Here is a 123349-nt window from a genome sequence, read left to right as displayed (position 1 = left end):
TTGGGGGCCGCCCCCTTGGGGCCCCTCCCCTTCCCTGCCCCCTTGGGGGCTGCCCCCTGTGCCCCCTTGGGGCTCCACCCCTGCCCCCTTGACCCCTCCTCTGCCCCTTTGGGGGCAACCTTTGCCCCCTTGGGGCCCCTCCCCTGCCCCCTTGGCAACCCCTGAGTGGGGTTGTTGGGCCCTGCCCCCTTGGGGGCCACCCCTGCCCCTTGGGTCCCCCCCATGTCCCCTTGGGTGTCACCCCTGAGTGGGTGTCTGAGGGCAGCCCCTCTTTCCCCTTGGGGGCTGCTCCCTGAGTGGGGTGTGGGGGTGCCTCTCTTCCTTGAGGCCCAGAGTGGCTCCTTTGTGGTGGTGGTGCTCTTAGTCTTGAGGGAAGGAGCTCGAGTGAGGAGGAGCTGCGTTCTGCGTCCTGCTGAAGGAAAAGACTTGGTTTAATTCAAGCCTCAGGTAAGATCTTTTTGAAACAACTTTAGCTCTGTGCCTAAGGGGTTCTATGGGGGCTTAGAGTTTACAAGATTTTGGGTAAGTGGCTGAAGTAATGATATGCAATGCCACAGGCATAAGTCCTGACTGTGCTATGGATGCTTTACAGTATCAACAGTGTATGTAGGCTGAGTGGTTACTGAGGAGGGAAGCTGCTACATGTTCTCTGTAACATTATTGACATTTCCTCTCAGTGAGAAAAAATAGAACCTAACAGGGAAATAAATGGAAATGCTTGTGAAAGCTGTTGAGAGCTCTCTGAGACTGACTCTAATATTAATATATTAAAAAAATGTAGAAAACTATCTCTTTGTGGGCAGAGTTTTACTCTGTAAGAATATTAGTAATTGCCCGATGGGGGACTTAAAAATACCTGAATTAGTGAAAAGCTCGCTCTCCCTTATAATAGTGTGTCTTTTGCTTCATCTTCTTACTTGAGCAAAACTGGGAAGAAGAACTTCAGGATAGAACTCTGTTCTTCTCGTTTCAATGCGTACCTCTGAAATAGCGATAACTAAGCTTACTTCTGTGGCTCGGGAAGAGGGCGATAATTCCTTTCTGCAGAATTATTGGCTCGCGGAGGCTTTTTGGCCAGATTGTTTCTCCTGAGAGCGCTGCCGTTCTGCATTGCGCGTGGGATCTGGGACGCCTAAGAATATCTGCCCCTAGCGGAAAGACTAGGCTTAGCAACTCGAGGTTTAGCGGTGAAGCGGATACCTGTCTGTGTGTGACTTAACAACAGAAAATCAGTGCTTACCTCAATAAAAAATGGATGCGCGGTCTATTTCTGTGCTTTGGTCTGGCTTCTTTGCCGCTGAAGGTTTTTATCTTGCGGAATGTGAAGAGGAAGAACAATGGTCCCTGAAGCAATTGGCATTTGGCATTGTGTGTTCTGTAAAAGAAAAAGTGAGACTTAAATCAGTAACAAATAATAAATCAGTAACAAATAAAACAAATATATAAATATATATAAAAATATCTATGGCAGAGGGACTGAGCATCAGACTTGGTTTGCTCAGTGTTTGTATTGTTGCAGCTCTGTTTCTGGAGCAAAGTGTTTCATGAACTTGGTATGGCTTTCTGAGCTGATGGGTGGGTGTGCTGTCCCAGCAATAGAGTGGTGGTGATTGCCTTGTTTTAAAATAAACAAAGAAAAAAAAACCTTTTGCTTTCCATTTTTAAGATGAGCTCACTGTGAGCAAACTCTGGTTTCTCACTAGGTAAACTGAGCTAGTGCTTTGCTGTGTGACCCTCTGAATCTAACATGTAATCTAAGTTCTTGTGAACCTTTGTCCAAAGTGAGGCTCAGCTTTAATGCTAACTATACAAATACATTATGCTCTGCATTTTGTATTTTAACAGAAGTAATGAAACTGCACTGGGGTTCTGCCATACATGATTATATTACACACAAGCATTTACATCTTTATGTGAGAGTCTGCAATTATTAATAGGATTCACTTACAATCAGTTAATGACCTATTTATGCTGCCACCAAAGTGAAATGTGTTGGTAATTTGGGAGAGAAAATGGAGTCTTAGTTAACTATGATGCTGCTTCCCTAGTGACTTGACTGCAACAGAGTTTCAATGAGTTAACAGGTAATCTTACCGGTATGTGATGATGTTAGTGGGCAATTGAGGCGTTGCTTTCTGTGAAAAACAGAATGGGGGGGTTATTTTACATAGGGATATCTTAAATGAATATTACCGAGATAAATGTTATGGATAAACATATCCACTAATTCAATGAAATTTCTTTTTGATTACAGAATCACAAAGCCAACCCAGTCAGAAGGGACACCTGACTCCTAGCTCTGCGTGAGATGGCCCTGACTTCAACTGTTCTGGCTGAGAGCGGCATCCGCCTGCTCTGTGAACCGTGTCAGCCCTGGGCTGTGATTGATGCCTCAGGGAAGCCTGTTCTGATACCTCAACTCTCTTTAGAGCACAGTTTTTCTTCATCTCCAAGCTGTACTGTCTACTGTCCAGATCCCTCTACAGAGCCTTTCTACCCCTGAGGAATCTGCGTCTCCTCCTAATTCAGCGTAATTTGCAAATGTCCTGAATATGTTTACCTTTGACTCCTGTATCCTGATTAATTACAGGAACGCCTAAGGGAACTACTCCTGCAAAGAAGACCCTGGAGTCTGACTGGTGCCTGTCCCCCAGCCTCTTGCATTCTGATTTCATTCTAGCAAATGCTTGAAGCCTCTTTTGTATGGCTCTAAATCATTGCTTAGCCATTTGTTTGTCTGTTCCTACACATTAGTTTGACTCAGTGTATTAGATAGTTGAAATTAATGGATTTATATAATGGATGTATTGTGGAATGGAATAAAATTTGATTAATTATCCTGAATTTGTATATTTTCCTATCTTTCTGTCATTTCACAGATCACATTTTCTACATACTCACATTATTAGTGTAGCCTGCCATTCATACCAAGAATGGCTGAGCAAAAAGGATGGATTTAAGCTATAAAGCTTAAAACTGTCTAAAATAAACAAACAAAAAAAAACAACAAACACCACCCACCACCTTCCACACCATGGAAGTCCATGGGGTCATCACGTATCCATAAGAGAGATTTCAGAATTCATGCAGACAGAATGCACTGTCTTTCATTACAAATGTGGGTACAGACTCTCCCTCACCTCACGTTAACCTAAGGGCCAGACTCTGTGATTGTATCCCTCTGTCAGCAAAGACAAAAAAGGATTTACATTCTTTTTTTTTTTTTTCTTTTATGATAAGTCAGAAAGGAAAGCCCTAATCCTTAGATCGTGTGAGCTTGGCAAGAACAAATGGCATTAGACTGCGAGCACCTTTAAAAATCAAACCTTTGTCCTATAATAGTATACAATGAATACCACTCTTTCAACAGGCAGCAAGTGTGGAAAATTAACCTTTTCCTTTTCCACTTTCTATGCTCAACTGTGGTAATTACATCCACAGTATTCTCCCTTCCATGTCAAACTTGGGTTACGGAGCTGAGAAGTCTTTCCACCCATACCCACACAATTAATGTCAAACTAATTTAAAGTTGTTTTGTTTTTTTTTTCTTAATTGGAAAAAAACCCAAAACATTACAAGGACAATAGGAGGTCTTAAACTTCTTTACCTGATTTAGGCTTTCTCAGCAGTTTGTAGGTTTTTAAGGACTCAACACGCACAAAAAACAGCAGCAGAAGGAGATAAAGTAAGGCAAGGGCAACCTTTGAGAAATTCTCTTTGTAACTGGTCTGCTGCAGAAAAGATGTCCTGAGAAGAAGAATGCTCATCTGTCTCCAAAGATGTTATAAAGCCACAGAAGAACTCTGCAAAGTAGGGATCTCCTGAAAGAGATCCTCCTTCACTGGCAGCCTTAAAATGAGGTTTAAGAGATGTGGAGCCTCCCTGCAGTTGAATCCTCTTCACCTGTGCTCCCAAGCCTGACCTGGTCTCTTCCTTCAGGTGCTTGCTATGTGGTTTGGGCCCTGACTCTGCAGTTCCCTTACAGTCATGCAAATCTTACTGGTTATGGCATAAGCTATTTAGACTGAGACACCCTGTCCTTGAGACGTCGGACAGAACTGCTTCCCAAAGGGAAGCTGAATCGCTTATCCTTCTTGTACAGTGTAATAATACAAGAATAGTAATGTATAACTCAAAATAAATAGTACAAGACTGGTGGTAAAAAGATAGCCAGACATTATCTATAGGAAAAAACTCACCAATTCTGAGGCCTTCAGTCTAGATGGAAAATGATGAAGCTTGTCACACAAACACCACAAAGGAACAATCTCCAAAAGAGATGCTGCCTCAGTGCTGGTCAGCCCTCAAATGAAATCTAGGAGAGCCGGAGAGGTGGAGTTGAGCTGGATTACCTCCACCTGTGTTCCCACGACTGACCCGACACTTGCCTCAGGTGGTTAATCAGAGGTCCAGGCTGTGATTAACAGTTTCCTATATGCTTCTCAATAAGTTTCCCCAGAGATGAGATCCCACAAACTTCTCTAGCATAGCAAAAGCACACAAAAATGGGTCAAAAAAATCCATAGGAAGAAAACCTATTTCACCAGTGGGTACCTCTGGGGAAGAAAGCCATAGAGACTGTTGTGCTGTCAAGCTATTTTTCTAGCTCTGTTCATAACAGTGGCCTGATAAAGTAAGATTGTCAAACTTAAGAGCACACGCCTGCAGTTGTGGTCTGGCTCAATAAACCCTCTTCTCAATGACTTACAGTAAGAAAGATAAGAGACCACCTCTGAGGTTTTGCTGAGAAAAGCCATGGGAAGAATTTACTTTGTTCTCAGTCAAGACAAGCATCTACCTCTTAAAAGAAAACTAATTCCTGTAGCCCCATGAACTAACTGGTCTCCAACCCATCTGATTTTCAGTTGTAAATTTGCAATGGCAGTAATAAAACTCAGAGCACTTTACTAAATCTTTTAAAAAGTACAAATAAAATCCAGGAAAATACCCATTCATGCAGCCAAAAGCATTAATGCTACAACACATTCTGGGCTAGGAGGAGCCTTATCTTAATTAATCCTACACAAGATTGACACTGTTAATGACACCCACCTGCAGAAACAGACAAGAAGATCACAAGAAAAAAATATATATATACCTATTCTCAAATGCTGAGTTAGAAAAGAACATAAAAAGAACTCCTTAAGGATGCCTTTCTAAGAGCATAAGAGTTCTCCTGGCCCCAGCAGGATCCCCCCAGAAACCAAGCTCTGAAAGTGGGTTTTGAAGGGGGAACTACTCAGCAGACACTGTATTCAGCTGTATGTCCAGGTGGGAGGGGGGGAGAGGTGGGGGGGAAAGAGTGATGAACAGTTTTCCCCAGTGGCCTGTCTTGGAATCTTCAATGCCATATCGAATGATATGAATAGCAGGACTGAATGCACCCTCTACATGTTTCCTGATGACACCGAGCAGAGCGCTGCGGTTCATACAATAGAAAGGAGGGATACCCTCCAAAGGGTTTTAGTCACACCTCAAAAGTGAGCCCATGTGAACCTAGTGAGGTTCAACACAGCCAACCATCACTCTTGCTCAGGGCCTTCCTAGGTACAACCACAGACCAGGAAAACAAAACAAAACAAAACAAAACAAAACACACCCTTATATCAGCCCTGTGGGGAAGCATTCAAGGGTTCTGGAGGAACACAAGTTCCATGTGAGCCAGCAGTGTGTGCTTACTTAGAACCCAGAAGGCCTATGGTAATCTGGGCTGTGTCAAAAGAGAGGCAGCCACCAAGAAAAAAATCATCCCCCTCTGCTCTGCCCTCATGGAGCTGGAGCTGCAGTTATAGGACTGGGCCCCTGGGAGTGAGAAATAATGTGGAGCTCCCAGAGTAGGTCCAGAGAAAGGCCATGAAAAAGAGCAAAGGGCTGCAGCACCTCTTGTATCAAGAAAAGCTGAGGGAAATGGGTTTCTTTATTTCAGAGGGGAAAAGGCCTTATTGCAGACTTCTAGCACTTGCAGGGAGATTATAAACAGGAGAGGGACTAGCCTTTTTTGTGGTCTGTGTGTGTAATGCTACAACATGATACAAAGCACAGAAATAAGAGCAGCGCAGCAAAGTCCTGGGCTGCAGCAAACCAGAGCGAGCCCAAACGAAGGAGCAGCCACAGATGCAGAAATGAAGAAAAAAAGCTGCTTACCTTCAAAAAAAACATCTACTGGGCCACGATCTACAGTAAGGTGCTCTCTCTTCCGCTGCCAACCCTTAAATGAGATCTGGGAGGAGGGGGATCCTGGCTCCACCCCTTTCAGTCACTCATCTGTATTGCGTGCACCTGAGCTCCCCTGGGTTAGCCTTGCCTTCCCACCAGGTGTTCAATCACAGCTTCCAGCTGTAATTTGACAGTTCCTCTACAGCCTGATAGTGACAATATGAAGTGGAATAGCTTTAAACAAGAAAAGAGATTTAGGTTAGATAATAGGAGACACAAATATTTCAGTCAGGCGATGAGGAACCGGCACGGGATGCCCAGAGAAGTCTTGATGACCCCATCTCTGGAGGCATTTGAGGCTGGGTTGGGTGGCAGCCTGATTGAATGCGTGCCAGCCCTACCTGTGGCAGAGGTGTTTGAACTAAATGATCCTTAAGGTCCTTTGCCACCCAAGCCACTTTAGGATAGAAATGGATCAACCGAGGCTGAGCCAATTTTCCTTTTTTTTAAAAGAACTCCCAATGTCTGATTGCATACACACTGTAAGCCGTTCCTAACTTAAGAGCAGAGCACTGATGTGGTTTTTGACCTGGGCTGCTTTTTAAAAAACTTTTCTTTCAGCTGTAGAGAAGTATCCGTCGTACAAGTGATGCGTTGGTACCTCTGATGATCACGTCACTGAATTCACGTACAGTTTAATACTCTTCTTCTAACTAATGCTCTAACAAACAAGTACCAAAATACAGACCACTTACTTGCCTTGAAGTACAACACTGCAATTGGTAGCACTGTGCAAGTACACAAACAAACAAAAAAAAGCAGAAAAACCAAACTTAAACCTTCTCTATTGTGAAGTTTAGCCTACATGAGGTATTTAATATCACGTAGGTGACATTACCAATGAGCAGCACAAAACAATCAGTTATTGTGGAAGTCATATTCTCTGGCTTCGTTGTGAAACAGGTTCCAGGTTAATTGGAAGTGTATAAGTGTACACAGCTGCTGAACACTCACCGTCTTCTTGATGTATTCTCTTATAAAAATTGATTCTATCAGCAATGGGAAATAATTCTTATTTCTAGGCTCTCATTTTTGTACAACTTCAGTCAAACTCAAAATATTATTCTAAATGAAGTTAGAAGAATTAAAGACTATCTCTTTAACTGCTACCTATTACTTACTGTAGCAGAGACAGATGACAAGAAGCACGAATCTGTTATATCTGGCAGTACCTAACAGTGAACTGGCTTTAATCATGACTAGAGCAAATCTCAAACTTACATTTGATTGCTCTGTTGTGCTCAAATCCTTCTGTGACAGAGCAGACAGTGAAGGATTATGTTGTGTTTTCTCTCCACTGTTCCTTCCCTCTCCCTCCTTTTTCCTGCTCCAGTGAGTGTCCCCTGTACGCTGCTGTCCCTTTGGGGTGTACCTGATTCAGCGGGCACTCCTCCATGAGTGGAGGTCCCTTTGGTGAAGTAACTCCTCTTGGGTGAATTAACCATGTGTGGGTCACCCGCTCCACAGTGGCACGTCTCTGTCTCCAACCTTCATGTTCCCCCTGCTCCTTTTCACTCAAGTCGTATCCCTGCCCAGTTCTACGGGAGGAGAAACGCCACCAAACTAAGCACAGGAAAGCAGGTAGCAGATTCAGTATGAGTGATAAACAAGTTCCCACTATATTGCCTGAAAAACCATACTTTTATAGCAGACAGGCGAAGGTGTTTGAAAATCACACACACTAATTGGAGGAAAGCTACTGCAATAACAGCCCTAAACCCCCCCTTCAAATCTGTGAGCCATTCATTCTTTTCCTAGAGGTGTCCTTGATTCTCATGCTGTTTATCCTGCTCTGCAGCTGCTGCTCTGTGAAGTCCTAATCTTGATCCATAGCTGCTGCTCTGTAAAATCCTGCTTGTACTGCAACACAGATTTTTCTGTCCTTTCCTTTTCACCAGCAGCTCCGCTAACAAAATACTGTAGGTCCTGGGATAGGTGTGCTGCAGAGCGGCCTAAAAACAACTGTAATCATTGTAGCCATTCCCTAATATTTCACAGAGATCTCTCCTGCTGCTCCCCTTCCTCCCAAAATCTTGCTGTGGAAACCCAATACAGATACCAATATCTAGTATTAGGAGGGGTGAAAAAAAATATTAGCAGGATTTCCTTCAAAACATAACAAAATAGTGCAACTTTGATGCGATACTAGAAAGACTGAAGTAAGTTTAGTGTGAGTTGAGAACAGGAATAACAAGGCAGATCATAAGTTTAGAGCTCAAAAGCCTTGATTGCTAGCCATGAGAATACTTTCCCTGGGTCACAGACTGTTAAGCAGTGCTATTGCTAATTCATGAATGATAACATGGTTTGATTTCTTTCCACGGAGAATGTTTGACTAAATCTGTCAACAAACCCAGCTCTGTAATAACATGTAACTCTGGAAATGTTAAAATAACAGCTCTCAGGCCTTCACAGGAAAATCATTGGGCTGCCTGATGAAAAGTCAAACGCTTGTGGTGAAGGAAACCAAAATTCTGACTGTAAATGAGAACAAACCAGGTTTTCTCATTGCCATAATTGTCACCTGAAATTCCTTCTGTCAACTTTGTTCATGCTAACTGGGAGGCAAATTTGGGTGAGACAACATATTGCTCTCAGCTTTACTGCAAGACAAATATATATGTTTTCTAACTGATGGGTAATATGAAGTTCAGCTCTGTTCCAATATATTCATATGTGACAAAGCAAGTGAAATCACTGCCTATTAGAAAGTGAGCCAAGTGCTGAGCTTCTCTCTGTAGATTTCAAAACCAATAGGCTTTACAAAAATAACTCAGGGATTTCTCATCTGCTGGCTGTTACTGAGTGTGGAGCCCTCTGTCCCTCTGAGCTTTATCAGCTTTGTCAGCTCTGTGTAAATATTATTTAATGGCAACCTCTGTTATCTTAATGCTGATTGGGGTACAAATGTACAAATGGGGTAACTGAGTGATACAGGGTAGTCTTTGTTTTGTCGGTTCGTCCTGCTATACTTTTATTATGCATCGTGATTTAAATACAGCGTGGACAAAAGTGAATCAAAGTGCCTTAAAAACACAAATATTTTAAAACAGAAAAACTTTTATGTCACATACGAACATCTGAGAAAATATTTCAACGCTGATTAAAAAAACAACCCACTTATACAGTAACCTTGTAGCGAAAGTAAAAATCAGTTCCTTTTTATTTTAAGTGATGCTAAAGGCAAGTTTCCTACACTCTCACCCAGAGCAGAATGCATTTGAATCAATGTAAAACATGTTTACATTTAATGACATAATTCCTTATCTCCTCAAGATTCTCTGCTAGGATCGAGAATCTAAATGAAGCTTTGGGTCCCTCACATTGCCCTGGCGTGGGCCATAATGTCAGCTTTTACCATCACAATTTTCTATTCCATTGACACTTCTAATACGGTGAGTTGGAAGTTCATATTGTCCTTGAAAAACTATTAAAAGAGAGTTCCCAGGAAAAGTGGAAGCCAGCGAAATTCTCTGGTGCTGTAGGCTATACGTCCTCGTGTCGCTCTGCAGTCCGAGCTTCCGGGCTTGTGCGGCAATCGGTACCTAAGTGGCTGCTTAACGGGCAGAAGCCCTAATACTAAAATAAGGGAACGGGCAGCGGCAGCAGCCGACCTGCCTGGAAGTGTGCGAGACGAATATATTGATGTTAGGGTTTTGTAACTTGGTTGGTGTTGCTATTCCACATCAGAGCAGCGTGCGGGATAACGGGAGTTAAGGGGACACGTTTTTTTTTCTTTTCTGTGGACTGCCTTAAATGGGCATTGGGGGGGGGGGGGGAGCACCTGAGGGGAGGTCGGGAAGGGGACGGGTTTTTTTCGCCGGGTTCGCTGCGAAGAGGCAGCGTGGTCGGAACTTCCCGCCTCCCACAGCCCGTCGGCGAGACCGGGACTTGGTTTTCTCCTTGTTGAAACTCTCTCGTTGTTGTTTAGTGTTACTGGGTTTATTAAACTGCCGTTCGTTCTCAGATCATTCTTTTTATCTTCATTTTTTCCTCCTAGACCCATTCGCAATCTCCCTTCCCCTCTCCCGGAGCGCACGTGGCCGCACCGCGCCGCGCCGTTAGAGAAGGGAGGTACTTTTTTTCCTTCTCGCCCTGGGTTTGTTCCCGCTGTCACGAAGCGAGCAATAGAGAGAACTCCGTGACAACTGAATACTGTCCAGGTCTGTGCAGGGCTGGTTATCTGGTACACTGTTCAAACTGAGACCCGTTTCTTTGTTGGAAATACCTCAGAAAAGGCTGGCAATACATGAAGGTACTATCCCTAAGGAAATGGCAAGGAATAAGGTACCTTTATTTCAAAAAAATGAAAATTAAGTGAAGAATCAGAACTCCAATTTTAAAATCTCCTTACAATGCAACTTATAGTCACTTTGTAATATATATAGGCAGGAAGAAACAAGAAAACAGACTTGCTATATATTAATATATTATTAATAATATTAATATATTATTAATATATTACCATTAATGTTACTATTAATATATTATTAAAATATTATCTGGTATGCTAGGGAAGGCCAGCAACACATCTTACAATTTTGCTCAAAACCACATAAAAGGGACCGCTGAGAAGCACCATCAAGATCCCATTTTTGGCTGATATCACGGGCACAATATTAGTTCACACACTACGTACGAAACATCACTTCCAGTTACTAAAGCCCTCCTGTTGTGTTGTGAGGATACTTCGCTTATTACCTGCGCACGAGAACACCGGGACAGTTTAGCCCTTATTATTACTTTTATTAATAGTACTTTGATTCCATACATAGCAAAAGATACCAGGCATCATTTGTTACCATCCGACAGAGAAAATTAACTTTGTAATACATTGAAAACAATATATGTGATATATAATAAAAACACTTTCAGTGTAAAAATAATATGTTTTCAAGCTGTGCCTCGTGAAACTGTTATGAGAAATGAGCGTGGTTCACGTCTCTCTCCATTATATTAATTTTCACAGTACAGTGCAAACAGAAATCCTCACTGTGGAACACCCATCGTAACATGATGCTATGATGCTGGAAATCACTGGGGTTTCCCCAGTCCTACATAGATATGTTTCAAAGTGCTTCACTGGAGACATTTTAATTCTGTCATCTGTATTTATTTATTCTTAAAGGGAAATTTAGTTGTAGTGTATACATACATATAACAATAAGGCCAAGTAGTAAACAGGTGAACCGGACTACATATCATTTTTCAAAATGAAGGCTAATCACTGACACCAAGTTTGGTATTTTATGAAATAGGCTGAATCATGTTCTACCATTTTGCCAGCCTCCAGCAGAGTTACTTCTCCAGTGAAAATACGATTGTCAGGGTTTTACTCTAACAAAAACAGCATCAAAAAAATGAAGGAATACAATTTTATTGTGGATCAACAAATATATGGTCTTTACTTGCTAAATATTTCCTTTGATTTTCCTCATTCTATGACTTGTGGAATCAAACTCCATAGCCTGTTAGGATATAAAGAAGGTATGTTTAATAAAGAGAATAACACTTAAGCTGTAGCTCCCCTTTGCCTTAGTTTCTGTGAGGCCCCCTTTCCCTTTCTGTAGCAAAGTGTTCCCTTTTCATCTATTACAGGATCCTTTTACACTCTTCAGTTCCCCCCTTTTCTTTAATCTTGTGGGCCTTCCACCTGCTAGATCATTTTATTCTTTCTTGACACGTCCTGAAATAAGCCCCGCTCCCTACCTTTTGTCTAAGCTCATGCCTCTCCCATACCTCGTATTCCCTTCTGGTATCCTGGCACAGACACAAAGAGCATCTTATTACAACACAAGTAACACACACCAAGAGTAGCAAGGTGATGCAGGCTAAGAAAAACTGTTTTAGTCATCAGCATTCTCAGTTTTTTCTAAGGTTACAGAAATTTTCATACAGCGACACCCCCCTTTTCTCAGGAGTTCTGTGGAATCAATTTGCCATCGTTGCCCTGCAAGGCCCTTTCTCATGAGGCCCACTTGTGCCCTGTTCCTGGTACTGGGAGCTTTGTAGTGTTGGTTTGCCCAATATATTCTCTTATCTTCCCTTATAACCAATTTCCATAAAATACTAAAGGGCATAACAATGTGTCCATCTGGGCATGTGCCCCTCTGTCAGCTTGCTCTCTTCCCTTCTAAATCATTAATTGGACTCCTGCCCTCTTTAGAATATTTTAATGCTTTTTACTTGGGTTCAGAGATTTTAAGTTTACCATCTGGAATTGAAGCCTTCTGCAACTGCCTGTTCTGCCATCTGATCTATCATCTTATTTTCTGTTTCCTGTACATTTCTGATGTCCTTTACAGCATATAGTAGCCATTGGTAGATTTACATCACGCTGTTTTCCTTGTGTGTGAGCAATCCTTGCTCTTTCTAGATGGTACTATGAGCGTGTGGCACCCCAAACACATATTTAGCATCTGTCCATATAATTAAGGCTCTCATCAAGGCAGTTACTTTAGCCTTTTGAGGGGAAGCGCCCACAGCTGATGGCTGTGCTCCGATTACCTGGTCAGTAGCAGTTACTGCATACCCTGCCTTGCAGCCTCCTTGTCTCACAAAACTGCAGCTGTTGGTAAACTGGGCATCATCTGCATTTTCTAAGGGTTTTTCCTTCAGGTTCGGCTGACCGGCTGCAATGTGCAGCTTCAGTTGTTTCAAAGCAGTTGTGTAATACTGGTTAACCGGGAGTTCCGCTAAGGAAAGATACAGGGTAGACAGTATTAGTTACAATTATTAGTTAGTATTAGTAATAGTATTAGTATTAGTAATAGTATTAGTTACAATTATTTCTACATCACCCTGCTCTACCAGGACGGCCTGGTACTTTGGGGATCATTGGAGTGAGAGCCAATGTCCCCTTTTTGTCATCAATACATTAAACACTGTATGAGATATTAAAACTGGTAACCTTTGGCCCAGTGTAGGTTTTTGGGCTTCTCAAATATTGAGCACCAGTGCAGCCATCGCCCTCAGGCACCCTGGCCATCTCTCACTCACTTCAAGCTATTCAAAGTTTACCATCAGTCCATAGCTGTGTATTCATGGTGAGCACCCTCCTGACATTCCTGGGAATGTATGGAGTTCCTCGGCAGCTCAGGGGTTTGGCAGATGGCTTCTTTCCTGGCGGTCCTTAAGGTTCAAAGTCCAGCTGTAATCCCATATCCCATATACGTCACTTGCTGCTGAGTTATTTGTGCTTTCTGTAAAACAAGACACTCAGCAAACTCTCAGTCTGTTGTACACTGTCCTTTTGTTGCTGTGGCATCCATGTGCTGCAGTAAAGTTCCACCCTGGGATGGAGGAACTTGGGTCTCGGGCTCACAAACTGACCACTTCTCAAAAACCATTAAGCTGTTCACACAGCCCTGGGTAATGCTGTCCAGGTTAACTGAGTCTCTTTTTCCCCATTTTCTTTTTCTTTCCTATTTAAAGGCAAGTAACCTCAGGCTTCTGTTGGCCAAACCAGGCAGATGAGACATCCTTCAAATCCAGAAGGTAAACTCCACCTATTCGTTCCTTAACTTAGTGAATAAAGTGCATGGATTTTCCAGCACTGAGTGTATCCCTTCAATGGTTCTATTACTTGCTCTCAAATCTTGTACCAAACTAAAGCACTTGCTATCCAAAAATTTGTCAGACTTGGCAAAATTGGACTTCTGTACTTGGATTCCCATTCAATTACTAATTTAAACTCCAAAAAACAACAACAAAAAAACAAAAAACAAAAAACAAAAAACAAACAAACAAACAAAAAAACCCAAAACAAACAAACAAAAAAACCCCCCAAAAAAACCAAAAAAAACCCCAACCAAGCCACAATTATTTCTTTTATCCTTCTACAGACACATATCCTCAGAGGGCAATGCTTTACCCTGACTGGGTGAGCTCTTGCTTTTATCTTCTATTTAGGGCTTCATTTTTGGCCCCAATGCTCACACCCCTAAGTGTGTCTTATTTGAGACTGATGTGACTCCTGGGGGTACAACATCGTTTTTACCAGTTTGTGTTAAAGCCAGACTTACAATTTTTAATCAATCAAGATTGTTTGACCCTTAGCTCCAGTTTTATTAAATTTCTCGACAGAGTAACCTGGCACGTACAAGAATTTCTATATTCATGACTTACGGGTTCCCCCTTCCCATACACATACCCGGTCCGCTGACAGATGGTTCTTCTCTGTTCCTGCAGCGATCAGGTGGGGAAAGGGAGTCCCTTCAAGAAATCTCGGGGTGCGCCAAAGGCGTCCCCTCTCTCAGCTGGTCCTGCAGCTGAGAAGAGGGGGTCCCATCGGGGGTGCCAAATTAACTTGCGGAACCAAAGTCTATAGCCCGATAGAATATAAAGCAGGTATGTTTAATAAAGAGAAGTGTACATAGCCCTGGCGCAAGTGGTGTGCCACTTCTGCTGGCAGAGCATCAGTCAGTGGGAGCTGAGCAATTGCGTGGGTATCAGTTGCTATTCATAAATATACGAGTACACGTATCATAGCCATTATCCACTTCGCCCTTTCTCCTCTCTACGTTAGCAAATGCATATAAAACTCAATTCACAAGTTCTACTTCGTCTCCCTCTCAATCTCCACTCCTACCCCGTGGGAAACAGGGGCATGAGACAAAATCTGCATAGGGCTAACCTACCTGCCAAATTAAACCACAACACTTCAAAGAAATATCACCAGCCACATTGATTAGGGCCACATAGCTGCAAAATCTGCAATAACGTTCAAAGGAAAAGAAAGGATAAAGCACCAGCAGGGAGATCCACGCTAAGAACTGGTGGGGAATCAGGCACATAACCACCCCTGAGCACAACACATTCATCCCTTAAACTCAAAAAAAAAGTCAAGCGTTTGGCAGAACACTGAAAAAGTGCAATGAAAGAAGTCAGCAAAAGCGATCCAGAAAGTGAGGCAAATTAACTGGCAGAAAAACTAAACCACAGCCAGCTCGGCAAAGGATGTGAACAGATTATGGGAAGAGTTGGGCGGTATCAGTAACCACTACACCCCAAATAAAGGCCAACAAAACCTGCAGCTGACAAAAAAGGATCATCCCTATGCATGGAAGAAAGAAACAAATGGCTAGCTGACAATACAACAACTAAGAACACTAAGAAGCAGATTCATGCAAATAGCTACGGAATGTAATAACAAAATTCAAAGAAGGCAAGAGACTAAAAACAGATCTCATTATAAAAAGCAAGCAAATAAATTTTATTCTCAAAGGACCATACCAACAAGAAGTAGCTAACAAGCAATACATACATGACAACTCCGGCTCCAAAAGAAAAATGTTTAATAAAACAAACTGACAGTTAACAGCAATATCTTCATGCTTGCTCTTGCCACCAAGGTCCCTCGAGCCTCCTTCTTGTTTCTTCCGCAGCAGCTCCTGAAACAGAAGCAAGGAGAACATTGCACCAGCGGAGCAGCAAGCCCCCACAACTGAAGGAAAAGGGAAACTCCACCTCATAAAGGAACTTGACACCCGACCACATGCCCAAGAAAGGACTTGCACACCCTCCACCCCCCTCCCCCCCCAAATTCATGACGGCAAGAACAGCTTTGAGCAACTTTTCTCACCTCTCGGACTCACGGCGGACTTCCAGATGGTGCTGCAGGGGATCACAGAGGCGGGCAGACTGGGCAAATGAGGCTGGGCACACAAAAAGCAGTGGCCAAAGAGTCAGCTTCCCCGCTTACGGGGGACCCCCAGCCACCGCCTCCATCGCAAAGGGCCCGGGACTGCGGGGCACACTTGCTCCCTGAATTACAGGGCAGCCCCCATCCCAACGGCCGAGGGAGGCTCCTCTCTCCCAAGTCCGGGGCACCTCGACCCACACCCCGCTAACGGGGCGGTCACCCCACACAGCCTGCCAGCAGAGCACTAGCGCTCACACACCCAGAGCCTGATTACAGGCGGGTGGACGACACCCCTGGAGCCACAGAGCCCGGTTTCCCCCCCAGCGGCGGGAACAACTCTCGGAAGCCAGGCAGCGGGGCAAAACGGCCAAAGACCGCAGATGGGAACACAGACCCGATTCCATCTCACGGCCCCGCGCCTCTGAAAGGCCGGGGCCACCTTCCCGCCCGAGTACGGGGGGGGGGGGTCTCTCAGAACGCAGCTCACCAAGCACACACGGCAGGTACGCGCAGCCCTGCCTACAGGACGGTACCCCCACATCCCACCCTCCTCAAGAAGCCCCGGGGAGCGCGAGGCTCCCGCCAGCGCCTGAGCTACAGGCCGGCCCGCCCGGCAGCAGCACAACACCACCAACGTCTTGTTTTTGGGAACCCAGGGACCGACCTCGACCCACCGAGCGGGGAGGTCACACCACACAAACAGCACCTCAACCTGCACCCTCTGAAGGGACAGGGAGGGGTCATCCCCACCAACTGGATGGCTAAAGCAGCCGGCTGCAACGTGGCAGCCTCCCCACACCTGATTACAGGCGGGGCGGGCCGCTTAGGGGACAGGGGGCTTCGTGGCTTGGGACTCTCACAAGGACAGGCCCGAGCCCTGGTTACAGGACGGCCTTGGCCACTGAACTACCAAGTGGCTCTGATCAGTACTAAGTAAAAGGGAGGGAGACAGGACACTCGCTGTGCTCGTGGGACTAAGAGGGAACACCCCTTTTGCGGCATGCACCAAAGTCCTCCGTTCCCCCCTAGGAAGTCAAAGCTAAGCTGCAGCCATCTTTGTGGAGGCCTAAAGGGAAAGGTCAATTGCTCAGTCACTCCGCAAACACAATCAAGGAAAGGGAGGGGAACACACACACACAGATGCGACTTTCCAGAAGGGAAGGACAACACGGCACAGCCGATACCTGGGAATAAACCCGCAACCACGAGCAACGCACAAGAGCCTGTGGCCTGTCCCTAGGCTGCACGGAGGCCACAGACCTCAACGTGCCAAGGGGCTTCCCAGCTATAGCCAAGGGCCAAATGCCCTGACGCATACCCCGAGTACGGGGCCGTCACGTTGACGGGCCACCTCCAGGCAACGATGCCGAGGGGCCATGGGAGGAAGAGGGGCAGGGAAGCGGCACTACCCTGCTTACAGGGTGGCCGCGGGGTCCAGCGGGCTCCATTTCCCACTCAGGTGCGGAGAGGTGGCACTTGCCCTCCGTTACAGGGGGCCACACTCCCCAGGCAGACAAAGGAGCAGCAAGGCAAAAAGGCCAACTAAAAGCAAAAGACCCGAGCCCTGAATACAGGGGGGGGTCGCCCAGCACAAAGCCGGCCTGGACACCTAGGGCGCCGGCAACGCTCAACTCAAATACGACTATGCCCCCGCTAATGGGACAGGTGCTTTGCCCAGAGAGCCTTTCTCCTTCCCCCCCGCGTCGGCACGCTTCGGCTTCCTCTTCTTGCTTGCTCCTGCCTCCCGGGTCCACACGCCGCACTTTCTTCCTTCCGCAGCAGTCTCTTCTTGCTTCTTCCGCAGCAGTCTCTTCTAGTTTCTTCCGCAGCAGCTCCTGAAACAGAAGCAAGGAGAACATTGCACCAGCGGAGCAGCAAGCCCCCACAACTGAAGGAAAAGGGAAACTCCACCTCATAAAGGAACTTGACACCCGACCACATGCCCAAGAAAGGACTTGCACACCCTCCACCCCCCTCCCCCCCCAAATTCATGACGGCAAGAACAGCTTTGAGCAACTTTTCTCACCTCTCGGACTCACGGCGGACTTCCAGATGGTGCTGCAGGGGATCACAGAGGCGGGCAGACTGGGCAAATGAGGCTGGGCACACAAAAAGCAGTGGCCAAAGAGTCAGCTTCCCCGCTTACGGGGGACCCCCAGCCACCGCCTCCATCGCAAAGGGCCCGGGACTGCGGGGCACACTTGCTCCCTGAATTACAGGGCAGCCCCCATCCCAACGGCCGAGGGAGGCTCCTCTCTCCCAAGTCCGGGGCACCTCGACCCACACCCCGCTAACGGGGCGGTCACCCCACACAGCCTGCCAGCAGAGCACTAGCGCTCACACACCCAGAGCCTGATTACAGGCGGGTGGACGACACCCCTGGAGCCACAGAGCCCGGTTTCCCCCCCAGCGGCGGGAACAACTCTCGGAAGCCAGGCAGCGGGGCAAAACGGCCAAAGACCGCAGATGGGAACACAGACCCGATTCCATCTCACGGCCCCGCGCCTCTGAAAGGCCGGGGCCACCTTCCCGCCCGAGTACGGGGGGGGGGGGGTCTCTCAGAACGCAGCTCACCAAGCACACACGGCGGGTACGCGCAGCCCTGCCTACAGGACGGTACCCCCACATCCCACCCTCCTCAAGAAGCCCCGGGGAGCGCGAGGCTCCCGCCAGCGCCTGAGCTACAGGCCGGCCCGCCCGGCAGCAGCACAACACCACCAACGTCTTGTTTTTGGGAACCCAGGGACCGACCTCGACCCACCGAGCGGGGAGGTCACACCACACAAACAGCACCTCAACCTGCACCCTCTGAAGGGACAGGGAGGGGTCATCCCCACCAACTGGATGGCTAAAGCAGCCGGCTGCAACGTGGCAGCCTCCCCACACCTGATTACAGGTGGGGCGGGCCGCTTAGGGGACAGGGGGCTTCGTGGCTTGGGACTCTCACAAGGACAGGCCCGAGCCCTGGTTACAGGACGGCCTTGGCCACTGAACTACCAAGTGGCTCTGATCAGTACTAAGTAAAAGGGAGGGAGACAGGACACTCGCTGTGCTCGTGGGACTAAGAGGGAACACCCCTTTTGCGGCATGCACCAAAGTCCTCCGTTCCCCCCTAGGAAGTCAAAGCTAAGCTGCAGCCATCTTTGTGGAGGCCTAAAGGGAAAGGTCAATCGCTCAGTCACTCCGCAAACACAATCAAGGAAAGGGAGGGGAACACACACACACAGATGCGACTTTCCAGAAGGGAAGGACAACACGGCACAGCCGATACCTGGGAATAAACCCGCAACCACGAGCAACGCACAAGAGCCTGTGGCCTGTCCCTAGGCTGCACGGAGGCCACAGACCTCAACGTGCCAAGGGGCTTCCCAGCTATAGCCAAGGGCCAAATGCCCTGACGCATACCCCGAGTACGGGGCCGTCACGTTGACGGGCCACCTCCAGGCAACGATGCCGAGGGGCCATGGGAGGAAGAGGGGCAGGGAAGCGGCACTACCCTGCTTACAGGGTGGCCGCGGGGTCCAGCGGGCTCCATTTCCCACTCAGGTGCGGAGAGGTGGCACTTGCCCTCCGTTACAGGGGGCCACACTCCCCAGGCAGACAAAGGAGCAGCAAGGCAAAAAGGCCAACTAAAAGCAAAAGACCCGAGCCCTGAATACAGGGGGGGGTCGCCCAGCACAAAGCCGGCCTGGACACCTAGGGCGCCGGCAACGCTCAACTCAAATACGACTATGCCCCCGCTAATGGGACAGGTGCTTTGCCCAGAGAGCCTTTCTCCTTCCCCCCCGCGTCGGCACGCTTCGGCTTCCTCTTCTTGCTTGCTCCTGCCTCCCGGGTCCACACGCCGCACTTTCTTCCTTCCGCAGCAGTCTCTTCTTGCTTCTTCCGCAGCAGTCTCTTCTAGTTTCTTCCGCAGCAGCTCCTGAAACAGAAGCAAGGAGAACATTGCACCAGCGGAGCAGCAAGCCCCCACAACTGAAGGAAAAGGGAAACTCCACCTCATAAAGGAACTTGACACCCGACCACATGCCCAAGAAAGGACTTGCACACCCTCCACCCCCCTCCCCCCCCAAATTCATGACGGCAAGAACAGCTTTGAGCAACTTTTCTCACCTCTCGGACTCACGGCGGACTTCCAGATGGTGCTGCAGGGGATCACAGAGGCGGGCAGACTGGGCAAATGAGGCTGGGCACACAAAAAGCAGTGGCCAAAGAGTCAGCTTCCCCGCTTACGGGGGACCCCCAGCCACCGCCTCCATCGCAAAGGGCCCGGGACTGCGGGGCACACTTGCTCCCTGAATTACAGGGCAGCCCCCATCCCAACGGCCGAGGGAGGCTCCTCTCTCCCAAGTCCGGGGCACCTCGACCCACACCCCGCTAACGGGGCGGTCACCCCACACAGCCTGCCAGCAGAGCACTAGCGCTCACACACCCAGAGCCTGATTACAGGCGGGTGGACGACACCCCTGGAGCCACAGAGCCCGGTTTCCCCCCCAGCGGCGGGAACAACTCTCGGAAGCCAGGCAGCGGGGCAAAACGGCCAAAGACCGCAGACGGGAACACAGACCCGATTCCATCTCACGGCCCCACGCCTCTGAAAGGCCGGGGCCACCTTCCCGCCCGAGTACGGGGGGGGGGTCTCTCAGAACGCAGCTCACCAAGCACACACGGCAGGTACGCGCAGCCCTGCCTACAGGACGGTACCCCCACATCCCACCCTCCTCAAGAAGCCCCGGGGAGCGCGAGGCTCCCGCCAGCGCCTGAGCTACAGGCCGGCCCGCCCGGCAGCAGCACAACACCACCAACGTCTTGTTTTTGGGAACCCAGGGACCGACCTCGACCCACCGAGCGGGGAGGTCACACCACACAAACAGCACCTCAACCTGCACCCTCTGAAGGGACAGGGAGGGGTCATCCCCACCAACTGGATGGCTAAAGCAGCCGGCTGCAACGTGGCAGCCTCCCCACACCTGATTACAGGCGGGGCGGGCCGCTTAGGGGACAGGGGGCTTCGTGGCTTGGGACTCTCACAAGGACAGGCCTGAGCCCTGGTTACAGGACGGCCTTGGCCACTGAACTACCAAGTGGCTCTGATCAGTACTAAGTAAAAGGGAGGGAGACAGGACACTCGCTGTGCTCGTGGGACTAAGAGGGAACACCCCTTTTGCGGCATGCACCAAAGTCCTCCGTTCCCCCCTAGGAAGTCAAAGCTAAGCTGCAGCCATCTTTGTGGAGGCCTAAAGGGAAAGGTCAATTGCTCAGTCACTCCGCAAACACAATCAAGGAAAGGGAGGGGAACACACACACACAGATGCGACTTTCCAGAAGGGAAGGACAACACGGCACAGCCGATACCTGGGAATAAACCCGCAACCATGAGCAACGCACAAGAGCCTGTGGCCTGTCCCTAGGCTGCACGGAGGCCACAGACCTCAACGTGCCAAGGGGCTTCCCAGCTATAGCCAAGGGCCAAATGCCCTGACGCATACCCCGAGTACGGGGCCGTCACGTTGACGGGCCACCTCCAGGCAACGATGCCGAGGGGCCATGGGAGGAAGAGGGGCAGGGAAGCGGCACTACCCTGCTTACAGGGTGGCCGCGGGGTCCAGCGGGCTCCATTTCCCACTCAGGTGCGGAGAGGTGGCACTTGCCCTCCGTTACAGGGGGCCACACTCCCCAGGCAGACAAAGGAGCAGCAAGGCAAAAAGGCCAACTAAAAGCAAAAGACCCGAGCCCTGAATACAGGGGGGGGTCGCCCAGCACAAAGCCGGCCTGGACACCTAGGGCGCCGGCAACGCTCAACTCAAATACGACTATGCCCCCGCTAATGGGACAGGTGCTTTGCCCAGAGAGCCTTTCTCCTTCCCCCCCGCGTCGGCACGCTTCGGCTTCCTCTTCTTGCTTGCTCCTGCCTCCCGGGTCCACACGCCGCACTTTCTTCCTTCCGCAGCAGTCTCTTCTTGCTTCTTCCGCAGCAGTCTCTTCTAGTTTCTTCCGCAGCAGCTCCTGAAACAGAAGCAAGGAGAACATTGCACCAGCGGAGCAGCAAGCCCCCACAACTGAAGGAAAAGGGAAACTCCACCTCATAAAGGAACTTGACACCCGACCACATGCCCAAGAAAGGACTTGCACACCCTCCACCCCCCTCCCCCCCCAAATTCATGACGGCAAGAACAGCTTTGAGCAACTTTTCTCACCTCTCGGACTCACGGCGGACTTCCAGATGGTGCTGCAGGGGATCACAGAGGCGGGCAGACTGGGCAAATGAGGCTGGGCACACAAAAAGCAGTGGCCAAAGAGTCAGCTTCCCCGCTTACGGGGGACCCCCAGCCACCGCCTCCATCGCAAAGGGCCCGGGACTGCGGGGCACACTTGCTCCCTGAATTACAGGGCAGCCCCCATCCCAACGGCCGAGGGAGGCTCCTCTCTCCCAAGTCCGGGGCACCTCGACCCACACCCCGCTAACGGGGCGGTCACCCCACACAGCCTGCCAGCAGAGCACTAGCGCTCACACACCCAGAGCCTGATTACAGGCGGGTGGACGACACCCCTGGAGCCACAGAGCCCGGTTTCCCCCCCAGCGGCGGGAACAACTCTCGGAAGCCAGGCAGCGGGGCAAAACGGCCAAAGACCGCAGATGGGAACACAGACCCGATTCCATCTCACGGCCCCGCGCCTCTGAAAGGCCGGGGCCACCTTCCCGCCCGAGTACGGGGGGGGGGGGTCTCTCAGAACGCAGCTCACCAAGCACACACGGCGGGTACGCGCAGCCCTGCCTACAGGACGGTACCCCCACATCCCACCCTCCTCAAGAAGCCCCGGGGAGCGCGAGGCTCCCGCCAGCGCCTGAGCTACAGGCCGGCCCGCCCGGCAGCAGCACAACACCACCAACGTCTTGTTTTTGGGAACCCAGGGACCGACCTCGACCCACCGAGCGGGGAGGTCACACCACACAAACAGCACCTCAACCTGCACCCTCTGAAGGGACAGGGAGGGGTCATCCCCACCAACTGGATGGCTAAAGCAGCCGGCTGCAACGTGGCAGCCTCCCCACACCTGATTACAGGTGGGGCGGGCCGCTTAGGGGACAGGGGGCTTCGTGGCTTGGGACTCTCACAAGGACAGGCCCGAGCCCTGGTTACAGGACGGCCTTGGCCACTGAACTACCAAGTGGCTCTGATCAGTACTAAGTAAAAGGGAGGGAGACAGGACACTCGCTGTGCTCGTGGGACTAAGAGGGAACACCCCTTTTGCGGCATGCACCAAAGTCCTCCGTTCCCCCCTAGGAAGTCAAAGCTAAGCTGCAGCCATCTTTGTGGAGGCCTAAAGGGAAAGGTCAATCGCTCAGTCACTCCGCAAACACAATCAAGGAAAGGGAGGGGAACACACACACACAGATGCGACTTTCCAGAAGGGAAGGACAACACGGCACAGCCGATACCTGGGAATAAACCCGCAACCACGAGCAACGCACAAGAGCCTGTGGCCTGTCCCTAGGCTGCACGGAGGCCACAGACCTCAACGTGCCAAGGGGCTTCCCAGCTATAGCCAAGGGCCAAATGCCCTGACGCATACCCCGAGTACGGGGCCGTCACGTTGACGGGCCACCTCCAGGCAACGATGCCGAGGGGCCATGGGAGGAAGAGGGGCAGGGAAGCGGCACTACCCTGCTTACAGGGTGGCCGCGGGGTCCAGCGGGCTCCATTTCCCACTCAGGTGCGGAGAGGTGGCACTTGCCCTCCGTTACAGGGGGCCACACTCCCCAGGCAGACAAAGGAGCAGCAAGGCAAAAAGGCCAACTAAAAGCAAAAGACCCGAGCCCTGAATACAGGGGGGGGTCGCCCAGCACAAAGCCGGCCTGGACACCTAGGGCGCCGGCAACGCTCAACTCAAATACGACTATGCCCCCGCTAATGGGACAGGTGCTTTGCCCAGAGAGCCTTTCTCCTTCCCCCCCGCGTCGGCACGCTTCGGCTTCCTCTTCTTGCTTGCTCCTGCCTCCCGGGTCCACACGCCGCACTTTCTTCCTTCCGCAGCAGTCTCTTCTTGCTTCTTCCGCAGCAGTCTCTTCTAGTTTCTTCCGCAGCAGCTCCTGAAACAGAAGCAAGGAGAACATTGCACCAGCGGAGCAGCAAGCCCCCACAACTGAAGGAAAAGGGAAACTCCACCTCATAAAGGAACTTGACACCCGACCACATGCCCAAGAAAGGACTTGCACACCCTCCACCCCCCTCCCCCCCCAAATTCATGACGGCAAGAACAGCTTTGAGCAACTTTTCTCACCTCTCGGACTCACGGCGGACTTCCAGATGGTGCTGCAGGGGATCACAGAGGCGGGCAGACTGGGCAAATGAGGCTGGGCACACAAAAAGCAGTGGCCAAAGAGTCAGCTTCCCCGCTTACGGGGGACCCCCAGCCACCGCCTCCATCGCAAAGGGCCCGGGACTGCGGGGCACACTTGCTCCCTGAATTACAGGGCAGCCCCCATCCCAACGGCCGAGGGAGGCTCCTCTCTCCCAAGTCCGGGGCACCTCGACCCACACCCCGCTAACGGGGCGGTCACCCCACACAGCCTGCCAGCAGAGCACTAGCGCTCACACACCCAGAGCCTGATTACAGGCGGGTGGACGACACCCCTGGAGCCACAGAGCCCGGTTTCCCCCCCAGCGGCGGGAACAACTCTCGGAAGCCAGGCAGCGGGGCAAAACGGCCAAAGACCGCAGACGGGAACACAGACCCGATTCCATCTCACGGCCCCACGCCTCTGAAAGGCCGGGGCCACCTTCCCGCCCGAGTACGGGGGGGGGGTCTCTCAGAACGCAGCTCACCAAGCACACACGGCAGGTACGCGCAGCCCTGCCTACAGGACGGTACCCCCACATCCCACCCTCCTCAAGAAGCCCCGGGGAGCGCGAGGCTCCCGCCAGCGCCTGAGCTACAGGCCGGCCCGCCCGGCAGCAGCACAACACCACCAACGTCTTGTTTTTGGGAACCCAGGGACCGACCTCGACCCACCGAGCGGGGAGGTCACACCACACAAACAGCACCTCAACCTGCACCCTCTGAAGGGACAGGGAGGGGTCATCCCCACCAACTGGATGGCTAAAGCAGCCGGCTGCAACGTGGCAGCCTCCCCACACCTGATTACAGGCGGGGCGGGCCGCTTAGGGGACAGGGGGCTTCGTGGCTTGGGACTCTCACAAGGACAGGCCTGAGCCCTGGTTACAGGACGGCCTTGGCCACTGAACTACCAAGTGGCTCTGATCAGTACTAAGTAAAAGGGAGGGAGACAGGACACTCGCTGTGCTCGTGGGACTAAGAGGGAACACCCCTTTTGCGGCATGCACCAAAGTCCTCCGTTCCCCCCTAGGAAGTCAAAGCTAAGCTGCAGCCATCTTTGTGGAGGCCTAAAGGGAAAGGTCAATCGCTCAGTCACTCCGCAAACACAATCAAGGAAAGGGAGGGGAACACACACACACAGATGCGACTTTCCAGAAGGGAAGGACAACACGGCACAGCCGATACCTGGGAATAAACCCGCAACCACGAGCAACGCACAAGAGCCTGTGGCCTGTCCCTAGGCTGCACGGAGGCCACAGACCTCAACGTGCCAAGGGGCTTCCCAGCTATAGCCAAGGGCCAAATGCCCTGACGCATACCCCGAGTACGGGGCCGTCACGTTGACGGGCCACCTCCAGGCAACGATGCCGAGGGGCCATGGGAGGAAGAGGGGCAGGGAAGCGGCACTACCCTGCTTACAGGGTGGCCGCGGGGTCCAGCGGGCTCCATTTCCCACTCAGGTGCGGAGAGGTGGCACTTGCCCTCCGTTACAGGGGGCCACACTCCCCAGGCAGACAAAGGAGCAGCAAGGCAAAAAGGCCAACTAAAAGCAAAAGACCCGAGCCCTGAATACAGGGGGGGGTCGCCCAGCACAAAGCCGGCCTGGACACCTAGGGCGCCGGCAACGCTCAACTCAAATACGACTATGCCCCCGCTAATGGGACAGGTGCTTTGCCCAGAGAGCCTTTCTCCTTCCCCCCCACGTCGGCACGCTTCGGCTTCCTCTTCTTGCTTGCTCCTGCCTCCCGGGTCCACACGCCGCACTTTCTTCCTTCCGCAGCAGTCTCTTCTAGTTTCTTCCGCAGCAGCTCCTGAAACAGAAGCAAGGAGAACACTGCACCAGCGGATCGGCAAGCCCCCCCCAGCTGAAGGAATAGGCAAACGCAGCATCGCAAAAGAACTCAGCATGTGACCACCCTGCCAAGGAATGCTTTATATTCCCCTCTTGCACTGTTTTTATTGGAAGGACACCAAACCTCCATAAAGTAATTATTCTGTTCTATGTCAATCACTGTGCCATCTTGGGTCTTCTAAATTGTGATAGTGGCCCTTTTACAGGGAGAGGTCTCATATTCCTCGTCTGGTTGAATTGAGAGTCACGTTCACATAAATTCACCTTATTTCTTATTTAGCTGCTCATGACAACATAGCAGCATGAAATTACAAGTAAGATTTCCCACATGTTACATCTATTACCATGGATCATCTTACATATTATTCAAAATTTTACATTCAAGCATCAAGTTTTCTCTGAATATCCACCCTTTCCCTACTATAGAGCTTTTTTACACATTTATCTTCTTATACCCAGGAGCACCACTTTAGTGCTTCTTTCTTTTTGTCATCAGTATACATCTCGTGTATCCCCCCACCTGTTACTGAGAAAAAAAATAATGAAAAAAAAAAAGTTTATTTCAACACGACGGTTGCAGTTTATATTGCTTTATTATAGCTGCTCACTGTTGCTTCGAAGTATCTTCTTTCACATGGCAACGCGTCACTCTTACCGTGCCTCCGAGCGCTTTCAGAGGTCTCTCCCCTCAGAGCCCGCCCAGACGCCCCGGTCCCGGCTCGGTCCGCCCGCCATCGGAGCCCGCGTGGCTGCCCTGGCTCCGGCTGTCTTCCATTGGAGCCCACGCGGCAACGGCGGCGGTAGCGGCGGCTGCCGCGGTCCCGGCCCCGACCCATATCGGCCCGGCGGCGGCCGCCGCAGTCCCGGCCCCAGCCCACCATGGCCCAGCGGCGGCCGCCGCGGTCCCGGCCCCGATCCCCTCGGCCCGGCGGCGGCCGCCGTGGTCCCGGCCCCGATCCCCTCGGCCCGGCGGCGGCCGCCGCGGTCCCGGCCCGGACCCACCTCAGCCCGGCAGCGGCCGCCGCGGTCCCGGCCCGGACTCACCGCGGTCCCGGTCCCGGCCCCGACCCGAATCCGCTGCCCCCAGCCCCGCCGCACCTCGGTTCTGAAGAGCGCTTGCCGTCCGTGCCTCCTTTGCCGCCTTTCCCTCACAGCACCCCGCTCCTCTTCACGCGCTGAGGTAAACTCCTCACTCACCTGCCCGCGAGCGCACCTTTTATAGCTGTCCCGCCAACCAATCAGAATCCAGAATGCCGCTGTCGCTTCCCGCCTCTTTCTCTCTCTCTCCCCCTCAGCGTTCCCGCCCTTTCCAGCTGTGGGCAGCCATGCCGGGGTCACCCGCAGGTCACCTGTGGGTCCCGGCCCCACTCGCGGCCGTTGCCGCCCGCCCCCTCATGGCAGATTAACCCCACAGGTGCTCTCACTCACCGCCCCAGCACCTGGCAGAGCTGCGGGGAAATCAGTCCTTTACTTCCAGTGTTCCTTTTAGCAGTCAGTTATGCTTTAGGTGTTCCTTCCTGAGTTGAATGCAGCCACAAACATGACTGAAATAAATATATATTTTAAAGGAATTCTTCTCCATCACAGCTCCTCCCTCTGCCCCCACAGCAAAAAACCCTGAGCTCAGAGATACTGATACTAAGGGAAAAGGTTACCTGACAGATGAAGGATATTGATAATTTGTTTTGTAGAGAGGCTTGTATTTTTTAACTTCTTTACACATCCTGCTTGGAAATGCTCACCTAATCTCTGTGCTTTGCACCGCTCCTCTGCTAAATTCCTTTCATTCTCTCCTTGGCTGCTTTCTTTCTCATTGTAGCAATGGTCCAAAATAAGGCTATGGAGCAGACCCAATTATGGGTACAGAGTATATGCTGCTCCCACCAATGGGCTATGCCAAAACAGGACATATCAGTAGCACAAATGACTGAGTTATGAGGCAAAGTTTCCCTTCAGGTGTTCTTTCACCTGGCACGTTACCCAGTCTGACAGACTGCCCTCAAGAAAGGCACCCAGGACCTGAGGGAACACGTTATGGTACAGATGGTGTATCACACCAGCGTCCAACCCATTTACACTGCATTCGATTAAGACAAATTGTCACGAGCCACATGTATTTTCTCCAAAAGTAGTGCTTCCTTTTTATTTTCATGGAAACTACAACAGGTAAAATGAGCACAGTAACTCTGATAGAGCAAATTCTGAGCTACAAAATGCTGTTTGTCAACATGGTCACCACCATTAGCTGAGCATTTTTGCCAGCTATGAACATGAGGTTGCATGCTGTGCACATCAAAATCTGCACCAGCACACACAACCCACAGTCACTATCACCGCTGCTGGAGTTCACTACACACCGCCTTCTCTGTGCTCACACCCACAAATGTTCAGCAAGCACCAATGAAGGTCAGTGGGTGCCATTTCCTCCCCTGTCCCCCCACCACAGAGGAATGACACACCTTTGCTTCATACGAACTTCCTGGATGTCAGATGCCATTTTGTCAGTGTTCCTCTGCTTCCATCTGTCAAACAGCAACAATATGTAATGTTAGACTGGTCGAAGGTTTAACCTCTACTGCCATACCACCAAAATTCACTTCTGATGTCTTGACCCAACATTCATTTTAACTCCCAGTGTACTACATGATGTGAAATGGGAATAACAATCATAAAATGACAACGAGGAATTAATCAGAGAGAGTACATGAGAAGAGCAATACTATAAACACATTGAGGTATTGTTCAGAATCCTCACTCAGTTTTAGATGTGGTTTTGCCATGGGCTAGCCAGAGTGTTTGTCAGGAACTGTGTTTTTGGAGTTCAGAATACTGTAGCCTTGTCACAGCTTTGAAATTTTCAAAATCCTATGCTCCTTACATTCAACCAGTTATCTTTTATGATCCATGGCATTAGTCTAAAGAAGTACAGAGTCAACTAAAAACAAAAATAATAATAATAAAATAACCAAAACACCAATAATCCACAGTGAGAATTAAAGCTATCAAAATTCACCAACATTTGAATCAACAACTGGGAACATAACAGTACTCAGATCGACTCTTACTGGTGGTATTAAATCAGTTTGCTCAATGTGAAAATTTGGATGTTTACAAAGAGTTCAAATAACAGACCAACTGCAGGCTGTGGAGGTGACTTTTTCCCTACATTCTTCACAATATCCACTCACAGATGAGTTGGTACGTTTTTCCTTAGCTACGTAAAGCCTTGATGACTTTCACAGAAATTCTGCATAGCTTGAGGCAAGAGTGTATATACATAACAGCTAAACATCATTTTGTGTTTGTGGAATAAGTTCTAAAGGAAGGCTTGCAACAGACAGCATTTTACTAGAACAAGATCACTGTGTATAAAGAAATAAGCAAGAGGTTCAAAACCAAAATTTGTTTTTTCTCTTCCCTGTTTACTGCTGTTGAGATCATTCCTAGAGGTCAGTCTTGCAAAGTAAAAAGCTGAATGGAGAAAGGATTCGGTACCTCAGCCTTTCCTCTGTTCCATGTCACAAGGGCCCCACCTCAATTAGTAATGGAGCCACATTTTACCTGGTCTTCCTCTTGGGTCACAGCTTCTTCCCTGACAGCGACACCTGCTCTGGCACCTGCTAAACAACTAGCAAGAGTTGTGACTCAAACTGCTGCATCTATCTGGGAGCCGTGCTGCACACAATGTTTATGTACAGGCCCCTCTCTAGCACCAAATGAAAGGCTGCTCAACCCTCCTGAACACAGGCCAAGCTGCACTGAACGCTGCAAGCACCTTGATGTCAATGGCAGCTAACCAAACTGCTAGAAGCTCCTAGAGACTTTGACCCAAACCATTTTGGCTCCCCCTTACCTTGATCTTACCTAGCATTAAGGCCAAAAAGTTATAGAAACTTCCTTGACAATTTATTCTATAGCTTACCTGCTTACAGAAGAAAATATAGTAGAATGCACTTGAGTAGCATGAAATTCAAAAGCATTTCGTCAGACTAGAACATTGTGCACTGGCTGGCACATGTTTGGAAAGATATTAAAACATAACTCTGTGTTAAACACTGTCAATATATGATGTGACAGCCAGCTGGATGAGTAGGAGAATATAAACACTCAGAAGTAACAGACACAGGACAGCACACCTGAGTTTGGGGGTTAGGCATTAAGAGAAAGTTCAGACAGTATTTATACCTACTTGTAATATTCAAATTAATTTCCATGGGGACATCACTTAATTAACATCAGTTGTTCGGAAGTCATCTCATTTCCATTTATATTCCATCCCATATTTAATATATGTTCCAAGAGATACTGCACTATGCTGCGCTACTTTAATCACTGTCCTTTCCTATTGTATTCAGAACTGTTCAAGTCTTTGACTGTCATGTAGATCAGCTTAACTTCAGCCCACATAACTTTTAGGATATGTTTCTACCTTAACCTGTAACCTACTTCTTAAAGGTTTGTTTGGATGTTTTCTAGCACTATTCATTGCCTATTTACCACAGAGATACTCTTTATGAAGGGCATGTCCCAGACTTATTTCCACTAAAAACCAGAAAAACCAGCCTCAGAGCTGTAGTATCAATAGTTGATTCAAATGACCCTTACCTGAGCTCAGGTAAAATAAATTTATGGAGAAAAAATAAAAAAATAAAAATCAGGAAAAGACTGTACTAACCCCTTTTCACCTATAGTTTGATACTGAAGAACAGCAATGATTTCTCCTTCTAGTGTCACCCTATAATTCTTCCTATTTGTTTCTTGCTCTTCTGTAGATATCTGAACTCTGGAAAAGTACATAAATAGAACCAACAGAACATGGCTTATATTCTGGAGGATAATTTTCTATGCTAATTACACCATAAGAATATTATTGGGAAGACAAATTCATACACTGACAGGGTTATAGAATCATTTGAGTTGGAAGGGACATTTAAACATTGTCTAGTTGAGCTCCCCTGCAATGAACAGGTATGCCTACAGCTAGATTAGGTCACTCAGTCCAACCTGACCTTGAGAATTCTCCAGGAATGGGGCACATCCACCACCTCTGTGGACAACCCGTTCCAGTGCCTCACCACCCTTATTTTAAAAACACCCTTTTCTTATATCCAGTCTGTATCTCCCTTCTGTTAGTCTGAAACTATTTCCCCTTCTCCTATCACACCAGACCCTGCTAAAGAATCCATCTCCTTATTTCTCAGCACCCCACTTTAGCAGCCTTTCAGTATCAATCAAATCACCTTGGAGCTGTCTCTTCTCCAGGCTTAACAGCCCCAGCTCCCTTAGCCTGTCCTTGTTGTAGAGGTCTTCCATCCCTTGAATTGTTTCTGTGGCCCTTCTCTGGATGTGCTTCAACAGTTTCTTGTCTCTCCTGTACTGAGGATTCCGCATCTGGATGCAGAACTCCAAGTGACGTCTCACCAGTGCAGAACAGAGGGGCAGGACCACCTCCCTCACCCTACTGGTCAGGCTTCTTTTGATGCAGCCCAGGACACAGTTGCTTTCTGGGCTGTAAGGGCACACTGCCAGCTCACATTCAGCTTGCTGTGCAGCAGTACCCCCCAAATCCTTTTCCACAGGGCTGTGCGTGATACTTTTGTCCCCTGGCATGTATTGATAGCAAGAGCTGGCATGACCGTGGTTAAAACCTTGCACCTGACTTGGCTGAACCTCAAAATTCACCCGGTCCTGTTGCTCAGGCCAATTTATGCCCTGAAATGGAATTGCTGGGTTACTCACCTTTAAAGAGGTTTTCAGTAAATACAAAGTGTCACAATTTGTGCTCCTCCTAAGGCCTCTTAAATCATTGGCAAGAAGATCAGGCATCTCAAAACCACAGTGCTGTTATCTTCTGTGCAACACAAGTACATCCTCAGGTGAATCTTCAGGGAACGATAAAGAAAGTTGGCTAAAGATAGGATATAGTCTCTTAAGCATAACAAATAGCGATTTAGAGAAATGGTATAATCCTTTTAGATCCTTCTTTGTCCCTTTTCTGTGAACTGTCTGGCCTGCAAGACACAGCTAGTAATGAAAGCAGTATAATCAGGTTTCTTATATTTAGCAGTGAGCTTTTACATTGGAATCAATACAGTCTAAAGAGGCTGTCTGGACACAGTTCATAGCTTCTGGCAGCAGAGACTGCATACTTGGTGAGAACTATTTGCTGATGTTTTTCTAACATCTGGAGTCTAAGGTCACATCAGTGTTACATTTTCTTTGTTCTTACAGCTAAATGAAGAACAGAAAATAAATGACAAACTGAAGTGCTTAGCCATCACTCCTGATAAGATGATCACAGATCGAGGCAGAAGGTCACTTTTACCTGATTGTTCCCAAGACCTGGCAGACAGTTATATCTTAGATATTTGTAAGAGAACATCCTAATGATTATTGCACTAATGGTTAGTTTCAGAGCTCCAGCAATGTCATTTGGACTATATCTATTTTCAATTGTACAGCTGTCTTTTTGTTGTTGCTGTTTAGTTTTGTTTTCCAGTTCTTCTATGCATAACAGTTAGAAACTAAAAATGCAACATCTATTATTATTTTACTATAAAGTTAACTGATACACCCCAAGAGTTGATCTTCTAGTTTAATTTCATCCTAAGGGAATCTAATTCCAGTCACACTGACCAAAGCACAGTAACTAGGATAAATTAAGTAATATTCTGCCTGTTTTTGGTGTTTTTTCCCCCTCTCCAGCAAGAACACTATTTTAAAGTTTAACTATACAAGAAAACTTCATACAATTTCTACACATGTTAATTCTGTTACATATAACCTCTTACCTTTCATGCAACTTATAATGTAGTTTTCAGCAGCTGCAGACATCATAATAAGAAATTTCATTGATTTTTATTGTTTATCAGATAAGTCTAAAGGACTTCATAAAGTAATCACAGTGATTGAATGAGGCATCTATATGCATCACCACAGCAGTAACTCATTGGTTACATTTCAAGAGCACAGCAGGGCACCAAGCTACATTTCAAAAAGTAACACTTCCCAAGAATTATTTGGCGGGCCACTACATCATAAGCCTGTACAAAACCAACATACTCTCAACATTGCTGCTTTAAGGGCACTCCTCTCTGAGAATATCTGAGTGATTCTTAAGATGAAAGGTGCTGTAAGGATATATTCAGCACACTGCATGTACTCAAAATATTGATCAGTGTCTAGTGTTACTTGTGCACTGACCTGAGAGCTAGCCACAGGTCTCCAATTGGACTCTGCACCACTGATCACCACCCTCTGAGCTCAGCCAGTCAGCCAGTTCTCAAGCCACCTCACTGTCCACTCATCTATCCCACACTTTCTCAGCTTTGTTATCAGAACAATGCAAGAAACAGTATCAAAAGCCTTGCTGAAGTCAACATAGACAATATCCACTGCTTTCCCCTCATCTACCCAGCCAGAGATGCCATCATCATAGAAGGCTATGAGGTTGGTTGAGCCTGATTCCCCCTTGATGAATCCATGTTGACTATTCCTGATAATCTTCTCTTCCAATTGCTTCAAGATAGCATCCAGAACAAGCTGTTTTGTCACTTTCCCAGAAACAGAGGTGAGACTGACTGTCCTGTAGTTTCTCAGATTCTCCTTCTCGCCCTTTCTGTAGTGACACTGGCTATCCACCAGTCTTCAGGCACCCTCTTCTGTTCTCCAAGACCTATCAGAAACAACAGAGAGCAGTTCAGCAAATACCTGTCAGCTCCCTCAGAACACATGGACATACCTGCACCCATGACAGCCCTCTCCCCCCTCAGCACTCAAGGGAAACTCCAGATACCAGAGCTCCCCCACAGTCAACAGTGTGGATTGCCCTTTCCCCCCTCAGGATGTCCGCCCAGGTGCCCACATGAGCCCAGAGAGACTACGTCCCCTTGGTCTGGTTTGCTGCCTCAGTTAAATTTACAGATGCTGAAGAAGAGTTACAACACGTGCAAAGGCTGTTAAAAACAAGGAGACGTTTATGGTTGAGACAGGCACTGAACTGCAGCTTTCTGAAGGATGGAAGGATACCTTGTGAAATGTACACTGCAAGCTTGTCTTATTTGCTGTTTCCTAAGCACTTGCTGCAGGCTGCTGTTAGACATAGGATAATGGGCTAGCTGAACTTCGGAACTTCATACAGAGAAACTTGTACTCTCACATATCAACTGTACATACCTGTAGTACTTGATTTCAGAATTTCAAGTATTCCACAGAGGAGAAAAGACATCCAAACCTGCAAGATATGAAAAGTCCAAATTTTTTCCATATAGACAGGAAACATCACTGTAATGCTTAATTAAAATTATGAGTTCAGATTGATCAGCACTCAAATCTGTCTCCAGTCACTGCTGCACAGCGTGCACTAAGCTGAAGTAATAATACTGAGATCAATTATAACCGCAGGTGAAAGAGTTTGGAGGTAGAAATCTATTACCTTCAGTCTATAACATAAGGAATAAGAATGTTCCCTCACATTCTAATAATATTTTGACCAATTTATTTCATCTTTCTGTAACAGTTTTCTAGAATAATAATCTTCTCTGAGAATTCTGATTGCAACATAAACGAGGCAAAACAATTCATGCTCATCTAGGATAACTTAACTAGATATTGAAGCACCTAGACAGCAGTTCAGTGACTAGCAGTTCTATGAAGAAATGTTATTTGTAGATCATAGCTCCTTGGAAGTACAGTTCTGTAACACAATGTAACAATATATTAAGAAGCCACCACCAAACCAACATCATATGTCTACCAGGAAATATCAGAAATATCAGTGAAGAACCTGGAAAGGCACCAGTATTTTTCTTCCATTAATTTCCTGAACAGTTATGGGCATGTAAAGAGGCCTAAAGTCCAATCAGTAGTTATAACTACCAAATCACGAATTACCTTTCATTAAAGTAAGTTTCTCTATAGTCAAAAATCTTTAATCATTTTATCCTTCATTGATTTGTCATTCTTTCCCAGAATGAGTGCAATACATTAAAAACAGTTCCATCCTGGGGCAGTAAGTTTCATAGATCACAAGGCTGAGATAGATTTACTTCCAACTTGACTCGGTCACAGCTTCCAAATACTGAGTGTAGACATCACAGGATCTGCCATGGTCCCCACTGTCTTAATACAGTACTGCTGAATGAAGAGTATCACTGAGGGCCACAGAGTATCTTTAGCAAGTTTCTAAGTCATATGAACAAAATGCACAACAGTAGAAACTGACTGGTCGTCACCCCAAAGATAGAACACTTTCATAATAAATGTATACTAACAAGCAGTTCTCCTTGCTTCCTCCTTCATTTTCAAACACAGTTCACCCTTAAGAAAAAAAAACAACAAACAAACAAACCTTGAGCGGTATTTCCTTAAGACTGACATTTGTTCAGCTTTTCTGCAGGACTATGCAGCGCAATAGAGCTTGAGGAAATTAAGCCTTCATTGCTACCCTGCCCACACCTTACCCAGCAGAAGCCCATCCAGAAAGCGCACACCTCATTGCATGTCTTCTGCAAGTACACATACCAACATAAAACAATGATGGCTGCTCACAGGGTGAAGGCAAACATTTCACAGCTTAGATATGCATCCTGGAAGCTCAGTATGTGAAGCAACCTTCCTGCTATTCTTACCAGGAATCAAGGCTGTGCAACATGGATCTTCTCATATAGCAAGCACAGGAAACTATTTGTTAAAAACATTCACTTTTTTTCTTCAAGTACATTATGAAGACCACACACTAACCCATATGAATGTCTTGTCTCAGTAACGTTCAGGGAAAAAAAGCAACCCTCAAAACACAAAATTAGGTTGTGGCCCTATCTGATTTATAGCATCCCAGGTTTTCCAGCTCCAATATAGTGCAATTACTTAAGATCTTTATAACAAGAATTATCTACAGAAGCTTACTGTGAGAATTAGTTCCTGAATGTTTACATTCCACCAAAACAGGTATTACAGGACAGAAAGTTGTAACAGTATTTCACAAACACCATTTCCCCATTGTAACAAGGGGAAAAAAAAGAATAATTAGCAACCTTCTTAATTTAGCTGCAACTTTTTTTAACCTTACTGTAGCGAACTAGTAGCGAGGTGGATAGAGTCAGCCAACATCTACCTGCTACACCAGCTGTACGAACAACTGTACTGTACAACTCTGCCTACCCGTTATCATATAATCATTTGACTGAAAAATTGATGCTTATCAACTGCTGCCTTGCTGCACGTTCTGGTGTTTTATCTGAATATGCACCATAGATCTTGACATTTATGAAAACATCTTCTCAAAGGGGAATTTTTATAAGCCTTATGCCCATGCTTTACAAGAATATTAATTACTCAGATATGGTCTGCACAGTTTTATTCTTCAGTATCATGTGCTCCGCCTTAAAGTAAATGAACAAATGAAGCAACAGTTGCCTCTTACAAGCTTTTGTACCTGTTTAGTCTCCTAACAGTTGTATAGAACATCCTGTACGACCTAAGTCTAGGCTTCGAGGTAGAAAGGTGTAATAAATCTTGCGGAGTGGTTCAAGGCCGTCCTTCCCAAGCTGTTTGCTCTGTCTTTTGGCATCAACCTGACAATGATGGTGCATTTGTATTGGGAGTAACTGGAATTACGGAGATCCTCCTGTCCTGGAGAGTCAGAGCTGCATAGCAACCAGATAGGACCAACAAAGATTTGAGCTAATGTGGTTTGAATCCCTATGGGCTGCATGCAAATTTATAAACAGTGTTAGCTTTCCTGCTTATGGGGAGGGTCTCTTCATCTTGCTACGGCATTCTGGTGTCACAGACTTTACACTGTTGGTAATTCCTAGGAGAAGCTTACCCAGTGTGTTTCCAAAAGCACGTTCCTTTGCCAGTTACACCTTCTGATTAAATAAGCAATTTCATAGGTTTGTAACTATTATTTTCTGGTTGTAGTACAAAAGATGGTAACAACATGGTAATGTAGTGCCAGCTATGGGCAGGGAGACAGACCTGGAAGGAGGGGGAGTGAAGGACAACAGCGTAGCCACTAGAAGGAGCTGATTTATGCCTATTTAAAGTGTTTGAAAGCTATGGCTTTAGTGTTAACTAATACAGGCACTTGTCTCAAGCAGCATGTCTAGAAGGTGAGAACCTCTTACTGCAATGAGGTATTGATTCTGGAATCAAGATAGAGCCATGCTGCCAGATTGCAGTCAATTACTTGAGTAGGCTATCCTAAGATGTGCTTACCCTGTAATTTCCACCCGCGCTCCTCCCAACATCCATTGCTTGTGTAGTGCTTGTACTGAATGCATAAATAACTAATATGCTTTATTGCAACTTCTGTCATCTATTTTTATCCTCTTCTTTTCCATATCAGCAATCATACCGTTTTGATAAGCACTGTTTTTCTCCAGTGTTGTTACATGTTAACTCAGAACCATACCCTTGGGTTTGGACTGAGCTCAGTGTGAGTCAGTGTTGTAAATGTTGGTCCCTAGCATTGATTTCCTTATATATTGATATTATAAATATATATATAGTATGTATGTGTATGTATGTGTACATTATCTATATTATAAACGTATATGCATACATTCATTATTATATTCTCAAAGTCAATATTTGGCTGTTGATCCTGCTCCCAATGCTGAATTTGCCGTGTTCCAGGTATTATCCACATTACTGTGGCATGCCTGTGAAGTGAGGCACCCCTGGATGGCTGTGGTGATGCAGTGTGAGTGCTCCGTGCTATCAGGGCTTTGTGCAGAAATACAGGGGACCACATATGCAGAGGAAAGGGGTGAATATGATTTTTTCACAACCCTTGCAAGCTTCATGTGTAGCAAAGGAAAGCAGTCCTCAAAAACTACTTTTTCACTAACCCTTCTTCCTTCAGTGAAATCCATTTGCAAGATACTAAAGCTGATCAATAGCCATGGACTGGAACATTAAGGCAAGGGAAACACTGGATGTGTTTCCAAAGCTGTGTAAGCCGCTGTGGATCATTGATCTTGCTTGGTGGTGCAAGTGCATCACACGCAGTCAGCGTTTCTCTCGGCTCTTTCCCTATCATTTAGCATAGAAGGTCACCTTTTAAACTTTCTAGCCGAAGGCTTTGGGTCACGACAGGCATTCCATAGACACAGCTGACAATTTTGCCAACTGTAAAACAAAATGTCATAACTTTGAAGGATGACCGCATCTCCTACGCGTTGGTGCTCCAGTTCTTACTAATCAGTGTGATTCAGAGCCTTCCTCCTATGCATTGTGGAGTAGTTCCTCGATAGGTTTATGAAAACAGCCTTAGTTGCAGCGTGCAGAGATTCTCTGAGGGAAGAGGTTTGCTCCAGTGGAGGTGCGGGACGCTGTGCTGGGAGCGCAGCACGTGCAGCAGCATTCGTTCTGCTGTCTCATAACAGCACTCACGCTCTCGCTTTCCTACCTTCTCCCGGACGCAACAGACCGGCTGCGGGCTTCCGCCTCAGCACGGCCGCCTCGCGCTCATGCGCAGAAGCGTGGGCCGCCCTCGGGCCGTGACGCGGCGCGGTGACGCCTCACGTTCCTCCTCCTCCTCCTCCTCCTCCTCCCGCCGGCGGCGGCGCGGCGACGTCACGAGTTTCGGCGGAACGGGAGGCGGAGCTTTCGCTTGGCAGCGGCTGCGGTCGGCGGCGCTTCACGTTTGACGGGACCCCCGACTCAGCCTGACCGCGGCCCCGTCGGCGCCCGACGGCCCCGTTCCCTCCTCGCGGGCCCGCCGCTCCGCTCCTCGCGTAACCTTCCCCACCGTGCGGGCCCGGGGCCCCTTCCCCCCCGCCTCCCGGGGGGGAGTGGGCTCCTCTCCGGAAACCTGGCCGCTCCCTCCGCGCCGCCTGCTCCGCCGGGCCTGCGCCCGCCGCCGTGGGGCAGCGCGGGGGGGCCCTCGCTGCCGGCCGGCCTCCGCCGTCACACAGGTCGGACCCGCGGGCGGGCGGGGGGCTGCGGCGCGCCGGGGTGGGCCGCGGGGAGGCGCGAGGGGTCCTGGGGGGTCTGAGCCGCCCCGCGGTGTGCGGGTGAGAGCCGCGGGGCTGCCGTAGCCGAGCTGTAGATGTGGGTCGGAATCCGCACGGTATTTCCGTCGAGGAGTGGGGGGGTGGAGGGGGGAAAGTGAATGCATGGTAATTATGTTTGTCCCCCATCTTGCCTTTGCGGCGTACTGTGGCACCCACGAGGGTTTTTTTTTTCCTCTGGTTTCATCGGTTCGTAAATACGGTTTTAGTTCGAGGTTGTGGAATTATTGAAGATGGAAGCGTTAAACAAGCAGGGTGCTTCTGAGCTGCATTGTGTCCTCTCTGAGAGGATGGTGGAAGGCGACGGAGGCTGCCCTGAGAGAAGGGGCCTTCGGTCCATGCGGGAAGCGCTTCTCGGTTCTCAGATATTTTTCTCCCTTAAACAATGCAGCACGTTGCGGGGTGCAGGAGGCCTTCAGAAACGTGTTCCCGCACCTACGGCAGAGACTGCGTGTGCAGAATGAACGTCCGCACGCCGATCTCTCACAATGTCTCTGCCTCCTCCATTGCGTAGCGCTTATTAGCAGAAAACCTGAGGAACTGTTCTGTCCTATGGAATTCTTCTAGGGATCGTTCTATGGGGATGGGCGCTGATGAGTTGGGGTTCGTGTGACATTGCAACACCTTGGAGGAATTTTCTTGTACTTTTGTTCCTTGCCTTTTATTGCCATTTGGAAATAACAAAAATATTGTATGAAAGATTTTCCCTGCGTGCTTACGGTGTTTATTTTATACCCGCTATCCTCCCGTTCTATTCAAAGATAAGAGCCTAACTATATTTCTGGTTTTCTGAGCACATTTTGTTCTGTCACAATTGCCACCAAAACGTATTGAACGTGGTTATTGATTCAGATAATGAGGCTGTGTGTCATTGATTTGGGTTTGGGGTTTTTTTTCAGGGTATCATTGCATTTTGATAAAGGAGAATAGCTAAGTAATATCGGTCAAATTGACTCATTTCTGGAGGAGAATGCGTGCAAAGTCTGTCTTGTTGAGCAGCCAGTCTGTGAGCCGTCCGTCTCCATGAGCTGTCAGTGGTTTACCTGATGCTAATGGAAGACTATGGGGAAGAAAACAGATGTTTCCAAATTGCTTGCCTTGGCATGCTGAGGCTTGTAAACTGTCAGAGGAAACTTTCTCTAAGAGAGCTGTGGTATTCGGGAACCCCAGGAGCTCTCCTGACATGTGTAAATAGGCAGGTGCCTGGGACGAGTGGAGTTTCTTTTAACACAGTGTAAAGGTTAAAAGTTATGGTAAGGAAGGTCTTACCTAATTTTTACTTATTGTATTGATGAGCCTCTTAAATGCTTTACAGCAGAAGTAGCCTTTCAGATGTGGGCACAGATCCTTCAGTGCTCTGTGCTGTGGTTCCAGGAGAGCTGCTCAGGGTGCAGACCCACAGAAGTTAGATGGTTTGGAGAACATATTTTTAGATCGTTGCTGTCATGATTGACCTCTGTATCAAGCAGTCCGTGTAGTGGGCAATTGCTGTCATTGATTATACTTTGTTACTGTTGGAGATCTTAGTTTCATGTGTATGACAAACCTAGCTGGGGTTCCTGGCTAACGTACATATTTACATTAGTTACCTTAATTACCAAACGTTAAATTTGCTGTCCCCAAAGTTTAGGAATTCAGTTTAAGCTTTGGGAATTCAGCCATACAGCTGACATAATATCACATCTAAAAAAATCTCAGTCAAGTTTTATTAACCACACCAGTTTCTCTGTAGGAGTGAAGGTAATTTTATTTTTCAAAGCCATAAATCTTGCTTTGCTGTTGTAGCATTCTAATATTTGGTAGTGTTAAGAAATAGGTCACACACGCTCATTGCACGTACATTCCCAGTGCTATTTTACAAGATACAGCTGAGCACTGGGAGCAACAGTCTGAATGCAGTGTGCAGGTTGTGCTTCTCAGCAATATATGTCAGCGTGAGATCTTGATTTTGTACTGTATTAATGCAGACACAAGTAACTTGTGGGTGCTCATTAGGCTTAGAACACTTTTGCTTTGTTTTATTTTCTGAGATGTTTTAAATACATTCACCTTAACTGTATTTTCTGAGGTGCTGCAGAAGTTTTGGTACCAATGAATGGAGGAGAGGTGGGATTCTGTTGGGATGTTGCACTTCACCTTGTGCTGGAGACGCTTTCCCCACAAATGCACGTACAGCACAGCTTGGAGCCCAGCTTTGTGAGGCTGCTTGAAGTTGGCCTTACTTGAGCCAGGCCAAAGCAGTGGTGTCTTCAGCGTGCTCTAAAACAGTGCTGGTAGATGTCACCTAGTTTTTCATACATGAGCAAAGCCATTTTCTTCAGACTGATGTTTTTCCTTTGCTGTTGCTTTGTTTTCAGTCTCTGTTTCCTCATTTTCCTCACTTCCTGGTCTTTCCTCACCCACTTTTTGTATGTCCATTCAGTCATGTATGTGTCCGCTTCAGTGCATTATCTGCAGTAGTAAAATAGGCTGCTTGTGTGTTCCTGAACTATTTTCTGCTATGTACAGTAACAGTTTGACAGCAGTGGTGCTTTCAGTAATAGAATTCAAATGTTTCAGCTGTTGAAGTTACAAAGGCTGTAATTCTGAAGCTCAGGAATGATTACAGTCATAAACAGATTTCATTTTGATAAAAGAAGGAATGAGAGATGTGTAAGAACGGATTTGGTGAGGTCACTCCCTGCTCTGAAGCAGAAACAAATATTCTGAAATTATATCTAACAAACATTAGTCTGATCTGGTCTCAAAAACCTCCAAAGAGGGGAATACCACACCTCTTTATTGCTCTAGTTATAGCTGCTACGTCGCTGTTGGTACAGTTAGGAGGCTTTTCTTAATATTTAACTTCTGTCTTGGTTCTAGTTAAGCCAGTTAGTTCCAGTCCTCCTTCAATTACTCATGCAGGATAATGATTTCTATACTGTTTGTGCCATTGTTGATATGAGGACTGTTCCTCTGTCTCTTATTTCAGACTTCCCTAAACTCCACCAATCAGCCTTTTCTTCACAGACCCTGTTTGCTCTTGTTGTCGTCGGCTCCCATTGGACTCTGATTTGTCTGCATCTTTCTGCAGAGTTCCCCAGTCCAAGACTTACAGCAGCAGAATAAATGACTTACTCTAAAAGTTACATCAGAAGTATCATGGCAGCCCAATTAAAATGTCATTTCAGGGAGTGCACACGTCTTGGTTTTGTTGTTCTAGTTTGGGGTTTGTTTTTTTTTTTGATGGGTGTTTTGATTTAGTTTTTCATTGGTTTGGTTTTCAATAATGTCTTGGCTCTCCATTTGTTAAAATGGGAGCTTGTATTAGCGTCTGTAAAATCACGTCTGTCTTCCTTCATAAATGGGTATTTGAGTTACGTTCCGGAAGGGTAACACTTCATATTGTAGTGAATTTCATCTTCAGGTTAGTTTTATTATACAGAGTATTTCTAGGTTGTACAGCACCGGGGCTCTCTATGTTATTTTTCAGGAGAATTGGCCTTTTCTGCTCTTCCACGTCTACTTCCCAGCACATGCAATCTCTGGTTTGGAGCGCAGGTCTGCTGTGTGATGGGAAACCTGACTGAAAACAAGTTCTAGGGTTCCCTGTGGCTTCTGTTGGCAAAAAATGTATCGTAGCATATAACAATGTTATACATCTTGCCTCTTACAAGTAAGTTGTTGTGGAGAGGTAGTTCGTGTCCCTGTTACCATACCTGAACTGGCCTTCTGCCTCTTTGTCAGGCAGTATCACAGCCCAATGATAAAACATTCTCTTTAGAGAATATTTGTTAAGTCTCTGTGCATGTGGTATTAGCACCATCATGAATACCAAGTGAGACTTTCAAAGGAGAATTTACACATTACTAGTGCTTTGACTGACAGCTTTTAGGGAAAGCCTTAATCCATAATGAAGTCAGAAAAAACACTCCAGCATTCTTCCTCCAATAAGGAGCATGAGCAGATGCTTGGGGAAGGGTAAGAACAAGGTAAGCTTATGTATAAGACATAACTTGAGTATTCCTTCATCTCTAGCTGTTTTCATTGAAGAGCTGTCCTAGATTTGGGTAGTTTGTTGGTTTCATGCAACCAACCCCTTTTTGTATGCAGGTAACCAACTGTTCTTTGGGAAGAAGTTCTATGGGTGCGCTGCGACTTATGTTCAAATTTACCTTCTCTTTCTTCAGAATTTGGCTTCTGCTGTTTTCCTTTGCTACCACATTCACTGTGGAAGGGAGTGAGCAACCCATCTCTAATATGACAATCCATCTCTGGTCCTGCCATGATTTTGTAGACCTCAATAATTTTCTTCCTTCTGGATCTTTCTGAAATCAAAGAATCTTACTTACCTATTTTTGTACTCTACTGTAGAACCCATTCTTATGTGTTTTATCATACTTTCTGATCTTATCTGAAGCTGCTCTATTTTAATACATCTTTTTCTGGAGCTGAGGTCCCCAGAGCTGATAGTCATAGTCAAGATGGGCAGTGTTCTCTTTTGTACTTATTTCATTCACAGTAATTCCTAATATTAAATTTTCTTTCTGAGTTCAGGTAGACTTCAGTGCTGAGACTGTTAGTTCTTTTTCTTCTGTGTACGTTTATGACTGCCTCTCCCCACACCATTGCTTGTACTCTTCTGTGCTGGCTCTACTCTGCTCAGTCTGGTGAAGACCACCCTCACCACTTCACTTGGTATCCATGACAGGCACAGTGTTGGCAGTCTTTTTACCTTGCTTCTGTCTCTTGAATAATTCGGAGTATGTTGAACAGCTCAGACTTTTGCGGAACCCTCTGATGCCCTTATTCCACTGCAGAGCACAAATTTTGCTTGTCCTGTATTTTAACCAGTATATACATGCAGGGGTCTTTGCTCTTTGCTATGCCATGACTTACAGAAGCTTATGGTCAGATTTTTTCTGGTACTGGGTATCTAAATAGATTTTTCATAGTGGCGCTGTTCAACTTTCTTTCATGTGCATTCAGTGTGCACAAGGAGATTAGAAAGTGAGGACTGCTTCATGCCGCAGCTGTATCTATTCTTTCCTACCCTACTAAAATTATGCATATGTCTATTTGTTTTAGTCCATTTGGTACAGGTCAGACTGAAGTATTCATAACAGCCCAGGATCTCTGTATCACACGTTCCATCTTTCAAAAGACCTTTTAAAACCCAGGGCTGCTCATTGGGCAGCTTCAGCAGGAGTTCCTGCTCCTGCCTTTGTGTTGGTGATACTATGGTGGCTGTGTGAGGTCAGATGGTTTGGCAATTATGGCATATGAATTAAATCACCTGTATCTGCTGCTTGGAACTGGGGCTTGGCTGGAAAGCAGCAGTTACAGAGGACAGCAGGCTGCTCCTTTGCCAAAACTGCAAACTTAGTGGAACTGTAGCCATAAACAGTGATGAGATATGTGCTTTTGCACAGTGAACCCTGATATCATCTTCTGACTTTTGAGTCTGTAAGCTACCCCACTGACTGTCCTTATGAGGATTTTTTCATTTTCTCTGTCGTGGAAAAGATATAAACATGTAGGATCTGAGGTGTTACTTTAATGGTTGAGTTTCTATTGCTGAACTGCGTGCTGTGGAAGAAGTAGGCAGGAAATGTCATGTAGATGCATCGTCTTCATGCCTTTGCTTTGGATTCTTGGATGTGCAAAGCAAGGTTTTTTTGTTTGTTTCATTTGGCTTCAAATGTTGTGAAAAACTGCAATGAATTCTGTTCTTTCCTGGTTCATGGGAAGTGTTGCTACCAAAGCACTAAATGAGGAAAGACTTCTGCACTCAATAGCTCAGTAGTATTTTAACGTATTGGCTCATGTGGGGCATCCAGGTTACAAACAGTGCCTGCTGAATGCAGATAAAACCTTCAAAGTTTGTCTGCTTACACCTGCTCTGTTAGATGAGGCTGCTTACAAAAATGATGCAAAAACTTACTATGTGAGTGGTTAAAAAAAATCTTTGGATTTTGTGTAGCATGCGCAGTGTATGTGCGGTATATGCAGTGTGTGTGTGCAGCGTTCTCCCCGTTCCCTAATGTACATGAGAATGCACTGCTGACATTCCAGTGGTAATATCAGGCCCCGTGTGCAGTTCTGAGCTCTGGAGGTCTGAGGCATCCCCATCCCTATGGCTCCTTGTTTTTGCTACGGGCTGTGTTTGCTGTTGTTGAATGTTTCAGTCTGGAATTGGTGGTTGCTTCAGCAGCGGGTATTTAATACTGCATTGGAAATGTGAGTTCCAAGGAACAGCTCAGGTGGTCTGTAGCGAAGGCTGTTCACTAAGGATTCCTTCTTGATCTGTTGCAAAATGAAACATGAATGTTCACAGTGACAATGTGAAAATGTCCCTGGAATGAGATGCTCTCAGCGCTGGTGGCACAGCAGGAAGCCAGGCAGGTTGTGTGAATCAGAGTAGCTGGTAGGTAGTGCTGTGTTCAGTTCTCTGGGTGCTCAATTTGAAATGGTATTGGATTTTCAGCTGTGATTAAAACAGCTGCACTTGTGATATCTGTGAGTGTTGTTTTGTGTGAAAGCTGCTGTCCAATATGGTGATCACAGCAATGAAAAAAGGAAACTTCTGTTTTGTCACCTGAGGACAGATTCTAGAACTAGCTGTGGAAATAGGTAGCAACTTTAATTCTCTGGTTCATGTCTCCCAGGCAGTTGTCTTTCAGCCTGTCCTGGTCACAGAACTGGAGGATGCACTGAAGAGAATGGAGTTGGTTTTTGGCATTTAGGCACATAGAGTGCCATCAGAAGTGAAATCTGGTGGCACTGTATGTAATTGCTCTCATGTTAACTGTCACGTTCTGGCTGTGAGCAGTACTCATATGCTGCTGGAAGCCAGCTTTTTCTCTCAGCTGTTTATTTTTGCTTAAGGAATAACATGCATAGGTTATGTGTGGGTTACTCCTCTAGTCCATGGGTACTCTTAACACTGATTTAGTTTATTGTTTGTAGCAACAGCTTCTGTTCCTAGAGCTGTGAAGATGGCAGAAATTGCTCTTACCATTAGTGCAGGTGAACACAGACAGTAAGCAGACTTACACAGTGCATGGCATCACTGTGAACTTTGGCTTAACCAGTGACCTTGAGTGCTGTCATAAGGAAGTGAGAAGCACCGTGTTCTTTTAAGGTGTGTGCTGTGAATTCTCTGTGATAGTAGGAGAAGAAAAAGTAAGGTTTTGTCTGCTGTCCAATCTTGGATGCAGTTTGGATGCAGTTTGGATGCAGTTTGGATGCAGTTTGGATGCAGTTTGGGTGCAGTTTGGGTGCAGTTTGGGTGCAGTTTGGATGCAGTTTGGATGCAGTTTGGATGCAGTTTGGATGCAGTTTGGATGCAGTTTGGATGCAGTTTGGATGCAGTTTGGATGCAGTTTGGATGCAGTTTGGATGCAGTTTGGATGCAGTTTGGATGCAGTTTGGATACAGTTTGGATACAGTTTGGATACAGTTTGGATACAGTTACAATTGTGGCTGGTAATGCTTTTGGTTGTAACATCTTTAGCCCCTGTTTGTAAATATTTTGACTTTGCAGTTACAAATGGAGCTGAAAGTAACCTTGGTGCCTCCCCTGAGAAGCAGCAGGAGGCCTCCCAATGGGAGCAGCAGCTGTCCGGAGCACCCTGAGACTTTTCAAGAAGAAACAGAAGTGTTTAAATCCAGTTGTAAAAGTCGATAGGATGCTGGCCTGGTGGGATTGTAAGGGTTAAAATTTCACCTGTTTTCTTTGAGAATTCTCTTGTGGGGATGTCCAATTCATTTCACATAGTAGACTATGAGAACGTTACCAACATCCCAGAAGTAGTTTAGTCTGTGTACGTGCAGTCATTACGATGTTATCTTGCTCTGTGATGCTATGAGACTTGCCATCCCTGCGGTGATAACAGATATCAGAGACACTGGAGTGAATTGGCAGCAGTGATGCAGATCTCTGGGGCTACAAATAACCACGTCTACTGCCTTTTTATTGTGTTCTATGAGAAAATGTGCTCTCAGATAGAAGTAGAACCAGGCAATGAATAGGAGCAGGAGCAGTCAATTCTAGCTTGTATGTTCTGATGCAAAATTAGAAACACTAAAATGTTTTGCAGGGTGTCACTGTGGCATCTGTCCAGGAGTTTCATCTGCTGTGACCTTTCTTTAAATTAAAATGCATTTATTTCATTTTTGTAAGTTTTGTTTGCTTATTTTTGTTCTGCTTGGGTTTTTTTGAACTGTGAACAGCTCTTAAGAAAGCATTGTGACTATCCAGGAAGACTTGCTTGAAGTGAAAGCAAAGTCCTTGTTCAGTTAGGTTGAGAAATTAGTTGTTGAGGAGAGTACTTTGGCTGCTGCTGAAGCAATAACAGGTACAGGAAATGGAGTTCTGTAGAAGCTGAATTAGGTGAAGAAAGAGATCTTGCGGAGAAAAGTAGATGTTTTCTGTCTGAGGCCAATTACTGCCTTATCTTTTTTTGTGTACTTGGAGTGGGTTTATGAAAGGCTATAGCCAACGGGGGCTCTCGATGCCATTTGGAAAGAAGAGGTTCATTCAAAGCAGGAATCTTGTATTTGAGTGCCTTGGAACTCTCTAAATATTCTTATCTCCACGTATCAACTGTAAAGGAACCGTAGAGATTAGCATTCCTAGACTGCAGTTACTCCGTGGATATTGCTCTAAGTGCTGAGATGTTTATCTCAAAAGTATCACTTTTCCATAAACTCATCTGGAGCTAAATTACCCATTACTTTGCATTTTTATGAGAGCAGTCATTTAAAAACTGTGCCCTTTTGCTTCTCACGTCTTCCAGGACTTTTAAAACTCTTTCATGTTGCTATCGTTGTTCTTGGAGCTGATCAATGGTCTATGAAGGTGACAAGTCACTCCAGGAACCAGCAGGTGGAAGTCTGATATGTGTCACTGGCCATTGAGTCTTCCAGTTTATGCTGAAGTTTGCTTTGCAAAGCACCTTGAGACACGAGCTTCCCTGATGGTGCTAAAATGGACAGCATCATTTTTATAAGGCGCAGCAGTACGACACAACAGCATCTCCTTGTTTGTGTCTGCCTAATCATTGCCCATCTGTAAGGAGTCCTCTTTATTGGGATTTTCTGCTAAATAGGAAAATTGATCTCAAAATATTTTATTGTTATTTGAGTGTTCGGTTACTTAATTCAGATTTTTAAGCAAATAATTAAAATATGGCGTGGAAAATCACTAAGAAGGGTAATTACTGCAGTTGGTCCTGTCAGCTGATCTCTGATCATTTCAAGAAGCTGTATTTTGCTCAGCAGTACTAGCAGTCCTTGAGCCAAAACATTTACTGCATTTTTTGCTTGTAATTTGCTGCAGATACCAAGCTAATTATTAGGTTGTTTTCTTCTCAGCTGATGTGGGGCTAAATATCAGCTGCTCTTGGCCTTTTCCTTTACACAACATTTGCAGTTTTCCAGGTATATGCAAATATTTATAGGAATGATCCAGAATGCTGCTGCACTCATTTATGGAGGAGTCCTTGTTCGATTTCTCTGCATGTCTGGACCTTTATAATGCTTCATCTGATGCTTATTACCAATAGTGCATTGTATCTCTTGGCTGCTGCGGGTGGTGATGTTTCTGTTCTCTTAACACCATGCTGTGCTTTGGATACATCCTTTTGGTTTGGGTTGTTTGGTGTTTGTTTTTTTTTCCCCAAAACCATTCCAAAAATGGACAATGTCCATTTCTTACTATTTTGTAGCAGCACTTGCAGTCTGACCAGCTCAGTGCAGTAGAACACACGTAGCTGGGGCTTTGTTGTCCATCTGATGGGATTTCGTTTTGAAAAATTAATGGTGGTTTTGCGCAAGTTGGAAGTCAGTGATTTCTGAAGCCTGTTGTGCTGGTATTGGTAGTTGACTCATGGTATTCTGTATGCTAAAAACTACTCTGTATCTGTACAGTAGGTTAAAATAGCTTGGGGCTCTGAATAAGCTTGTTTAACTATGAGAGAGTGAGAAATTCAGGACCAAGTGTGGTGCTGACTGAGCTACAGAGAGCCAGAACAGACCTTGAAATATCTGGAAAGGCAGAATCAAAGTAGTTTTGCAGGAAATGAGATCTAATTTCTCTTTCTGCGGAAGAGCACTTCATGTGTTTTGTGTTTCTTGTCCTGTCAAACGTTCTGGTGGCAGGTGTGATGGTTGGATGATGATGTTTCTGGAAATATGGGTAGTAAGAGTAAAAAAAAAGCAACAGGAAAAAAGCAGGGAATCCAGTCTATTGTGCTGTGAATGGAGGACAGCCAGTCAGTTCTGAGTTACTGCCCCGAGCTGCCAGTTGGCTGTGGGAGGTGCTGTTCCACATCGTCCCTCTTCTCGTTGCTCTGAGCATCACTGGGCAGCCTGGCTGTGGGTTCTGCTGTCTGCCAGCCATCCCTGGTGCAGCACAGAACTGTGCATCCTCTGTCTTTGCTGAGAAGTGCAGCTGATATCTCAAGGGGGTTAGATAAAGGCAGGAGTGCTTCAGGGTACATAGGGACATGTGGCAGAAGAGCCTAGGAGGATGATATTCCTGTTTTAACTGCTCTTTGTTTTTTTACAAGAGTCTTTCACCTGTTGGTTTGCAGTATCTTTTCATTTTAAAGGCTCTCATAATGCTGCGTGCGAGAGAATATTGGTTATTTTACTCACCATTTAAGCTTAGCTTCATGTTTTCAAGAAGGGAATTTTTCTAACATCTGATGTGTAATTGTTGGACTCCAGTTATTAGCAGAGCTTTATTTTAGCAGCTTGATATTTTTCTTGTTCCTGCTCTTTGCTTCGTTTTTTCCTGCCCTTTATGATTTTGTGTTGCAGCTCCTTTGGAAAGGATGTGGGGGAGTTTTGTCTGATGTTTGTGTTTACATTTGTAGCAAATATTCTTCTCTACCTCCCTCTTGTGCAGTTCCCCTTTTTTGAGTATCTTTAAGAATTTCAACAATGCTCAATTTTCATCCATGCTTGCCACACAAAGTTCGGGTCAGTTATGCCAATGGATGTTTAGAACTATGATTTCTCTGGGTGATTTCATGTGATCTTGAACTGCTGGTTCCTTGTCTCTATGCAGCTTTTATGTTTGTCATAATCATTCTCTGTATATTTCTGCTGAATGCACCAGGACAGTTCATAGGAAGTAGTTTTGGAAGAGTCTGTGTTGTCTGGATTCTGTCCCTGCCCCACACCAGCTCTCAATGACTCGTCCCTGGGTGGCTGATAGAATCAGCGCATGGTGGTGCAGCTTCACGGAAGGGAGGCAATACGCTCTCCCCATGGCCCTCGTGTGTATTTCTGTACAGGTAGGGAAGGAAATAAAAATGAAGGGAAGAAACTATGAAAACAAGAAAAGAGCATAAAAAATACTTGATTTGATTTGAAATTTAAAACAGAAATGTGGTAAGCAGTGCTGCACGTTATTTTGGCTAATGGTTAAGTAGGCATATTTGACTAGGTGGCCACCTGAGGTGTTTCATCAGCCTTGCTTTCTTTGGTTTATAGGAGTTAGCGTGAAGCTGAACGCTGGGTTGTTTAAAAGCAATATTTGGGGTAAAACCGTTTTGTCTGCCTCGTCCTTCTTCCAGGTTATGTCAGTCTTACTGTTCTGATTGTCTGCTGTACAGTGCGGAGTTACTCATGAGCTCTGTTCTTCATATTTACCTGGTTCTTCCCATCATGCATTTTTGTATATACATCTCTGAGAAGCAATGCTAACAAAGTTTGGTTTCTTGTTCTGTTGGTTTAACAGGCTTATGCCTAATGTAGTATAATCTCCAATTTAATGTTAACCTGTGATTAGAATGATTGCAGTGCATCTCCTTTGGAGTTCACAGTACATCGTTTTACTTTGGTGCAGCGACAGAAACTGTGAATTTGTATCTTCTGACTAACTGATATCAGCCTTGCTAATCTTAGTGGAAATCTGGAGGGCATTACTATCCTTGAGTGCCCTGACCAGTGGTTGGGAGGGGAGGGTTGTGGGCTCCAGAGGTGTAAAACAGCTTTCTGTACAGCAGAAGTGTTACTGTGTGCATTGGTTGCTTCTCTGCTTTTCTTCTTGACTTTTAACATATGAGGCACCCTGAAAGCTCATAAGTTTTTGAGAGCTTATGCACTGCCTTTACAGTTCCCAGCTGAGGAGTGGGTAGCTCTTACAGCATCTACAGCTAATGGCCACTCTTTAAAAATTGAACTTGTGCTATGAAGTCGGGATGCTGTAGAAACCATTTCATTTCTGCCCATTGGATGTCTCTGTGTTCCACAGGGCTTAAACACCCCTGCTGGCTTGCTTAATACAACCCTCTTACAGCATTCTCCCTCCACTGTGCGAGGTTAAAGCTTTTTTATTTTATCCTGGACTACAAGTTGTTTTAAGGTGACTGAGTAAGCCCTGAGAGACCATAGGGGGTATGTATGCCACTGTTCTGCCGTTATTGTAGAAAACTTAAATACATCTGGATAATTAGCACCAATTGTTTCAACAGCTGAATTACCACCCCATGATTTACTTGTCTTCAGGCTTTGTGTCCTTTACCATGAGAAAGCTAAAAGCAGTTTCTGAGCATCACCTGGATGTTTTTCCTACAGCAGCTCTCCCAAATCGGGACAGACTCCCAGGCTCTGTGGAAGGTGGCTGTGGGGTCTTGAGTCATGAATATGAATGGCCTTCTCTCCACCCTGATATCCCAAATGCTGTTGCTAGGATATTCTTTGTTTGCCTTTCTTATCCCATCATCACCTTTTTGAAATTCACTCTGTCATCCTTTCTTTAATTACATTCAAGTTTAAGCTGGTTGCAGTTTTCTGTGTGACCTTGACATGATCTTATTTTGCCTTCCTATCCACTGCTGTATTTTGCTGCTTTTACTTCTCTGAAATCTTTCTCTAAGTTCTGGTTTTCCCTACTTACGTTTCTTTTTATGTTCTGGATTGTCACCACAGGTTGTGTTGGAACAGCATTTCAGTTAGAAGTAAGGAATGAATTCCTGGAACTGGAAGAAGTTGTGTATTTTTCATAAAACATTTCTTCATTTTCAGTTTGCTTGCTCTGTACGAGCCCTAGAACTCTAATTTCTTGAGCTTCCAAGTTCAGTCATTGCAACTACACTGAGGAAGAACGTGTGGAGTGTTTTTGTTTGGAGATGGAACCTATTCTTATTTTCTTAAAGATCTGAAATAGCTCAGAAGGTCTGTTTTTCTTTGAAATGCTCACAAGGAAACATTAAAATACTGCATCTGAATCATGAACCACATTTTTAAGTTCAATGAATCAGACAGATAATAAAGTCAGGCATTTCTGAAAGTGACACTAGTTCTCATTTTAAGATAGTTGGAACAAACACATAATTGAAAAATGTTTTACGAGCGCTGCAATAGTGAATAGTTCTCTGGAAAATCCCTGAAGAGAGCTAACAGGACAAAAACAGCGGTGTAGGAAATGATGGAATACACATTCTGCTTTGCTTTTTTGACTCTTGCGGTTGTAGAAGACAAAGAATCTGATGGAGAGGAAACTGGTCGGGTTATTTCAAGCTATGGAGGTAGAACCAATTAAGGATGCAAAGCTGATCTCCTGGCATCTTCCAAGAGCGAGGCTCAAAGAGTCTGTCGTGATGTTGTGGGATTTGGTTACTGTCCTTTTTGCAAATAAATGAAAATCCATCCCCTGCCTCTCTCTTTGAAGGTTGCTTTGAGTCCGTTCCTTTTCTATCTTCACATTTTTCTCATTCTGTTATGAAATAACCTTTTTTTGTTTGTTTGTTTTTAATATTTTTGTTTCCTACTGGTGGATGCATGGGGAAGACTGGAGCTGAGGTTACCTGTGAAGCTGGGTTTGCTGTCTTGAGTCTGAGGGCAGCCCAGGCCAGGTGCACTTCTCATACAGGCTTTAGTATTTTCTGGAGCACCAGAGGGTAATTTCTTTCTCATAGCACTTGAAAGCTCTTTCAGGTAGTGTTTTGAGGCTGTCCATAGGCTTGGGAGTAGAGAGAGTGCTTGAGAGCCTGCTTTCCTTTTGGCTGCTACAGAGCTTGAAATAGATACCAGCAGATGTGTCAGTCATCTGTTACGTAGGCAAAAGGCATTATATAGGGGAAAACCTCCTATGGCTCTCCAGTGCAAATCTCTGAAAAAGACAGTCTTTGCAGGTGCTACCATCAAAGTACCTGAAGCTTTCTATTTTCCCTAATGAAGGGAATGCTATTTCTGTGAAATGAGTATGTAAGAGACATGATGGCAGAAACTCAGAATGAACAGACCTCTCTAACTTAACTGAAATCACTTTGAGATCCAGAAATAGGGTGTTGTTTTTTTTTTGCACTGAATGTGTGTATTAATTCATTTAATCATTAGGGCTGTTACAAATATGACAGATATTCTCTTGCCTTGCTTGTGAGAATGGCAAATAGGTAAAACCCTAAGATAAATCACTTCTGCTTTTGGTGTTGGAAGTATCTGTAATGTTCTTTGTGCTGATCAGTTCTCTGGTTCATATAAGCAGGAGATACTGGTGGCTCTTGATTTGTCCTCTGTTTCCTGGGTTTCATGTGCAGGTAACAGAATTGCGTAGAGGGAGAATTTCAGAATGGCTGAGGTTGGCGGAGGGACCTCGGGAGCTGTTTGTTTTGCACGCTCTGCTCAGAGCACGGCCATGCGGGGCAGGGCTCAGCACCAAATCCAGGCAGCATCTGAAGCTCTTCCAAGTCTGGTGCCTCCTTCGTTCCGTTATAACCTGGAGTGTTGGATGTCTCGTGTAGTAGAGTGATATGACTATTTAAGCCTCTAGTTGTCATTAGGGAATGTAGATAGAAGCTACGGCTTAAGTTCAGGAGAATATTTAGGTCTTTGTATCTACTGAAAGTCTGTATGTCTTGCTCCGAGATCAAAGAAGCTTTGGGGATGGTTCCTTTCTTTTCCATGTCGTATCTGCATATGTGCTCTTGTTTGTAGGTTATATGTGTGCTTAATATGTAGAATATTAGGGGAAAGAAAAGCCTGTGAAAACTGAAAAGCTGCCTGCATTGCGTTGCTTTTCCACTTCAATAATTGTGTCTTTTGGGTTTGCATTTTAGGAAATAAAATAATGCTAACGAGACAACCGCATCCCTGAAGTTCGGGTTTTCAGGCTCGCTGCCATCATGGGTAAGTTCTGAGTGTAGCTTTTATAAAAATTCAGTGACTTCTCATTTCTCTTGAAGAGCGAGAACGTTCACATCATGCCTTTTTTTATGTGTTCTTAGGAAGTGTTTGTCTGTGTTAACTCATGTAATGTCTACGTGACCGGCAGTGCTCAGCTGCTCTACTGCTGTTCAAAATACTTCTCTTTTTTTTTGTTTCTTTCATTGGAGTAAAGCATTTTCTTCTCACCGTGTGATAAAGAAAAGATCCAAGTATGGGAAATAGAGCTTCGTGGTATTAGAATCTGAGCAATCCTTAGTGTGCTCTGAATAGTGGTGACTGGGAGAGAGAAGGGAATGACAACACAGAGTGTGTGTTAAAGCGTGTTATTGTACTGCCTTGTATCGCGGTGATGCAAAGCCAGGGCTCGGGTGCTATAGATGTGATTTTGTAAGTCTGTAGCGTATTTGGATTACCTGAAATTGGATGTCTGCTTTTCACATCATAGTGGCTTTTTTAAGGAGCTGACTGTGTCAATCTTGGCTTCACTTAGTTGTGCTCACTCTCAAAGGGGAGACAAAAGAAAGTGGGGAAAGTAGAAGCTTTTGTCTGTCTTTTATTGTTATGTGAGTGAAGCCTACCTGATGCTCAGTAGCAAGGTAGTAATTAGGTTTGTGATGGTTTCTGTGAGATGACTCTCACTGGGTATTCAGTGAGCTTTTCTTTCCTTTGTATGAAATATGCTACCTAGTGAATGTTAAGGATTATATCTATGCCAACTAACAGCTAAGAACTTTTTTTACCTCACTGGGGGCTAGAATGGGCTGTAACACCATGAAATAGTTGGTTTGTGGCAAGTTGTGAAGAGCGTATTTGTTTGAAGAAGGAACAAGCTGCAAGAATGCCACCAGTTCAGGCACTGAATTTTTCTACTAAAAACTGCTTTTTTAGATTTACGTATCCTAGTAGAGTTATGAATAATGACAATGTGACGAATACTCAAAGCTACTGAATTTCAGCTCAGCTTTCTGATTTGTTAGGAATCTATTAAATTAGAACACTGAAATCCCATTGTTTCCTGATTTGACAAATTTCTTTACTGATTTGATGTGTGTAAACTCCAAATCTAACCTGCATAGCATCCTCACTCCTGAATTCCTTAGTTCAATGCTTCTGTTTTCCCTGTGACTGTCTTGCTTTAGATTGGACCCACCCTACATGAAACAGGAGTACATGGGACTGGACATTTGAAAGTCAGTGTAAATTAACAGTTTAAGTTCACAGTTGGTAGATTAAGATAGACCTCTTTTAATCAATGTTTTGATGTGAAACTGGAGTTCATTCAGCCTTGATCACTTTGCTGTTAGACCAGAATAATAGTAAGTCAGTCTTTTCTTCAGTGTGAAATGAGGTGAGGTGAAAGACTGGGTTTTCTACTGAACAAGTTTCTCCTCTAAGAGAACACATTCATATCCTCTTGTTTTTGTTTTTTACCTGAATGAAGTTCTCTACACAAATTAGGCAGTTTAGTAATATTATGAGTAGTGTTTTGAGATTGTAGAACTGAATTACCATTCATTAGTATTGACGTTTCCTTAAAGTTGAAGTTCTAGTAAAGTTGTCATTTGTAAGATGTGTTGTCAAAGGTAACATTTTATTTGAAGCTTTGCATGCTTACACAGAACTACTGGAACCATTTAGATATGTGCATCTGATAATCTGCTGTGGGTCTGACATAGGACTGAGACTTCATCAGATGCCATCCATTGCAGGGAGACTCTGACACTGCTGTTAATAAGCAGTCGATGAGATCATTCAGCCTGAACAGTTAGAACTAATCTTACTTGTGCCTTTCAAGTGTGAACTTCCAAGAGCAATGACAATGTAATGTTTATACATCACATGGCTGAATTAATTTTGCCAATGGTGAAAAAATGCCCACAAAAATGGAGAAGTGTGTATGTGTGTTTGGGGGGGGGGAGGGTAAAGAAGGAGAAAGTGAGAAAGAGCCATATACTCTGGAGCACTTCCCCAGGCTGCAGCGTTAGTCATCTGTTACCTATGTTTTACAGTTTCTTAGGAATGAATATTAAAAACCAGAAGCTCTGGTATGTCACCGTGTAGCTGGAGAAGTTTGAAGAAGTTTCTCATCTTTTATTGCTTCTGATGTTTGCCCTTTGAAATATCACTGCAAGACTCAGGAAGTGTGGCTTTTGTTTGTCTCCGCTTTTTAAACAGTGTTATCATGCTGCACTATTCTGGTTTCTTACCATCAGGTTGTGGTCTTTGTGATTCTTTAAGCCCTCCCAAAAAATATGCAGTCCTGCAGAAGAGGAAAAAATTACTCTGTGGGCCTTCAGTTGGTGCGCAGACAATTTAGCTGCTTAGGAGTCCCTTGTGTGATGTGGCCCTACTTTTTAAACCTGCCGTTTAAGTATATTTACTGATCAAGCTGTTTATTTCTTTAAGCACTGCTAACAATAGACTGCACGTATTGCAGCACGGCAGCAATGTTTAAAATTTGGCAATTGTATGCTGCAATATAGGACGGAGTTTGGAATCATGCCTGTCTCACTGGGAAATAAGTCAGTGCCATACTTCTGATTTAAGTTGTTTACATTTCTCTTTTTCTTCTGAGCAGATGAGCAGCAAGCTTTGAATTCAATCATGCAGGATTTGGCTGTGCTTCATAAGGCCAGTCGTCCTGCACTGCCCCAGCAAGAAACAGGAAAACCAAAGTCATCTTCACCTAAAAAACAGGTACTCTTCAATATCTTTACTAACCGAATGAAACCTAACTGGCCTTCTGTGACTTCTGTAGTAATTCTTTCTGCCAGAATGAGCTATTGGTCTTTTAGCTGCCATTTCCTTTGTTCATGTTCTTAAATTAGCAGCAAAAGGAAGCGATAGGGTTTCAGACCATACGCAGCGAATGCTTAAGTGACCGATCCTGGTAAACTGAATGTCACAGAGGTGCTCTGACAGTGTATGGAGATCTGAAGTATTTTTAGAATACTTTAAAATGTTGATTTCTGGTAGCATCTTCTACTGAGGATACTTGTGTAGAATGAATTTTACAGGCATAGTGGGTTGTGCAGATGTCAGCTGGGCGTATTAATGAATGTCAGCACTGCGGCTGAAACATTCTTACAGTTCTTTACTCCATCTGTGGTCTGAATATTTTGTGCGTTTGTTCATATGCAGGGGATGCAAATTCTTCTCAGCTTTAGTTTTTTCTGCATGTTTCTCCAATTGTGTTGAATACAGGAAATTATGGATAGGTTTGAGCTGCTGTACAGAGAGGCTCAGAGAAGAGATGTGAGGGCTATTACAAAAGCATGAGTAAATATCCAATTAGCTGTGTGCTTATGTGATTGGACCCTTAATTGCCAAACCACAATTACACGAACCATTAATTGGCACAGGTCTGTTTAATCTATTGCAGATGAAAGCATTTGAGTATTTTTGGTTCTTACACTGTCACAAAAAGCCACGTCCTTACCATTTAAGTCCAGTATGTAACAGTTGTGTGTTGTTGGTATCATGAGAATTACTTCTCAGCTGTGACGTTGTGTATTGAGGTGATATACAGACATGGTCTGTAATTATTTGGATATAAAAATATTTAGAAAGTGAGGGGAATACAGTTGAGCCGTTTCTGGCTTTAAACATTTTGTACGACAATTTTATAACCTGGTGGTTGCAGATATTTACAGATATGTTGGTTATTAGAAAGTTGGATGCACGGATGCTAGCTTAATGTGGGTTTAAATGGTAGTGTTTATGAAACAAGTTATGATCCTTACACACAGCATTCAGCGACATTAAAACCCATCCTGGTAGCAAAGGCATCAACTTTGTTTCAAGAAAGCAGTAAGCAAGCAACCAATGGTGATGTCACAGGTGGAAAAGGAGTTTGTTTTTCATTTTGAAATAATGTTATCTTCTGAAATAAAATAGCTGATGTGTTGTTCAGCTTGAAACTAAAAAGAACAGGCAGCTAAGTAGTTAAAAGTATCCATCAACTGCACAACCTAAACTTGAAAGAGTTGTTGCCTTCTGACCATCTGCAGAGAGATGTTGTTTGTGCCCGTGCAACACTGAGTGTGGAAGAGAGGCTGTGACAGAATGGTTTAAAAAGATGAATTATTTCCTGTTGTTTCTCATAGTGGTGATGTCAGTGTTTGTTCATGACAGATGATTCTTTGGGACTCAGTTTCATGCTGAATTTAAACCTGTGCATCTGTTAATATTAAAATATGTTAAAATGTACTGATTTTAAAATAACACGTTAACTTACAGAAGCGTTAATTGTACCTCAGAATTGTGGGCGTTTTGCACATTTTAAGCCTTTCCTGATAACTTAGAAGAAGCAGCTTGTTACAATACTTGGTAAATCAGAACAGGAGAGTCGTACAGTCTGCTTAAGGGTTTTGCTTGTGACTTGGGATTATTGAATGACATTCCATGGCTTTCATTACAGAAGGCAGCAGCAAACTAATAGTGGTCCTTCTGTATCCTTTTTGTTACAGAACGATGTTAGAGTCAAATTTGAACATCGAGGTGAAAAAAGGTAAGATGGGAGCACAGGGAACAATCTTGTTTGTTATCACATGATTTGTAGACTTCTGTGGAGTTCCTGTCATAAACTTTCAAATAAACTGTTCTGAGTGCTTCAGCTACCTGAATATATTTGAGTTGATATGCAAGATAAGGAGAACTAACTTGTTTAGTATGTTGGGTGATAAGTGTACATAAAAACAGAAGTGTCTTACTTTAGTTAAGTCTCATAGATCTTTTGTACTTTTAGCCTCCGGATAGCTACTTGCAGCCTAAATTATCTTAAATGTGAACAGAACAGGAAAAATAGTTAGAAGGTCTTGGAAAATAGTTCATGAAAAGGGAAATAACACCATGCTCACACTGTTTGTCAATAGAGGTGGTAATCCCCTTAAGCAAAGACTGCTCTGCAGTGAAACCTCTGCTACTTCTAGCAGTTATTACTGGTGTGCAATAGAAGAGTGTCTTCATGCTGGTAATGGCGTGTAATTCCTCATTAGGCATGTTATTAACATTCTTCAACATCGTTCCATTTTTTTTTATTTTTTTTTAACATCATGGGTGACAGACTTGGTAATGGCTGAGTGTTATAAGTACGTTGGAGGAAATAAGCCTTTAAAATGCTTTTAAAATGGGGGACTTTTCTACCTTGGTATCTCTTATAAAATAAGTGGAAGTGTGTGTGTAAAACACATCTGCTTATCCACGGCCAGCCTGCTCAGCCATGCATTTTTGTATTCCACCTTAACTCGCTTTGACAACATTAAGCAGTTCCTTATGAATGTAACATGAAGTGAGTGCGTGCACCAGTGCATTCCCCAAGCCTTAGTGGAGATAAATCTGACTGTGTTTGAGGTTGTTTAAAGCAACTTGAGTCTGCTTGTCCAAGGATGCTGGGCAGACCATGCTCATTGCACGAGTTGTAGTGCTTTTGTTGCCTGAATATGTATGTCTAAAGATAACTTATTTTTCTTGCATCATTTCATTATCTTATGCCATGGCTTTCTCGCTACTTATTAAAAGAGGAACTAGGAAAGGGAAGTGATTCCAGTGTTCCTTTGAGTGGTGCGTGTGGCACTGTGTACCAAGGAGCACGCACTGTGATGGGCAGAGTTCCAGACCTGCTAAACAAATGGTTAACCACAGTGGCAACTGATACAAGTTTTATTTCATTATATTGTTTTTGTTTTGTTTTGTTTTAAATAATAATAACATCTAGTTGCAATGGCCCGACTTGCAGGCTCATTCCAATAAGAAGTTACCTAACCAGTGTACCTGTTTAAGCAACAAAAGAGACAGCTACGTTTGCTATGTTTTCTGCCAAATAAAATTTCAGTACTTTCTACTCTAACTGTGAGTGTACCTCACTAGCTTAGTCACTTGTGTAGCGGTGTTCTGTTCCAAATGATAACAACAGTTCTCTGTTGTAAAAGGTCAGGTAGATGCATGTGGGGCTTTTTGGTTTGGAGGGACATCCAATTAAATGAAAATTGGAAATTTTGACCCACGGCTGAATCATTCTTATGGGAGTACATTGGCACAGTTACTGATGAACTCATCATTTGAATGTGTAATTCATTATTGTAAAAATAGCAATCTTTAATTATCTTCCTCCGATGAGAAAATCTTTTTAATCTTCAGAAAATGAGGACTGACACTCCTGCTTGTCAGCCTGTCACGGTGTGTTGGTTTGCTTCATTTTCTGAAGTAGGGAACCGTAGTAGTTTCTAAGAACTTACCTTTGAAATGGAGGCAAAGCATTAAGAGAGAGGCCATATGTAGGCAAGTTAAGTACTTATAATTGAGTCTCATTTTATGCTAGTTTTTTTCACTGTTTTTCATTCTTTTAGTAATACAAACTATAAAGAAAAGGGAATAAAGCAAATCTTCTTTTGATCCTTCTAGCAGTAAGTTTTATTGTAAGAATATTCTTAAGTAATGAGACAGCAGATTTTCATAAGTAATGGATGAAAATCCTCTGTAACTGAAATTGTGTTTCAGGATACTCCAATTACCCAGGCCTGTCAAACTTGAAGATCTTGTAGCTAAAGCGAAGGTTGCGTTTGGACAGACTATGGATTTACATTACTGCAATAATGAGGTAGTGGTTTGTATTTTCTAAGTCCTCTGTGAATTATGCACTGGTTATTTTAAGGCAGGGATTTGCCCTTGTTAGCAATGACAGCCACTCCTGTGACAAAATCCCAAGTTTTTAACGTGTGTGTTCTGAACTGCACTTCTCATCTAAATTATCATAAGCATGAGATAGGTGAACTATTTAATGCTATGGGACATAGCTCAATGAATCATGTCTCACACAAATACAGCTGTAATATTGTGCAATAGAAAAGTATGTTCTATAGCCTAGAAAATAGGACCTGTTCTTCTTATATACTTGCATCATTTCGATTGAGATGGAAAATACGTGGACACTGTTGCACACATTTCTCTGAAACTGTAGGAGCAGTTGTATGTGTGTGCACTGGTTGTTTCCACCCTGTGAAGGCTTGTTCTGACAGGCTGTGGCTGTTGAAGGCTTAGAAGAAGAGTTAAGGTTGAGCTTCAGGCTTTTATTTTCTGTACATCCTGATGGTAACTCAAGGGATTGTTAGTGAATTTTACTGCCAGTTGGTTTGGAATGGAAATAGATCCATTTATCTGTTCCGCTGTATGTGACTCGTTAATGTCTTTCTTTTGCCTTGTTTAAGGCATTTATTTATTTACTTTTTTTTTTTTTTCCTCTTTGTAGCTTGTCATTCCATTAACCACACAGGATGACCTGGATAAAGCTGTTGAACTGCTTGACCGTAGTGTTCATATGAAGAGTCTCAAGATATTGCTTGTCATACACGGAAATACACAGGTATGAGTTGACATTCCTAATGCCTTTTTCCTCAGTTTTCAGACCAGAGTATAGTTTGTCTTAAGCATGATTTGTTTTCAGATAAAAATATACAGGGTTACTTCCTCAGTTAAAAAGTGTGTATGAGTATTTTGTACTGGGTTGATCTGAACTTCTCCATGGGTACAATTCCTCCTTTTTTGCATGCCTTCTTTACAGTAGTTGAAAAGTAGTCCATAGTAGGATAATGATGTGATACAGAACTGAGAAGCACATGGAGTTTAGATGCTATTGTGGTTATTTGAAATGGTTCTTTAAGTTACGTGGTTTTGTGTGGCATGCATCTGCAGACCTAAATGCTGAGTTATTTTGTTAATCTCTAGCAGATCGCAGCCACCATATTGATAGGGTTCTATGTAGTCGTGTATGTTGAAAATTATTGCAAATATTTAGGATGAGCTACAAAAGTAGATGATTTTTGGCATAAGCTTATATTGATTTTGACTTATTGAAAAAAAAAATGAATGCTTTTGTAGAAAGGCTTTAAAAGTGGAGTTTTTTGATTGTTAGGAGTATATAATGATAATTGCAGTCCATAATATGTGCTCTTTTTCAGTCACCCAGTGTAAATAATGTGGAACCCCTACCCTCACTGGAAGATTTAGATAATACAGTGTTCGGTGTGACAGAAAGGAAAAGGCGGCTTTCTGTATTAGGTGAGCTGCAGTTTTTAATAGCTGTGCTTGTAACAACTTCGGTAATGTTCTCTTCATGAAGATCTTGTTCTCAGCACAGCCTGTTTATATTTCTCTTACTCGTCAACAAATACAGTACTATGTGATATGTACTCTGAGGAGTTTATATGGCGGTACATTTTCTTGCTCAAGTTATTTTTTAATCTTAATACATGAACATTTGTTTGAGATGTATTTTCTGGCAACAGTCTTAACATTTTCATGTTTTTAAGTTGGTGTGATAACTTCCTAATCTGACTGTGAAACTAGAGAAAGTTTTTCCAGACAATTTATTATGTTTGCTATGAATACAGCTGTTTGTGTTGTTGAAGATAGAATGTTCTGCAAAGGAAAACTGAAATTCTCATGAAGTAGAAAGGATTAGTTGGCATAGAAAAACAGTGGTAAAGAGGGCTTGGCTTTTTGTTTTGTACCAAAGAGGAGCTGTACCTGTATAGCCATATGGGCAAATCATATTTTTGTTCCTGTATAATGGCGGGGGGGGGGAGAAGTTAAACGTAATTGAGGCAACCTTGCCCCACATGTTTTGTAATTCCTGGCTTACAGCTTACAGAATAAGCATTTGGGAAGTTTCTAAAGCAATAAGTTATCCAGGCAGGCTGGATCATTGAACACGAATCCAGGGTTGTTTGAATAAAGCCTCTAGATTTTGTGTTACCGAAAGGACACTTACCAGCCCTTTTCTTTCAGTAGGATCTAATAATCGTGATAGGAGTTCGCCTCCCCCAGGATACATTCCAGATGAACTGCATCAGGTGGCCCGAAATGGGTCGTTCACCAGTATCAACAGCGAGGGTGAATTCATTCCAGAAAGCATGGATCAGGTACTGTGTGATTTCTTGAAATTAAAGATTTTTGGGGCAAGATTGATTTACAAAGTACTGCTGTTCAAGAAGGATATGGGATTGCCAGCCCTAGAAAACAATCTGTGAGAGAAGGTTAAGGTGTTTACTATTATTTAGACCGGTAGGAACATGGTTTTTCTCTGTCAGTCTCTTAAATAATTTAAGTTGTTGGTAGAAAAAGATTGTATTCTTTATTTTCATGACAGGTGGGTGAGTTACTAAAATAAAAATTGCAGCAAGAGGTGCCCTTGTTAGGAAGCACAAAAACGTGTATTAAGAAGGATATGTAAGTAGGAACAGTTTTGCTACTTGCAGGAGTAATCAGAGTGTTTTAAAGAGAATTTTGGATCTGCCTGAATTATTTGGATAGTGTTTTGAGGTAGAGGCAGGAGGAAGAGCGCTGGGTCTGGTACGAATAACTCTAAAATACTTGTAGTTCTGTTTTTGTGTGAGGATCACAAATGTTTGTTCTCCTCAGCTCACTTGCATTGTTGGTGTGGGCTTATTAGCATACTTAGCGTTTATGGAATCCTGCTCTATGAATCTTAAAAACATCAGGAAAGGAGGAAGGTAATGCTTATCAGAATTGACAATTGAAATATTCTAAGGAGAGAAAATAGTGCTTCATATAGAAATCATTTCAAGTTCTTGTTGGTGTTGGCATGGTATTTGCAAATGGCAAGAGGCGGTGGTTTAAATGAGCTGAATAAATGAGAGACAGATGACAGAATAAAAATAGAGGCAGAGAGATTGTGCAACTTGTTGCACAATTTTCATGGCTGAACTGGGAGTTGGGGCTGAATCTTCTTATTCCAGTCCAGGATGCTATTCATTATTGTAACCACATGGTCACCTCCAGCCTGAGCCTGGATTCGCTCAGTGAAGCGATTGCTTTTGGCCCGAACGGAGTCATTCAGGTCACTGACTGGCCTAGTGGATGAGCTCTGAGGACCAGGGAGGTCTCCTTTCACTCCTGAGCACTGAAGGAGCATGGAAGCTGCCATGTAAGTGCTGCTGTATGAGCTGTCAGCAGGGTTTAAATAAAGGAATTTTACTTTCCTAGGATGTTAGGTTAAGTCATACCAGGCCGCCTCCAGGACTCACTGCTCAGCCTGGTAAAAGAGCATCACTGAACTGATGGTGAATTTAATCCTTCCAAACAAAGAGTTCATTTTAAGTGCCTGAATTTGTGAAGTACAAACTCACTTTCTGAGCACTGTTTCTGCAGCAAGACCTTGATGCGTGCCTAGGGAAGTTATGTACCCAAGACCTTTAAGAGGCGGCACAGACCATGGAGGAGCAACTGCTTAATTTACAGCAATAAACCGTCACCCAATTCATAGGGAGCAGCAAATGTTGTATAGAATACCAAAACAAACTGTGTTTGAGGTAGAACAACAGATGAGTTTTTTGTTATTTGTGAGAGGTAGGCTGGTAAAATGGACGTTTGTGCTGCATTCAGGATTTAGATGCTGCTTCCACAGCTCTTGAAAAAATATAGATATGAAAATTTCAGATTGCTTTGTTGCCAGTGAGAAGGAAGTAATGTTTGCAGGAGTTCTGATTAGGGCTTAAGGGTGGTAGTGTGAGATAAACAAAATGAATATCAGCCGGGGAAAACAGCTGCTTGTCAGGAAAACCCTTTTTATTTTTCTTTGGATTTGATTTGAGCAATGAGAAAGTGCTGATTTTTGTTTTCATTACGTAATGGATCTGGCCTAGATCCTCAGTTTTATCATTTCTTTCCACTGACTTCACAAAACTTGGGAGCGCTGCTTACTGGGAAACCAGAACTGTTTGGGGACAAAGAAAACCTATGGTGTTTCTGTCAACTCCTACTTCAGGTGGAAGTTTCTTTTGTATCAAACATGATATTGATTCGGGTGAAAAGTATTTACAAATGTTGTATTTTCTCTCTTATCTCCTTTTCTTTACTGTTTGGTTGTATTTACAATTCTGCATACCTTGCTTGGGGTCCCAACTAGAGATAGATGAGTTAAAGCTTTTTTATGGTGTTTTATTTCTACTTTTCTTTATGGGTTCGGGTTGGCCAAACTGAAACCACTTTAGAGATGATATAAACTGCATTCATTACAGGCTGTGTCGTGTTTGAGGCTTTTTTCTTTTACAGAAACAAAATCCACCTTTTTTCCCTTGAAGCTGTTTCAGCTTTCTGTCTCTTTGGAGGCCTTGTTGTTGTTCTGTTTTGACTGTTCTGTAATAATAGGAGACAACGGTGTCTACAGGAAGAATGTAGGAGTGCAGATCAGTGTGTGAGGAGCATTGTTGAGTATGAAATGCCTTTACTCAATTCTGCTTAATAGAATGGTGGAATCCTTTCAGGGAAGAATATTTGATGCATGTTAAACTATGGCCGTCATCCTTCTCTCCAGTAGTTCCTGTTCGTTTGTTACTGGTGGTGTCTTATTTTTAATTCAGAGTTTCAAAGCATGAATATTCAAGCCATAAAAACAAACAAACAACAAACCTTTCTGATCTTTATCTACATGGTTTTTATTAGATGCTGGATCCACTCTCATTGAGCAGTCCTGAAAATTCTGGCTCAGGAAGCTGTCCCTCGCTTGACAGCCCTTTAGATGGGTAAGAACTGTGCCCATTCATTAGTCATCTTTATTAGATTGCTTAAGGTGTTAATTAGCGCGACATGTAATAGCCAAAAAATTCTACATCATTCTTTAACTCATTAAAATTACTAACTTAATCCTATGGCTTTTGTGGAGAAAAGAGGAAATATTTGGAGGCATTAAAAAATTCTGCACTTGTTTGGCTAAATTAGAGGCATTTTCATAGGCTGCATAAGAGATTTTTCGCTTATAAACTGTGTGTGTTGAGCCATCAAGGTGTTAAACTACACAGTGTTCCTTTGTGCCTTCACTGGTGCGAATGGCACTGCCTGCTGCTGTCTTACCACACTGAAGCCAAGAGCAAGGATTTCCATTGTTGCTGATCCTGAATGATTATTGATACCTAATAGACTCAATGTTGAGATAAAGTTCCACATTTACGAGCAGCAACTTTGTACAGTGTAAAGCTTCCATCATCCATAAAGCATTGTAACACAGTGGAATCGTTTAGTTACTGTAGTTGCCATTTTAAAATACTTTGCTTTCACGTTTCTAGAGACAACTATCCCAAATCTCGGATGCCGAGAGCACAGAGCTATCCAGATAATCATCAGGAATTCTCAGGTAGGCAAAATTGGCTGGCCATAATAGCTTTCCCAAGTACTTCCTCTTGCAAGTCATACAACTTGAAAGGGAAGCTCATACTAAGAGGTGTTACCTTACACAAGCTTGTAATGGTAGCAGAAGACATAGCATCAAAATGCAATCCAAACAGACCCAACAAAAGATGTAATGAAGTGTATCTTGTAAAGATTTTCTTCTAGTTAATATGTGTAACACCAGTGCTGTTGTGTTTAGTAAAACATACCTCTGCTGCTGGAGGAAAAAAACAAAGGCAAATAATGTAGTGCCTAATGGCACAAAGGTTGGTTAAAGTGAGCTTCAGTGTCCATCTTTAAATAGGTGCATAATCCTTCATTAATTTGCTTCATGTTTCAGCTGCCATTTCATCCTTTATGGAAAGAGAATCATTTTTAAGTGCTCATAACTGCTGTAACTGAAAGCATTCCAAAGTGCAAGCATGAAGGAGAGCAGTTTGCTGTGCCTATAAATTAATGAGTCATCACCACTAACATTGCTTTCATACCACACTCTGGCTTGAATCCAAATTGCTGTGCACGATTCAGGACACCAAGTGCAATGGGTGACCTTGAAAGTTTTTTCAGGTATCCTTATGGACGTGCTTCAATAGAACGTATTTACAAAATAATCTTGTCACCTCGCTATTCGTTGCTCTGTCTGCAGAGTTCATGTGCAGTTAAACTGCGTGAGTTGTAGCCCAGATTCCTGTGGAACTACTCACCACTGCTGCCATCTTATATGTTCATTTTCTAAGCAATTATTTATCCAGGAAGGAGTTTCCCCTTAAATATGAATACTTAATAAATCAGAAAGGAGAACTTATTGGCTGTGTTTTAGTAATTGAGGATGTGTTGACTCATTTATCAGCGTTCTGTATTTGCTCATTTTTCAATTTTAGACTAAACTGAGGTTCTGTCACTTTTCCTGTTGAGCTGCTGTTTGCTAGAAGGTCTCTACTAAGGCCTCTAGTAACAAGGCACGCTGTGGTCCTCTGGTGCTGTTTTAAGCAGGAGATTTCAAACAATTTTTGTTAGATGCTTGAAATCCTTTGGAACTTTTAGTTAGATTTGTTGGTTTGGTGTGCATTTTGTTCTATAATGTTCTTTGCTCTGAAGTATTCTGTTTTCTATGTTCTTCCCCATGTTTAAATGTACAATAGCAGAATGATTAACATGGAAGCCTTGGTCATGTTTTTGACTGTGAAATGTATCTCTGTATTTTCTAGTAGAGTACGATATCCCAATATTTGAGAAGTTTGGCAAGGGGGGAACTTATCCCCGAAGGTACCATATTTCATATCATCAACAAGATTACAATGATGGTAAGTGGGAATGCTGTAGGAGTCCTACATAATTAACTTGCTTTTCTCCTCTTCACAGCTGAAGAAGAAAATCTACCTAGTGAAATCTAATTGGTGCATGTGCAACAAATAACGAGTTACTCCATTGTAAAAGAGTTGAAAACTAAGTGCTGCCTGTTTGTAAAATTCAGTCTCACAAATATCTGTTTTGTTTCTCCTTAACTTTCTTCTATCAAACCTCAGTACATTCCTTAAAGATTTTTTCAAGCATTTGTGCAAGGCCCTTATTTTCAGTTCTCTTTAGTCTTGTGGCAGCCAAAACTTCATGAGTTGGCTTGAGGAAATGTCCTCGTGAAATGGGTATATTGGATTAGCTATGTGTCAAATCAATTTTGGCTGCTTTATCACATTATCTTCTCAGTGATTTTATAACACTGCTCAGTAATTTGTTCATGTATTTATCGCAGCACTGAAATTGGCCTGACTAGTGTGTAAATATGAGTCCACTCCTTCAAGATGTTTCACTTGCCTTCTTCAGTCCTCTGGGAACTCCGTCTCTGGTGTAATACTTACTGACTCAGATATTCCTTTGGCGATTTATGCCGGAGCTCCCCAGGATGAAACTTCACCAAGTCGTGCTGACCTAAAAGTGTTTGTTATCTAAATATATTGATGTTATTCTAAGCATCTGGATGTAATTTACCTTATTGAATACCAGTATCCTTTTTTATTCCAATGCTGTCTCCATCGCTGAGTCATGCAGTGTTGATGATGTTTGTTTTGTGGTTTTCCTGTTGATTCCAAGGGTAGATCTTTACTCTTTTTTTCTTACTTATTTTCTTTAAAAAGTGAATATACAAACCTGGGCATCCTTGAGATGTCAGCTTCTGTATTTTTTTATCAGAAATGTATTCTTCCCACCTTGCTGGGGTGGTACAGATGGAGGTGCAGATGGAGGTGGGCATTTCCCTTCCTGGCTGTCACAGCCCCCCACCCCCCATTTCTGAAGCATGTTGGTTAACTTCAGGGCAGCTGTAGAAATCGCCCTCATTATGCTGCTTGCATGTTTGGACTCTTCAATGTAAACCACTCAGACCAACCTCTATTTATACCCGTGGTTAACATTAATTTTCTTCTAGTTTGAAACTCTTGGAAAATTTCCTAATTGTTGCATCACATGTTATGGTGTGGAAGTGTTGAACCACGTGTAGAATTCGTGAAGCACTGGCATACATAAATCACACAGTAGTGTTTGTTGTAGTGTAACATTGGTATTCTCTGTGTAACACTGAAGGTCGTAAAACTTTTCCGAGGGCCAGGAGGACGCAGGGGAACAGCTTCCGGTCACCTGTTAGTTTCAGTCCCACTGATCACTCACTGAGCACCAGTAGTGGGAGCAGCGTCTTCACACCAGAGTATGAGGATAACAGAATGAGGAGGAGGGGGAGTGACATTGACAATCCTACCTTGACTGTCATGGACATCAGCCCACCCAGTCGCTGTAAGTTAAGGAACATTGTGACCTCTGCTGTAAAACTCTTGCCTTTCAATTTGTCATGTCAAAACTAAGCATGTCATCCAAAGAAATGTGATTGAACATTGTGTATGTTGTTCTCTCTGTAATAGGAAAAAGTCATGATTTCATGCTCTGTATTTTTTTCTCTGCTTCCTGTGCCAATCTTCATTTAGATTTTTGCGTGGAATAAATGTCTATGATAACAAATCACTATAGAAGTATTTTCAATATGTTAACCTTTGGAGGACATGAGAAGGCTTATGTAGGTTGGAGTAACTTGTTGGCTTTTGTTGGTATTGTTGTATGACTGTGGTGGAGCAAATACACCTTGTGATGATTTCAGTAGTCAGCAGGTTTTGATTAGGCCTCCATTTTTAAAACAGTGAGACTAAGTTTGCTCAACGTGCTTTGTCTGTTTTTCAACTTAGCTGCGTAAGTACATCCATCTTTACTAGAAATTCATTATATTGTAATAAACTTCCCATCTTACAGAAAGTTTTATCCATGTTTGTAACTTACATAGAGAAAGTGTGATCTTCCATTGAAAAATGTGGTCCCTGAAAAAGTTGTTTTCTATGTGTTGTTTTTTCCTTTAATCGGCTAAATAACAAGCTGACATTAACACAGAAATCTTGTTTACTTTTTCAGCACCACGAGCTCCAACTAATTGGAGACTTGGCAAACTGCTGGGTCAGGGTGCGTTTGGCAGAGTGTATCTGTGTTATGATGCTGATACCGGAAGAGAACTGGCTGTTAAACAAGTGCAGTTTGATCCTGATAGTCCAGAAACTAGCAAGGTATGAGGTACAGTGTGGATGTGCTGCGACATAAGTTGAACTGTTCCCTTTGTTTTAATACGTTTCCATGTTGTCATTAGGAATCCTGTTTTATTAATAATTGAAAAGAACTAATTTGGGTGTCTGATTTCAGTGTCACACCTCATTTTAAAATTGTTGGACAAATCCTCATTCAACCAATGCGTTTGATTTTGTTGTTGTTTTTTTGTTTGGTTGGTTTAGGAAGTAAACGCTCTTGAATGTGAGATTCAGTTGCTGAAAAATCTGCTGCACGAGAGAATTGTTCAGTACTACGGCTTTTTGAGGGACCCACCAGAGAGAACACTCTCTATATTCATGGAATACATGCCAGGGGTAAGCGAGAAGACCTGTCCTCTTCACTCATCATTTCAACATAGTGTGAAGGCACTCAAGTAGGCAGCTTTCGCAGAAGGGCACACAGATATTAAAGAAATGGCTGAATTAAAATAAAGCAATATCTGGGTACCAACAGGTATTTGTAGCAGTCCCTCCATGTCTTCTCCTTTGTTTGCTTTTTCGGATTGTTGTGGTTTGTGCAAAATGTCTTTGTGTGTGACTGGCGTTAGAAGTGCCCAGCAATCTTTGAAAAGCTGCATCATTAATATAGTCCTGAGGCTTCTTGAATTTAATATTTCTTCTTGCAGCTCTTTGATTTGGGCTCTTGGCTATTCAGCATTGTCAACTGCTCTAAAACAAGAAAGGTAGCAAGGACAGGTTGCGAATAAGCGCATACCACAATTTTTGTTTGTGGCACTTGGATACGTGCAGATCCGTTCTGCTCTTACTGTTCTGATAAGAAATGTACTCAGCTCTGAGCAGTGCAGATTTTCATTTTCCCACCCAGTGGGGTCAGCGGAGCTGAATAAAACGTGCTTTTACAAAAACACAGCATTGGTATTTCTGAAGAGTTACAGCGCTGTACTCTACAGAACAAAAGGGTGTTTTTAGGTGAGTTTGGGGCTTTGTTTTGGGAGGATTCTTGGATTTGTCTGAGACTTGAAAGACAGCGTTGCAGAAATAATCTTTGATTAAAAGAGCCACGTTATGCAAACATGGTTATAAAACTGAATTTGTGACTCGATGTTCTTTAAGCTTACTTTTTAATTTTTATGTAGCTGTAAAGCATCACCCACCAGCTTCTCCTGTTTTTCTCTGACGACCTGTATTTTCCCCTCAAGTATAAACTAACCAATGTTAACCCACCTGTTAGCCAACTTGAGTATCACCATTTCACCATCAAAAGAACTGCGAGTGGTGCTTACTTACGTGTTTCCTTTTCCTGTACAACACACTGTTGCTCTTTAGCTACTAGATAGTTTTAGAATTAACTTAACATTTTAGTGCATGACTTCACTGTACAGCCTCTTGTGTAAACACTTTGATTCTTTTTTTTTAATGGACACAAAACTACATCTATATTAGACCGCTTGTGATCCTGGGAACATTACAGTGTTCTGTGCTTGTTTGCCGTAGGGTTCCATCAAAGACCAGTTAAAATCATATGGAGCACTCACAGAGAACGTGACTCGCAAATACACACGGCAGATTTTAGAAGGAGTTCTCTATTTGCACACAAACATGATTGTCCATCGAGACATTAAAGGTAAGGAGGGCAGTCCTGGGCACAGTTGGGTGCTGTTTACTATAAATTCTTTTCCAGTCTTGTCAGTCAGGTGTGAATTGCTAAAACTTCGTTAAGTTTGAGATACCAAAATACTGACTTTGATGGAAAACAATCATGATTCTTTTACTTCTTGTCACTGTTGTAAACTCAGTGAGTTCTAACAGACTGCTGAAAAGGTTTCCATAGAGTCTGTCTGCAAAGCATTCATAATAAAATTTCCTTCTGAATGTAAATAGCTTTGAATACACCAGGAGATCATTACAAGCGGTTGGCATATACGGAGGAAAGCATCATGACATGGAACTATTAGTTGTCACTGAGTTTTGTTTCTATCAGCTACACAGAAACTGCAGCTTTTCACTGTTCCAGAAATGCCTGTCAGAGGTGACTCCCCTGACCTCAGTGAGTCACACTTCTTGCACTCTTCTGCCAGGAAATCGATGTACTTCTTGTTGATAGATACAGGGGTCTGTAAGAGCTGCAAAAGCAAGTTACAAATATGTGGGAAGATGGTGGTGATGTGCAAAATAGGTGTGTAGAACAACCATTGTATCCTCTAAAACTCTTAGGGTTTTCCTTTTGCTTTATATGAGTAATGTATTTTCTCCCCCAGAATGGGGAAATATCAGTGACGTTTTTGTTATGCAGATAAGTATTTTAAGCAAGTCTGTGACACAGTCTGAGATTTTGCTTTAGTACCATATTGAGGCCTCTTCTGTAGTGTGAAAAGAGAAATTCCTGTTTCAGGTTGCTGCCCTCACATGGCACGTTTCTTTATCAGCAGGGTTTTACAAAGTCACTGAAGCTTTCTGGGAAAAGGCATAGGATGCAGAAGGCAGATAACAGTTCATTTTACCCAACCTCCAAATAGAGGAATGAGCAGAGAAATTCTCTGGGAGCACCAGAACTGTCTTGCACCATATTTCTGAATGCAAGCTTTTTTTAATGCTGCTTTCTACACCAAAGCTGCATTCTTTTCCTTCCAGGAGCAAATATTCTGCGAGATTCAGCAGGCAATGTGAAGCTGGGTGACTTTGGTGCCAGCAAACGACTGCAGACCATCTGTCTGTCTGGTACGGGAATGAAGTCTGTCACAGGAACTCCGTACTGGATGAGTCCAGAAGTTATCAGTGGAGAAGGGTACGGCAGGAAAGCAGATATCTGGTATGTTACAAAACTTCTCTAACAAAACTCGTGATTTCAGAACGGGTGGTTTCTCAGCAGAATGTGATTGTTTGGCATCTGAAGTTGGAGTGTTTTGTTCTGGGGTTTAAGCTGAAGAAGATAACACGTGAGAGCACTGGCAATCCTGTTTGTGCATTTGGAGAGTGTAACACTGAAATGTAGGATTTGTTGCTTTGGCAGTTTGTGAGCACATTGGTTTATTGATCACAAGAGAATTCTTTGAAGCAGCCTTGCATGAAGGCCTGCGTCAGCCTGCTGAGCACTGAGATATCAATCAGAATAGTGGCAGTGCCATCACACAATCAATGGTACCGAGATAAATACCTCATTAGTTCTTCGCTGAGGTACTAGCTTTTGGCCCAGTGAGGTAATGTGTTGGAGATGCACGGGTAGTGATCTGCTTAATGCAGTGACAGTGGAGAGCTGCCTTCCATCAAAGTTGCATTGTAGAGATAAGTGGACGCTGCTTCTTGTGGTACTTCAGAAGCTACTTGATACTGCTTGTGTTCCTAGAAGAGCGCAACTCTGTTGTAACCTGCTGTCTCGCTTTTGCCTCTGTTTCAGGAGCGTAGGTTGTACAGTGGTAGAAATGCTCACTGAGAAGCCCCCGTGGGCAGAATTTGAAGCAATGGCTGCCATCTTTAAGATTGCCACTCAGCCAACCAATCCCCAGTTACCACCTCATGTCTCAGACCATGCTCGGGATTTCCTGAAAAGGATTTTTATCGAGGCCAAGCTGCGACCATTTGCAGATGAACTGCTAAGACACACGTTTGCACACTATCACTAACAGCCTGCCTCAACTCAGCTCGCGTCTGCTGCGTTTATTTTCTATTTGACTGCACTTTTATTTTTTATTTTTTACAAAAAGGAGAAAAAAGACAAGAGAGAGAAGGCGTTCTCTTGAATCTTTGTTTCACTTAGATTGTAAGCAATCTAAATTTTGTATCTAAAATGAGAATCTTCCCTTCCCTGATCCCACCAGGACTAGAACTCCTTGTTTCTATAATGTACTGATGTGGTTCATGTAGATAAAGCACTTTAGTACATATTTGCTCCTTATTTAAAGAGGGAAAAATAATAGAAATGATTGGACAGTCAGGAACTGTGTGATTTTTTTTCTGACACCGCTGACTGACTCAGGGTGCAGGGAAAACAGACATGCAGCCAGGGGACGAGAAGGTACTTCTCTGTGATCGATTGTTACATTACAGGTACTTGCAGCAGAGAGTTCTAAGTTCTTATATGTTAGCAGTTTAATGAGTTTCTGCCTTGTGTAATTTAAGCGGGATCACACGGTTCTGAGAGTTAATTTTAACGCCGGAAGAACTTGGAATTCTTTGTACAAAAGCGTGTCTTGACTGGTACTTCTGTGTGACCAAAAGAAAAGAACAGCAACAAAAAAGAACTCAACGCTGGTGACCGAGTTCTACACCAAAATCTCTATCGTATATTCTTAACAGGAAAAGAATTGCAGGTAAACAGATGGTGGACCCGGATCCTAGGAACTACTGTACTGCAAGGGGAATATTTCCATAGTAGGAAAGAGTCAGCTGCTGGATGTAAATATTTAGGAGAATGTCTCCTGCTGTATCTGCCAAAGAAAATCCTCTGTTACATACACTTGCAGGGAGACTATCATGTTAGATAAGAAATATTAGAGGTGTTGAGAGAGAATTCTCCTCCACGGTGCCATGAATGTCTGGGGGAAATGGAGTGACTGATCCTTCTGCAGTATGAGTTACGCGACTCAGAACGGTCTGTAGGAAATAATGTCTTCAAAGCTGTTGAGGGGCGCTAGGATGGAATGTATGTCAACATCAAGTGCCTAAAGAATATCAAATCCTTCCCCTTATGCACTCTAAGCATCGCTTTAGTAACACATTTCAGTCATCCAGATGTGTTTTAAAAAGTCCTACAATAAAATTGAACTTCTTTTAGCATTAGGAATAAGTCACAGAGAAGAAAGACCCCGCTTTATTTTTCATAAGGTAACGATGATCAAGGAGGCACAGCACAAAGCTGTGTGAAGGAGAGGCCCGAAGCACAGAGCCCCAGCAATCAAATAGCGTGAGCATGCTTACCCCAGCCTGATAACCCAGCTATCAGTGTTCTTCAGCTTTCCAGCTGTCACGAGATGAACATTAATCAACTTCTTCTTTTTCTCAAAGAAAATAATAAAAGAACAAAGGAGAAACTCTGAATTGGAGCTTCTCAGTCGAGAAGTCCTGGTACTGATGAGAGGTAGTTAGTGACTGAATTTCATGGCAGGAAAGTCAAACTCTCATATTTCTGTGGAACACAACATAAATAACTTAAAAGGGAATTTGGAAATAAACGATTGGACTACAGAACTGAGTTAATGTATACTGCTTGGATGATTCATTGTTTGCTTTTGTTTTATAACAACAGACCAGGCTGACACTGTGAACCTTGTCCGCTCTGACAGGGCTGTGTTATTGTCCCCAGGCCCTGCTCTGTTTGACATCTGTAGAGGAATAGAAGAATTATGAAGCGCATGGAGGCAGAGTAGTAAATTTACCCATTCTCACGCTAATAAACTCGTGGGAGTTCTGCGGTTGTTCTGCTGACTTCCAAATTCGGTACAGGCGTGTGAATCTATCCTAGCTGCTTTACCTGTAGAGGAGGAAGGATGAGTTCTTGGCCATCTCCTCTGAGGCTGAGTGGTGCCCTCTTCCATTTGTTAGAGCTTTCCCCGACTTAAATTGTTCTCAGCCAGGGGACACAACCATGCAAGGTTTTCCGAACGTGGAAAGGACAATCCTGACCAGGGAAGGTTTAGAAAGCTGAAAGTCTGCTTATGCTGAACTGACTTAGGATTTCTCTGTCACTGGATAAAGGCTGTGAAAGCAGATTGTGGGAAGAATTTGTACATTCTCTGCCATAAAGGACCTTTGCTTTATGAGCAACGTTTAGCGAAAGCAAGGGAGGGAGGTTTAACACAGAGTCTAGCTTATGTAGCTGATTTAAAGATCAGATAATTGAAATGATTGCTTTCAAGCTGATCAAGAGGGTCCCGAAACAGAGTTGAAAATACATGGGGAGAAATCAGTTGTGGACAGTGAATATCTGCAAAGGCAAGGAAACTTTGTATTACTGAAAAAGGACTTTAAAGGGAAACACAACCAGGTTTATCTGTAACTCTTAACGTTTGAAGATGCTCTTCTGAAAGGAATCTGCGCTCTCTAAAGCTTGAAAATTTTCAGAATCCTTTTTTCTAATACCAAGTCCTTTTAGTGAGACAGTGCTGGCTCAGCTATGTTGCAATATCACTTCTGTCATTGTCATCTTAATACCGAATAATCCAAGTTGCTGCTTTTGTGCCTTTCCTATAGATGGCATTCAGTCATGACAATGGGGAGCGTTTTGGAACCTGAAAAAAAGAAAGAAATCAATTTACAGAATGCATTTCCCTTAATTTCTTTGGAATATCCAAACACTGCTGACATAGAGACAGCACTTTGAAATGAAAATGACTTCTGGTAGTTCCAGCAACGTTAGCAAAACGTTACTGACTTAGCCAGGATTAGGCCTGAACTGTTTTATTTACCCGATGGAGAACTTGTCTACTGACCTAAGTAACGAGCAGTAAATTGGGGTGATGATTGCCATACGCGTTTTGAACTAGAGGCTAAACCAGACTTTGACCACGAGGTTAGCTGATACTCGTACCCTTGCATGTTGTACTTCAACGCTGTTGCGCTGGGGTAATGTGGTAAGCCTATTTGCATTAAATCATGTAATACGTCTGTATATAGTGTCTGTAAAGCACTTCATTGACTACTGGCATGATAATGAACAAACTTCAGTTGTAACTGAGCGCATGGAATGGCACAATTACAGCTCTGTGGGCAGAGGTTTGCAGAGACCAAGTCCCTTCTCACCACTTCTGGTGTCTTACTTGCGAAGATGGCAGCATTTTAGAGTCCTCAATTGTCCTTAACTGTCAAATCCAATTACCAGATAATGTCAATGAAGATAAGGCTGCTGCAGGGTTACACTTTGTGTTTCTGTAAATGCTGTTACAAAGCCGTGCTCCCCAAAAGTAAGAATCCAGGTTCACAGTGAGTGTCTACAGAGGGCTGACTTACATGCTGAGGAGCTTTACTATCATCTGTTCCACGTGGTAAGGAAGAAAGGTTCAGCTTCTTCTCTAATATGGCTTTAATGGTGTAACTCTCAGTCCTGTTAAGCAAACTGTGCTGGTAGAGCAGGACTGAAAGCTTCAATCATATCAGAGCAAATTGTTTTATTCTTAGTTTGGGTGATGGAAATATCTGTGCATGGACTTGCTAGATCTGTATCTTGTTAAGTGAATAGGTGCGTTTACATTGACTTAGTCTTACTTCATTAGCTTGATTTGCAGTTCTTGTTGTAGCTTAACAGCTGCAGAAATGGAAAGTTACTTCTTTTCTTAGCTACCACCAATTGAAGCTGGGTTTTGATCCTTAGAGGCCCCTTCCAACTCAAATGATTCTATGATTCTGTGGTTCAGCTGTATGCCTTAATTACATTCAAACTGTAGTGTCACATCAGTATGCTGTGGCTGCCGTACAATTCCATGTCTCCAAAGCAATATTGGAGTATACCCTGAGGTGCCCCGAGCTGTGTTGGGAGGCGCACTTAGAGTTATCAGCTGCATCCGACTTTTAAACTGAGAACTTCTCAAAGCGGTTTTTGGAGCTGTTCCGGATGTTTCCGATGGGCACGTTGCAGGCTGTAGGCTGCTATGCAGACCAGAAAAATGACTTTTCTCCAGCTCCAGCAGTGCTGTTACAGCTGGGATTTAGCCTTCCAGCTCAGGGTACCAGGCTCTGGGTTTCCTCTGGACTTCATAGTGGGTGCAGAATCATAGTTGGTACATTTGTAAAGGTGGTTCTGTGTTAATGACTGCCTGCTTTTGGTGCAAAAGGAGCATTATCTGCCTAAGCAAATCAACAGATTTCTCAGCAAGGCTGATGTTGTACCATTAAATCACTTCCATTTCTGTTTGGATAAGTGCCAGTCCTGCCATTGTCCTGACTGAAAGCCGCCTTGCAGCACCCATCGGTACAGCGCAGTGTGTGGCAGGCAGACCTTTCAGACAGCACAGAGCATTGTGTGACTGCAGCTTCAGAGACTTGAGCAAACTGGTCAGAGCTACAGATAGTTATCGGTGTCTTTTAATCCTTAAGATCTGTCCTGCATACAGGGAAACATCACTTGTGTGCTGGAATGTGAGTCCGTACGGTTACTGGAAAAGCCAAGTATTAGTGCCAGTACCATCTCTTCCTTGTCTGTGTCAGTGACAAGGCTGGAGTGTACAGCCACACACAATTACCAAAGCTTTCCTAATGGAGTCACAAGTGACAGCCCGTGGGTTGGTGCTGTTGTTGTAGGCACATGAATATCCACCAGGTACTGGTACGCAGTGACAGACACCTCCCGTATTTAAAAGCTTTGTGTTAGATGCTGCTTTGGTGTGCAGAACTCACACACCATTAAAATCAAGGGTTTGGGGTTGGGGTTTTTTTGTTTGTTTTTGTTTTTCTTGTTTAAGCTCTATTTAAATTAATCATATTGTCATTCTGAAAGAAATGCGTAAGCAGGGTGACTAAACCTGGTGCCTTCTGTAGCCAGGCCTGAGCTTTGGGATGTGTATGGGACACCATAAGGAAGGGGCTGTGACTTGCACTGCTGTGTGCCACAGCATCTCCGAGCTGCTGAGAAGCAGCCTTACGTGAGAGCCAGGTGTCACCCACAGCCACGTGGGTGTGGGGGCAGAACTGCCACCAACCTGGCTTCCAGATCAATACTCTTGGTCAGAAACAAAGGAACTCCTCTCTCTTTTTATTTTCCCCACTCGGCCTTCCTAACTGGCATCACTTAAATCCTGCTGGTTGGTGGCCACTGAAAGCTCCTAAGGAGGGTGTGAACCAGCCTGCAGTTGTGTGCCCAGCCTTGTGCAGCATCCTGGAGCAGCAGTGAGGAGCTGGGCTGTGTGGGGTGCAGCTCTGGGGCTGCACAGGGCCCCGTGTGGGTTTGGTCTATCAGTGGGTACAGTGCTCTGGGGGCAGACGGGACATGCTCCAAAGGAGCAGTGCTGGCAGCCTCACTTAGGCTAAACCTTTAGGTTTTTGTGAACTTACTTCACGTTAAGGGGAGAGGAGCTGGATTAAAATACATGAAAATTGTATCTCGTGGTTCAGTTCTTACTCTGAGTCCAGTGATGAGGGCTGGAGGTCAGGGTCCGCTGTCGGAACATATAAGGATGCTTCACTCCAAAGTGGATATTCCCAGGAAACACTTCAGAGGTTTCCACGTCCCTCACTTACCGCAGCCCATCCTCTTCCTCAAAGCCTATTTCACGTGGGTATAAAAACGAGGGTTATGTTTAGATTGCTGAGCAGGCGTTAGGCTGGCAGCTCGCAGTGCTGGTTTCCCATACGTACCAGCTTACAGCTCGGTGTCGGCTCTCGAATGCGGCGGTTCCTTAAAGCCTTGCCTGTCATCTCAGCCCTCCCACAGTCACACGATGGAGAATCACTGTAAATACTTGGAGGAGGCGTAGAGCAGCCGGAGCGTAGACTTTGTTTTCATGAAGCTATGGATACAAATTTGTATATTTCTCTTGTACATTTTTACGTAGCCATTAAATTCTCTATTTAATCTATCGGTTTCTCACTGTAAATGTTTTTACTCAGTTGAATGCCGGGCACAGTTTGTAACGTATGTATGTACACAAAGGTGTTTTTTTCTATCCGCGTTGACTTTTTTGCACATTTTTGGAGCTATTTAATTTGTACACTGATTTACTACTCGGAACGGTTGGCGACGGGTGTGTGTGTGTGTGTGTGTGTGTGTGTGTGTGTGTGTGTGTGTGCGTGTGCAATGTACTACTGCTGGGTGCCTGGGGTTGTGTTGGCTCGGCAGACGTCATTAAGGCACTGCTGGGTATCAGAGCAGCAGCTTACAGGAGGGCTGCGTGGTGCCCTGGGTGGGCAGCTCATCCCACAGCTGCTGATCCTAAAGGGACAGAACCCCCGTCACTGTGTGTGTGTGTCCCATACGTGTCTGTCTGTACCCCCGTGTCTGTCTGTATCTTGATCTTATTCCACAGTTTAATTTCTACATTTTTACGACCTTGTTTTGTAAGGGCGCTGTTTGGTTAAGGGTAATGAAATCTATAAAAGCTCTGAGAGATGATTTACTAGATAAATATATTTTCAGCTGGCTGATGTTCAGAATATTTTTTTAAGTTTTTGTTTTTAACCATTCGAGATGTATTTGTATTTCCGAGACCGGACCCGAGTTGTACGTAGCGACCAATTAAACACGCTGTAGGGACAACCACGCCCGGCCTCCTGTCTTTTGTGCGAGGCCCGCCCTTCTCTCCCCGCCTTCCCGCTGCGGCGTCGCGCCGCGCGGCGGAAGTGACGCGCAGACTTCCGGCTGCCTCCGCTCGGCCGGGCTCGACGGCCATGGGCAGGAAGGAGCGGGGTGAGCGGGGCCGGGCGGGGAGGGGGCGCCGCGGGGCGGGGGTCGGCGGGCGGCCGTCTGTCTAACGGCGCGGTGTGCCGCAGACAAGAAGAAGTCCAAGAAGCGGCACCACGAGGACGAGGAGGAGGAGGAGGATGACGCTCCCGGCAAGGAGTCGCAGGAGGCCGTGCCGTCGGCGGCGGGGAAGCAGGTGGAGGACAGCGGCGCCAAGCTGGACGAGTACGGCGCCAAGGACTATCGGCTGCAGATGCCGCTGAAGGCCGACAGCGCCTCGCGGCCGCTCTGGGTGGTACGTGAGGGGTGAAACGCGGCGCTCACAGGGCGGCGGCCAACGAGTTGCAGGGAAACGGCTGCAGGGCGGGCCGGGCTTTGACGGGGATTTGTGTAGGGCGAAAAGGACGCCCGTATGTCTGTCTGCTCACCTGTCCGTACAGCTGTCCGGAGCGAGGCCGGCAGTACAGGCATAGTTAGGCGAGGTGGCAGACAGTGACTCGGGGTGTGAATGTGGAAGGCTGTGTCAGCCTGGACGTGTTTGAGCTTTGTTGCCATAGAAGGAACACAGACCAACCCACGTCTGGTCCCATTTAGAAGGTGACTTCTGCCTGTCCCCATGGCTGTGTTGGTTCCTCTCGTCTGTTTGTGCGGTTCTGCTTCAAGCTGTCTGTATCAGAGCGCTCCCTCTGGGCTGGGCAGTACAGTGCCATGTGTTGGATACTTACCCACTGCCCTACATCACGCTGCCTCTCTGGGCTCTTCTTCAATAAAATGCCCGTTTCTCTTGTCCTTGTGTCATTCTTAAGGCAGACGCCTTAAGTTTCATGGCTGAGTGAAACCCAGTGACACGTTGCCACCTGTACAGAGGAGTCCGCATCACAACAGCTGCCTTGTAGGAGAATCCTGATTTGGCGTCTCCTTGTGTTGCTATAGGCTCCTGACGGCCATATTTTCCTGGAAGCCTTTTCTCCAGTTTACAAATACGCGCAGGATTTTTTAGTTGCCATTGCTGAGCCCGTGTGCAGACCGACCCACATCCACGAGTACAAACTGACTGCTTACTCCCTGTACGCTGCCGTCAGTGTGGGCCTGCAGACCAGCGATATCACCGAGTACCTGCAGAAACTGAGCAAGACCGGCGTGCCAGAGGGAATCATTCAGTTCATCAAGGTGAGTCTGTGCTGATGTATTGCAAAGCCATCTGACGCTCTTATCTGCTCTATCTGCATTGCTGCTATTTTTTATATACATTTTCTTTTACTCAATGTTTTACCATCTTACTGTATTCTGTCATTCTGTTGTAAGAGAGCAGAGGCTTTTATCTTACTTTTTCCCCTTCTCTGTTGTATATCTCCATAAATGTTGGTGTGTTCTGAAAATATCTCTTCAAGGTTGTTCCATAAGTGTAACAGCACTGCAAATAAATGAAGATATCTCGTGTTCCTAAAGAAATTAAACTGCACCCAAACCTAGAAATCACTCTGCTGGTTATTCCTAATGACTGCTGCTGTCTTTTTGCAGCTGTGTACGGTCAGCTATGGGAAGGTGAAGCTGGTGCTGAAACGCAACAGGTAAGTTGCTTTTGTCATAGTTGGTGTGAAATAAGTGATCTTCCAAAAACCCTTGAGAGGAGCCCTGCTGGGGGAACGTAGGGGTCCTGGCAGATGGAAAACATAACATGAGCAGCGGCGTGTGTTTGCTGCCTGGAAGCACAGTGATATCCAGGGCTGCAGGAGAAAGGGCTGCATGGATCACGGGTGACCAGCAGGGTGAGGGGGGTGATTGTCCTTGTGAGGCCCCATCAGAAGCATAACATCTGGGTCGAGTCCCCAACGCAGGGATGATGTCAGGCTTTTGAAGAGGGTCCAGAGGAAGGCCACAAAGGTGTCCGCCATGCTGGAGCAGCTCTCCTCCAAAAACAGGCTGAAGGAGCTGGGCTTTTTTAGTCAGGACAAGAGAAGGCTGCGGGGAGACCTCATTACAGCCTTCCAGTGTTTAAAAGGAGATTAATAAACAGAAGATAAATCAACTTTTTACATGAGTAGATAGTAGAAGGACAAGGAGGAAAGGTTTTAAGCTGAAGGAGGGAAGGTGGATGATGTGAAAATACGCGATGCTTTCCAAGTGAGCCTTGTAAAATTTTGGATGGTTGTAATTAGTTTATTTTTCAGTTAGCACCCCCATGGTGGGACACACAGGGGTGCTTCTGGGCTGGCTGTAGATTTAAGCACGCACTGCTTTTTTCTGTAAGTTATTGTCTCAATTAGTTCGTAGAGATGTGGGGTTTTTGTCCTTTTCTTGTAGGTATTTTGTGGAAAGTACCCATCCTGATGTCATTCAGCAGCTTCTGCAAGACCACGTTATTAAAGAGTGTCGCCTGAGAAATGCTGAAGGTGAAGAAACAGAGCTCATTACGGAGACATTCACAAGTAAATCAGCGGTGCGTTTGGCACGTTTTAAAAGGATGGAATTAATATTAGATAAGCTGCTCGGTAGCTTGGAATCGTTACTGTGCGTTAGTCATGTCAGCAGTTGTTTCCATTTTTGTCAGCCGTGCTCTGCCTTGTTAATGAGCCCCATTTCAGTGAGTGTCGGGGGCAGCATCTCTAACAAACCTTTTGGTGAAAGTTCCTCACTGTCTTTTTCAGATTTCCAAGTCCAGTGAAAGTGGCTTTGGTCCATCCACGTCACAAGAAGCGGATGTTCAAAACAAGCCAGATGTCCCAGCTGACTTATATGAGTTTTATGAGCAGATGGACAAAGATGAGGAGGAGGAGGAAGAGACACAGACAGTATCTTTTGAAGTCAAGCAGGCATGAACGCTTTTGTCTCTTAGCATGTGTACCTTTAGGGGATGTGCCCCAGACTCTAATAAGTGTGAGAGATCATGTATAATGGTTCCTTGTTTAAAGTAGGAGGTCACTGGAAGCCAATAATGTTTCTTTCCTTTTGCCTTTCAAAATCTTGGGATATTCCTTCATTCCTTCCCAGTACAGAGCGAGCAGACTGCAGAACGTTCCTTTCTCTGCCCACAGAGTGTAGTGGCTCACAAGCTAGAGAGGTTCCAGAAGCCAAGGGAGGTTCTGTTTGTGCTCAGCTTGATGCTGCTTTGTGCAGGGCTAATGAGAATTCAGTGGAGAGTAAATCTGTTAGTTTCAGAACTTTTCTTCCTCACAATTGATACTTACAGAGGAAGCTCTTGGTGGCTGTTTTCCCAGCTTGAGAAGCCGGAGGTCAGAGCGCAGTCCTGACTTGGCCTTCAGAGCAGTTTTGTAAGGCATGTCTTGTTGCTGCATGGTGATTCTAATGATGCTTTTCTGGGGAAAACAGAAGTAGTAAAAGGAGAACTTTATAATAACCAAAGAAGTACTTGAGAACTAGAAACAACTTCTGGTGATTGAATCAGCCTGTCATTGTGGTGGAATAACTGCACTGTCAGGGTATGATGCTCTTCCCTATTACAAGTGTGCAGCTTTGGTAGGGCTTTCCATGCAGCACACAGGACTTTCTGTGTTTGTTATTGAGCTTTTTTTTGTTGCAGGGCTTCAGAGTGTAGTTCAGTCACTGCCAGCTGAGAAACACATTTCAGATGAATGTGTCTTACACTTCCATCTGTCCAAATAGCTCTCTCTAGTACGGGCTGTTATTTCACATGTTGGAGCAGGTGGGTTGTCACAAAGTTATTGAAATGAGCTTCAACTCTTTCAGACTTAATGAGCATGAAAGTTCAATGTGACTTCATGTAGTACTGCGTAATCAGTAATTGTTAACTGATGGAATAATTCAGATGTGGAGAATTTAGCACCTGAAGCTTTGTCTCCTCCTCAGGAGATGATTGAAGAACTTCAGAAGCGTTGTATCCATTTGGACTACCCCTTGCTGGCAGAATATGATTTCAGAAATGATTCTGTGAATCCTGATATTAATATAGATCTGAAACCTACAGCTGTCCTCAGACCCTATCAAGAGAAAAGCCTGAGGAAGATGTTTGGAAATGGGCGAGCCAGATCTGGTGTTATTGTCTTGCCATGTGGTAAATTACTGCATTGATTTCTTTTTTTTTAAGGGTTTTCTTCCTTAGGGATTTTGTTCTTTATTTGCCTGCAATAAAGTAACGTCCAAATCTGACAGCTGCCTGGGCTTCAGACTGTAATAGGGACTGATCTGGGTACAAGTATGCCAAGTCCTGATGGCTTTTAGCAAGTGGGTGATGAGAGCGATGAGGGAAAGCCCAATTAGTAGCACTGTCAGGTGTTTTGTTTCTCTAGTGACTGAAGAGTTCCTTCGTAGCTGTGATAGATCACCATTAACCTTTTTGTGCCCTCTGAGTCAGCTCTGCTGATCTTCCAGTGAGATGTAGAACTGCTGGCACTGGAATAATTTCATCCTTGGGTGAGAACGGGGAGGTGGAGGAGCTGGGGGTGCAAGCAAGAAGGTTGAGACAACCCATGGGAAGCAGTTAAGGAGGGAGAGAATGGGAGACTGCTTATGGCAGTGCAGGAGATACGGGGGAGGCCTGAAAGAGTGCATAAGGGATGTTGGAGGAAATCTGAAGTGGGATTGGAAAGACAAGGACTTGCTGCATGGTGTAACATACACTGCTTGCAGGGGCAGTATGGGAGATGGCCTCTAGTAGAAGCTTTCTGTAGCCGTCTGGAGTTTATCCCATATTTGAAATGAAGAAAACAGTATGATTGCTTCTAACTGGCAAAAGCAGTGTTTGCAATGATTTTCTTAAGACAGCAGCACGTGGTGGGCAATCCAACTGTTTTTATAGAAGTGGACAGCCAACTTCTTTAAGACTACTGTAGTAAAGAAACAGTGAAGGCTGCCCTTGTGTGATTTCATATTCTCTCACACTACTATTGTCCTTCACTCTTTTTCTATCTATTCCAATGATACCTGTGAGATAAATAATGAATATCACTCCTTCCACAGGTGCTGGCAAGTCTCTAGTTGGAGTGACAGCAGCGTGCACTGTCCGCAAGAGGTGTCTGGTCCTTGGTAATTCTGCAGTGTCTGTAGAGCAGTGGAAAGCGCAGTTCAAGATGTGGTCCACCATTGATGACAGTCAGATATGTCGATTCACCTCTGATGCCAAAGATAAGCCCATTGACTGTTCTATTGCTATCAGCACGTATTCCATGTTGGGACACACGACTAAAAGATCCTGGGAAGCAGAGAGAGTAATGGAGTGGCTTAAAAGTCGAGAGTGGGGCCTTATGATACTCGATGAAGTACATACTATTCCTGGTAAGTAAATGGTGTGCAGATCCTCATGCTGTATGTACTGGTAATGTTGCTTTGCTCTGTAATAGCTTGTGGGGCTATTGACCTTGCTGATGTTTAATCCGGTTGATGAACCCATGGCGCAGGGTTTAGAGACAAACAAGTAAACTGCCATCTTTTTTGTTTCCCCCCAATGTTACAGAGTTTAACTGACCTTTGTTTTTTGTTTTGTTTTTTTGAAATGGTTCTGAAGTTCTGTTGTTCTCTACAGCGGTAGTACAGAATATGAGTGACCTCCTTTTGGGTAGGTTGACAAACTGCTTGAGGGTACCCAAATTAAAGGTGTTTAATTTTGCTGTGGACAAATTTGTTTGTGGATGGTAGCGCTCTCAGTAGGAACGGGACAGGGGTTAATCTGCCACCTTTGGTTTTGAGATGCAATTGTACTGTAGGCTTTGGTGTTACTATTTCTATTCCATTAAATTTGAATAATTGTAGTAGGAACTGTCCAGAAATAGCTGTTGTAGTTGAAGACTGTTGGAAGCAATGATGTGCTACTGGAGTGTCCACGGAGTTTATGATTTATTTATTTTTTAACCTGTAAAATTGCAGTGCTTGTATTCTAAACCCATTCAGGAAAGTAAACAGAAAGTGTGTCTTATGTTTCTCAGCAAAAATGTTCAGACGTGTGCTCACTATTGTACAAGCTCATTGTAAGCTGGGACTGACTGCTACCCTGGTCAGAGAAGATGATAAAATTGTTGATCTGAACTTCCTGATTGGACCAAAGCTCTATGAGGCCAACTGGATGGAGCTGCAGAACAGTGGCTACATTGCTAAAGTCCAGTGTGCTGAGGTGATGTTCTGCTTTTCAGTACTACTGGTGTATATTTAACATGCTTATAGCTTTCTTTAGCGTTTTGTTGTTGTTGTTTGTTTGTTTGTATTTGGAAGGAAGAGCTGTAAGTATTTAACAATATGAGCAGGAGGTACCCTTATGGCTTTTCACTTAGTAGCTCCAGAAGCGCTGTTAGTAGTCAATATGAACATGTTACAATCCTGTAGTGTGACTTCAGCATTGTTTCTCTTTTTGGGGGATGAGATGAAAATCTGATGTCAGATAAGTGGAAACATTTCACCCATGCTAGAAGGTCAGACTGGGTCAGACTGAAGGTCTAACCTAATCCATTGTCTGTGATAGTTTTTAGATCACAGACCAGACTGGAGTGTTAAATAAACTCACATGGATTGTCACAGATGTGAATAGATTATTTGTTAAACTCCATAGCTGGACAGTAGTAATGAAAGAGGCCTTTTTTAATATTGTTTGTTAAATTTGTACTGTGTGATGAATATGGTAGATAGCAGCCACATACAACAGAACAGATGCCCGTAATTTAGATGACAATATGCATGTTGTCATGATATGCCATAGTGTTACTGTGTTTGCATAGACTTCATAATTTCTTCCATTTTCAGTCTCTGTTGTAAAGAAAAATTATCAGTGACTCGATCTGTACAGTACTGAGAGATATGTGTCAGTTCATGATACTGTGCGGGTAAAGCCATTGGGAACCTCTGGGAAGTTCTGTTTTGAAAGATGTAAACTCAGTGTATCTTAAAATAAAGTTGATTCCGTTGTGGATATACAATTTAATTCCCACTGGAATTAAGTGGATAACTGGGATTTACTCTGTGTAAATTGTCTAATTCTAGGTTTGGTGCCCAATGTCACCTGAATTTTACAGAGAATACGTAGCAATCAAAACAAAGAAGCGGATACTGCTGTACACCATGAACCCAAATAAGTTTCGAGCTTGCCAGTTCCTGATTAAGTTTCATGAGCGACGGAATGATAAGATCATTGTTTTTGCTGACAATGTGTTTGCACTGAAGGAGTACGCAATCAGACTTGGGAAGTAAGTGTTGTGTGCTAACGATGATGCTGTTGCTTTTTTCCTTCCTGGAAAATCAACTTGTAATCTTACAGATCTCAGTAACCTCCAGACATTTGTTGTAATACTTCAACTACAATTCTCATATAAGAGGAGTTCAGGAAACTACTCTTTGAATGGATTTTATAGACACTGAAACATTAATTCCACTGTAGAACTGTTTGAAAAGAATCTCTGTTTAGCACTCGGCTCAGGGGGGTTTCATCTGAGTTCCTCCATTTATTGATTTATTATTATCATTGAAAGCCACTTGGCAAAACTAGGGAGCCTTTATCAGTCTTTTCAGAACTATTTCTATAATGGACTGTAGCTTCTCCTGTCTCTGACAGGAATCTTTTCAGATGTGCACTCGGGATCTGTCAGGATCAGCTACCCTAAATGTCTATAACATTTAGGGTATCTAGAGTTGACTGAGGGGTTAACCTCAATGTGTTTGAGTGGCTTGGGAAGGGATGACCAGGGAGAATGTTTGCGAGGATCAAGGCATACAGCAGCTCCTCGGGGAAAAGAAGCACAGAAGCTGGCCTCGTGCTTTCTGCGACAAGCTCAAATAATGTGTTGATTACTGGAAGCTGCGGGGCATTTTGGCTGTATGAGTTCACATCTAGGAATTCTGACAGTACTCAGCACAACTGCAAACAAATCTTTTTTTGCGCTTCCCGAAATTAATGATCGCTTTTCACTCTAGTTTAATGGCCATGTTGTTTTGGCTTAGTGTGCATCACACAGCAGAGCTGGTAGCTCTGGATGGATTCCAACACCCGTGGTCTCTTTCATCATTTCTTAAATCTGTCTGGACAGAGATTAGCTGTAATGATGCCTCTGGAATGTTGCTAGCAGTGTGCAGTGCACTGCAGAACAAGAGCCTTTAACAAAGGCGCACGCCTGAAGGGGTGCTCGCCAAGTAGCCTAACGGTTTGTAAGTATGGAAAATGCTGTAGGAGTACAGCGGGAGAACTATTTAAAGAAATATTAGGTGCTTGTCTTTCACATTCTTGACTCAGTTCTCCTTCCCACTTGATTTGCATGGATCTCCAGTTTATACAGCTGTAAGAGCTAGAGAGAAAGAGGGGTTGCAGCGCTAGATAAAAGAGAACATCTTAACAGGGAAGTTCTCTAATCGTAGTTTGCCATGGATGTGCTCAAGGCTGGCCTTAGGCATAAAAAGGTAGCTGCTAGTTTGGGTGCGGCAGGAATTATTGGTCTGTGTAGGAGGGAGCAGTTCATTGGGTGCTGCAGTAGTAGCCCAGGCTGTGTCAGCCTGGCTGGTTCCACTGCCTGGTTCAAGCATGTGGGGCTGGTGGGCTCACCAGTGGAGGGAAACTGGCATTGCCTGGTGACTGCTGCTGCACCAGCTCCTCCTCTACCCCAGCCCCTTCCCTGGGTTCTAGCAGGGAACAGAACATGCACCTGACAGGAATTATTTTGCCTTTAACGTTTGAGGCCTCGGAACTCAAATTTGTTAAGCCAGTTTTTACTCTGTCCTGAGTCTGCCATCCAGAGTCACATAACTCATGCTTTTTTTTCATTGGTGCTCTTAATATGTTTAAATCACTGTGTAATAAGCTCCCTGCCATGGTATCTTAGTACCTGTTAATAAATGAGAAATAGTGAATTGGTTTAATTTGCGTGTGTTCTGTTTGTTTCAGACCATACATATACGGTCCTACTGCACAAGGAGAAAGAATGCAAATTCTACAAAACTTCAAGCACAATCCAAAAATCAACACGATTTTCATTTCAAAGGTGAGGATGCAGTGTGTTATTGTACTCATCTTCAGAGTGAACCTTATCTGAGAACATGTTATACACGCACATTGGGCATTTGACGTTTTATTATTGCAACTAATAAAGGTGTACTTTGTACAAAGTTGTTGTTAGTGATGCATGGCAGTAAGATGCTGTTCAGACACTGTTTCTATTTTGCAGGTGGGTGACACATCCTTTGATCTACCTGAAGCCAATGTTCTGATCCAGATTTCATCCCATGGCGGATCTCGAAGACAGGAGGCTCAAAGACTGGGGCGAGTACTGAGAGCCAAAAAAGGTGAGGTAGTTCTTGGGCTCTGCTCTTTGGAATACAGTACAGCATTCAGATAATAACTCAACAATTTAGGATACTGAAACATAGACTGAATAAACTGCAGTATCATGAATAAGAAGGTAGTTGTTGGGTTTTCTGTAGTAATATGGATGCCATTTTATCTTTCACTTGCAGCATCTCTTATTTCTTTTCTCCACTTTTTTTTAGCCTGAAATGAATTCTTTCTTAAATACTTCCTTGCATTTTTTCCCCTCCTGTTACAGTAATTTACTATGCCCGAATAGCATTTTTTGCCCCTTTCTGTTTTAAGAACTTACGATCAGCTTGTATCAAATCTGCATAGCTTTAGTAGAAACATTTGGTGTTCCTTTATTTTTTTCCTCCAAACTTGTGAATTTGTATAAACCATGATATACACCGTCTCTAATGCTTGTTTTAGTGTTGTATTAAAGCTGGTTTAAAAACAGTTCAGGTGGAGGCTGTAGAAAAGCTGTAGCACTAACAGGAGCAGCAGTTCTGTCCATGCATAGCGAAGCGTCAGTGGAGTGCTGTAGCATTTATTTCCTACGCAAGGACTGTCAAAATCATGTTTTCATTACCAGGTTGAACAGTTCATCAGGTTTTTGCTGTTCTTCCCCTCATCCTCCAGTATACTTGTAGAAGATAAGTAAACTGTAAACTGAAAAGCTATTTGTCACTCTAGCCTGGGATATCTGTGGAGCTGCAGTGTCACTGTAGCATTGGTGACTGTGAGCTTTGCTTTTACGGTATGTCTGGACTCAGAGTGTGGAGATCGCTTAGGAAAAAAAGCTGTCTGGTTGTACTGGTGTTTTTTTTGTGTGATGGATAAGTATGTGAGTAGGATTGGAACTTATTGTGGGGTCAGGGTTTTACGAACTGCTTCATTGGTTATTTGAAATCTTACTGATCACTCCTGTCTGTGTCTCAGTTTGAAGAATGTAGTCGAGTGCTATTGGGATGCTTCTGTCACTTTTTCTTTTGACGTTTCTATTAGTCTTGAACTAAGGTGAATTGTTCTTCGGCAGAATTTGCTGATTGACTCGATTAACTGAATGTTTCCTATAAGACGCTGACATGAGACTGTTCTACTCACTGAAAAATAGGAGATGTTTAATCTACTCCAATCCCATTTATATCTTCTTGAGACAAATTATAACGTAGCTCAAAGTGAAATGGTTCTACTTCAAGTGTTCTCCTGTGTTAAGGTAGTAAGAAGATTAAAAACTGGTTTATGTGGCAGGCTGCTGGTGCTTAGTTTAGATAGAACGAGTATTCCCTAGGAAATGGTCATATTTCAGAGGTAATTATTGATAACTGTCAGGTGGAGAATAAAATGGCAGCATTTCAGTTCTGCGTTTGGCTGTTGGGAAGATGACTGATGAAAACAGAATTTGGGGTTCCCTTTCTCCCTCCTGTTCTCATCTGATGGAAAGTCTCTTTACTGTCCTCATACAGGATTGCTGCTGTTTCCTGTAATTTTCTTCCTACCAAAGCACACTCTGTGGTTCTGTCTTGGTGTAGTTCAGCAAAGGCCATTTTAAACAGCAAAGCTTATTTTCTGTGCAGTTTATACTTCTTGTGGCTGAAGTTTTGTTTGAAAATGCATACAAAGCCCGTGTTAGTGAATGAACAGTGTTAGTGAGACCTTGGGTTTTGCAAGAGAACCCAACGTTATTCGAGAGTAGATAAGATAACTAAAAGGTTGGTGAGCTTATTTGTTTGTTTGATTGGTTTGGTTGCTTGTTTTTTGTTGTTAAAGAAAATTAAATGCACAGACTGGTTTATCCTTTTATCCCCATTTTAACACAAGAAGATTGCTAACTTTAGTTTACACTGATAAATTCCCATTGCAATTTCTGTTTATTTTTTTTGACATCTATTGCTATCTTTGTTCTTGACTTCTTACCATTTGTCAGCAAACTGTTACGGAAGTGATTTTTTTCTTGTAATTTGTTTTGCCTGGTTAAGTAGCGGGTTCTTCTCAGGGTACCAGCATAACTGGGTTAGTCTAAATTTCCTTTTCCGTCTCCCTTAAACCTATGCTCAAGTTATTATGAACAAGAGTAGGAATTTCAATGTGGTGTGCTTTGTCACTCGGTTTATGTTAGGTCTGGATGCAGCTTGTATTTAAGATAAACTTTACAAATTGATTTTGTGGAGATAATTCTTATTTGAACACCTATTTTTACAATTTAATCCTCCTCTTTGTTGTGGTGATGTAAATGGAACTAATTGTTTGGTGGCTTTGTCTCCTAGGCATGGTTGCAGAGGAATACAATGCCTTTTTTTATTCTCTTGTATCCCAAGACACGCAGGAAATGGCATATTCAACAAAGCGACAACGGTTTCTCGTGGATCAAGGCTATAGCTTCAAGGTAATTCTTCCCTTCCAATGATTAAACTGTGACCTATGGATGTAACTTTAATTCTTTCGTTTTATGGCTATGTCAGATACTTGAGAATTACGGTTGTGAAATGTATCGATGAAGGTTTTTTCTTGGAGGCCAAGATTTTTCCAGCATTATTCTGTTAACTGTATTACTGTGAGGGTAGATACAAGTAGTTCAGTGCAACTTTTAGGAAAGTAAGTATTCTGTAAATGCAGATCCAAAAGTAATGCCTCCTGTTTTATCATGCTGGTTCACAACATCAGAGGTGGGTGCTGGTGGTGTGGCAGTAAAGGCTGATTCTTCCCACCAATATGCCATTACATATTGTTGCTGTGTGACAGATGGCAGCAGGGGGGCAGTCTGACAAAATGGTATCTGACATGGAAGTGCACACGAAGCAAAGGTGTGGAATTGAATTCCTCCATGCAGAAAAAATGGCACCCACTGACGTACACTGAAGCTTGATGAACACTTATGGAGACCAAACAGTGGATGTGAGCACAGTGAGGTGGTGGGTGGTGCGTTTCAGCGGTGGTGACAGTGACGTGAAAGACAAACGTTGTTCCAGATGGCCATGCACAGCAGTCACACCACAAATTGCACAAGGTGAAAGAGCAAGCAGCCTCTACTAGACTGCACTTGAACCTAGCTGCTGAAGATCATTAGAGGCATACATACATTTTGAGGCATCTCTGTGGGTAAAACCTGTATGAACTGCAGGTACTCTGAACTAAACTGCTCTGTTATCAGTTGAAGAGGTCTTTGCATCAAAACAGACATGTCATAGGCTTTGCATGTGAAAGCCTCATTTTGCTTTGTAGTGTGAATGTACCTTGACAAAATTGCACATCAGTCAGCTGCAGGTAGTTACAAAAAATGAGTCTATGTGGCTATAGCCAAGAAAATTAGAGAAATCCCTCTGCTTTTGTTTGAATGTAAGTCTCAGATTGTAGAACTAAGTAAGAGGTTAAAATAGAGGGGTTTTATTTTGCAAGGAAGACCTAGTCCTGGGAGTTCAGACTTCAAGGGAATAAAAGTAGTGCAAATGGCAGCTGAGTGTCTGGAGCAAAATTTTAGCTGACCAGTGCTGGAATGTTCTTTGTTTGAAGATTAGTAACAAAATGTTAGATTGTCTGTTTTCTTCTGTTTGCTGAACTTTAAGCTTTTAGTCATAGCTGGCATTGAACAACAATGGGGTTGGAAGAAACTTGAACAAACCATCTAATGTTTCTTCATTACAAGCCAGAATCAACTGTGTATGTCATTCCCAGCAGATGTTTGCCTTCGTGACTCTACTTCATCTTTAGGCAATTATTTCAGTGCTGATATCCTTTCCTTTAGAATTTTTATTCCTGATGCCTAATACGACTAAAAAATTGGTATTCTCTTAAAAAGGTAAAAGTAGGCATTTTTCTTCTAGGCCTTCCTTCTTTTCATCTATCAGTAGCTCATTTCTCTGTCTTTCAGCAAAAGGGAATTAGAATAATTGTTTGTTACATCACACGTTTTGTCTTTGTTTCTTTTATACAGCCTTGTCAGCACTATTTGCTGCTTGGAGTCTTAATTAATTAGGAGTTGTTTGGTTAGCTAGCCAAAGTTTAGTTCCTGTACTGTATTGGTTTTTTGAGGTTGACTGCAGGATATATTGAATTTTAAACCAACAGGAGAAGAACTTATTGTGTCAAAGAATCCGATTACTTTAAACTTGGCATCTGTTCAGCAGCTTAAAAAAATTTGCTATGCGGTGGAAATTCTTTCTGTTTTATGAAATACGCTAGCACTGTTTAGTAACAACCGTAAACATGCTAATGCAGTTCTTCCTGTGGTTCCATTTTGTTTTTGAGGTGATTGCAGCACATGTACTTCATAAACAACAAGAGGAATCCCATAGTTCATTTGTTCGTGTAGCAGGACAGGTTGCTTCTCTGAATAGATTCTTGAAACTACACATTTCTTAGAGAATTGCGTTTTTTTCAATTTAGAAATGGCCATTGACAACCGTGATACTGCTGACAGTTTGTTGCAGGTTGTTGTGCAGTCTCTTAACAATTAATTGTGAATATTCCTAAATGTGTATGTTAAAATTCTTGCTGTCTGGAAAGCTAATTGATTATTTTTATGAAATACAAAGTACTTTTGCATGTTTATACTCTATACCAGATAAAGTACAAGTTCTTAAACTGGACAAAACCTGAAGCTACAGCATGAAGTCAGCCTTCCAGTAAGGTTCCTGGTCAAACTGGCATGGAATGACAGTGTTTGGCGTACGTTCTTTGTCTAGAGATACTGCATTTCCAGACAGAATGTAACAGCAGACTGTGGGGTGGAGGATACACTTGCACAGGCACCATAACTAATAACAGTTCACAAACCTCTGCTTTTCACTGTGCTTTGCTTCTTAGGTAATAACAAAGCTTGCAGGCATGGAAGAAGAAGAACTTTCATTTTCATCCAAAGAAGAACAGCAGCAACTTCTTCAGAAAGTACTACAGGCATCCGACCTAGATGCTGAGGAGGAGGTAGTTGCTGGAGAGTACGGTTCAAAGTCAGTTCAGGTAATGAAAAATACTTTGAAAAGAAAGACCATAAATGCAGTAGAATAGGACCATTTCACTTCAATTCTAAATGTGATGCCACCACTGATGCCACTGATAAAATACTGGAAAACTGATCTTTTTTTAAGTTGTGTTAGCACTTGATTAATTAATTCACTGATTCCCACATACCCAAAGGGCAGAAATTAAAAGGCCACTTTACATTGATAGGCAGTTACTTTCTTAGTAGAAATTCTCCTTTAAGGAAAATAAAAACGAACTTGGAAGGCTTTTTGGTCTGAAGGTCTGTAGACGAGAGCTGAGCTGTCTAATCATACACTGTAAGCATAAGTTTTTTTTTCTCTCCATACTTACAGATGTCACGTCGTACAGGCACAATGAGCTCTATGTCAGGAGCAGATGATGCAGTTTATATGGAATATCACTCATCTCGGAGTAAGGCATCTTCAAATAAGCACATCCACCCACTGTTTAAGCGCTTCCGGAAGTGATGTCCTTCATGTGTGCGTTCAATAAAAACTGTCCATTTATGTACCTCTTTCCACAACTAAAAATGTGGATTTGAAATTTATGGCAGGTCCTCTAAAAGATCTTTGTGTGCATCCGTATAGCCACGTTCTTGCTTAGCAACATTTATGTTCTCGTGATTGAATGTGAAAGAAGCTAAAGAACTAAATCTCATCATGGAGATATATATTATCCAGTGACTGGATCCTGGCTGTACCTGTCTGGTTTTCAGCATGAACAGATCTTATTTTTATTGGCTGAAGACTCTTTTTCAGGTGAATTCTGAGAAGGTTTTGTATATAAAGTTTGTACTGATGTTAGAAATATTTATCTGATTACTGTCTACTTAGCAAAACACTGATGTTTAAATTGCTTAAACAAAAGTTGTTGAGTCTTGTTAGGAGCACTTTACATAGTAATGTTTTTAAACTGGGACTAGTTGATAACCATGTCTTAACTTGTTTTAAAATCCTAACAAATTGGTTGAAATATTTCAAAGTTCCAAGATGAAGAGAAAGTAAACTAGAGGAAAGCATTAGTAAGTACAAATGAACTGTGCTCCATTTCTCTTATTTTTGTTGCTACTGTTGAGAAGTTTCTGAAATAAAAGCTATTTCCCTTGTTCTTTATGTTCTGTTTATTAGTTACATAATAAAACCGTAACTGCTAAACAGTGCAGTGTCACTGTAGAAGTTACTGTTGGATCAAAGAGTGTTTTGACTTGCCAGTGACAAGGAGGAAGATGCATGAAGGAGGTAAATACAGTAACTTTCTAGAAAACATGAGGCGAGGTAAGAGGAGCTTCTGGTAAAGAGCACTCTTAAACAAACAGAAACCTTCAATTTAATATTGTAGCAGTTAATGGTTAGAACAGCGATGCAGTATTCTGCAAATCTTGGCTATGATGTCTAGTGATCTTACTCTAAATAATGGTCTATGTGGGATGCAGTACTTCCAGCATTATGCAAAGAAAAATAATTGTAAGATGTAGAATCCATGTTCCAGTAATGGCGTGTTGGTGTTCAGTTCAGATCAGTAATTTGATAGAATTACTGCAGTAGTTACTTCATACAGATGATTGTGGCTGCAAGCGGCAAACAGATGTGCAGTTACTCAGTATAGAACAGTTGCTGTCTTGTATCTACACTGTAATATACTCACTCAATTCTGCTTTCCAGACAGGAATCTATTGCTAAGAAAAAACTACCTGTTCCTCACTAACTGCATGTGTTAGCAATTCTCTAAGGCATGACTCCAAATGCAATGGGCACAACATGCTGATCCAGAATTAGTCTGCAATGCCAGTTTTGTAGGAAATGAAGCTCTCTTCTTCAGCTACAGAACTCAGCACTGAATTTTGTCACACGGGTATGTATTTGAAGCAGTATGGGAGGCTGCAAGCACGATGTGTCACATTAACTGCACAGTATGTGTGGTGGGCTCACACTGCCTTGTGGCCTGAATCCCAAGAATCTGGGCCCTTGCTCTCTAAAGCTGTAGTCAGGCACTCACATTCTTTATCAGATGCTTGCTGGCCAGTGCTTTTATTGTGCAGATGGACTGTGAGATTGCGTGTTACACAAACTGTAGAAACAACATATCTGAGACCTTTGAGCTTGTCTTGAGGAAGCATGTGAAGGAACCCTTTTTTTCTGCCATTACACTTCTGAGTACGTACCCTTCCAAGATGCTGTCTATATCCCCGTAGGAGTATTCTGGTGTAACACTGCATTGTTTAGCAGCAACCAACAAAGTACAATGCAGTTCATGGATCCTGATAAACCATTGACACCTGAAAATGATATAGCTTGATGATATCCTGAATTCTCCTTAAGTGGGAGGCAAAAATAACATGAATTTGTATAGCAAAACTGTTTCCAGACTGAGCGGTGGCAGAAGCAGGTGAACTTTAGGGTAAGTATGTTACTTCTTGGAAGTCAGTGAATAGATGTGCAATTTCTTTGGACGTAATTCAAGATACTCTGTTCCTGGTCACCTCCTTAGCTGGGCTGAATTCCGTACTGAAAAAACTTGCACTTTCTAATTTCTTCATGGAATTGTTATTTATTGTCTTTGTGGTTTTGACAGTCTGCAGTACTGAAATTCATGTTTGAGTTCATCCCCATGGCAAGTCAGCAAGTGTCTGTGAAAGGATTAATGCTTGAAGAGTACTGCTGTTCATTAAAATGACTTACAAGACTATAAGGGCACAGTGACATTGGTGTTACACTTTCCAACAGCATTTCAGCTCTGCAAAGTACTGAAATAGATGCAGTTTCTATTTCTCTGTGGTTTCCTGTGCCCTCGTGATGCTCACAGTTTTTAGCGGTACCTTTTTACAACCCATTGAGGAACTTAAAAATGGGAACACTATTAGACAGGATAAGGATCTATACCTGCTACAAGAAATCTACAAGTAGAGCTGAATCATTTATTGCAGTTGATTTATGTTTTTTTATTTAAGCATTAAATAGTAAATAATACACAGTGCTGTCAGACGCTGGGGCAGGTTAGATTGCTTGGATCTGTGTGCTCTTTTATCCAAATTTGATTGAGATTTTAAGTTACCATATGGTAGATAAACCAAAGACAGAGAAGTGGTTTTCATTTGTCTCTTAAACTAAAAGCTGCTTCATGAGTAAATTACCTATAAGCTCCATTGTCGTGCTTTGTGAAGTTCAAATTTGTCCTTTTCTCAGGAAAAAAATAATGGGAATTTGGAAAGAATTTAGAATTCCAAATAAATGATTTCACAACTTGAAAAGGTCTTTCAAAATATGCATTTAAGAGCAGTCAGAAGGAGCAAAAACCGTGACTACTGGCATGGCTTTGTCTGTGAAAAGATGTTTCAGTTTGCACTGAAATTTTTTTGCTGAAATTTCTGACATTTCAGTGCTTCAGCTATTCTTCCTTTTGACATTTCTGAAGATCCTCTCTTTATTGTGTTAGTCGAAGGTGTTACTTGGGCCAAGTTAAATCCCTTTTGCTTCCATAGATGCATTTAGATGCATTAGGTATTTGAACACTGGAATGTTTTATATGTAGTACAACATTTATGATACTGTGCAAATAATTACAAGCCAGACATAGCCAAGGCTATTGAAAAATGAAAATAATTCTGAGAAAACAGAATTCCTGCTAAGATGATAATGTAACCATTGTCCGAATAGCAAAGCTATTAGGACACAAAGAAAGCTTCAGATGAACTTTGTCAGAGTTCATGCAAAGAGGAAGGCAAGTTTAAATTGGATTTAGAAATAACTTAGTGAAGGTAACAAAGTACAGTTAAATATGACCCCACTAGGGGGTCTAGACTGAGAGAACAGTGTGACTGCGGATTTCCAGGCAAGCTGTCCTCCAATAATAATACACAATCTTAAATTGTCAATAGGTTTAGTTTATACTGTGATACCATTACATACTGAAAGTTAACTAAAATCGAAGCACTTTTACTGTGGAAGAGGCATGTGCTCCAACTGGTTTGAAATAAAAGATGTCCAAACTGACTAGTTACATAAAACAACTTTTCAAAATCAGCAGACTGACAGACTAGCACAAAAGTCATCACTTAAATCTGAAGAACTGTATATTCAGGTTTCTGTTGAGTCTGATGAATTCATGTGCTGGGAGATTGTAGAGTAGGAGAAAATGTTTATCTTCCAAGTCACATAAATGTGTTTTGGTTGGCTAGAGCTGACAGCATAACTTCTCCTTTACGGTTCAGTGGGCTTACGCGGATTGGAACGAACAAGTTTTATGTTACTGCAGCTACATTCACCATTTTTTGTGGGAATTCCTTGTTTCTCTGACACCACTGGAAACAAACGTGACTGTATTTCTAAGGAAAAGGGGACCAGACAATGCACATCCTTCCACAAGCCTAGCTTTTACCCTAGATCATGTGAAATGTGCTGCTGTTCTCCCAAATGTAGGTAAGTTTCATTTTTACACTCTTCCTTTATCTTTTTCTAGTCTGCTCTAGGAGACTTATTGCAGCTTTGTCTGTCTCTTGGAGCATAACTCTGGGTTTTACTGCTTATGTTGATTATTTAACATGCTGTAGTTGGTCATTCTGATCTCCATCTTGGATTCTGCTGTAGTAAGGATGCAAAGTATGGTGGTAAAGCAGCAAACAGTGATGCATGCATTAATAACTCTTATTGTGTGGTTCTGTTTGACTTTCAAATTATTATCTGGCACAGCAAAGAGAAGAAAATAGCGTAATTACACATTCAGTGCTGTGGTAGCCCACACAATCACTCACATTCATAAGTATTCCATTCCTGGTTTTCACTGTTTAACCATGGAATAATTTGGCTATTAAAATTCCAAGTATTATTTTTCAATAGTTTAGCTAGGAAAACTAAACTGTATCCATATTGATAGATTACCATAGTAATTATGTACCATATACCATAGCATTATCGATAATTATTGATGACCAGGGGAGGTTCAGGTTGGATATCAGGAGAAGGTTCTTCACTGACAGCATGGTCAGACACAGAAGTGGTCACTGCACCAAGCTTACTGGAGTTCAAGAAGCATCCCAACAATGCTGTCAGACATGTGGTCTGATTTTTGGGTGGTCCTGTGGAGCCAGGAGTTGGAATCAGTGATCCTTATGGGACTCTTTGGACTCAGGATATTCTATGATTACTATGTAGTGTTTTTGTATAATAGCATTATTATAAAAGTCTATCTGAACTTGGATTTACTAGCAACTCTTCATTTCTACTCCATCTAACAAACCTCCTACAAATATCTATCACGTTCCAAACATATTTATAAGATGATATTATGACTGGGGTTTTTTGATAGATTACTTTGTGACCCTTCTGTTATTTGTTATTACAAGCTACAGTGTGCAGACCTCTTAGGCTTACTGGTAGTAGGTTTTTGCTGTCACAAGACTTTAGAGCTACTGGCTACCTTGTGCACCGAGTAAAAATTATATTACTGTGGTTGTCAGTCAACTCACGTGCCTGAAAGCCCATTTTACAGATATGTGGCACTGCATTGTTAATTCTCCTTTAAATTCCTCTTCTGTTACCAAGAAAGTTGACAATTTTAGTCATCATTGCTATTTTGTACTTTCTCCATTAATTTGTATTATGCTCAACTGTTGCCTCTAAGCAAATTCTTCAGTATTTTTATCTGGAGAGAAATGGGTTAAAACGTTAATGGTAACTCCTAATCATTAAAAATACAAGACATTACATTGTTCCTATGCTGGGACTATTGCCACCTCTAGAAATTCCTCTGAGAAAAAATAGGTACTGTTCTGATGAAGTACTCGGAGGACAAAACTCCTGAAACTCTTTTTCAAGCAGGCTGGTTACAAAAACTCTCTTACAATTAATTTTGTGGAGAAGAGGTAATTCATTGTGAAGTGAAGGGTAGGGGGGAGGGAACCAAATGCCCAAATATGGAATTAACTACAAAAATGTACAAGCAGAGAAAGCTAGTGCCAGCTGCAAGACTGAAGGCCTACAGTGTACACTATATCTGAGTTTCTTACTAGCATATGAATAGAAGCAGTTGCTTTTCATGATGGCGTGAGGCTGGTAGGAAATACCATATTAATAGATGTGAGAAGCAGTTTCAGGAGGAGCGTAGGTTATCTCCATCAATCTAGAGATTAGAACTTGAAATCAGTTCTTGAAGCTGGAGTGCTACTGCATAAACTTAAAATTCAAGTTTCTAGTACTGATCCTCATTTATTTTTAAAATTCTAATGTAACCTTCATTATGTGTAGCTATGGAGTTATACCGGTGTTCCTGGCAGAGTGAATTCATGCTGTTTTCATGTTATTTGTTGATTTACAATCTAGGGACATCACTGGTTATTCAGTAGCTTTAAATATCTTGGGTATTCTTCTTAGAACATGGCAAATGTCATCTAGATGATGTGGACTGTCCTCTCCATTCTTTAGGACTACTATCCATCTTCCTGTTCTTTTTAAAACCCGCTACAGGTATCTCTTAGTGCATCTACTGTTTGCTTTAAGAGGTACTCCCTGTTCTGTTTTGTTTTTTCTCTCTTTCGCTGTCTCTAAGCAAGACATGGAATTAGCTTTCACTTGTGAAAGTCATTACGAGTTTATCATCACATCTACCTGATTTTTTTAGTGATTTTTTTTATTATTTTTATTTTTTCCCCCAGAACCATTTATTTCCTAAGTAACTGTGTCTCCCAAACCATCTTCAAGCAAATGTTAAAGAAATAGCATAGCTACGCCAGGTATAAACATAGACAGTTGGGAAACTCCAAAGGTAATCTAGAATGTGAAACACCCAGTCTGTGCCCAACAGATGTGTATCAAATCTTCTCTTCCAAAGTTAGTGGGAGCAATTACATAACCTCGTGAGGTAGCTTGGCAGTCTGAAATGTGTGAGAGAACCCAGAGATATCTGAGGTAGCATTGCTATCTGAAAATCTACCCAGGACATTTGTAGCTGCAAACTAAGCCTATTATTTCTTCTTCTTCTGATATGCATCTTAACAAAAGATGTATACATCTGTGTCATGCTTCTGGCAGTCATCTTTACCACATGAAATAACTCTCCCAACCACATCTATTTATCATTTTTAAAAGCTTCTAATTTTTTATGTTGCTTTTCTCTGGACCTTTTTAAATATATAGAAGCCTATTTTTAGAGACACTAATTTAGCTTAAACAAGTGTGTACTTTATAGAGGCTCTTTATCCTGTGCATTTTGTTCCTGGAACTCTTAATGCTGTGCTTACAAAGACAAATGTCTAATGGGAGGTGGGCTTTCTTTTCAGTGATAAAATCAAGCATGTACACAAATCTTAATTTGTGTGCCCAAATATAAACGTACAAAAAACATAGAGGATATAAGGAAAACAAAGACAAATAACTTTAAAGCTCACTAAACTTAGTCATGACTAAATTGCTGGTAAAGTAAGTTATAGAAATGTGGATCTTGCCTTAAAATTTCCTCTGTCTTCTGGTTTTGCCAGAGCTTCTGATCCATGTGTAACTGAGCTGGATCTCTTGTGCACCTTTTCTGAAGCTAATGAAGTATGTACAGAATATCACTAGTACTTCCGTAAGAATATAGAAATGGGTGTGAAGGTAGAACAAAGGGGTTCAAAACTGTGCAAAACAAGCTGATCTACAGGTTGAAGCTCAAGTTCTGTGTGTGATTATAAACCTGTACAGCTGAATCAAGCAGAAGCTGAGTGAAGGTCGTGCGTGGTTGAAAGGTACTGGATATTTTCTCCTGAAGTTGACATAAAGTACATCGTTTCACAAACTTACCCCTCTGTAACACAAATAACATCCCTGGATATTGTAACTTACAGGAATATAAGTTTGTAGTGTTACTGTGGAAAACCATTGCTGTTTTCTGTGGATGTAGGAATGTTTCCATATATATGTTCTTGGATGAAAAATGGTACTAAGAGAACTTCTCAAAGAAAATAATGTTTTTTAACATATGGGAGGGGGGAGAAGGTAAAAAGGCCCCAAACTCACCTTCTTAATGAAGGAGAAAGTTGGGATAATCTGCATGTGAGATTTTGCCAAGGCAATTGGGGAAAGAGGGAAAAAGTAAACTTTGACTGCATGCTTAATGGGCAAAGTTATCTGATTTGAATTATACGAAATAATAGGTTCGTTCTATTCAAGTCTCATCCCAGACCCACCCCCCTTTTCCAGCCCTAGGGGAGGGAGCGTTAAATAATGGTCTGTGTAAACTGATGCTCATGCAGTAAGAGTTTGGAGTAGTGCTGCTTGTACAAGTTAAAGCAGGCAGCGAAGAAAGAGCAACCAAATAAAAAGCAGCTGCGAGGGAAAAAGAAATATAAGGAAAAAAATAAATAAATAAAGAGGGAGAGAGAGAAAAAAAGAGGACTTTCCTGAAATAAAGACATGTCTTTCCTCACCAGAGTTCTGACCACGAAATGCAAGCAGACACTTGAATCCGAGAGGACTTACTTCCAGCACGCGCTTTTTGTCAGCAGGTTTCACCAGGCGGCCGGGCTGTCGGGCAGTCAGTCTCTGGAGGTGCGGAGCGGCGCGGGGAACAAAGCGGCGCGGCCGGGGGAGCTGCTGGAGCCCTCCCCGCATCTGGGCAGGGTGAAGAGTTTGCACGAAATGCCCGGCCCCAACACCCTCTACAATCTCTATGAGTTCTTCTGGAAGGACGGCTTCGGCCGCATTCATGAGATCCAGGTACGGTTTAGTTGGTTCTTTCGGGCTTTATTACCGAACCTTTCTTTCCCCTCACAAAACGTTGCCTAATCGCCGCGTTACCGCATCGCCGCGCCGCGTTCCTGCTGTTATGAAAGAGCCGAGGCGAAGGAGGTCCCCGTTCAGTTTCCGTGTCCCTCAGCTCTCGGAGGTTTAGCACTTTTGTTTCGGGTTGTGCGGGCATCGCCTTCGGGAGTTCCCCTTGTACATGTGGGGCGACCGCTTCTCCGGCACACCCAGGCTTTCAACTCTCCCATTTCGCACGTTTACGCTTTTTGGGGGCTTTTAGGTGTGTGCCACTCTCCTAAGGGAAAAAGGAAACGCCTCTTGAGCTGGGCTGCCTCAAAGGCTTGTGTTTCCCCCGCACTTTTGGCGGCGGAGCTGGGAAACGAGGCTTTTCCTCCAGCCTGGAGGTGAGGCCGTGCCGCGGCCGAGGTACCTCAGCCTGCAGGGGCTTCTGCCCATCCTTCACCTCATCCCGGAATCACCCTGCTGTGCCCAGAAACCATTTTTCCTCTCCGCCCCTCTCTTCTACCCTGGCCTCTCCTTATGTAAATATACTTCGGCTATACAGGTCCCCTGAGGGGGCGGTGGATGCGCCTGGCCCCCAGCAGCTGCGGAGGGGCCGCCCGCAGGGCCCTCCCCTCAGCGGGAGGCGGGCGGTTCAAACCTTCCCCTGGAGGGGCCGTAGAGGGGGGACCAACGGTCGCGGCTCGCTCTGCCCGAGCCCTGCCCGCACCCCCCCTCCTCTGGCGGCCCCAGCGGCGCTCGCGGGCGGGAAGCGGGGCGTGATGGCGGCGGGAGCTGCCGGAGGGTTGGGGGGGAGAGAGAGACCGAGAGAGCCCCGGGTCCTTCATCAGAGCGGGGCCGCTGTCACCTGGAGTGGGGGTGGGAGGTTGGGGGAGGAGGGGTGACCTCTTGGTTTGGCACCTCAGAGCCACCCTTCGTGATGGGGCAGAGTGGGCTGGGTGGGAGAGTGCCCTTAGTCCGGCTTTGGAGACCGGCAGGAGTAGAGCTTGAATAATCTGGAAACTAGGATCTTCAAAGGAGATGGAAATAAAGGAGGTCGGGGGACAAAAAGTCAAACGTGTTCCTTAGTTTTGACTTGGTTGCGTTTATCGCTTGGATCCCTAAAAAAGAGCTGTCAGTCTGTCCTGTGATCTGAGCTAGAACGCTGTTTGTGAATTGACTGCTTAATTAATAACAGCTACGTGCAGATGAAACTTGATTTGCTAAAGGTGTTTTGTTATACTGCGTTTCTTATTTTCACTGCTGCTGTGGTAGTGCCCAGTTTGTGAGGCACTCTCTGTATGCTGTAACACACACACACACACAAAAATAGCTTGCATGTTGAATTCAAGATTTCGTTGTTGTAAATATGAAAGTCGAAACACTGAGAAGCATCAAAGGATTGGAATGGGTATAAAAATAGGTGAATAGTGTATGCTCTGATACAGAAAACTTCTTCACCGAATCTTATTCATAGAGGGCAAAGTGGGAGGAAGGATGAGGAGGAGGTGTAAAGCGATGCTGGTTTTAATTCTACATAGTCTCAAAAGTCACTTTGCAAATCACGGATGGCCTATTTGCATACATGCTGCATGCAAGCAGGCATTAGCCGGCTTAATAACAGTCTGTTAAATTTAACAATACAGTGAACATCAGGAATGAATTAATTTGAAACCCTTTGGTAACCAGCAGAGCTACTTAAGCAGTGTCCTTTGGTGTGCAGCAATGCTCATAGGCTATATGCAGGAGGGGTGGGGAAAGCTGGGCTCTTCACAAAGGAGGTTCTGTTCTCTGTAACATGATTCCAGTTAGTCCTGGCCAAAGCAGCAATGCTTACAGCAATTATGATAAAGGGAATGTATTCCTAATTTGACAGGATCGGATCTTGTGTCTCATCAGTACTATTAGAGTATAAAGGAAATAAAGGAGAGGGGAAAGGTTTTGGATGCTAACAGAATTTATGACGTGAAAGAACATATGGTGTGAGAGTGGTATGCGAGACATTACACTGTAATATTTCTAAGGTCTGGAATGAGGGAAAGAAAACCTGTGTTGTGATAGAAAATATGGAAGAGAAATTCCAGACATTTCTTTAAACATCAGGTTAACACTGAGCACCATTCTGCTGAAAGCGAGAGAAGGCCAAACACCTTGTCCTTGTCCATTTCTGTTTGAGAACTGATATGCCATTTATTTGATTGAATGGTCAATCTGTTTTCTGTTCAAGTTCATCCTCCTGTGTCATCCTCACCATCAGTGGAAAAAACAGACAACTCTATTACAAAATTTGATGAGCTTGGCATTCTGAGATTGCTATCCCCCCCATATCCCCCTCAAGCCACTGCCTTTTCTTGGCACCGTTTGTGCCACAACATGCCTACCTTAAAGACTCGTGCTCTCAGTTCTCTCCCTGCTCAGCTTCAATATCCCTTGAAATTCCTCTGGGGCAAGAACTGCTTTGGATTTTGGGAGTGTTTGGTAGTTGTACATTGGTCTGCATGCATGTTTGGTTAACAGGAGACCAAGCAGGAGTGGTCATGGTCGAGTTCCTACTGCAGCACTTCCTTTGTCAGGGTGACAAATGTATGTGTCTAGTTTGAATCAAGATGCTGCTGAAGACGGGAAAAATATGGTTGTAGGAGATTTAACTGCCTGTTTAAACTTGACTGAAATTGGCCAATGTGTTTCAAAAGTAGTTAAGCAGAGACTGGCAGAGACCACGGTTGTGCAACTCTTGTTTTGTTTGGAAAGCAGGCAGAAAGAACTACATTTTTATAGGCACTCAGTATCATATGGTAAAAAATGATTCATGTGTCTTAAATTTACTTGTGGCAACTGAACATTGCATCTCTCTGAGCAATACTGATAAAAACATCTCATAAATTAATCTTGGTCAGTGCTGGACTTTCACTGGCTTAATTGTTTAAGACCTTTAACACCTTAACCAGTCTTAAATTTAAGTCCTCATATGGTTGTGACTGTTCCTTTGCAGACTTATTTTTCCCCCTAGGATGATGCTGAACCTCTGTTCCAAATGAGTTCCCGGGAGTTGTGTTTCATTTCACAACATCGGAATTAAATTTGTTGAAAATAATCAGTACATTTCCTCAGACAGTGATGCATCACTTTATGTTTAATGGCCTGTTGCTCGCCTCCAGCTTGAATCACACAACTCATGGATCAACCACTAAACAAACATCCCTGCTGGAATAATGCTTCAACTTTTTCTTCCTTTTTCAGAATTAATCCATGTCATGAATTTGCTTCTCATTACTGTACCCCAAAGCAAAGGGTTTTTTTATTAGGCTGTTACACTGTCACTATCCTAGGTTAGATGGGAGAAACCATAAGCGTTTATTTGTAAACTGCTACAATATGTACGTTAAAGGCATTAAAAGTGAATTAGGGTATCTCTCATACCTTCAAATTCACATACTGCCCTGTTTTTTTCATTCCCCTCCCAATATTCTAATGTATTTGATCTGAAGATACACGTGTTTTTAAATGCCCCATGGACTTCCATCTTTTCAATAGTTTATCTCACCAATGGTTTTGCGCCTTAGAGCTGTATTTTCAGTCAGTGTGGCCCCTGTATTTTCCGAATGGGTTTTTCCCAGTAATACTTTGATGCTTTCTTGTGCTATTTCAAATCATTCCGTGACCAAAAAATCTAGGAGTCAAATTCTAGGTGTGATAAGTTGACTCACTTTGTGACAAAATGTCAGCTTCCTTCCCAGTTTCCTAAGTAATATTTTACTTCTGTTTCTCTTTGTTGGTGACGTTGTAGCAAAAACACACTCAGGAATATGGAAAGATCTTCAAGTCTCACTTTGGTCCCCAGTTTGTTGTATCCATTGCAGATCGAGATATGGTTGCTCAAGTGCTCCGGTCAGAAGGTAGAGCACCACAGAGAGCTAACATGGAATCGTGGCAGGAATACAGAGACTTACGAGGAAGAGCTACAGGACTAATTTCAGCGTAAGTCCTGTCATGCCTTCACTTTTTAAGTTTTGTTGTAAGATTTTAATCATTCTTCTGAAGGACTGTGCAGGTCATTTGAGAATCCAGGCTTTTCTATAGATATCCATGTGGTTAGCAGGGGGAAGATTGCATAAACTGACAGTGCATGTATGAGTGTGTGGTTAGTTGCCACTGGGAGTTGCCCACAGTCAGCACTGACATAGCTTGTTTATTTAAAGGAAATGTGTTTTTCCAAGCCAGTCTATTGCTTCCATGGTGGCAAAAGGCAATATATATTGGACTGAAGAGTCAAGCCAGCAGTTCCTTGATATTCTGTGTAAGAAGAGCTTAAATTGAGAGATATTCGGAAAGTATCTCTCAAGAGACACTAAGGAGATTCAATTTTGCGGCTGGCCAGTGAGCTTCTGTACTTTACAGCAGCATTTCTCAGATTCTTGGGAACACACCACAATTCAGAATAAACTCATTAAAGACAATTGCTTGTCTTGAGGAGGAATTGAAAGATGTCCCTGCAATCACTGCACCCAGTCACTATGCTTATATCCAGCATGCAGATGTCACAGTTCAGAATTCAGGAAGGTTTCAATACACACCTCAGCTAAAGGAGAGTTTGCAAATACTCAGTAAGTATAAAATAAAAGTGCAGGCACAAAATACTGAATATGTCGTACCTCCATTGCTTTCTTTTCACTACTTGACTTTTCAACTCAAAAACATAAATGATGATCATGGAAGAGCTTTTACTGAGCTAACAGATGTTAAGAATAATTTTGTATAGACGTTATTAATGATTTTTATTTTATTTTTCTAGAGAGGGGGAACAGTGGCTAAAAATGAGAAGTGTACTGAGGCAAAAAATTCTGAAACCCAAAGATGTGGCGGTTTATTCTGGAGGAGTCAATGAAGTTATCACAGATTTAATTAAAAGAATCCACACCCTCAGAAGTCAAGAGGAAGATGGGGAAACAGTGACCAATGTTAATAATCTTTTCTTCAAGTACTCAATGGAAGGTAAGTCTTGGCTATGTAACACCCATAAGAAAAGATTAATATAATATATGGTTATGTTTAGCTATTTTTGTCATATGTTACTGTTACCTTATTGTGATTAATCTGAAATGGGGACTGTGATGTTTTGTGTTTGTATGCAGCTCTCCCAGCTTAAGGAAATGGATATTGATAGAATTGCTTTGTACAATCCAAAGAGATACTTTGTATTAAGTAACATTTCATGTGAAAATGCTGGTATATAAGCAAAACATACAATCAACCCTGACTGCTTTCCTGTATTCCTTGTTTCTATCTACTTCTCAAGAATACAAGTGTAAACCTTCTAGTAGTTTGTATTCCAAGACATGTCGGTTTAATACACCACTGGCCAAATGGCAGATAGGCAATCATGGTGTGATCTATCTAAATTCTTTTCATAGCATATTGGGAGAAATGGCACTGTTTTCCCCAGCCTACAACACATCAAGTGTGAGATTGTTATGCTTGCCTTAAAATAACCCGGCACTTGCAAGCAATAGAGAGATGTTGCTGTGCTAGATTGAACTTCAGCCCAAGCTGGTATGGGATTTTGTGTGTTCTTTCAGAGATCTAATGGTGAGATGGGTTTCACACGTTCCTTTAACTGACTTCATACAATCCGATCTCATTATATGTCATACCTTTAAAAAACACAGGCACTTTTTGCAGACATGCAGCTGAATAACTTGAGTTTTGCAAGAACTTTCAAACTGCTCAAGATGCTGCATCAAATAACTGTCTGTCTGGCAAAAATAAAATCTGTTCTACAGCAGTAATATCCAAAAATGGCATTCAACTGGGTTACAAATGTTATGGAATTTTAAACTCTGAACTTAAAGATTCACTTCAGCTTGTAGGTTAGTTTTAAATTCCTCACATTCTTTTAGCTTTTCATTTATAGTGTGCCTGGCACTTGCTTATTTCTTATATCAGCTGCGTTTTTGACTGAATTCATTGTCAGTTGTTCAGGGAACCCAGTATGTCAGATTTCTAAAAAAAGAGAAACTATCTAAACAATAAAAGAATGCATATGAACTGGCAGTTGCTAAAAGATGCCTGGGAGAGATAAAAGACATATGAAAATATCTCAGATGGAGGAAAGTTAAGGAAGGAAGAGTATGTAAAAATAGCCAGATTCCAGCAATTATTTTGGCCAGAAAAGAAGAAATATGAAGAAAAAACAAACAAAACAACAACAACAAAAACCCACAGCAGAATTAAATGGAAATTGCTGAAAATTTTTGTATCTCTCTGTATATTCTTGAGGATTCGTGGGGTCTTTGATGGAGGGAAGGACAGAGGTTAAACATCATATTTATTGTGCCCATTACTAACAAGAAAGATGGGGGTGAAAAAGAGATTTCTAATGGCAGTGACTACAATACAGCAAAAAAATCACATGAAAAAATCATAGTAAGTTGTGAACAAGAATCAGTATTTTCATTTGCAATGCTGTCTGACAGCTGCTCTTTTTCAAGGCCAAGTGGAATATATTTATATGGAGTGCAGTGAAATCACTGTAGTGTAACTATATGCTCATTATCTGTTCATGTGTACTAATTATCCATTTACTACTGTCTTATCAGGATGATGAAAGGCATAGCCACTACTAGAAACTCCTGCATTATCACCAGTTACCAGAAATATGACTTATATCTCTCTATGTGTTCAGAGGAGAGCTTAGAATTTGTGGTGTAATGGGAAAAACAGCAAATATGCTGGAGGGCTGCTCTGCTTCTCTTGTAATTCCTGACTATCTTCTCATGCTAAATGTTACTGCAGGAAGACAGTGGCTATTGTGTCAATATTTAGGTGGGATTTTTTTTTTTTTAATTAATATTTTAACTTTTTTTTTTTTTTTAATTTACTTATAGCTGCAGTGAATAGCAAATTCTTTGATCTCGTATGTGCAGGTGTGGCTACTATTCTGTATGAATGCAGGTTGGGCTGCCTGGAAAACAACGTCCCACAACAGACTGTTGAATATATCGAGGCTCTGGAGTTGATGTTCAGTATGTTTAAGACCACTATGTATGCAGGTGCTATTCCCAGATGGCTTCGTCCATTTATTCCAAAACCCTGGAGAGAATTCTGCAGATCCTGGGATGGACTCTTCAAATTCAGTAAGATTTAATAGTAGAGAAATTCCCACTGTATTTCTGCAGGTGCTTTGTGTGTTTGAACAGGACTTACTACATTCCTCTTCTGCAATTTAAAGGAGGCAGAAGAAGTGCCGTGATAATACAACAAATCTCCATCTGAAATATTGATTAATTATTAGAGTAACACCTCTGGAGAAACTCAACAAAATGTTTAGGCTGTATATCAAGAAATTCCTGATATTATTTGGGTCTGTGATAGAATATGTGTAGGTTTTGTATTAAACAGGACAATTTTTCAAGAAAAATGTGTTGTTTAAAAAGAACATTACCAGTGTGCTTTAAATATACCCCTGTGTTATAATGTTATTTTCTTTTATTTGTCTTCATCTGTTTCAGTACTCAGTCTTCACTCAAGGTCTGAGTTCTCTGCAAATATTTTGTCTTAAGCCACTCAGGTTTTAAAGAGCTAATTAGCTTTGTTGACTTCAGAAAGATCTCGTTCAGGCACTCTGAATGATGGCTGCTAAAACGGGCTAGAAAGTAAAAATAGAGAGACTAATTAAATTCATTGTGAAGTGTGTGTATATACATATACATAAGCACAGAAGCTGGCATAGAAATATACTGCTGTACTGCAGTATGTTTGCAAATTAAACATTCTTTGCAACTTGATTCATAAAGCTGCAGTCATCTGAGCTAAGAAAAAGTGAGTTATCCTTGTCATATACTGTCTTATTCTGCAGCATTTAAAAATCCTGAGCCCTTTTTCTGTCTCTGATGTTAAGAAGCTGCATGCATCTTTGTATTTATTTTATCAATGCTATTTGTCTCACTATGTCTTCGTAGGTTACCTTGAGAGCAGATTCTTCAGTTTCTTCATTTTTAATCTGCCTGTATGTATTGAGCAGTACCTGCAGTAAGCATTAGGGAGTGTTTTTAATGCATAGGTGCATTTTCTGTAGCAGACTCCTTTTTGTTGGTTAAAACTAATATCAGATTTTTGCTTTATCCTGAGAGCAGGGATGAAACTCTCCTTGAGGAATTTATTCCATATGAAACTTGTTATGCTGCTTCTTTCTTTAATTCCTTTGTGAAAGGGGAATTGGACAGTAAAAATCACTGTGATGTGTGTATTTGTGTAGTTTCATATAGGAGTATGTTGGTTCCTGTCCTGCTGTAAGCTCATGCTGTGAGCTTGCTTAACTTCCAAAGGAGTTTTCACCTCTGAAGCACTTGCTTCACTGAAGATGCTGTTTGTAGTCACTAAAGTATATGTGGGTCTAATTCAGAAGTTACTATTCACTGAAGTTTTTTGATTTTTATTATAAATTGATGCCCCTCATCTTTGCCTTCATTGTGATTCAGTTCTGTGGTTTTGAACTGCAAATTGCTACCAACATCATGAAACAGCTGCAGCATGCTCTGCATGGTTTGCCACTTCTTGTAGTCATCAGAAAACAAGCCACTTAAGTAGGCATAGAACTCAACCACAAGCTTCCTTTGTCTCTGCATCCTCTTGTGTCCATCCATCAGAATCTGCATCCTCTTGTGTCCTTTCCTCACGCTCAGTGTTCTCATGCTGTGATCTAAGTTGTTTCTATTGGTTCAGGCTTTCCTCACCATGAGTACCCAAGGAGACCTGCACCACTAACAGCTCTTTTATCTTTTCACCTGGAAAACAGATGAAAATATTTTATCTGTTTGGGGCTATGTAGTGTATAGCAAAAGCAATGACTGTCTTTACTGATCTGAATCAGAGGAGAAATAAAAACAGAAGCTTAACAGTTTTCTTGAATTCCAAAGGTCAAATCCATGTTGACAATAAACTGAAGTCTATTCAGTCTCAACTGGACCAAGGAGAAGAAGTGAATGGTGGGCTGCTTACGTACCTCCTCGTGAGTAAGGAGCTTACTTTGGAGGAGATTTATGCCAATATGACTGAAATGCTCCTGGCAGGAGTGGACACAGTAAGCTTGTTATCATTTCTCTTGTGCACAGTGTTTTTATTAATCAATACCTTTCACGTCTACCTTTGGGAGTATGAGGGTGGGGTGGGATGGGAAGGTGCAATTTCTGATGCATTCATGTCATGATGTCTTTTATATGACAGAAAACTAACAAAGCCAACAACGTTGTTTTCTAGTTGCGGTTTACAGGATCCCATCAGTTCCACTGTTTATTAAATGGACAAAATGGCATTTGTCCCTACATTCACTTTGAATTTCATACATTTTCATTTTGTGCTTTGAATCTCAGATTGGTATCTGTGCTTTTTTACGTAGACCACAATACTAACGACTGACATAAGTTAATGTGAAAAATTGATCAGTAAACTCATGTAGAAATTGGTAAAAAAAAAAATTTCACCTATGGGTTACAGAACTGGTACATTCATTTTGGATCAGACACCTTATTTCTGCTGAAGTCCATAAAGCCAGCACTGATGTAGGGAAGCTGTGAGTTCACTTTTCCCCTATTTGTGCTGGCAAATTTCAATCAGTGTGAGGCAAAGAGCTGTGGTGATGGGACTCAGTGTTACTGAGGCTGGAGTACCAGGTATGTTACATCAGTGAGAACAATTTAAGTGGGCTAAGCTACACTAACCAATGCATTTGTCCTCTTGAGTATTCTAAGAAACTTTAAGGTCATGCACGCGTATTCCCTTTTTCTTTGCCCTGTCATGGGAAATCAATGTGTTAACTTCAGTGTGACAATCAGAATATAAAGGTAAAAGTACTGTATTGTATATACAGTGTATAAAGTGTCATATAGAATATCAATGAATAGTGTTACTATAAAATACTGTAAACATATTAAAAAGAATGAATTTAATAGGGCACTATGCAGGATTGTGTTTAATGGCCTTAAGGTAAAAATGATTAAATAGAAATGTAATGCATCTTTTAAGGCTTTTTTTTTTTTTTTTTTTTTTTAAGAAAAAGCTTTATAATTGAATGCAGATTTTTTTGGTTTAAGAAAGTTTATGAGGTTTCTAAGGAAAACAAAACAAAACCCCAATAGTATTACTTTTGAGTTTCAAAATAAGGAGCATATGTAAAGCTTATTTATATGTTGAAGATGGATCTGTTGGTTAAATATCCCAAGGGTTTATGAGTTTAGAGGGCTTTTTGATGTTTGGCTCTTAAGTAAAACACAGTTACTCATTTTTTGATCTTTCAAACTCTTAATTTTCCATTTCCAGTGTGGAAGAGAATTTTCATTACATTAGAAAGACAGCATTCAAATACACACCAGTGAGAGTCTCTCTTTCCATTGAACTCAGTTTTCTCAGCTGGCAACAATCATTCTGTGAGAGGACAACACTTGTGATTTCCTCATTTCTAAGTACAAGGCAGAAATTAAGGGAACTTTTTTCTCCCAATGTTCTGCTGTCATTTCAGTTCTCCTTTTTGTCATAGAAACTGGAAGGTTAGAAGATTATAAAAGCTTTCAAACAAAATTGTAAGGCTGCTTTTGGCTGCAGAGCGTTTTGGCTGTCCCTGGAATTTTTAAGAGGTTATGAAGGAGCTGGGAACCTGGGAAGAAACGTGTTACATCACAGGAGTTTTGCACGCAGTTGGCAGAATTGCCAGCTCCTCTGCGCTCTTAGAAGAATAGGGTAGGGTTGTATTTTAGCAAAGGACAATCAAATCACTCAGTATTACAAGGAGAAAAAAAGAAAGTGTCTGTGAATTTCTTTTAGCATTATATCCCGGTTCAAAGTTAGGACGTTAAAGGTTCCCTTTATGATGAATGTGCATTCTAAATGCAAGCCCAAAATAAAACATTTCCAGAATTTCGGGTGGGAATTTTCAAGGTGTAGAAGGTACTTCTCATGGTATCACATTGTTTACTGTGGTAACAGCAGTTGTGTTTTGTGGATGGTGTGAACAGATTATTCTGTGCTTACAATGGGTTGGTAGTGTTCTGAGCAGTATTCTGTTACCCTGTTTCCCATTAATTTTTTAGCTGAGTGGAAATGTGGAACACCGAAAACAGTTAATGTGATCTGTTGCTGTGTAGAGTGTGTTGATGTTTCAGTATTGTTTATGTAGTTTTGTTTGCATTTGTTTTTTCTGTTGATATGTAACACTTTACCAGGGAAATATCAGCATGGATTGTTTTTATATGTGGAGGATTTTTAGGTGCAAAAGGGCTGAAGGAGGGGGTGGTGAAGTCTGACAACATCCCATGGAATCCAGATGTTAGTCGTTGCCAGTCTGTTTTATAACTGCAAACACAAGAAACACACAGCTGAAAACTCATTGCTTTTCTTGACTTGAAGTTTTAACCTACTCCTGTTGGATTTGATGGTAGTGATTTCTTTCTTAGACTTCTTTTACTTTGTCCTGGGCAATATATATGTTGGCAAAGCACCCTGAAGTTCAACAACGTGTTTATGAGGAAATAATCAGTAAACTGGGGAAAGACCAAGCTCCTGTTGCTCATGATGTGCCCAAATTGCCTTTGATTAGAGCTGTGCTGAAGGAAACTCTGAGGTAAGCATTTTAGCAACCATTAATTAAGAAAAATAATTTCATGTGGCTGTAAGGAATTCTGGGTCCATGTTAATATTTGTGTTAGTATTCACTGCTGTTTGCTCCTTCTGCTTTTAGTTAATGTGGCAGTATTGTGTCCAAGGATACCCAAACAAAAAGATAAGATAGTTTGTATAGTTGTTAAATACTTTTTCAATGTAGTAAAAGTAGTATTGAATATTTTGGACGTGTCTGTTAAGATGATTGAAAACTTGAGATTTGCACTTTATTATTCGGTATGTAGGACTGTAACAACCTACTCCCCTCAACCCCCTACACTACAGAGTGGTGCTTCGCAGTGCCACTACAGTCATTTTTAAGCTTCTTGACTTAAACTGAAAGCATGTGACACAATTGTTTGGGGTTTTTTTTTGTGTTTAAGCCAAGTGCTCATAGTGAGGTGAGAGGAGTAAGAGGATTCTAAAGAATTCATCAACAAACATTTTTCATCTCTCTATATTGCTAAAAATATCTGCAGCTTGAATGACTGATTGTGTACTTGTACATATATGTAACAAAGATATAGACAAAACAGCTCAACTTCCAGTTGCTTGTAAATAAATTTACTCTGGTATTAATGATACTCTCACAGATGCTTCAGGGTCTTTTTACCTCCAAGGTTATCAGTATGTTCAAGGAACCTTTGTCCTCTGAATGTATATTGTACTGGAAACCAAATGTTTAAAGTTGTATTAATTACTGCACTTGAAATTCTTTTAAATATTTGTCTCTAGGTTATATCCAGTATTGCCAGGAAATGGAAGAGTGACCCAGAAAGACTTGATTGTTGGAGGATACCTAATACCTAAAGGGGTAGGTTCTGCTGCACTGGAAAGAACTCCAGTAATGCACTGGAACAGGTTGCCCAGAGAGGTTGTGGATGCCCCATCCCTGGATGCATTCAAGGATGTGGCTCTGGGCAGCCTGGTCTGGTGTCTGGCAACCCTGCACATAGCAGGGGGATTAAACTGGATGATTTTTGAGGTCATTTCCAATCCAGGCCATTCTATGATTCTGTGAACTCAGTTTAATTTTGGTATATGAGATGTGATCTGCTATGGTTACTTGCACTTTATTAATTTAAAATCACCAACCTAGAGCATTAAGGATAACATGTTAGAACAACGCTTGTGTATCTGACAAAAAGATGACTTTATGACTGTCTTGTTGCCATTGTTTTTTTCGGACTTGGTTCTTCACCCACTTATCATTTCATTTTTAACTTGTTCTTGATATTCTGCAGGTAGAGAGTTGGTAATGCCTCTCTGAAATGTTAAGATTTGATTTAAAAGAAAAAAAACATTTCATTATTTTTGCCAGTTTTCTAATTCTTTGCCTACATATTTCCACTGTTGAGGGACCTGAATTTACTTAAGTTACAAATGTTTTCTTTTGTAATGTATATTGGATTTGATAAATACAAACAACGTTTCCTTCTTCAGACACAGCTGGCGCTCTGTCATTACACTACTTCATACAGCGAAGAGAATTTTCCAATGGCCAATGAGTTCCGGCCCGAGCGCTGGCTGCGGAAAGATAATTTGGACAGGGTAGACAATTTTGGTTCCATCCCCTTCGGTTATGGCATTCGAAGTTGTATTGGAAAACGAGTTGCAGAACTGGAAATTCATCTTGCACTGATTCAGGTTAGAAATGTGTGACCTCATTACAGGATGAAAAATGTATTGCTGTGGTTCTTTTTTCTATGTACCATTTCTCAGTATGTTATTGCACACAAAAATATTGCTTTGGAGTGTTGTCTAACTCTCATTCTTCAAAAGCTTAAGAGATTGCAAATGATCATGCTTGAAGCGTAGCATAATAGTTAAGCTACAGTGCAGACGAAAAATTCTTTACAGAACAGATGAAGCGAAACTAAATGTAATGTTATTAAGGAAATGTATGGATTTAGCACAGAAGGCTTCTTACTTTAAGCAGATTTTTTTTGTCTTATTTGTCCTCACAGTTGCTTCAGAATTTTGAGATTAAAATTTCTCCCAAAACTGAACCAGTTCATGCCAAAACTCATGGACTTCTGACTCCTGGAGGCTCCATCAATGTGAGATTTTCTGACAGAAAGTGAGACTGAGATATTTTGGAAATACTTGTGTGGTTTTCAGGGGAACAGGCTTGTGTCTGATGGACATTTGATCATAACAAGTTCTCTGGTTTGTAGTTCCTTCGCAATATGATCAAGTATTACGTTCTGCCTTATACCTAGCAGCACATAACAAAAGTTACCTCTCTTGTAATTGCTAATTACACATTTGAAGATACATGCTAAAGCAGTTCCTTCATGCACTGGGATTCTCCTGCTTGTATTTCAAGTTGTAGCAGCACGTGCATTGGGGGAAAAAAAAAAGAAGTAAAACTCAGCCATCATTTTGTCATTCAGTGATTTTGTTACACTATTTTACAGTAGAAGTCAATTATTCTTGTGAGCTATTGGAGACCAAGAGAGTTGTTATCTGGTATGTGCAAATTAGCTGCGTTTAGGAGTTTGTGTTTTTGTTTCTCATCCTCCAGGTGTGTTCTTTAAAAATTTCTTCATAACATTAAAAATTAGGTAATTTTTTCATCTGTAAAAGCATTTACACCACATGTCGTTCAAATATTAGCACAAGAATACGAAAGATTGAAAAAAAATACTATTTGCATCAGTTTTAGTCTCCAAATTCAAAAACAAGTTACAATTTATCTGAATTACAGTGTCCATAAAACATTGCCATATAATTCCCTTAAAAACAAATTGTAGTTTAAACAATGCATTGTAGAGTTATGAACCTAGACATTGTTTTATCACCAAAGCAAAAACTGAGCAGAATAGCACAAGCCACTTTCACTGTTCTAACTAGTATTATGCCAAAATCAACTGTAAATAAGAGAAGTGAAGAAGCTGTTACATTTTTATCATGTAATGAAAATACTACTATTAAATATCTTCACAGTTCTTCTACCGTAAGAACTGAAAACTTCCCATTGTAGTGTGCTGAACTCACAGGCAGATACACAGTTGTGTGCTATAGGATGCGAATGTGACTACTGAGGTATTCGAAGGCTTTTACTTATTTTTTCCTGGTGTCCAATATGAAGTGTGGACAACAGAAATATTTTTGGTTTTGCTTTATTTTTTTTGTAACAGCTTGCAGACAAGTCTCTTGCATAAGACTTCAGTCTTCAGACAAATCTTCATGTCTCTGTACACTAGCCCTACATTCTCTTTTTGAGAGAAACCTTATACCTTGGGACCATGTTGTGCCTTGAACAACACTCAGACCTGCCTATCCTAACATGATATTATCTATATGATAATGTGTAGTTAACTGTTTACATGTCAGGCTTTGACTGTTGTTTGTGAGGTAGTTTACATACTGATAATCATAGATATCCAGATGTGCCAAGATAAAAGCTGTGCAGCTCAGTATTTAAAATGACATTTTTCTTTTCTCACCTGACTATAAAATGGCAAAGGTAAGTTATGAACGAAACCGTATGCTTTAGTTAAAATGGTGTACATGAAATTTCATGTAGCTAACCATTACAGTCCTATTTTTTGTAGTGCTTTGATTAGTTTTTGTAGTACGTTTTCAAGGTCTTGACAGAAGAAAAATATTCCTTTAAAATAATAATAGTCGACAAAACCGATTTGATCTGTGAGAAGTTTATACGTTTACATTACTTTAAAATGTTGGTATTGCATTGAATACATACATGCATACATGTACTGCAGGATTAGCAGGTAATCTCTGGAAGTGTTTTTTTTTCTTTAATGAGCTGGCATTATGATGATGTTGTTTGTTTTTTTCCTCCAGGAATTCACATTATTTCCTTTTATTTTCTGTTCCATTGTTATTTCTAATATGAAGTAGAATGGAGAGTATTTACCAGAGCCAACTGGCATCTGAAAGGGGATGTTTTCTGCAAAGATTTGTGTAGTTGGTCAGCTGAATATTTGTTTCATAACTGCCATTTCATGTTGAGCTGAGGACCAAAGCCCCGCACCCTAAATCCAGATATCGATTCCTCATTGGGTCTTTTGTTGTTGTTGTTTTGCATTGTCATAGCATTTTTGGAAGCACCAACCATTGCTATGTTGCAGTATTTTCTGCTTGATACCAGTTCCTAACTAATGCATTACTGTAAAAGAGGAAAGAGGCAATCTAAATTCATCTTTAAAGGATTGCAGTATTTTCACGAAAACCTGTAATTTGTGTTAACAGAGCATCTATCCATGTAAGTTGTCTTTTTTTACATAATAAAGTATTTATACTGAATATGTAAGTTCTGGTTCTTATTTCATTGCTAATTATAATTGTGTTTTTCTTTGGTATCCCGTAGTTTTTAACTTCCTAGGTAGAACTGGAAAGTTCACTATTGCATGAGAAATCACTTTTTCAGCTAGAACAGAGGGGGATTAATATGAGAATTAAAGGTGTCTAGTGACCCAGTTGAAGGAGAGTTATATTAAAAGTACTGCCATGGTGAAGGAAAGTTGCTGGCTAAATTACATAAATGATGTGGACTGGTCATGGTGTCATATTTTGATTAATGATGAGTGCTTAATACTAAGGAGTGTGTAAATGATATAAAGATTGGAGGAAGAAATAGTAGGGAACACATGGAATAGTAGGGAACAACATAGAATGCAGTAATAAAGATGGAATGGAATTCAATAGCAAAATGTGTTTTTTGGGAATAAAGAGATTTATCTGAGGAGATCCCCAGTTGAAAAAGAAGTGCGTAGACATGGCTATGAATTGTAAGTATGTTGAAATGGTGAAAAAATGTGACCTCCGAGGTATCAGATGAAAATGCCCAGTGGAGATTAGGAAAAAAATAGGTGAGGTTGCATCTGAAATGCTTTGTACAGTTTGGTTATTTGTTCAAGAATTATGGAATTAGAGTTGAACAGGTATTGTGGCTTCTATGGAAATTAGGTTAGTAAAAAAATTTTCTATGTGTGGAGTAAGGGTCACATCTATGATATATTTTACTGTGCCTACCTGCAATTTAAGCAGACCAGAACAGAAACTTGCAGATCCAGCGCTGGTGCATCTGAAGGCTATGTGACTGTAGGCTTATTAGAACTTGTTTCTTTGGGCATGAGTCTGTACTAGCTTGACTGCACGTTTTTCAATTGGATTTGGTAGGAGATAGAGAAGCCACGGATGTCTGCTAGCAATTAATTGTATCTTAATAAAACCATTCCTTTGGGTAATCTAGAGAGTAGAAATTCCTTTTTTTTTTTTTTTTTTTTTTTTAAAAAAAAAAACAACATAATTACTCTTTTTATTCTATTTTTTTTAATTTATTTATTTTTTAATGATAATCCATACATTCAAAAGTAAAATCCCTGTATTCAGTCAGTCTGTTCTCTATTTTTTTCCCTCTATTGCAGGTACACAGGCCTGAAAGGAATCTGAGTGCAGTGGTGAAGCAGTCATACCTCAGCAAAATTTTATGTCAGTGGTGAGTGAAACTTACAAGTTCCTTAAGTACCCAGTGCTGGTGTGGCTGTGAAGATGGAGACTAGCATGGCTGGTAGCTATGAGCTTGAGAGAAGTCGGCAATGGGGGGATGTTGAGAAGTAGGTAGATGAGCTGTGCTGCTGAGCACATGATTGGGTAATGGAAGTAGAACTGTGCAAAGGGAAGGCTTTGGGGCTTTGCCAGACAGATAACCTGTGGAAGCATGTGTGAGTTTGAAGTTAAGGAACAGTAGAGGTGAGTGAGGGACTTTTTGTTCATAGGATGAGGGAGAAAGAGAAATGGAATAAGGCAAGAGAGCAGTGTGGGTATCTGATGTGTGTGCAATTACACCAATACAAAAATCCCATGTTGTTTGTTGTTTTTTTTTTTATAATGGAGTTTTTCCTTCTCATGTTATGTTTTCAGTTGTTCATAATGTCTAAAAACAAACAAACAAACAACAACAACAAAACAACAACAAGCTATCATATAATTATTAAAGATAAATATATCTGTTACACAAAATCAATATTCCATGTGCTTAGTGCACACAGTTGCACCTTTATATTTTCAGTGGATTATTTTTAACAGAGCTTGCAGATGCCTGATTATTTCCCATGTTCATGTTCATTCTGAATTGAAAAACAAAACAAAGAAAAAAAACCAAAACCCCGCATGTATGTCATACCACTATCTTAAAAAGAACTTAATCTGGGAGTTTCACTAATTGTCTATGCCATTTTCCTCAAAGAAAGCTCTGAAAATCCTTTAGTGTGGTTTTTAGTACCACTAGATGGTGCTGCTTTTCTAGTATTCCTTAGCGAATGACTGATTATGTACCTAAGGAAAAATAATAGTAGAAATGGCTAGAAGCCACGGACTTGCTACAGCTCCCTAAAGATAGAGGGCTTCTGTTAAATATTTCACGGACTCTCGGCCATTCTATATGCAAGCGTGTAGATGTGCTCAAATGGTGTTTGTTTTTGTGAATACTTGCTTAAAATAGGACTTTGTAAATAGCTTGTTGGATGGTATGCTTGAAGTTTTATGTAGGTCTCCTCAGAGAAAATCCAGCCTATGCAGTCCTGTATGCCTTCTGCTCAAGTTTCACTTTAAGGTAGTTTGTTAATCATTAAGCTTTGGCAGTTAACCTGTTATCATGCAAAACTGGAAATAAAAACAGATGCTGCTCTGAAGAGATTACATTGTAGCTGAGATAAGAGTAAAGAGGGCAGAAAATATTTGAGAGGGGTATTTTGCTTGTTTCAGGTTCCATTGTGAATGTCAGTCCTGCATTGTAGTAAGCAGTGGATCTTTTGACAACATTTAAAGGATGTTGCACCAATCTTGGCAATGCATGAAACATGCTGTTTGCTGCCAAGTGTTTACCTAGTTGGGAAACAATTAAATTGAAGTGTAAACTCACTCAAGCAGCTCCCCCTGCTGAGATGAAAGGAAAGCTGGAATCAAGGGTATTGGATGTGTCTGAGGGATAAACAATTCCAAGAGAATATTTGCTGCATTGGAGTTTCAGGAAAGAGCCTGCTTGTATCATTTTAATATTTCAAATCAGCCAAAAGCAAAACTTCTGTATAAATCGGTGGACGAAAGGGATGAGCAACCCTGTTCAGAATGCATTGCTTCTGTATTTCTCAGCTGGACTACAGAATGGCTGGAGAGCCTCTTAGCCTGTCAAATAAAAAGCAATTTAAGTAACCTGAAAATATAAGAGACATGGCATTGTCATAAGCCAGAAGTGTTCATGTAGGGCTTTATCAAACTGACTTGATATGCATTATCTTCATTGTTTGTCTGAATATTGGCATTTAAAGGAAATTTGAACAGTTTAAAGTGCGTGCTGAAATACAGATTCGGAAAGGTATCATGTGAGATAAAGTAAGGCTCTTATGAAAGTATTTCATACTGATCATGGAAAAAAAAGTCACATAAAAGCAAGCAACTGTTACAGCTGGTATTAAAAGTAGCATCATGAGGTGTATTTCCCTATAGAAAATGTTGATGTTCATGAAATTACAAAGCATTCCAAAATATAAAGGTCATTCATGAAGTGCTTCTGGGAAATGTCAAAGAACTGTAGATAGGGGACTTGACTAGCATGATAAATGTATTATTGATAAAAAAATGTATAATACATCAACACCGACACATCCACAATTACATTAGTCTGGTCTTAGAATAGAATTGTAACATGGAAAATCTGGGATATACACGAAGTGGAATGCATACAATGATCATTAGAGATGCAAACGAATGCTAGAAGAGAAATCCTTGACCTGGATTTAAGGGAAACTGATAACAAGTACTTAAAGGTACTTTCCTGAAGGAAATTCCTAAGTCACGTTTCAGACTTTTCAGGTTTCAGCCATGTTTACATTACCAATCAGGTTCCTTTTAGCAACCGGTAATCAACTCTTAGTTTTTGAACTGAATTAGTGCTTGCCTTGGTTCACAGTTGTGTGTGTAGACAATGGGAAGATTAAAAATCTTCATTTGAACAAGATTCTCTTATTCTCAGTAGCTCAAACTGTGAAGATCCTTATCTCCTTGTGCAGGCAGGTAACCACCTGAATTTGCAAAAAAAAAAAAAAAAAAAAAAAAAAAAAAAAAAAAAAAAAAAAAAAAGCCAAATGCTATGAAGACTTTATACCCCTTGAGAAGGGAAGAATGAACTCTAGATGATTAGAGAATAGGAAAGTCAAGTGGGGAATTAGTAATACATATCTTAGAGTGGCTTGGTCTGAGATACTACTGAAAAGTAAACCGGTACTTCACTGTGACATTTATAGGTGCATTTTCTTTGTTATTGCTCAAATTTGCAGATGCTAAAAGGTCTGATAATAATAATAACTCTATCAAACCCCAGTCAGTTTCAGATGAAGCAGTGTGAAATAACACCTTTTGCACCAAATTTGTGCAAGAAGTAATCAATTGTCGGTTGCTAGTCAG

The 123349-nt window shown here is 42.9% G+C and overlaps 3 protein-coding genes across 6 annotated transcripts; all 3 read left to right on the top strand.

Moving 5' to 3' along the window:
- Positions 1-38652: 38652 nt before the first annotated feature.
- On the top strand, positions 38653-73631 carry MAP3K2 (mitogen-activated protein kinase kinase kinase 2). Of its 4 annotated transcripts, none has more exons than XM_072341100.1 (17): positions 38653-38974; positions 54124-54193; positions 56811-56929; positions 58702-58742; positions 60731-60830; positions 61479-61592; positions 62188-62287; positions 63020-63150; positions 65693-65772; positions 66313-66380; positions 67627-67719; positions 68993-69199; positions 69863-70011; positions 70234-70365; positions 71506-71635; positions 72643-72820; positions 73406-73631. In XM_072341100.1, exons 2-17 carry the CDS (start codon positions 54190-54192, stop codon positions 73629-73631), a joined length of 1872 nt encoding a protein of 623 aa, XP_072197201.1. In that variant the 5' UTR covers positions 38653-38974; positions 54124-54189. The 4 variants fall into 4 exon arrangements, with proteins under 4 accessions (XP_072197201.1, XP_072197197.1, XP_072197200.1 ...); XM_072341096.1 differs by having other exon boundaries at positions 67624-67719; XM_072341099.1 differs by having other exon boundaries at positions 63017-63150.
- A 6580-nt stretch (positions 73632-80211) lies between these two features.
- On the top strand, positions 80212-95660 carry ERCC3 (ERCC excision repair 3, TFIIH core complex helicase subunit). Its single transcript, XM_072341094.1, has 15 exons — positions 80212-80341; positions 80425-80630; positions 81269-81505; positions 81857-81906; positions 82640-82775; positions 82984-83148; positions 84164-84368; positions 85274-85588; positions 86236-86420; positions 87281-87483; positions 89169-89265; positions 89449-89566; positions 91841-91959; positions 94377-94529; positions 94886-95660. Exons 1-15 carry the CDS (start codon positions 80323-80325, stop codon positions 95018-95020), a joined length of 2343 nt encoding a protein of 780 aa, XP_072197195.1. The 5' UTR covers positions 80212-80322; the 3' UTR covers positions 95021-95660.
- A 7272-nt stretch (positions 95661-102932) lies between these two features.
- Positions 102933-119184, top strand: CYP27C1 (cytochrome P450 family 27 subfamily C member 1). Its single transcript, XM_072342195.1, has 9 exons — positions 102933-103237; positions 107052-107242; positions 108057-108256; positions 110188-110397; positions 112180-112343; positions 114709-114875; positions 115649-115727; positions 116357-116560; positions 116881-119184. The coding sequence occupies exons 1-9, from the start codon at positions 102935-102937 to the stop codon at positions 116995-116997; spliced, it is 1635 nt and encodes a 544-aa protein (XP_072198296.1). The 5' UTR covers positions 102933-102934; the 3' UTR covers positions 116998-119184.
- The last annotated feature ends 4165 nt before the right edge of the window (positions 119185-123349 follow it).

The sequence above is a fragment of the Excalfactoria chinensis genome, chromosome 7, assembly GCF_039878825.1.
Source record: "Excalfactoria chinensis isolate bCotChi1 chromosome 7, bCotChi1.hap2, whole genome shotgun sequence".
Lineage (NCBI taxonomy): Eukaryota > Metazoa > Chordata > Aves > Galliformes > Phasianidae > Excalfactoria > Excalfactoria chinensis.
Note: the sequence above shows the minus strand (reverse complement) of the source record. Positions and strands in the feature narration are given on the sequence as shown.

Bases quoted from the DNA above. Each gene is read 5' to 3' on its own strand.
- MAP3K2 (XM_072341095.1), top strand. The intron at 61,593-62,187 runs GTATGAGTTGAC...GCTCTTTTTCAG, and splicing joins TCATACACGGAAATACACAG to TCACCCAGTGTAAATAATGT. The intron at 66,381-67,623 runs GTAGGCAAAATT...TGTATTTTCTAG, and splicing joins TAATCATCAGGAATTCTCAG to TAGAGTACGATATCCCAATA.
- ERCC3 (XM_072341094.1), top strand. The intron at 82,776-82,983 runs GTGCGTTTGGCA...TGTCTTTTTCAG, and splicing joins CATTCACAAGTAAATCAGCG to ATTTCCAAGTCCAGTGAAAG. The intron at 89,567-91,840 runs GTGAGGTAGTTC...TTTGTCTCCTAG, and splicing joins AGTACTGAGAGCCAAAAAAG to GCATGGTTGCAGAGGAATAC.
- CYP27C1 (XM_072342195.1), top strand. From the start codon at position 102,935: ATGTCTTTCCTCACCAGAGTTCTGACCACGAAATGCAAGCAGACACTT. The intron at 107,243-108,056 runs GTAAGTCCTGTC...TTATTTTTCTAG, and splicing joins GCTACAGGACTAATTTCAGC to AGAGGGGGAACAGTGGCTAA. The intron at 110,398-112,179 runs GTAAGATTTAAT...TGAATTCCAAAG, and splicing joins GGATGGACTCTTCAAATTCA to GTCAAATCCATGTTGACAAT.